This window comes from Vanellus vanellus (genome assembly GCF_965231255.1).
Source record: "Vanellus vanellus genome assembly, chromosome: 6".
Classification (NCBI taxonomy): domain Eukaryota; kingdom Metazoa; phylum Chordata; class Aves; order Charadriiformes; family Charadriidae; genus Vanellus; species Vanellus vanellus.
The window spans coordinates 53,735,341-53,879,519 of NC_138911.1; the positions used below are offsets into that span (position 1 = coordinate 53,735,341).

General features: G+C 40.9%; 3 protein-coding genes across 9 annotated transcripts in view; 2 read left to right on the top strand and 1 right to left on the bottom strand.

The window, feature by feature from the left end:
* ARID4A (AT-rich interaction domain 4A) overlaps window positions 1-8,440 on the top strand; it is a 49,931-nt gene extending 41,491 nt beyond the window's left edge. The window contains exons 16-24 of one of the 4 annotated variants that reach the window (XM_082485982.1): window positions 29-226; window positions 1,473-1,557; window positions 1,747-1,879; window positions 2,156-2,218; window positions 3,146-4,276; window positions 4,478-4,582; window positions 5,569-5,784; window positions 6,006-6,152; window positions 6,634-8,440. In XM_082485982.1, coding sequence (XP_082342108.1) covers window positions 29-226; window positions 1,473-1,557; window positions 1,747-1,879; window positions 2,156-2,218; window positions 3,146-4,276; window positions 4,478-4,582; window positions 5,569-5,784; window positions 6,006-6,152; window positions 6,634-6,737 — 2,182 coding nt within the window. In that variant the 3' untranslated portion in view covers window positions 6,738-8,440. Of the gene's footprint in view, window positions 1-28; window positions 227-1,472; window positions 1,558-1,746; window positions 1,949-2,155; window positions 2,219-3,145; window positions 4,277-4,477; window positions 4,583-5,568; window positions 5,785-6,005; window positions 6,153-6,633 lie in introns of all 4 variants that reach the window. The other 3 variants (XM_082485980.1, XM_082485983.1, XM_082485981.1) reach the window with 3 other exon arrangements.
* An 8,933-nt stretch (window positions 8,441-17,373) lies between these two features.
* On the bottom strand, window positions 17,374-25,893 carry TIMM9 (translocase of inner mitochondrial membrane 9). 4 transcript variants are annotated; one of them, XM_082485365.1, is made up of 4 exons: window positions 25,768-25,893; window positions 21,103-21,171; window positions 20,663-20,758; window positions 17,374-17,902 (listed from the first exon to the last, which is right to left on the bottom strand). In XM_082485365.1, the coding sequence occupies exons 2-4, from the start codon at window positions 21,139-21,141 to the stop codon at window positions 17,768-17,770; spliced, it is 270 nt and encodes an 89-aa protein (XP_082341491.1). In that variant the 5' UTR covers window positions 21,142-21,171; window positions 25,768-25,893; the 3' UTR covers window positions 17,374-17,767. The 4 variants fall into 4 exon arrangements, with proteins under 4 accessions (XP_082341491.1, XP_082341492.1, XP_082341494.1 ...); XM_082485366.1 differs by having other exon boundaries at window positions 21,103-21,166; window positions 25,768-25,848; XM_082485368.1 differs by lacking the exon at window positions 25,768-25,893 and adding an exon at window positions 25,614-25,741.
* A 387-nt stretch (window positions 25,894-26,280) lies between these two features.
* Window positions 26,281-109,996, top strand: KIAA0586 (the record flags this gene model as incomplete). Its single annotated transcript, XM_082485594.1, has 32 exons — window positions 26,281-26,584; window positions 28,322-28,401; window positions 29,469-29,538; window positions 30,568-30,634; window positions 31,317-31,494; window positions 32,235-32,468; window positions 32,994-33,162; window positions 33,678-33,845; window positions 34,888-35,008; window positions 35,847-35,991; window positions 37,487-37,528; window positions 39,094-39,320; window positions 46,369-46,441; window positions 46,763-47,023; window positions 47,444-47,618; window positions 53,146-53,334; window positions 54,227-54,414; window positions 55,684-55,791; window positions 56,974-57,054; window positions 62,455-62,651; window positions 62,861-62,979; window positions 63,578-63,762; window positions 66,257-66,416; window positions 66,998-67,223; window positions 67,760-68,001; window positions 68,485-68,561; window positions 71,412-71,543; window positions 74,159-74,339; window positions 77,427-77,566; window positions 82,288-82,375; window positions 104,944-105,009; window positions 109,764-109,996. 32 exons carry the CDS (start codon window positions 26,281-26,283, stop codon window positions 109,907-109,909), a joined length of 4,839 nt encoding a protein of 1,612 aa, XP_082341720.1. The 3' UTR covers window positions 109,910-109,996.
* Window positions 109,997-144,179: the final 34,183 nt, after the last annotated feature.

A 144,179-nucleotide genomic window follows, 5' to 3' on the forward strand; every position in this document is an offset into this window, starting at 1 on the left:
TGGGTATTTTAAATACACTTTACTGCAGGGAGGAAATTGAGAACAAAGGAGAATCAGAAGGTGAAGAGGATGAGGAGGATGCAGAACCCTGCCTGACTGGAACCAAAGTGAAAGTAAAATATGGACGTGGAAAGACTCAAAAAATTTATGAAGCTAGTATTAAAAGCACAGAAATTGATGATGGAGAAGTTTTATATTTAGTTCATTACTATGGTTGGAATGTAAGGTGAGGATAACAAATTGCCTGTCACTTATTTGTTTGTTAAAAGGGTTATTTGCAGAAGAATTTTTGATTTTAAGGGGGGGGGGGGGGGGGGGGAGAGAAAGACGATTGGTGACTTGGCTCCAAATTGAATTATCAACATGATAATAGGATCTGACTCTTACACTTCTCAATGTTAGTAATTCTATTCATGGCTTGACACTATTGCATTGACATCTCAGAATATACTTACTTGTATGTTTTCATCCAGCTTAAAGTAAGTAATCCTCACTCCTCAAAGGAGTATCCCTGTAATTTATTATGTCAGCTAATGTTAGCACTATTAAACTTTTTTTATTGAATTTATTGTTTATTTTTATTTAAACTTTTTTCATTGATAATGGTGAAGACATCTACACTTAAGTATATCAAGCACTGAAATTTTGGCAACAAAATTTATTCTTGTAATGAATGATAACTGTGATTATAAAGAACAGTTGTTGCGTGTAAAGAGGGTAAGAGATGGTTAAACAACAAAGAACTACAGAAAAAAAAAATCATCAAATGCTTCTCTTGGCAGCCATGCTTAATATTCAATTGCTTAATATTCAATACTGCTGTAGAAATGGGTTTGTTGTTGTTCTTAAAAGCATTGTGTTATGTAGACACGATATTCATCATTTCTAAAAATAGAATGCTTCTAGTATATAATTTGAGCTGTCCCAAATTCATACATTTCTAAATAAACTAAGCAAATTTCTTTATGTGGCAACATAAATTTTAGGGGGGGATCCCCCCAATACTTACATGTGTTCCTTTACCTTACTAATAACTCAGGAGACTTTGAGAAGCACTAGTAGTGTATTTGTACTTTTCAGAATCTTATCCAGTTTGTTTCTATAATTTAAACATTTTTCCTTAAAATAAAAAAAGTATATTTTACTATTGAAGCATGGTGTGGTGAAAACTGCCGTTTGTGTATGATGTGAAATAATTGACAGACTTTATAGCTGACTCAGTCCCCTGAGTTCCAATGCTTTGCTAGTAAGAGACAGGGAAATTTGCACCTCCATTCTCCCATTCCATTATTTTTTTATGGGCTAGAAATGTAATTCATCTTTCTCATGTCAGATACCGCATGTGTTTGTAATATATCTCTGCTTTCCTACCTCTCACTAATAAATATTTTCTGTAACTCAGTCTTTAATCCTCATACTGCAAGCAACTTCTTTATATGCACTAATAACAGTAAGTTGTTATTTACTTTTAGATACGATGAATGGGTGAAAGCTGATCGCATTATCTGGCCTGTGGACAAAGGAGGACCAAAGAGAAAACAGAAGAAAAAAACAAAAGTAATGGTTATTTCAATAAGTTTCTTGTAGCACAATATTTAATGACTATCAGTGTTCCTTATTTAAGAAAAAAAAGTAAGTTACCCAGTCCCCAGTCTAGTTTTTTAATAGGAGCATAAAGTAAAAGGAGAAAAGGTTTGACAATCAGCAGTGAAACATGTTAATAAAAATTCATTGTTTTCCCCTCAGAATAAAGAAGACGGTGAAAAGGATGAGAAGAAGGATGAGGAGAAACAAAAATCAAAGCGTGGGCGACCCCCTCTGAAATCTACTCTTCCATCAAACACATCTTGCAGTTTATCCAAAACGCCTAATAGCGAAGGTAAATCAGGAGCCAGAAGTGCACGGAACAACTTGTCAGATTCCTCACCATTACCAAATGGAACAGAAGGTACATCTGGTGCACTCGTGTTCTGGCATGGAAGTGCATGTAAACAGTGATGTAATGCGGTGCATTAATATGACTTCAACGAACACAGTGCTGTCAGCAGCTTCAAAGTCCTACTTTAATCAGTCAGTGAACAAGCAATTTAACAAATCTTTTTTTCTGGTGCAGATTTTACTATATAAAAATTAATACTTTCAATTTTGATTTTAGCCACACCTCGCAGGCAGACGAGACGTAGCTCAGGAATGTTTGATTCTGATAGAGGATCAAACGGTGAGTGATCTCAGTCCTGTGTATGCTTCTGAGGGTTTTTTTTAGTACCTTTTTGAAAAGAGGTTTGATTTTTGTTTTTCACTACATCCTTTTTTTTTTTTTTTTTTTTCTCCCTGTGGATTTTATTGAGGAAGTAGTTGAGCTGACACTGCCGAGGAGGACAGTTTGCTCACAGAAGAGCTATGGCATGGAGATGACTGTGCAAGTCATTCCATATTCTTAGCCAGAGCCTTTCAGTCCTCATCTTGAACATACCCAATCTAGGGGTATAATGATAGTCTTCATTCTGGTAATTAAGTCCTCAACCTCAGTACTACATCATCCAGCAGAGCTGTTAATTATATACAAATGACAGCAATATTTTTGGTATTTCTAAGTCTCTGTGAACAAGAACTGAAGTGAAATCACTGTCTCCTTTTAGTACAGGTCCCTGAATAATCTTCTGGTAATGTAACAATGCTTGCTCTGTTTATGGTGTGTGATTCGTACAATAATTTAGCAATGAAATGTCCATATTGTGGTGAGGAAGGGTTTGGTTTTTTTTTTTTTCTGTTTGGGAGTGCATGGAGGGGAAGAGGTTTTTGGTTTTGTAATTTCAGGTGGGGGCAGTATTATGCCCAGGTAGATTATGGGGATCTTTAAAAGTATTTTTGCTACTATAAACTGTAATTTGTTTATAATGGCTTATTTGGGAAATAGTGTAAGTACTACTACTATTGTAGTTTCTCAAAATTTTTGAGAAAAAATAAGAACTGTAATAAGCATGTTGAGTAACGCACAATTTTTAAGTTTGAAATTGTTTCCTGTAAACTGATGTTAATACCATAGATCACTGAAAAAAAAGTTTTTGTGTGGTTGAAAAAGAAATTGCGCTGAAATTGATGATTTAGGGTGCTGTTTCGTTCTTTTTTTAAAAATTTTTTGCAGACTCTGGCTCATCTGACAGTGAAGCAGATGAATCATCTGAAAAGATTTTGAATGAAGAATTTTCTCCAGAAACTTCAGAACTGGAAAAAATTGAAAAACTACATGATGAGAAGCTAGATGAAGAAAACCCAAAGATTCCTCATGCATTCAAAGAAAATGACAGGACTCAAGTACAGCCATTAGAAACACTGAAACTGGAAGTTGAAGAAAGTGAACAAATTGTTCAAGTTTTCGGAAATAAAACAGAACAAATAGAAGAAATCAAAAGAGAGGCTGAAAAATCACCTAAAGGAAAAGGAAGAAGGAGCAAGACAAAAGATCCTTCTTTGGAGAATGCAAAGATTTCAGCAGGAAGCCAAGAAGAGGTGGCAAATGAATCTCGAACAGAACCGGAAAGATCAGACCTGTCATCTTTGGACTGTAAAGAAATTTCCAGCACTACTGAAAGTGAAACAGAACCTTCTACAAAAGATAAGAAGCTTTTGAAAAGGAAAACTTTGGAACAGGCCTCGCCTGAGAAGAGAAATCGACGAGAGAGTGAGATGGAAGTGCCAAATATAGTATCTGAAGAGAGGACCAATGAATGTACTGGAGCAGAGGAATGTAGAGGGCTGAATGCTGAAGAGTCCCTCAGAACTGAAAATGAGGAAATGCCATCCCTGGTGGCAGAATCGGTTCAGCATGGTCAGGAGCTGAGGAATGAGAACTTTGAACGTCCACCTGAAGAAAATGAGAATGTTCCCTTAAAAGATGAGGATGATGCAATGCCTCAGATTGGTCCTGAAACTTTGCTCTGCCATGAAGTAGACTTGGATGACTTGGATGAAAAGGAGAAGAGCAGCAGTGAAGACACAGTATCAGAAAAGCCAGACCCTAATGCTTCAAATTCAAATCCATCTGCCTTACCCCCTGTCATCCAGTCGAGCTTTTCAGTGGCCTCACCTCTTACTCTTAGTCAGGATGAATCACGCAGTATCAAGAGTGAAAGTGACATGACTATTGAAGTGGACAGCGTGGCAGAGGAGTCTCAAGAAGGTCTCTGTGAAAGCGAGTCTGCTAATGGATTTGAAGCCAGTACTACATCAAGCAATTGTAGTATAGCAGTGCAAGAGAGAGAGATGGGAGAGAAAGGTGAGCGCTTCCTGTGAGAAGTCATTCTGTGCTGTAATGATTTCTGAAGTCATCTTAAGCCTTGTGTTGCTGTGCTAAAAATTGCTGGTTTGTTTTGTCTTCTGTTTTTTAAATTCCTTTGCTGCTTACAAAAAAAAGCTTGTTAGTAGCAGAAATATTTGAGGCATCCATTTTTTTTTTTTTTTTTTCCTTCTCATTTAGGTCAAAAAAGACCCAGTGATAGCAGTAGTGGAACACTGGCAAAAAAACAAAAGCGTACTCCAAAGCGAACAAGTGCTGCAGCCAAAAATGAAAAGAATGGAACAGGTAAATTCCTGGGAAGGAGAGGCTGAAGGTTATGCTGTCCTATAAACATGTATAAGAGCCCACTGTTCTCACTATTACCCATCATTTCTGATGGATGGGACTTCCTTGTCAGGGTTTTTCATTATTAGTCACCATGATTATTGGCTGTTAACTGGAAAGAACTTACCAGATGTGTGATAGCGGTGTTACTGGGAAATCTCTTGGCTATTTCTAATTACTTTGTTAGGAAAAACTTGTAGTAACTGTGTATATTAGCAGTAACTCAGTATTTAATATTATGCTGATTTGTATATATTGGGTTGGTTATGAATTTTGGGGAGGGGAATTTGTTCAGAATAGAAACATCTCCTGTAAAGTCTTACAACAGGTGTTTCTCATCGAGGGGGAGAAAGTGCATTTATGAAGCAGAGAAAAAATGTTTGATGCTAAAGAATAACTTTTCAGCAAAAGGAATCTTGTGTGTTTTTTACCTTGAGTACGTGACTATTTTTTAACTTGCTATAGAAATCCAGCATGGCCTTGGAACACCTCCAGGGATGGAGCTTCCACAACTTCTCTGGTGCTACCTACCTATATTAATACAGTTTTAATCTTTAAGAAAGATGTTAGTGTCTGCTTTATATTAGAACCCCAAAATATATGACTTTATTAGAGAACTGATAAGCTATCTTCTCTTATTTTAATAAGCTGCTTTATTGCTTCTGTAAAAGAAATTTGACTATCGCTTTTTAACTAACAGCTTAGTCAGCCCTGGACTTCTCCTGCATTACCAATCAGTACACTTGAGAGCTCAGTGCATGTTGTGTCTGATAAGGTTATACATTGAATCTGGTACGGTTTTTCCTTATGTGCATTCTGGGATCTTCTGAGCAAGAAGGAGCAGTTTTTTCTTAATCATTTTTTTCTGACTATAACTAAAATTTTAAAAATGTCAAGGTGGTGGCTTGGGGGTTTTTTTAAGTCCAAATACATTTCTCTTACCGCAGGACAAAGCAGTGACAGTGAAGACCTTCCTGTCCTGGACAGTTCGAGTAAATGTACTCCTGTAAAACACATAAACGCATCCAAACCACAGAAGATTTCTCGATCACCTGCAAGAGTGATTTCACCTCACATCAAAGATGGAGAGAAGGATAAACACAGAGAGAAACACCACCACCAGAATGCTTCACCTAGAGTATACAAATGGAGTTTTCAGCTCAGTAAGAATTCTTTAAGTGACTTGATAGAGAGAATTCACAAGAAAACTTGTTCTGAAAGAAAAATATGCAAATTTGGGGATTCTAAATTAGGTATAGGCCTCTTACAGCATAGTTATGGAAGTGTGTTATTCATGCTGCATCTTGTATACTCTTAAGAATTGCATTCATTTGTTTAAAATCCCCTAGCTGAAGCTATTTTTTCTTTTCTTCCCATTTTTAAGATGAACTAGACAATATGAACAGCACTGAAAGGATCTCCTTCTTACAAGAAAAGCTACAGGAAATACGAAAATACTACATGTCCTTGAAGTCAGAAGTAGCAACCATAGACAGGAGAAGAAAACGATTAAAAAAGAAAGACAGAGAAGGTAATTTTCAGATTTGCTTTATGCTTCCCATGACAAGTTAATTTTCTTGAAAATATGTAACTCAAAGCAACTTGAGTTTAATGGACAGTGTTTTTGAAAAAGTGTTGTCTGTTTATCCTGCTTGTATGTATACGTATTTAGAAAGAATATTGGTGGCTTTTCAGAACTTGAACCTAACAAAAACATTCACTGTTTTACAACTGTGTATTACAAACTTGGACTTCCTAGTGCAAGCTGGGTCTATGAGTTTTCAATCACAGTAAAAGTGTCATCTGATTTAGCTTTTCAACTGGTCTGTGATGCAGAAAGGGTAAGGTTATTTATCCAGTTTATGTGAAAGCAATTGACAAAAAATCCATACTGGTTTTCTGTGACTGTGCCACTTCCTTGTGGTCTTTTAAACAACCTGATAACCAAGGAAACCTTCATTCTGACATGTGCTTTGATGATCTGATACTGATCTGTTGTTCTGTGTATTTAGTGTCCCATACAGGAGCATCCATGTCATCTGCTTCATCAGACACTGGAATGAGTCCATCATCATCTTCTCCTCCACAAAACGTCCTTGCTGTAGAGTGCAGGTGATACACATTTCTCTGGCTTGCCAGCAACTTGCTGCCATGGACATAAATCCTGAAGTTCAACCACAGAAAGCACTCAACTGGTTTGACATTGCCAAGTATATTCTGTACACACTTCCACTGCTGGACTGTACCCCTTCTCCCCTCCTCTTTTGTTTAATTTACCGTTGAGAGAAATTAAGCTCGTTGGTAACTGAAGGTTTGTAGGCACAATGTGACATGCTCGTCATTGTGTTTGTTTTTGTTTTGTTTTTATTAATGCAGAGAAAGGGCACTTATCAAATTTGAAAAGTTATGTCCAATGAAGCATTCAGGTGTTCTAGGGAGATCTTAGAAAAGCAAGTGCATCAGGCAGACATCAGAGTATTATCAAAAAGAATTGAGTAACTGCTGCACTTTCACCGAGCTGTACGTTAACTCTTGGTGAGTAGTTCCTCTTTGTGGAAGCACTTGCTATACAGAACTGCCAAAGTACGTGTTCAGCAATGTGCCCAGTTTTAAAGGTGTAAATGGGACAAAATAAATTGTGAAAGGAAGTGTAGTTGACTGAAAACTACAGTTGTAATAAGTCTTCCACTTTTTATAGGATTTTTGAGCACACAATTATGCAAATATTTTAATGTTTATTAATGTTTACAGTGGAATTGTGAATAGGTTTTCAGTGGACTATCTTATCCCTTGACAAAAATATTTTGTCTTTTTTCTATGTAATTTCAGAGTTTTTATTTTGTTACAAAAAGACGAAAAATGAAATATATAACAACAATGAAGTTATTTAACAAGATTTCTAAAGCTGAAATTTTTGTGTAAAATAAGGTATCTTGCAACTTGTTAAATATATTTATTCAGACATTGGATGTTGTATTTTTATGTATTTTTTAAAATATTAATAAAATTGGAAAAAAAAAACAACTCTAGGTTAGTTCACTCTTTCAATAAAAGATACTTACCAGTTATGGCTCTTACGGAGGTTTTATCCAGTAGCCATGCCTGCATTTCAGATGGGTCTGTCTACGTATCCTCCACACCATAGATCTGTAAGCGGGCATCTGGATTAAACTATGACTTTATTTGGAAACTTTGGCAGTCCTAGTACTTACATTGTTTTGAGGAACAAAATTTATTGGGTTGCCCTTAAGATACTTTGTCACAAGTTCTTATGTTTGCTATACTGCCGAATGAATTTATATCTCCCAAAGTTGAGATGCAACAATAAAGTAAAGCAACTGTGTATGCTTTGTCTGTGGATTGTCCCACAGACAGATACAGTTTGTAAATAACTCTTCCAAAACCATGTATTTAAAACAGTTTGCATATACATTATGTATAAAAGTGATTTTTTTATCAATTTTTTTATTCATGTTTGTACATTGAAAGGGGTTCTTAACCCCTTTTTCTGTGTTTAATATGCTGTAGAGTAATAACATAGATGCTCTAGACTGTATATCAGGATATTCTGGTTTACACGGCAGAAAGAACGAAACACTAGTGATGGCGTAGCATTACTAAAATTGATGTTTCTTGAAATTTCATTTTACAACATTTGTCAACTTGTGATTCCAATTCCTTCCATTTTCACAGAAAATTAAAAAGTACTCTTGTAAATGCACTTTTTCTGTCTTTTCTTAAGCAAAGCAGAACTATTTCAATGTAAGATAAATATGGAGCTCACTAGACAGCATTAATAAAGGCCATGTTTTAAACATAGGCTTTATATTCTATTTTTATTTAAGTGATTGTTCTTGTAAATGTCTGGATTTACCTAAATAGGAAAATTTATCTCCATAAATCATTGTAAAGACTTTTTTTTCAGAGCTAACTTTTACTGTTAATCTTATAATAGCTATGAATAAAAAGCAATACTCATTTAAAAGGAAATAACATGGGTCACATTTTCTCAGATTATCTTCCATGTTTAATATTTGCAGAAGTAAATTTTAAATTTGTGAAATAATAGGATTTATTATATCTTAAGCAGATATCTAACCTCTGTCTACAAACTCTGTGAGATCTTACACTGCCATATACACATACTCAGAGTGCACAGAGGATGGATGAGCTCTTAACTGTCTGTACATCAGGACAGATGTTCACAGAGCATACACTGACTACTTCTCCTTATCTCTTAGGAATGTTTAAAATATTGCGTGGAAGACTGAAGGTATGGTTCCATGAAACATGGAAATCCATTCTAACAGATGGTTGCTAGAGAACTTGCTTCCTCACTTCCTCTTTCCACATGCTTACCTTGCACTAGTACTCATCAGACAGACAGACAGACACACAGCCACTCACACCTCCCACAGCCCCCCAGTAACAACTAACATCGTGGTTCTGGCAGAAAACTAAACCTGCAAGAAAAGGTGGATGACTCTCTGCCAAGCTACTGGCAAAGCCCTCTAGCATGTTACCGATTTCCTAGTTTTATCTTTCTAGCAAGAAGCACATCAGTTAGGCAGGTGATTCAATAGATGTTTAAAGTAGTTTCTTATGACAACTAAAAATACCATAGGGAAAAGAAGATTAACTATGTAATATGGGACTATCCTGTACTGAAGGTGAAATCAACAGGAAACCCTAACAGGTCTTTTATTTCTAACTTTACTGTAATCCCCTTATTTCCACTTTGTTGACACAAAATAAATTCCACGTTGTCTTCCAGTGCCTTGAATGAAAGTTTATGCTGTCGAGGAAACAGTAATTACGATTATACTGAATTGGGATATTGGGATTTAATTTTTTTTAGATAAGAGATTAGGTAACATGTTTGCAAGAGCAAGCAAAAATAAAAGCACCCTCTGGGCACTCGTCACGCTGTTCTCCTGCCTTCTAATCTTTTAGTTTTTCTCAAAATGATACATGTTATTTCAAGCTTAGTTAAGACATAAAAATAGATATATAATTAAGATTATGGGATCAAACACTGTTAGAACTGTTAAAAAGAGAATTCAGGCTCTCCCCCCACTTCCTGCAATTGATGCAAAGAACTGTCAGATTTATTATTTTTGTATTGGCATATATCTGAAAGTTGGAAAAAACTTGAAACGTTTACATGCCAGGACATAAGGTAAAAAAAAGTTCATTTACCTCCTTATTTAGGTTTTAACTTTCTTTCTGTGTATGCTAATGAGGTTTTATTTTGTCTCTAATGTGCAAGTTTAGCAATACCCAGTTAAATCCCCGCTTGTTTTTGGCTCTTCCAGCAGATTGTTGTGTTTGAGAAACCTTCTCTTGCTTAATCAGTTTTAAGGGATCAGCCAGGAGAAGCAAAGATGTTGGAACAATAATAACGACATTATTTCAGCGGAAGTTAAACAGATTTACAGTAGCAATTATCAGTGAAAGAAAAGTGTAACAAGGGCAAATAAAACCGTGTATCTTTGTGAAGTATAAAGTATCTGACCTTCACAAGAAGCAGTCAAGACCTTTGATTTCAAGGACAGCAGTAGAAGAAAAAAGGTGGTTAAATCACTGCTTTACTGTTTGTGATATTTTGCACAAGTTCTGCTTGAATCTAATTTTTGTTAAAGGTGCAGTATTAGAATAAGATAGGTGCAAAGTTTTTAAATGGATACGTATTTTCATTTTACCTGTAGGGAGCCACATAGTAATGGATACCAAAATTACCTAGTATGGCTTTGATGGGGAGCTGGGAAGAGAATCTGAATCTTAGGATTGTCAACTCCTGTGTCTCAGTCAGACTATTCACTCTCTCTCTCCAAATAGGTTTGTCAATCAGATGGAATTTCACATTAAAAAAAAATATTATTCTTATAAAATGTTCATCTTTTCCCCACTAAAAATTTTCTTGGATAGCTGAGGCAGCCAAATGGGTTTTCTGGGCAGTGTTTACTGGAATTCTTTTACAGCAGTAAGTCTAAGAAATGCCGTTGCACTCTTTTTAAGAAAACAGCATGTTTGGTTTGATCGCGCAAAGCAAATCTGGCAGATGAGCCAGAAGACAAATTTACAAGCTGAAACAAGATGAGCGTGCTAACAAATGTGGAGCTGTTTACTTCACTGTGCCCTTGTACAGGTATTGTGCACTAAAATCCTGGTTATTTTTACTTCTCTGTACTTGGGATTTTATTATTTGCTACAATGTGCAGGATAAAGACTACCTCTGGAGTTGTAAGGAACATAATAAAGCAGTGGAACCAATGGAGATGTTGCCAGAGACTGACTCACTATAATTCCAGGTCTTAGGAAAAAGACATTTTATAATTAGCTCACACTATTTATCAAGCTTTTGCCCTTAAAATTTGAGAAAATCTGTCATTCTACTGTTATCCACAACACAGGATGATTTTTTTAAGAGGTCTCTGGGAGAGTTTAAATTTATTCACCTTTATTACTTACCGCTAAGTAGCTGGTATTTACTGGGGGGCTTTTTTTTTGCTTTGGAAATCTGTGAGTTCCCCAAAGCCCACAAGCATTTATTAGTCTCATCCATTGCTTTGGAGCAATATGTAAATTCAGTTTTTCATATTACAGTGTTATTAGTCTGAATATGTGCTTCTTTTAATGCAGTTGAGTGGTGGATTTTGCGACTAGTCACATCCCAATGAGAAATGCATTGGCATTTAAAGAAAACTGAAAAGATTAAGGCAATCTTAATTGCAAAAGCAGACTGTTTCTCACCCTTTCTAAGAATGGGTCTTCCCTGGCTGCTTCTTTGTTTTGAATTATCTCAACCCTATTTGTGTTGCTATTCCTGCTTCTTCCTATTTTCAGAGAAATCCTGTTCTCTGTTTCGGAGTAGGGCTGTGCTTGTTGGTTCTGCTTCAGGTCTGCAACTACCTGCTACTTATATCAGTTAGTAGCCTTGTGCTGTTGCTTATCCTATACCAGTAGTTTTCAAAGGTAGAAAAATGTCTGTGTCTTCTGACACTTGGCTTTAATTCACCAGTACAGCTGACTTATTTTGAAAAAAAAAAAAAAAAAAAAAAACAAAACAGAAGCATTTCGAAGCTTATTTTCTCTCTGTTTCATTGCTTGCCAGCAAAGAAAGTCGCACAGGAGTTCCATTACAGCTGTGAAAACCTGCAGGTTGCTTATGGTGGTGTGTTTGCTTCACTCCCACTCCGAGCCTTGTTGGTGAGGGACATGGTTCTGTGTCATTGGCGATGTTTCTCTCTTTCCCTGCTCTTCAGAGTAACGTTTCCATTCCAGCCCTGTCAGTGTCTTCAGCTATTTCTAAACTACTCCTCAGCTAATCCCTCATCTGGGTACAGCTTGACCTAATTTGCCATGATCCTGCCAGCTATTGCCAGTTACGTAAGGAGGGGTAAGATGTGGAATTTGTATGAAATACTTTGTTATATTGCACAAGGGTGGGCAGTTGTGTGGGGTTTTTTTTTAAAGAAGCCACTTCTTTACGTGTATGCGCAGCTTAAAACCGCATCTCCTGATGTTCATTCATTTCCTGCAAATTACTTCCCTTAGGAATGGGTAAGGTTTAAAGCTATGTAAAAAAAAAAAAACAACAAAACCACAACCCTCCGGTCAGGTGTCTAATTGTTATGTTCTATGTTCTTCATTCTTTTTCCTCTTTCATTTCAGTTTATGGCCCTGTCACAGCAGCGGCTCCAGCTCTGCTGCCGTCCCACAGCCAAGCGGGGCCTCTCCTGCCATGGCCGCACCCTGTCACCTTTGTCACCCGCCGCCGGCCACAGCACTTCGCTTCTCTCTTGGAGACACCCTCCCTATGAGCTCTGAAGGCAATAAAAACCTGTAAGAAACCTGTGGGTTTTTCCCTCCACACACACTGGCTGCACGACCCTCCCCCGGCCCGGCGCAGGGCCGCCGCGGGTCCCCGCGCCTGAGGGGTGAGTTACCGAGAGCGGCCCCCGCCCGTCCCTCAGCCTCTCCCGCCCCGCCGCCCCTCCTCGGGCGGCTTTTCAAGGGCCCAAGTGGAGGGGAGGGAGCTCGGAGGACACGGCCGCCCTCAGGCGGGCAAGAGAACACGCCGCTCCCGCCGCCACGGCGTTGGGCCCCGCCGCTGCGGCCGGCGGCGAGTAGGAGATGGCGGCGGGCAGAGCCCTCCCGCCTCAGCGGCCGCACCAGGCCGAGCCGCCGCGCTCCCCGCTGAGGGATGGAGGCACTGTGCGGGGTGGCCGATGGACGGGGTCCCTGCGAAGGGCTGGAAGAGCCGGTGGGCCCCGGGCAGGAGGTGGCTGGCCTGAAGTCCCACAGCTCTTCTCCTCAGGCCCCACCGCTGTCCCCGGGGGACGCATGTCTGCCGTGGGGCTCAGAGGCACTTTCTCCCAGACATCCAAGCAGACTCCGCAGCAAAACTATGGCAAACGCTCTTCTGTCAACCATGACTTGAAACAGAGTTCCTGGTGGGTGCCCAGGGCAGCAGTGCACACTGAAATTCAATGTGTGCTTGGGCAGAGCAGGGAGGAGGGTGCCCAGTTCCGTCTCCTAGTAAGGGCAGGATCTGTAAAATACAGAAATAGCCACCAACTGGATTTCTACTTTGATTATTTGAAATTTAGACAAGCTCCCCTTTGCATTACATACACAAATGGTGATATGTCAAGTATACTACCTTAAATATTTACACAGTAAGACCAGCTCCCTCAGCAGTCCTCACTTTCCCTCAGATTAGAGTTACAGAATAAAAAAATTTAACCAGTCTGTTCGAGCACTGTACAACTATAGACTTTTTTTTTTTTTAAAGAGCAATTTCTGTATGTGAGAAATCCTAAGAAAACACTTGACCATCGTTTTACAGTCCTGAACTACTAGAGCTTGAATGTTGAATGTTCCGTTATGTTTACAAAAAGAACATAACACCAAAACACTAAGAAGCATGAAGTTAAGGTAAAACATATTTAAAAAAAATATTTAGCAGAATATAAATTTTATTTAGACTTTTAATGCTGTCTTCATGAAACTCAAGGTGCAAGCATGATGCAAGTTTAGGTGTCACGGGCTCCAATTGCTTTTACAGATTTTAGTTTGGGCCAGACTTACTCAAGAAAGGAGCTGAGCTTAATGGACTTCCCAAGATTTGAACTAGATTCCTCAAATGCTGTGTGCTGACTTCTTAACCTAGCTAATAGAAAACGCTGAAAAAAAAGCTGTTCCTTAAACTCCAGTTCTCAGAGTTAGGTATTTAAGAGTACAGAGGAATGCCTCCTTGCATTGAAGTCACAGCCACAATCTATGTCTGGGGCATTATGTATTTAACCCACAATTTCCTCACTGAAGATTGCAGTTGCATCCTTTCCCTGCTGCATCCTTTCCCTGCCTTCCAACAGGGAGCTTAGTAGATGAAGCTTTCCGCAGGGGGTTAACAGAAATTAGGACTTTGCTCCTATCCTTGAGAGAATTCAAGGAACCTCTATTATAATCTTCCAGATGATTGATCTGATCACTCTGCCAGTACCGCTGATGTACAGGGCATTCAGGAGCAAGGCTCCCATTTGACCCTTCCTGTTGCAATTGTTCTATTTTCTGTGGGCTGATGAGTAATTGCATGCTTTTCCAGCGTTTTGGTTCACTCATTTCAGAAGGAAGGCTCTGTGTTCTTGTCTCCGCTGCAATGAACATCACCTCCAAATAAGTGTCTGCTTTGCCCAGTTTCATCCAGCCCGGTTTTGGCAAACTGCCCTCCTGTTGCCTTCTGTCCCCTCCCACCTCCCCTCTGGTTCACTTTTTTCACAGCTTTCTCAGTACTCCTTCCTCAGCATCATCCTTTGCTCCTCCTTCCATCAGAATTGGTTCCATTCCTGCACCTAACCTAATACGCCTCATCAAGGTGATTCACCCGCTCTCCACATACCTTATATTAAATGCTGTTGCCTTTCAATTAGGATCCAGAAACTAAGCTGTATTCTCATTTTTATTCTGATTTTGGCTGTGCATTTTATTATGCCAGGCAAACGTGAAGCTATTCAAGAGAAGGGGTGGAGGACACTCCAGATTAAGCTACGTCACAAAGGTTAGAATACTCTGGTGGGAGAGAAAACATGCTGCCTGACCTGCCTTTGCAGTCATTCCCGGCCTTCATGGCGGACATCCATCCAGGCACTGTAGAAACACCAATTCCTGCATTTGCAGTTAAGTATTTTTGAGAACTGGGCATTAGGAGATTTTGCTCCAAGGCAGAAAGACCACCTGCAACACTTTGACAATACATGCTGATAAAACCTGTGTGAGAGGCACTGAAATACTTCTTGTCACGAATCATTCTCAACCCACAAGTCCCATTAACAAAATCTTATGGGTTGCTATTCTCCTAAATAACATGATTTGATTCAGCCATCAGGAAGCAAAGGGAAATCAACACTCAGCAAAGCAAGTTAACCTTTTAAGGAAGTTTTCACTGTTGCTTTCTGCACCACCTGGATACTTTTGTTACATAGATGCACTTTATTTCCAAGCTAAAATATATTTGTATCCTCTTTCTTCAATCAGTCACCTGGATTGAAAGATCAAGATTTTTTTGAGTGAAATAGAGCTAGGACAAAACTGGTTATCCAGAAGAGCAAGCCCAGTGCCTCCATCCAGTAGCATTGCAACTTCTTTTCCACTCTAGTTAGCTTTGAAATAGTCATAATTAACAGGCACATCTGTAAACAAACTACAGTTGCTATAAGCACGTTGCTCTTGTAGAAGTCAAGAGTTTTTGTTTGTGCAGCTTCGTATCAGGGTAGCAGCTATTAACCTGATGCTCATACTCCCAGTGACACGTTTCATCCCACCTATTAGTTTAGTGAGCACGGGGAGGGGCAGAGGGATGTTACATCTAATTAGATTTTAGGAATACATGTTTGCCCTGGATACCAGTGGGCTAAGGCAGCTTTAAAACTGGAGTAAAAGGAAATCGGGGAACCCGAAAGTGAGTAATTTATTAACCAAGTCCCTCTAACACTTGCTTAACCTTTTGTACAGTAAATCTGTCTTAACAAATATTTAAACATCTTCCTACGCCCAAACACTGAAACATGAGGGAAAAACATCTTGTTTTTTCTTAACACCCTCCCCCCACTTCAGCCCCAAGGAGTTGTGCGCAGAAGACAGGAAGATACTCCAGTCCCATCACTTAAACTCTTCAGTCACTTTTCTGAGCAACTGCTCTTTTTGCACACTAAGATACAATGGAAAATTGGATAATTTCAATCATGCCTTACTTTAAAATGTTTAACAAAACGACTGCTTTAAAGAAAACCTTAAATCCTTACTATGGATATATAGCTTCTAATTGGCCATGACATTTATGACCTAATTGTAGCAAACAATCTAGACATTATTAGCCTGTTATTCCTTTGAAAAAACAGGATATTAGAGACTCGCTGCCTTATTTGGGCTCTTTTTTAGCCTTTACTATTTTAGAGTTAGCTCTTAGCCATCTCCAAGGTAACAAGGCATGGGCTATGTAGGAAAGAGCTGTGATACTGCTCGTACAAAACATGTAAATGAGACTGTAGGAACATACTTGTTTCTTCCACCTTTGAAAGGCAGATTTCTGTGGAGAGCTGGGGCAGCTTTAAACAGCAGCAAGCAGAGCAGTGTCCAGCACAAGTGGCAGGTGTATGTGCTGCAGTCAGGGCCTAGTAAAAAACTGTCAGCTCTCCAGGCTGTGTGAGTAGTAAAGAAAAAAAATCAGGCAGGAAATCATTCTTTCAGACTGCTGCTGGAAATAAAAAGCAACAGAGAAGGTAACAATAAAAAAACATGTGGGCAGGCTTCCTGCCAATTCTGTTCCTTATTGTTGCCTTTCTACCCAACAAGAGAACCTGGCAGCTGACACGGAATAGCTTTTCCAGTATCATCACTTGAAATCTCAAAATCGATATGGTAATCTTGATGTTCAATCCCTTTTGTTACTGTATTTTATTAGTTAGAACCAAAGTAAAGTGTGCTTGTTAGCTATCATACTGCTGTACTAACAATCCGACTGAAGGACTTCAGCTATCAAGATCATTTCAAAGGACTGCTGTTTTTTCTAAACCAAAGCCATAACAGCAGAACAGCTGCCTTCCACAAACTTCTCTCTGTACTCATCCAGCAGCAAAAAAGACATCACTTTGTACATACCTTGTACTTTCTGTTGGCATTTTCACAGTTCAAGGAGAAAACTGCCAGCAAGCTCAGTGCTTGCAGTGGATCATACTTGCATCAGGCATGCAAGCTGGGTTTGGAGGACCCCTGGGGTTGCCCAAAGGAAAGAGGAGCACATGGAAATTGCCTTGTGCACAGGTGCTCATAATGACACAGTCATGTCCCCTGTAAATGACCTGGTGAAGCATGAGGCAAATATAACCTAGGGATAAGCTGGCAGAGCATCTCTGCCTACCTGAACTCATTAGTTACAGCAGTTGTGTGCCACTTATAACCACCCTTGGCTTGAGGCTCTAATAATCACCATACAGCACTCTAGGAGAGTCAGGATGATCATGAGGCTCTGTGAGGGTGGCTCAACAGAAGATCTTCCCAAATTAAGAGACCTAACACATTCACAAATCCCCAGCTGCCAAAACAAAGTCACTAATTCTGTTATCAGCAACTTAAAGCAGCAACAAATGAACAGAACTCTGTAGTAGCTGAGAAGGAATGAGGCCACAGCAAACAAAACACTGCTCTTCAGCAGTGTCCTAAAAGTGTATCATCTTTGGAAAGAACATACATACAAGTGTATAGTTTCCATTTATTTTACTTGAATTAAATAAAAAAGTGTATTTCCCATATTACACTTTTTTTCATCTCAACCAGTCCTAGCAGAAAGGAAGCACAGCCCTCCCACCACCCTTGAAATTTAAACATACCAGTCTGTGGGCCCTGGAAAAGTTTGTATCAGTATTACTCCATTATAGAGTGAAAAAAAAAAACTCAGAAACAAACTCCATTGCCAGTCCACCATGACTAACTTCTTGTTTAACCCTTCATGATTTCCACTGTCTGAACAGCATCTAGAACTGTCTTCTGAGTTGCTGGATATACATCCCGGCAGTAGAAAATGCAAAATGTGTTCTTGCCCAGTAAACACTGGCACTGCTTGTAAACTCCGAACAGTGCTCTTGTCTAACGAGGTTGGCTAAGCAGTCCTGCTTTAGCTGCCAGAGCTTCGTTCTGCTGAATATGGTACTCCTGAAATCTCATGGAGATCCTTTGTGTCATTTTTAAATACTTCTGTAGGCAGTGGTCTGAGCAAGTCATCTAGAGGAAGAGGGAAACAGAAGGCTTCAAACAGTAATTAAAACGCTTTCCAAAACAGGACCCAAAACATAATCATATACAGAGAGAAATGACTAGGTGACTACATCTTATGTTCTGTGTTAAGCCTCAAGATGAGGGCCTAACTGTGCACAGCCTCTCTATGCAGTGGAAAATGTGAAGTTTAATTTTTGAAGGACATCTGAAACATCTTTTAATATTCACTCTCATATGAAAGTCTTCATGGAAGACATCCCAGATGTAGTGGATTTTACCATTTCCTCCTTGGGCTCCTCTTGTGAAATTAAAACACATAAAGCATTTTCTTTTGCAATAAATACTAAATTTATTAAATTAGTATCTTTTTTTAATTCTCTTCACAAACACAGAGTATTTTTGATAAATATGGTCTACTGTGTGTGCTAGCTCAGCTTAAACTTTTTTTTTTTTTGACTTTGTTCCTATTAGCTCTATCAGTCATCTTCTACCTGCTTGGTTAACATTCACAAAACCAACCAGAGCACCCTCTGAAATTCTATCAGTCAGCTGGACAGGGAAAGAAATACAAGGGCCTATTCCACCCATGGTATTATTCTGTAAATTTCGATAGGATTTTTTATGCTTTTTCTATTGATTTTTTTTCTTTTCTTTAAGTGTAGAGGAAGAGTTATGAGATTATTTCTGAGCAACAGTTCTACCAATTGGATATTCTGTATCATGGTTCTATACCTTTTTCTATAAAAGTTAACAAATTTAGATAGAAAGACAAGCACTTTGCAGGATTACTAGAGAACCAGAAATTGCTTTGATTCTGCTCAGCATAAAGGGATGTGAAAAGCAGAGGGGCTGAAAATTAACAAGACAAAAACCATCATGCAGCTATGCACACCACCCACCCTTCTCTCTCTCCTTGACCTGGCACCAGCTGCAGCAAAACCTGTTAAGCAGGAGTTAAGTCTGACTAGGAAACAAATTCTGGAACTACCCCAAGCCACTTCTCCCAGAGGGTGTGGTATTCGTGATATGGTGCCTGGGGAAGTCTAGACTTGCAGTGTAGACTGGCTGTACAGAAAGAGGTCAGAAGGGTGTTGGTTTTTTTTTGTTTGTTTGGTTTTTGTTTTTGTTTTTTTTCAAATGTAGAATCTCAAAGGAGCTTCATGGAGGTATTCATCTTCTTAAATAAGAAACTACAACTTTAAATAGGAACGTAGGAATTTCCATACCAGATCAGATCAGTGGTCCATCTAGACCAGTCTCCTGTTTCCAGCAGAGGCGAGCGCCAGATGCTCTGCAAGAAACCCCACAATGGATAATTATGGGCAAAACTTCCCATAAGAAAGTTTCTTTCTAGCCTCCATCATTAACAGATGGCTCCTGTACAGCCAGACATGGCCCTTTTGTAGATCACAGAAGTAAAAAAAGGCATGTCAGAATCTAAATATTTTTTGTATCTAAATATTCTTAAGTTTGATTCCCCTCCAATAAGCATTCTTTGGTTTTGGATCCCAGGTTTTTAAAGAAAGACTACATGAAGTGTTATTTTTAAAGAAATTCTAGTAATACGTTGGCTAGCAGAAGAAAGCTTAATCCTCTACTGGAAATCAAATACCATCCCAGAAAAGTAAAGAGGTTGTGCCGTTAACACTTCTGTCAGTTCTATTAACTGACACTCCTGCCATTGTTCAAAATGAGTTGGTAAAAGACAGGAACAAGACCTTATCCAGAATAATTCTGACCTCCTGTAGTCAATAAAAAGCCCACTAAAGCAGATGCAGAGCTCAGGGAAACAAGGAATCTGCCTTGGGAAGCTAAGAGCGCTTTGTTTAGCCCAGCAAAACAAAAGCTGAAAGGAGACATAATTTTTCCCTGCATTGAGGAGTTAAACTCCAAGGAGGCAAAAAATGCCCAAAACCAATTGTTAGTTTAAAATTTTAGGGCTTTTTTTCCCCCTGACAGCAGAGCCAAACAAAGGTTATTTAGACTTTTAACTAACAAAATTATGAGATTCTGAAACAGCCTCTCAACAGGAGAGGGAAAAACCACACAACTAATCTTATCAAGAGCTCAATCTTTTTTGCAGATGACTATATGGTGGCGCTCCCTGCAATGCAGAGAAGTGTATTTAACAGCCAGAGCTTTGGAGGCCTACGTTTCTATGACTCACTACAGTGCAGGGAGCGTGGGCAGGTAAACAAGTATTTCAGTAGGACTCTACCTTCAAAGAACAAGATGTAGGCTGTAGGTGGGCAACTTCCATGTCCATAAAGATACCACCCATTAGAAGTTGAGGCACCAGAACCTCCATTGATAGCTCAGAGAATAGAATACACAGAATTGCAGTAAGCAGCCAACACACACAGCGAGATCGGGAAGATTCCCTCTGTGTGTACATACTGAAAAGATGACAATGACAAAACCTCAAGAGGTCCTAGCCCATAGTTTGTCTGTAGCTGATGATCTAACACATCAAAAGCACTTGGGTTTGTTTGTTTGGTTTCTTTTTGTACACAGACTGTTAGAGTGCAAAGAAGTAATTGTCATCACCTTTGGACATACCTGAAGAAGCGTAACTACAGACAAGCTATTTCTTCCACTAACGCACTTCCTTTCTCACTTGGAAGCTAACAAACCAGACTCCTATACTCCACTAAAGAGTTACCTAGCTTTTTAGCTAGTTGAAAGATCAAAACTTTCTAAGTTGCTTCTGAAATTGGAATACTACACCACAGTTCAACCAAGGGGTCATTAAAAGCATTTACCTACCTCTTCTGGTTTAACCTCTCTGCTAGTGAAATCCTTTATGCAATCCAGGAAACAGTTTTCTGTAAGTTTATTGTATGTTCCAAGAAACTCCTTGAACTATAAATAAAAATTGAACAGACAAGTATTAAAAAAATTCTACGTTAGTTTCTTACACACAGCTGCATGGACCATCTGGTGATGCTAATATTTAAAGGACAAGTCACTAGAAAAAATTACTATCAGTCAGAAGATTTCAGCACCAAATGCTACTAGTACGCAAATCAGACACTATACTGTGTCTGTCAATGATCAAATGTTTAAATTTTGGTTGCTACAGAACTAGTCTTAACTCAGATGATAAATTAAACCTTTTGTCCTTCTCCATGCCCTACACCTTTTACTCTCTGTCACAGAGTAATACAAGATCTTCAAAGCCACCATTCATGAATACAGCATCTTACCTGCTTGATCTGATCAGATTCCGATATTTGTCCAGCCATATTCTACCGCCTGTGATTCACTCACCTATTCTGAAGATAAAAGTAGAGTTTCACACAAAAAGCATATATATAAACTGCAACATTTTACAACAGAATGGAATTTTATATGTCCTTGAAGTGTGTTTAAATGCAATTTTGCTAGCAAACTTTCAAGTCACCCACTTGAAGGAAAGTTATCTATTAGAAATGTACTCAGTTAAAAGAACATCCAAGATAATTCCAGGTATGAAACCTTCCCAGATGCATCTGTTAACTGCTGTCCTTTAAACACTTTTCAAGCATTTCAAACAGTTAAAGTGACTTTAAAAAAAAAAAAGATATCTTATAAATGCTTCCAAACTCACAAAATAAAACTAGGGCAGGAGTGAGAGGTGAAGCAAGCAATAACATTTTCTAGCCTTATAGTTTCAGTGACTTTGGATGTCATCTGTAAAAGCAGTAAGGAAAGAAGGCAAGCATGAAATGGTAGCCACTCTGAATAAATGCAGCATAAGCCAGCTTGCATCAGAGAAACAGACGCCTGGTTTCTATGTAACTGCATTCTCACCAAACACTTAAATGAGAGCAAATGTTTTGGTCATTGAATATAGTGAATCAAATGCAAGAAAACATAGAAGAATGAGAATGGCCTTAAAGGAAGTGAAACAGACAAAGAAAAAGGGAAGAATGAACAGCCAGACCCAAGAATTTAAGCAAGCATCCTCAAGGAAGATTCACTTTCCTAATCCAACACGGTAAACAAGTTAAGGCTTGAAAGCCTCCCTGCAGGTTTCCTAGAAGAATACTGAAAGCTAGTCTTCCTTTTTTCTTAATTTACATATTATCTCAGACCTATCACAGATGACAATGCAAGCTAATATTACACATTGACAAGAACAAGATCTTTCAGTTTAAAGCTTAAACTATTCCAGTCTCTCAGCAGGGGGAAGGGAGAGGGTAAGCAAGCCTTCTGAACAAGAAGTCATTAATAGTTATTTCTACTACAGAAAGAAAACCAAGCAACTAAAAATAGCACTATGGAGCTCTCACAAGAATGCACTCTCCCTACATCCCCTCCCAGCAGCAGAGCAATTGTAACATCAGCCTCCTAACATTATCACTACACAGGAAGCCAATTCAGGGACTGGAAGTAAAAAGCACATACAATTCTTGGATTTAAGATGCATAGGTGCATACCCCCACAACCAAGAATTCCTCATGAGCAGATAGGTCACACAAATTACTCTTAAGGAGAGCCTACAGCATATGGATGCTCTGAAGAAACAAGGCATTACTCGGGTTGATGTAAACCTCTAACTTGTTTTAGGAGAGGTAGACATGATTACCATCTGGGACAACAACTACTGAAAAAGGATAGCAATTCCAGTCTCTCACTTCTCAGCCTGTTTCAAGAAAAAAATCAGTAACAATTCTATAAAGTCAGTTTAAGTAGATTATTAAACAGAGAGTTAAAAACCACAGAGAACAGGAAAGACTTTGTCCTCTCCCAAGCACAGAAAGCTAAAAGCTTCAACTGTCAGTGCCATTTTCTCACTCAGTATTGCTTCATTATGCTTGTTTATAACAAACCTGATCTTTTGTTCTTCTGCGACTAGTTTGGCAAGCTTAAAATTACAGATTTACTGAACTGCAGCTCCACAAAGCTTTTACACTTGCACTTGGGAAATAGCTCTGATTTACATCAGCATAATGGCACTATCTGATTTTAAGTGTCTGAAGCACTTGTCCCTCTACAGGTATTTTACACTTCCCACACAGCAGGCAGTGAAATTATATGGCTCTACTGCATCTCTTCAGTAGCTATAAATTACAGGCAGTTGCCTTAACATCTAGAAATGCACTACCGGAACATTCCCAGAAATATGCATATCTGGTTTATTCTTAAAGTCTGTTAAATGTATCATTTCAAGTTTTCCTGTTTGTCCCCTTTCCCTCCAGGCTGTGAAACAAGCAAGAAAAAAAAAAAAAGTGATGAAAGAGCCCATTATGGGGCTTGGCACCTTGAATAACGCACCACAGAGCTTCTTACATAGCTGCTCAAACAACTCCAGCATGCTTCAGGTTTAAGCCTACACAGCCTGAATTACTTTCCTCTGGGGCTAAATGTGATTTGAAAATTCAGCGTTGCACTTTTAAACACGTCACACTGAAGGAAGAAGATATCTCTGAATAAACTTCTGCAACAAGGGCCACATGGTCTGGACGTGCTAGTTCACCAGGAAAGTAGCAACAGCTGGGAAGCCTCCCTTCTTGAAGGGTCCTGGAGCTTTTCCAAATACGTTTTGATGTTCTAAAGAGACATTATTTTAAGATAAGCTTCTCTGAGCAAAATTAGCAGTTAAGGATAACTTCAGGTTCTGATTTTTCATAGTTAGGCATAATGGGTTTTCCATCCTCTTTCCAAAGATAATAAAGGCTTTAGCCTATTCAAACCTATTCTCTATGCAAGATCCACCCCAGCTCCCAGCCCTGGTTTAGAATCTGGAAAACGCTAATATCTGCTTCTGCTGCAGCTGCCACTCCCATTGCCATGGAAATCACTACAGAGAGACAGCTTTTTAAAAAAAGCTAAAGCTTGCTTATTAAATAAAAACAGTTATGTTAATGATTCCACGCTAACCTGGGTAAATCATCTACCTGTTTCCATGGCAGGAGGAACAGAAGCCAGAACTACAGAGGTCAGAAGTCTTCTAAAACTTCTTTTGTGTGGGCATACAGCTTCCCCAGCTGTATCTCCAGACCTTCAGAAGCAGAAGGCTCATGAATGTAACTCCTAAGTGCTAATAACTGGAACAGATTTGATTATTATTACTGTACTGTTGGGTGGCTGAAAAGCCTGCCTCCATTTAACAGCCTGGAGTTTTTACAGGTGAAATACACACTGTAAACTACAGTGAGGAAGTTTTTTTTTTCCACTGATGTAATCAACATTAGTGTTTATTACCTAATCTTAAGTCAACAGTATCCTTTCCCATGGAAACTAAGCAAGCCCTGTATGTTGATATTTTTTTTTCCAACCTCTTTGCAAGGAGCTACATTTTATTGGAGGAAGGGTCTCCAGAGAGACATCATCACATTTGTTATCCTGATTAACAATCTGAATTAGGTGTAAGTACAACCTACTGTATACATATAAGGCTGCATTTTTTTTTAAATTGTCACTTCCAATTGTGCACACACCACCATGTGTTTCTGCATGTGCATAAAAGGGACAAAGACGACTAAAAATATCAAGTTAAAGAAATGTGTCAAGATAAAGCACCCATAGCTTGTAGAGAAAGTGTTGTGTTTTTTTGATAGTTGGGAATTACTAGGCTAGAACCTGATTGACATCAGATTAAAAAAACCTCATTGATTTAGAGTTGTTTAACTGAAGCTAATCAAACTACAAATACCTATGAAACCAGGAGGCTGCTAAACTAATGATGTAAAAATCAGGACATGAGGCAATTTAACACTAAACTCCCGGTGCTGTGTGCCTGGGCAACAAATCCTCTGTCCTGCGGCAGCCCAGTGAGATAGCGGTGCCAGCCCTGCTGTGCCCCCCCTGCTGGGAAGGCGGAGCCCAGCTCTCCCCACTCCCTGAGCGGCTCAGCGGCTCTCCTTCAGGCTGATGCTTGAAATGTAGTTGCACAAAGGTCTTGTCGCTCTACACACTATGCTCTGCCTTCAGAGGCAGATGGTGAGATGATAAAGGGACTGGTCAGAAGGTGGCTGGATCATAAAATGTACCTGGTGGACAGATTGTTATAATTCACAATCTCGTGGATGTGTGCTAGATCCTGCCCTGAAGAAAAAAAGGTCAGTGGTAGAAAATGTCTGCTAACACCAAAGGCAAGTTAACATAGTGAGTCTGAAACCACACAGCCTGAGAGCCTCTTTGACCAGACTGAGCACACATGAGGGGGGCTGTCCTAGGAGAAAAATATGTATCTTTCCATAAGCTGTCCCCTACTTAAGTTAGATTAGGCCTGGCTGATACTTGTGACCCAGTAAGATCAAAATCAAAGCTGGAGATAAAACAATTTCACCTTGATTTGGTTTGGTGATTATTTTTTTTTGTTTTGTTTTTTTTTTTGTTTTGTTTTGTTTTTTGGGGAGGGGGGTGGTGGTGGTGGGTATTGTGGTTTGTTTGTTTGTTGCTCCCCCCCCCCCCCCCATATCCTTCAGTGCTTGCTTTCAAGGGCACCTTGAGTTTCTTTATCTCGGGAGATACTCGCCCAGCCCAGCCCCGCCCCAACCCAGCAGGCCCAGCACCCGTCAGACCGGTGCGGGTACTCGAGCGCGGCCCCTGCTCTCTACCCGCGCCGAGGCAAAGACAAGACACGCCGGCACTCGGAAAGTGCCTCAAAAGTCACAGCTTTTTCTTCATCCATGGGAACTTGTCCGTCCGTCTGTCCCTCGTGCCCTACCGCTCGTGCCGTGGCGCCTCTCCCGTTAACGGCCGCACCTGAAGGCTGACCCCAGCCTACCGCCCTCAGAACCCGCGCCCCGCTGTACCTCACCGCCGCGGGGCACCGCCGTGAAGCGGCAGGGCACGGCCGCAGGGGCCACGCCGGGCTGCCCAGGACGGCCGGTCCCTCCCGCCCGGAGCGGCCCCCTCAGGAGAAGCGCCGCTGCACTCACCCGCACTGCCACGAGCCCAGAACGCACGGGAGAGTGAGACCCAGCCGCTGCGAGCCGACCGGCCCCACCGATTCGCCACGCGACGAATCAACCAGTGCGAATTTACTGACGGCCTTACTCTCCTCCCGGAAGCGCAGCGCTCTTATCCGCCCCCCCGGCCGCGCTACCGGAAGCGGAGGGCTCTGGCGCAGGTTTCCTTCCGAACACTATTGAGGAGCGGACCACTCGCAGGCGTGAAGAGGCGCGGGCAGGCGCCGTTGCCACAGTAGCGGTCACTTCCGGCGCGGGCAGGCGGTGGGTTTCTCTGTCCGTCAGGCTCCTGTGGAGGCCAGGTGTGCTCGGGACGCGGCGGGTACCGTTCCCCGTAGCCTTCAGATTGCTTTCCCGGTGTGGGGGCTGGCCATGGGGCAGCGGTGGGGGCGGCTGCCGTCGTAGTGCCCGGCCCGCAGGGACGGCCTCTTTGTCACAGCGCTGCGTTTGAATTTCCTGTCAGAGCTGCGTGACGAGATTCTCATGGAAGCAGAAAGCAACTCCAGCCTTAGCCAGGACTCCCTGGCTAGTCTCACGGCGGGCGACGTGCTCATTCACTCCACCGGTGTCCACAGGGAGAAGCCCGTTGTCGCTGCGACGGGAGCTGGTGACCGTATGAAAAAAGTGACGATCCCTGTCAAGAAGCTTCGTGAAACGGTTTCTCCCCGCCAGACAGCTGATGCGGCTTCCGCTGGAGGCGGCACAGGCTGCGTTCCTCCAGCCTTGTTAGTAAACAGGGCTCCGTGTGGGGGAGTAACCCACGGTACCCCCCGCAGCGCGGCACCAGGTGCGTGATATACCGCAGGTGTTCAGCTTAGGTTTGAGGTAAAATCGCTGTGTGGTGTTTTCAGTCGTATAGTACTTCTGTAATCAAGGAATTTTTGTATTCTGATGCTGCAGATATCACCACTCTCTCGAAAGTTGCGTTTGTTTGTTTGTTTTCCCGAACTGTGTTTTGCACGTGAGAAACGACTTGTGCAGGGTGAGGTGGTCAGACAGAGCTCCTGTTAACAGAACTGCAGTCTTGACTCCAGATTCCTAGTCCAATTAACCTAGGCAGTTATCATCTCTGTCAGAAAAATCATGACTGTCACTGTGACATTTCACAAATATACTAGGCAGGAAGGTTTTAGGCAGCATCAAAGGATAAAACAGTGTATTTGTGCAGGAACCTAAAGAAGAATGGTAAGAAGGTTGATGCCTTTCTGGTCAGTCATGGCTTTTATTGCATTTTGTAGCTCATCTTCTCAGGCACTGTATGTATTTCTTCAATTTTATGCCCAAAGTATAGTCAGACAGCTCTGAGAAGTCCCAATATTTGGACCTTCTTTGTGTTTTCATGAGATGTTGTGGCTTTATACTGGAAAAGAGATCAGAAGTGTTTTAAACACTTCTCTTTCTCTGCTTCTTCAAAGGTGATTTTTTCTGGAGAGCTTGGGCTAGTAGATGCTCAAGCTATAGCTGTACAAGCTTGGTTTTTTAAAGAAGCGTTTATTGGACATTTGAAAAATAATACATTTTAAATGTTGGAAATGGGCATTATAAGAAAGTAATTCAACTCTAGTCTTTTTTATTTGCAGATTTTTTGCAGGTTTTCTGGAACATGATTTTCAGAGCTAGTCAGTTTAGCAACTATTCAAAAGACTCTTAGATAAAAACAAGTTTCCTTGCTAACTACGATAACTTTAAATTTTACTTGTTAAAATTCTTTTTATTCCCTTGTAATCTTGGAAAGCAAAAGAACCCTACCTCTTCTAAACCCCACCTGCTTGACACAAAAAATGTATACTGGTCAACTGCCTGTAGCAATGAAGTTGACATACATGAGTAAACAAAATGAAGAAACAACTAATTACATCCTTTTCTGTAACTTTAAAAAAAAATTGTAGTAGTAAGTAGATAATTTTAAATCTTTTTTTAATAGAATGAGACTGTATGATGTGTCATGTACTCTTCAAATTCAGAACTGACACAATCTGTGCTACTTATCTAGTCAGAATATTAATTTTCTTTAAAATGCATATCAATTACAGTTGTTGGAGTTTGGGGAACGGATTTTAGTCTTTTTGGGGTCAAGGTTCAAACAGCTTCAAAAGATGTTATTTTTTTAGTGTTAGGAAAACATATTCGTCTCTGACATAGGTAAAATGTGGACTGTCCTCAGTGTCCTTCTTCTGTAAGATATGTTATTGTATAATTATAATTGTCTCTCTAGACAAGTCGCTTTCTATATTCCTACGATGTTTAGACTTGAATTTGAGATAGACGCTGTTGATTTTTTTAATGCTCTGTTTTGCAGAGACTTTTTCATATATTGTAAAACAAGCCTATAATCCAAACTCACAGAATTCATTAACATTTGTAAGCTTCAGCTTGATGACTGTGGTCATTTGTGTTATCAAATTCATTATGTTTAGACATTCAAAGACACAGGCAGAAGAAAGATTGGGATTTGGGTTTGTCAAGGTATACTGAAAATGTGTAATAAATCATTATGATCACAGTAAAACTGCTTTTATTTTAGGAGTTCTGAGTACTAAAGGAGGTCCAGAACGTCTGCTTTCAGTAGAAAATTCTACAGAGCCCATGTTTTTATCACAAATGGTAAGACAAGTTATTGATGTTTTCTGAAATCCCGAACTAAGAGAACAGCATTTTTCTCAAAAAGTTGTAGCTTCTGTAAAAGCATAGCAAATCTTGGGCTCAGCTTCTGCACAATAACTGTGCAGCTGCTTCCCTCTTTGAGTTGCTGCTAATGTGTGTTTGGAGGTGCTTTATTTGCTATAATGCTGCATAATTAACACCAAGATTTTTTAAAAAAATTTTAGTGTAATTCTTCCTCTAAAAAAGCGGTTACACATGGCACAATATTTGTTAAAAACCCTAAAACTTTCTGTAGATTTTTTTTCCTCTTCACATCATTGATAATGAAATGGACATTAGTTTATGTGGAACTCTTTAATACTTAGAATTTAAAGGCTTATTTCCTTGTGACTTGTTTGTTGTATCTTACATACAGTGGAGACTTGTCTCTAGGGCATCCAATATTGTGGTGGGCATGCATGAGGATAGAATTAACCTATGCTGTGAAAGGATTGCAGCAAAGTCTCTGCATGGCTCTAAGTAGACCTAGTAAGCTGAACAAAAGTCTCAGAATTATGGTGGAGTGCTCCACCATCAAATAAGGTTAAGTAAGAGGTTTTTATATTGTCTCTATGACTCCTCACAGACTTTGATTGTTTGTGAATTACATGTAAAGAAAATTCAGCTCTGTGCCTTCAGTTCTACAGCGTTACTTGTGCTGAATTCTGTGTATACGGGCAATCCTGAATTGTTTGAGATTAGCAACTTGTGTAAACTTAAACATGTGTAGTTTCACTATTAATTCTTTGGCCATAAATGAGAATACACTTAATCAGCACTTAGAATACTTACTTTTAATTTGAATTGTGTTTCTAGGGTTTTTTGTCCCTAAAAAGGCATGTGAGTTTTTGACTACAAAGTCCAGAGGATTCTGTGATAGAGGTCTTAACATTTTTCGTTCCAAGACCTTATGTTAGTGTGTGGAGATGCTTACATTTGTGTATTCAGCAATTCCATCTGCCTCTAAAATTTTGGATATGGATACCAGAGGCTTTGATGTATGCTTTTCTGCTCTTCTTGTTTTGAAGGATTATCCTAGAGAAGCTGCAGTACAAGAAGATGCTTCACTGCTGCTGGAAGATAGCAGAAGACCTAAAGGTAAGATACATCAATGCACTGCTACAGCCCCTTTTTTGTAAGAAAACTAATTAATTAGAGGAAAAGGGAGATTTAATTTTGTTTTAGGTATTTTTCTTCAATCTACATGCTTTTGAGTGAAAATATTCAAAGGTTTCTAATACAATGATAATTGTAATTTGCTTCTTAAATTTTGCAAATTTTACATCAGTCTTGCTGGCATTACACTAGCTTATGTAGCTCTTGTGATTAACCGAGGGGGCTTCTACCAGTGCATGCGAATGCTGAGATTTAGGGAAGTGAAGACGTTTTAAAGAAAATACGTTTATGCAGGTTTCTTGGATATCTGTGGCTGTGTAGAGGAAAGAAACACAAATCAATACCCCCATTTAAGGCCAAAAAGCAATCCTTTAGTTTCCTCTTTTATGCTTACAGAGGCAACAGCTTGCTCGCTTATCAGCATGTGTGTACTAGTTGTGTGTAATTAGCAGTAGAGAAACGCTGAACCTGCGACATCTTGGGTTGTTACCTCTGCCCAGCAAACAGTGGATGAAGGAGAGCCTACAATCCTTTTAGCATGCTAAAAAGCTATTAAGAAAATTTGTTGTAATTTATGATGACTGTGGGGAAATATTTATATTACAGTTCTATTTTTTAAAAATTAGTATATTTTTTCAAGTTAGAATTTGCAGGGGTTTATTGAATGAGTTGTCTGAACTCAAGTTACCTTGTACGTCGCGTTTTTCTCCAACTTTTATGATAGTAAGGTATTGTCATTTTCACAGCATAACAAGATAGATTTTATTGATACCAACATTTAATACTGTATAATATTATGTTAAATGAAGCATACTCTTAATCTCATCATGATTTAAGTCTGCTACTTAGTGAAGGGAAACAATTTGTTGTTGTAGTAGATAATGTGCTGTATGCAGGCATCAGATTCTTCGTATCAAAATTGTACATGTTGTTGAAATAATGCTTTGTGTCTACCTCTAAAATTTTGTGTCAGTTAACTCGACAAAGTATATTTTATGTCCTTCCCCACAGATGATGTTTTTATTTCTCAATATGCTACTGGCCAGAAAGAGGCTTTGAGAGCAGTATTAAAGCAAAAGTAAGTATGCGTTGTTGTTTGTATCTCAGCTGTTCTGTTTCTGTACAGATATACTACTGTACTACTACTTCAGTTTCTGCCAAAATGCATAGCTAGTAAGGAAAAAGTATTCTTTATTGTTCTCACTTAGTATTCTTTTTCTGTCTATGAAGGTGTTTTCAGTTTATTTTATCACTCAGAGCTCACTGGAGTGTCTTGTTTATTTTGCATAAGTGAGTTTATTTGCAAACTCACTATTTGAGTTAATGTTTTCATGAAACAAGTCAAGCAGGATCTGCTTGGATAGAGAATTCATTTTGTGTCAAAACAACATAATATTTTTAAAGACAGATAAGGACATATACTGTTTATTTATAGACTGGAAATCTTCAAGATCATTAGTTTAGTTGGACTTTGCTACTAGTACCTTCAACTTTGCAAAATACAACCTGTAAACATATTCTTTGTTGCGGTTCCAGTCATCACAGGGAAATGCCTTTTATATTAGAATCTGTAACACAATCCTGAGATGTTTCTCGTGTCATGCTAAAAGATGAGAATAAAATTATTTCTTAGGTATCAAGAGCTTCAAGGAGAAATGCTTATATGAGTAGTGATATCAATGCAGCATGTGGGAAATTGTTTGCCTAGAGGGGATATGGAGGAAACAATGCCATTTACAGCAACTTTTTAATTTTTATAGAACTCAAAATACTCCTGTACGTAAGGAGGTGAAGGTACAGCTCTTAGGAAATGCCTCCACAGAAAAAAAGGAAAATGTTGGTCATGACAACAGGGCAGCATACAGTGAAGTTGATCGTGCAACAACCATTGCAGCAGCAACTGCTGCTGCAATTGCTACTACAGCTCCACTTATTAAAGTGAGTAAGTAGCTTGTGGTAATACTAGTTCTTTGACACTTAAAATAGTAGGTGTTTTAAGCATGCCTGAAATTGTTGGTGTTAGAGCCAGAGAGACTGAATGTGTCTGGTTACTGTTTTTTTGTGTGTTAGTAATCTCAGACTTACTGACCAATATACCAGAGAGAGAGCTAATTTGGGTTTGGCTAAATGGGCAAATTAACAGAGGCCATTTGATTTATCTTTTATATTAATTTCATAGTATTGGTGAACCACCAGACGTTAGGGTTAACTAGGATTTCATTTGTTTCTTTTGGGAAGCAAATCATTCCATGATGATGGGTAGGATGTTTTGTTCTCTTCATGGAATCACAGAATGGTTTGGGTTGGAAGGGACCTTTAAAGGTCATCTACTCCAACTGCCCTGGAATAAGCAGGGACATCTTCAACTAGATCAGGTTGTTCAGAGACCCGTCCAACCTGACCTTGAATGTTTCCAGGGATGTGGCATCTACCACCTCTCTGGGCAAGCTGTTCCAGTGTTTCACCACTCATTGTAAAAAAGTTCTTCCTTATATCTAGTCTAAATCTAGACTCTTCGTTTAAAACCATTAGCCCTTGTCCCATCCCTACAGGCCTTGCTAAAAAGTTTGTCCCCATCATTCTTATAAGCCCCCTTTAAGTACTGAAAGGCCATATGCTAGCACCTTTTTTGCAGTAAGGGTATTTTTTCCCTTTTTTTTTTTTTTTCCCCCTCCCAGGTTCAAAATGAATTGGAAGCAAAAGTTAACTCAGTTTCAGCATTAATTCATAAACTACAGGAGACAGACAGGCAATTGCAGCGTGTTGCTGAACAGCAAACAAATACAAAGATTCAACATGAGAAGCCCCACTGTCATGAAGGAGTCAGTGAGCTTGCAAAACAAATGAATACTTTCATGGTGCAACGGATTCAACATCTGGAAAAGTTACAGGAGCAACAAATAAATATTCAGGTATCTTAAGTAACAATGCAGAAGCTTTAGCTTAATCACTTCTTCTATATCTCAGTGTCAATGTTATAATAATTTGGATTATATCTTCGTATTGGAAAGAAAGATCCAGTAGCCAACACATGTGCTTAGAGCTTTTTGGGAGAAGTTTTATTTCTGGTTCTGTCCCAGGTATCTGTTCCCCTTCCCCCCTGTAATTTTTGTGTCTGTGGCAAGTGAAATGTTCTCATTCCCACTAGAATTGTTTAGAGGTTTGCTATTGAATAAACTTCATTTAAAAAGTGTCCAGTCAGACTAAGCATCTAAGAACAGTTACAAATTGTTTCTTTGTAGAGTCCTCCATGCTGTTGTAAAAGGCAGAATAATATGCAAGCACGTCTGTGTTCTAAGGTTGTTGTAAATGGCTTCTCTGTCAAATAGCATGTCAAAATCTGTTTAATATGATTACAAGGCAAGTATCCATGCTTCAAGTTATACCAGGGGAATCTCAAGCATCTATCAGAAATACTTTGCAATTTTGTCTTTTAGTCTCATCTCATTACCTCTGCAGTCAACACGGGTGGCTTAAAGCAAATTCACCTACCTTCCTCCAGTCTCATGACAAAACAGTCTGAGAAACCAGAACAGCGATTGTTTACTAACGGAGTGTCTTCATGCCACGGGGATTTATTTCATACTGGTGGTCCACGTGCCCAAGGTAAAGACAAATTCTTAATATCTTACTTTCAGCGTTAGTTTTGCATTAATTTTGTTTCCATCAATATTGGATTGTACATCATATCAGTAATAAGTAGTAAGCATTTCTTCTGTATAATTGATTTTATTGCCTAATATACTATATATCATATACCACTTGTTCTGAAAATGTTCTAGTTTAAATTAAAGTAAGAGTTTGGTATTTACTAATGGCTTAGTATGCACGAAGAGAGGCCTAGACTTAACCTAAAATAATCTTAGTAAGAAATAATCTATGTGGAAGCTTGTAATGAACTAGCTCATACTATGGTTGTTTTTTTTATTTTTTGATCTTTTTATAATAGCACTTGTAAATATGAAACTTTCTTCCTATTTACTTTTTAACTAGTTCTGTAGTGTTTTGCATTTTTGTGAAAAATTCATAATGCTGGCATGGTTTGCTTTTTTCTAGATTTGTTTTCCTATGAAGAAAATCGTGAACATTTTAAATAACGTTAATATTCTTTTTCCCTGAAGCATATTCAAGCCAATTTCAAAGCTGTGGCATTCATGCACAAAAATCTCCTCTAAAGACACCAGTTCCTCGGAGATATGCTCCAGAACCTGTATCAAAAAATGTGAAAATCTCAAAGAAAGAGAACCCTGTTACCGAAAAGGAAAATATTCCCAAATCCACACACAAAGGTACTGTAAGACCCTCCTGTCCTCCACTGGCATGAATAGTGTAGCCTGAGATTTACTTTGTGTGGTCTTCACCTAATCTGAGCTGTTGGGTTGCTGGCACTTAAATACATACATTCAGAATATTTGAATGTTTCTGGGAAGGGTTAATTTTGTGGATAAGTTAGTCTTAACTAACTAAAGACTTAATCACAGTACTGATCTAACCTATAGCATCTCAACATGATTGCTAACTGAAATGTTTTCTCAGATGAAAAATAGAATGACCATTCATTGTTGGGTTTAAGGAAGATTATATAGACTAATGAAAAGCTCAGGATCTACTTGATAACTTAGTCATTGTCATTGGTTGAATGATTTTTTTTTTTTTTTTTTTTTTTTATGAAAACATGCATTCATGGGGTTTCTAGGCCATCGTAATGAAAACAGCATTTGTAAAGCAAAGGAAGTAATTTTCTTTTACTGCTTTTGATCCGTTTAGTGAAACTCAGTTTTGAAGATTTCATCAAAAAATAAAGCATCCTTTTTTAGCTGGTTGTGTTTAGAATTGCTTGAAGATCCAAGATTGAGGAAGAACATTTAAAAGATCCAGCCATTGTGCTCTACAACAGACAAAAATGCCTGTTTGTCTTCATCATATTCTCTCAGACTGCTGCTTCTCTCTCTTTTTTTACAAAGCTGTCAAGTATTCCGATTGTTCCGTGAGTCTAGAAATAAATGAAATGAGACAAAGGAAGAAGAATAAATCTCTGACATTATGGATAGAATGTTTCCTCTGTGACTCAGTTAATTTCTGTCAGTTTCATTTATCTGTTTTCTGACTTTGCTAATGTAAAGCAGTCATAGTAAGATAAATCACTCGCGCTAATCTATGTGACTTGTCTTATCTGAAGTAAATCTGTATTTTAAAATTTAATTTTTTTTTTTTTTTTGCTAAGATTGGTGGTTTTTATATGATGGTGAAATATCCGGAAAGGAAAAGAAAGCATTAAATATATTGAACAAACCTAACAGTGAATGTAACTTTCTTTTTTTTCTGCCTTAGGTGAAGGGAGATTTCTTGAGCATATTTTGAATTCTCAAGAAATGCCACTGAGGCAAACTGAGTTTTCTGAGAAGGCAACATTAAACAGTAACCAATTAAGCTGGCATTCTGAGAGAGACAGGTAAATAAACTTAACAATCCAAAATTGAGAAACATTTTTTTTGTTTGGTTGGTTTAAGAAATGTTTTTGAGAAATGTGTATTAGATATTGATTATGTAATAGAGCCACTGGTATGGTCCTTGAATCTGACAAAGCTGTGCTTGAAGTAAAACCCTGGAGCACTGGTATTTCTATGCTACTTTTGCATTTCTGTCATACTGAAGGTAGATGAAAGCTTGTTGCCAAGGATAGTTCATAACACCTTTCTCAGAAGTTGGTGGGTGTCACTTGGAGTGCTTTTCTCCTCTTCTGAGTGTATTTCTTCTATTGCAACAGCTGGTGGAGTAGTGCCAGGTAGCCAGCCGTACAGGCTACCTGTACGGCTGCCTGCTTATGGGAGCTGTATGAGAACACTTTGGGAAGGAGCAGCATCAACCTGCCAGTTTCTGAGCTTTAGAGTGAATTAGGAAATTTTTTTTAGCCATCCAGTCTGAAATGTTTTTTCCCCTGGCAATAGGTTGATCTCATAATTTCACTAATATAATGAGAAACATATTATTTATGATAGTGTAGACAAAAATATTAATTGCTTCAAATGGAAAGGTATCCAATGTTTAAATGTTCTGTTAGATCTGAATTTTAAATGTAGTTTCACTGTTCAAAATAAAAGTTCAAGGTGTTAAGTGGTAAACAGAGAAAACCCAATAACCTGTCTTTAACCTCAGGTGAAAAAGTGAATTCCACTTTATATAAAGTTGTGTATTCTTGCGCTTTAAATTCGTGCTCAGTTTCAAAGTTGGATTCTTTCTTGGGCCACATAAAGAACCGTGAGACTTATTAGGAGTGTTTCTCCCATCAGGCATGCTGCTTTGCATACAGACTCATTCCCTGCTTTTGAAAGCTCCTTCCAAAACTGCAATTCAATTGAGAAAACAATGAAAAAAGCTGATGATTTACTTCAAGATCTTGGCCAGTTAAGAAGAGAAATGCACGACATGCTACAGGTAAAGTCCATGTTATCAAAATGATCAAGAGTTTGAATGAGGGGAATAAAAGATGTAGAGAAAAACTTAGAGGTCTGGTGTCAGTGGAAGTGTTGCCCTTGCTTCTACCTCTGTAAAAAGACTGACGTTTGTTTACAATTACTTGAAATGTTGCAGTCTTTGTATGTGTAAGGGGTTTGAGCATGAGTAATGTCTCAATGAGTATGCAATGGACTAGACTGTAGAGCCTCTTACTGCCATTCTACCAAATGTAAAACAGGTTAGAAAAAAGAAGTGGTTTGTTTATTTGTTTGTTTTAAGGTTCCAGATATTTTCAGTGTCTGTTTTCTGTGTACTCTCTTTCTGTGGAACTGGAGGTACAGAGCTGATGTAACATTTGCATTTGGGAAAGAACAATGTTCTATTTATCTGCAGTCAACTTTAGGGATGACTTAAGCTACTTCCTTTCTCATTTTGCCATTTCTTTTTGTAAAGAGTGCTGCTTCCAGAGAATTGCTTGGCATACATCATTGTATTGTTTCTTATGCTAATGATGTTGTACCTTTGGTACTAGAATGGTTCTGTGCTGGCAACATGTAACATGTCTGACTTTTGAAAATTGAGGCTTTTATCTGTTTGTTAACCTGGTTCCATGTGGAAGCAAGGTATACCTGATCATTTAGCTTGTTGTCTGTGGTCTACTCGGTTCTCGTAAATGTAAGCTGTGGGAAAGAAGACAGACTTGAATACCCGCAGATTTGTGAATTGGCTTGGGCCATGATAGATTTGATTCTATTGGTTTGTTTCTGTGGCTGACGGTTTCAGCTTGCATATTTCCCTAAAAATACTGTGTATTATGTGCCAGTTGTTTGTTACTGTATCTTTAGAAAACATAGCTTCATCTGTTATAGCTGATGCATTGTTTCATAGATTTTTGTAAGATATTAGTGGATTGTACGTTCAACTGTTCTCACTAGTAAAAGAACCGATGTCACGTGCCCCACTTAGATTGCAAATACTTGCTTACCACTATTGCTAAAAACTTACATTGTATAATGTACCTTAATACAGGTGGCACAGAACAGGACAAGATGGGAGAAGGAATGGCAGGTGAGGAAGACACAGTTGATGTAAATGGATTAAAATATCTTCTTCATTCTTATGAAAAAGAATAGGAAGACAGGGATGATGACTTCAACAAATGTGGAGTTGAGTCAATTAGATATTTAACTATTGAATTCTCATTATTGGGAGATATGTAGAGTGAGAAAATAAATGCTTGGGATAAATGACTGCTAGCTTTGTCATACAAGCAAATGAAAGGCCTGAATTAACTGAGATGGGTTGAGATGGAACAGAAGGTGGTGCTCTAATCCAAAAGAAGTGTGCAGTGAGATTTAGTAGTTCACAAGGAATTCATTCTGCTCATTGAAATTGATCAAATATCTACTCTAGTTTTTACCTTGACAGATCTGTCTTTAAATAAGTTTCAACAGCTTGTCTTCTGTCCTTTTAGGAAGCAAATTCGTGGAAATCAGACATGAATGATATTATTAAGGTATACCTTGAATTTTTATGATTTTTTTTTTAAATACTGTAATACTGAAACAGTTTTGAATATGCTTGCAATGAGATGATATTACAGTAACTATTGCATACATTTCTTTTTTTTAAAGTTGCTATTATGTACAGATTACATTACTCAAAGTAAGATTTCACTTGTTTGACTTGTCTTACTCTATCTTAGTGAGCTATCTTGAGGGAATAATACAAATGCCTGGCAGAAAGCTGCCACCTCAAGATGGGTATGGTGTGGACTGCTAATGCAATTACCATTTCATGACCTGAGTCTAATTGGCAAGCCCACATCATGTTATGGTTGAACATGTATCTGTATTGCTTACATTTTCTCACAAATTTTACCTGTCTTACTGAGGTAGTATTTATCAAAAAAATTTTGTTTTAAAATGAAAACCTGTATAATATTGGTAAATGATTTGGTATGTTGTCCTTTTCTCATGAGGCGAAACTAAAATCATGGGATCAGTGTGTTGATTTCTATTTTGTTACGCCCATTGTGCTTTGGAAGTACACTTGATAGAACATAAACTTTTGTTTAATTTTGATTTGATAAGAGAGTATCCTTAAAGCCAAAACTGATTTTTGATCTGTGAGGCTTTTTTCTGTTCATTCAGTTAATGCTTTCAGAGTTTACTCAAGTTTGGGTTTTTTTTGTTGTTGTTGTTTTGGAGTTTTTTTCTTTATATACTTTTATCACTTTTAAAATTTTCTTTCTTCCTTTCTGGAAAATGAAGCACTCTATTTGGATTTGAAACTCTGGGTTTCATCAGGAGTGTGAGAACGAATGTGAGAACTATAGCTGTATGGCTCCTTGTTTCCCATGTACTTGTGTCCCTTCCTTTTGTATTTAGCAGCTAATATATGCTTGATTTTTATCTCTGTAAAAGGGTTCTGCAAAGTTAAAGGCTAATAGTTACTTCATTATTTCTTATAAAAAGTAAAAATGAGCAAAAGGGGGAGAGGATCATGGCGCTGTTGAGGAGTTTATTTTGTTGTTAAAACTTAGTTTATTGCCTGGTGTTTCTTGGGATAGGTTGATGCCAAATCATAGAATTATAGAATAGTGTGGATTAGAAGGACCTTTAAAGGTCATCTAGTCTAACCTCCCCTGCAATGAGCAGGGACATCTTCAACTAGACAGGTTGCTTTGATAAGTGCATATATTTAGAGGACTTTGGTTTTTATTATGCTTTTAATTACACTTAAATACTGTTACATGGAGAGATTCACCTGTAATATCTATTTATTGTATCTAATGGGCATTTTTTCACATGCTTATCTGCATCACTAGCATTGCTTCTCATACGTGATATCACTTAGCATTTGGGAGCTTTTGGATGTCTTTCTATTTTCTTAAGTTTTAAATATATTTGCAGCATACTGAATGTTCTTGAGTAATTGAAGCTGATGATAGTACACTTGGATAGTATTTCATATGATGGGCATTGATTTCATAATAGATTAATAGGAATTCTGATCAGTGTGTAGGAAACTGAAATTACAATCTCTGATTAAAAGCTAGTGGTTCTGTTTTAATTTTAGTCAAGAAAACCTGCTGTTGCCTCTAGTCTTCCGGAACATCATCAGCTCAATAAACCATCCATCCTTCAAAATGTTAAAGTGCCAAAATCTGTACTGAGGGATGCTGAAAGGATTTTGAGAGGAGTTCAAACCAATAAAAAAGTTCTTGAAGAAAACTTGGAAGCAATTATTCACGCAAAAGATGGGGATGCCATGTATACTTTTATTAACGCCTTAACTACAAACAGGTTAGACCCTATTATTCAGTGCTTTGTGGGACTACTCATTGTATGTTCTCACCTTTTATCAACTCTTTTTCAATTTTTTTTTTAATTCTGTGCATTGAAGAATTAGTGTGGTTCCCTGAAAAATATATTTATTGATTCTTCTTTGCAATCATGAGATGATTCTGTTGAACGTCAAATGTTTTTTGACCGCCCTGATGTGAACTGAATTTTACCTGTTACTTGGTATGATCTATGCTCCAGGACTTAAATTTGAATTCTGAGACTCTGTCATCTGGACAAATTGCTCTGCTCTCATGACAAAGGGGCATTTAGCTTTTTATAGACAAACTTGCATTAATAAGAAAACTAAGCAGTAATTTCATAATTCTAAACAGAAGAGGCTTCATTAACCTCTACATGTTACAGAATTAGTCATCCTACAGCAGATGGACTTTTGAACTTTTGCTTAGTTAGCTGAGTTAATGTTAGGGTTTAACCCCAGCTGGTAGCTAGAACCATGCAGCCATTCGCTCGCTTCCTCCCAGTTTGAAAGGGGGAGAGAATCAGAAGAGTGAAAGTGAGGGGGGGAAAAACCTCATGGGTTGAGATAAAGACAGTTTAATAGGTAGAACAAAAGCCACACTGTCCTGGTTCCGGCAAGGATGGGGTTAATTTCCAAGGAGCCGGCAGGGGAGGCACGTATTCCATACCACGTGACCCATGCCCCGCTATAAAAGGAGCTAGCCGGGGCGGGGGAGTCAGTCGCCACTCGGGGGCGGGTCGCGGCGGTGCGGGTTCGGTCGGCGCGCTTCGCGGCGGTACTGTAATCGCGTTCTTGTATTCCTTTACCGGTGTTATTGTTTTTCTTTCTTTCTTTTCTTTCTTTTTTCCCTTTGTCTGTTCTGTTAAATTATAATATTTCAACCCACGAGTTTTGCCCTTTTTTGATTTTTCCCACGGCTGTGGGAGTCGAGTGAGCGGCTGCGTGGTTCTCTGTTGCTGGCTGAGGCCAAACCACGACAGTCCTTTTTGGCGCCCAACGTGGGGCACGAAGGGTTGTAATAACGACAGATCTGACCAGAGCTTGTTAAAACGGATTTCTTATATGTATTTCTCCTATTAGTTAAATAGTTGCCGGTTACAATGTTGCTTCGTTTGTTTACATGGCTGTGTTATGTAAATTCTTATATGCTGTATGTACTCCCTGTGATGCTGTTTGTTATCTCAGGGAGAGGGATCAGGACTATAATTTTGCTGTCCTGTGCAATATCAGCTTATGATATGGCAACATCACTATTCAAGTGGCTTTGTTGGGGTTTCTATGTAGTATTGCTGTCCTGTCCATACCTTGGTTCCCGTCTCTCAGAAGTTATCAATAATCACACCCAATCTATGGGAGAAACAGGGGGAGATACTTTCCCCAGCTCTTTTGCCTCCTTTTTCTCCTTTGGGCCAGGTATAACACCTCTTGAGAATTTTGAATATCCTTGGGATGCTCAAACCAGCGTGTTCCTATTGCTATGTCTCCTGAATGTTTTTCAAGTTTTTTTTAGGGTAAAACAGCTGTTTAAGACTACCACTCAGAAATCTGTCCCAAGGCCAGATAGTCAGGGGTGGCATGGGATGTGGGAGAACATGGGCAGGTATCTAGAGAACTTTTCACCTCCAATGGTTTGGGACTTCACCCTTGAACAACTACAGGACCCTGATAAAGTAATAGAATATTTGAAAGGAAAATGCTGTGGCTATTCCAGAGAGGCACAACTTACGGCACTGTGTTGGGCCCTGGCCAGTATCTACCAAACACTGCTCAGTACTATGCAGGACCCTCAGGGGAAAGAGGGGAAAGCCAGACCAGCAGACAAGGAGCCTACTCCAACCCCGGTGGCAGGCACTATGCCTACTCCAACTCCGGTGGCAGACAATGAGGCTACTCTAACTCCAGTGGCAGGCACTGTGGCTACTCAAACCCTGGTGACAGGCAATGCAGCCACTCAAACCCCAGTGGCAGGCACTGCAGCTGAACCGGACAACCAACCTGTGCCAGTATCAGTTGCTCCTATACAGAAGAAGAAATACACCAAGAAATCAGTTCACATAGTAAAGGATGATGATGAACCAGGGCCATCAAAGGAACAGGAGGAAGAGACAGAACCAGAGGTAATAACCCGATCCCTATCCCTGAGTGAGCTGCGAGATATGCGAAAAGATTTCAGTCGACTTCCTGGTGAGCACATTGTCACCTGGCTGCTCCGATGCTGGGATAACGGGGCCAGTAGCTTGGAATTAGAGGGCAGGGAAGCTAAGCAGCTGGGATCCTTGTCTAGGGAGGCAGGCATTGACAAGGCAATTGGGAAAAAGACACAAGCCCTCAGCCTCTGGAGGCGACTCCTGGCAGGTGTAAGGGAAAGGTATCCTTTCAGTGAAGATGTTGTATGTCGTCCAAGCAAGTGGACCACCATGGAAAAAGGTATCCAGTACCTAAGGGAATTAGCCGTACGAGAGATGATTTACTTTGACCCAGATAATGCGCAGTTACCCACAGATCCTGATGAAGTCCAGTGCACAAGGCCCATATGGCGGAAGTTTGTACGGAGCGCACCATCATCATATGCCAACTCCTTGGCAGTGATGGAATGGAGAGGTGAAGAGGGACCAACGGTGGATGAGGTGGCTGGACGACTCCGTCAATATGAAGAAAGCCTATCTTCCCCCCTCGTTTCAGCTGTGGAGAAACTGTCCCAAAAGGTCCAGCAACTTGAAGAGAGTATGTCCTACTCCCCACCTGTACAGGCCAACATCTCAGCTATTAGGAGCAGGCGTTTCCCTACTCAAGAGGAAGAGTATAGGGGGTACACACAACGAGGCACCCTGTGGTTTTACCTGCGTGACCACGGAGAGGACATGAGGAGGTGGGATGGACAACCTACCTCAGCACTACGGACACGGGTACGTGAGCTGCAAGGAAGAACAAACACAAAAGGGGATCCCTCCAGAAAAAGTGCAGCTCCTGTTTCCAGCAGACAGTTCCCCAGACAGAATGGAAGGCCTGATCTAACCTCCGATCCTCTTGAAGGGACTTCCAAATCATTTTTGCAACAAGTGAGTAACGTATACTATGATCAGGATTAGAGGGGCCCTGCCTCCAGCCAGGTGGGGGAAAGGGACAACCGGGTTTATTGGACTGTGTGGATTCGATGGCCTGGCACATCTGAGCCACAGGAGTATAAGGCTCTGGTGGACACTGGTGCACAATGCACCTTAATACCATCAAATTACAGAGGAGCAGAACCCATTTGTATTTCTGGAGTGACAGGGGGATCACAAGAGTTGACTGTACTGGAAGCTGAAGTAAGCCTAACTGGAAATGAGTGGCAAAAGCATCCCATTGTGACTGGCCCAGAGGCTCCATGCATCCTTGGCATAGACTATCTCAGGAGAGGATACTTCAAGGACCCAAAAGGATATCGGTGGGCTTTTGGCATAGCTGCCTTGGAGACAGAAGAAATTGAACAGTTATCCACCTTGCCTGGTCTCTCAGAGGACCCCTCTGTGGTAGGGTTGTTGAGGGTCAAAGAACAACAGGTGCCGATTGCTACCACAACGGTGCATCGACGGCAATATCGTACTAACCGAGACTCTGTGATTCCCATCCATAAGTTGATTCGTCAACTAGAGACTCAAGGAGTGATTAGCAAGACTCGCTCACCCTTTAATAGTCCCATATGGCCAGTGCGAAAATCTAATGGAGAGTGGAGGCTAACAGTGGATTATCGTGGCCTGAATGAAGTCACGCCACCGCTGAGCGCTGCTGTGCCAGACATGCTAGAGCTTCAATACGAACTGGAGTCGAAGGCAGCCAAGTGGTATGCAACGATTGATATCGCCAATGCATTCTTCTCAATCCCTTTGGCGGCAGAGTGCAGGCCACAGTTTGCTTTCACTTGGAAGGGCATCCAGTACACCTGGAATCGACTGCCCCAGGGGTGGAAACACAGCCCCACCATTTGTCATGGACTGATCCAGACCACACTGGAACAGGGTGAAGCTCCAGAACATTTGCAGTACATTGATGACATCATTGTATGGGGCGACACAGCAGAAGAAGTTTTTGAGAAAGGGAATAAAATAGTTCAAATCCTTCTGAAAGCTGGCTTTGCCATAAAACGAAGTAAGGTTAAGGGACCTGCACAGGAGATACAATTTTTAGGAATAAAGTGGCAAGATGGACGCCGTCAGATCCCAATGGATGTGATCAATAAAATAGCAGCTATGTCCCCACCGACTAGTAAAAAGGAAACACAAGCTTTCTTAGGTGTTGTGGGTTTTTGGAGGATGCATATTCCAAATTACAGTCTGATTGTGAGCCCTCTATATCAAGTGACGCGGAAAAAGAATGATTTTAAGTGGGGTCCTGAGCAACGACAAGCTTTCGAACAAATTAAGCAGGAAATAGTTCATGCAGTAGCGCTGGGGCCAGTCAGGGCAGGACAAGACGTTAAAAATGTGCTCTACACTGCAGCCGGGGAGAATGGCCCTACCTGGAGCCTCTGGCAAAAAGCACCAGGGGAGACTCGAGGTCGACCCCTGGGGTTCTGGAGTCGGGGATACAGAGGATCCGAAGCCCGCTATACCCCAACAGAAAAGGAGATATTGGCAGCATACGAGGGGGTTCGAGCTGCTTCGGAGGTGGTTGGCACTGAAGCACAGCTCCTCTTAGCACCTCGACTGCCAGTGCTGGGCTGGATGTTCAAAGAAAGGGTCCCTGCGCAAGGATGACACGCAAATTCGTGAAGCGTTCCATATTTTTGGCAAGCGCCACGTGCTCACAATGGTGGAAGCAACCACTGGATGGCTGGAAACATACCCTGTGCCCCATGCCACCGCCCGTAACACTATCCTGGGCCTTGAAAAGCAAATCCTATGGCGACATGGCACCCCAGAAAGAATTGAGTCGGACAACGGGACTCACTTCCGAAACAGCCTCATAGACACCTGGGCCAAAGAGCATGGCATTGAGTGGGTATATCACATTCCTTATCACGCACCAGCCTCGGGTAAGATAGAACGATATAATGGACTGCTAAAGACTACCCTGAGAGCCATGGGGGGTGGGACCTTCAAACATTGGGATACCCATTTAGCAAAAGCCACCTGGTTAGTTAACACTAGGGGATCTGCCAATCGAGCTGGCCCTGCCCAATCAAAACTTCCACGTACAGTAGAAGGGGATAAAGTCCCTGTAGTGCATATGAAGAATATGTTAGGAAAGACAGTCTGGGTTAGCCCTGCCTCAGGCAAAGGCAAACCCATCCGTGGGATTGCTTTTGCACAAGGACCCGGGTGCACTTGGTGGGTGATGCGAGAGGATGGGGAAATCCGATGTGTACCTCATGGGGATTTGATTTTGGGTGAGAATAGCCAGTGAATAATTTTATGATGTAATAAGAACTGATCTCAGTATCTGGCGCCCAGCAATTTTCCTTGAGATCGACATCTTCAGCCTGTGGACCATGGGCATGGACTGCATTGGGTTCCCCAGTCACGAGCTTCAAATACAGCACCCACCAGTTCAGCACTACACACCATCTTATGTGCCCTGAGAGACTGTTCTCACTGCTGGAGCCTACCGTCATGGACTACGTGAGCTTAATGGACATTTTTAAGGGATGGCTCATAGACTATGGGAACTGAAAGATCTGGGCATGACATAGATGGTATGGAATAAGGGGTGGATAATGTCCTGGTTCCGGCAAGGATGGGGTTAATTTCCAAGGAGCCGGCAGGGGAGGCACGTATTCCATACCACGTGACCCATGCCCCGCTATAAAAGGAGCTAGCCGGGGCGGGGGAGTCAGTCGCCACTCGGGGGCGGGTCGCGGCGGTGCGGGTTCGGTCGGCGCGCTTCGCGGCGGTACTGTAATCGCGTTCTTGTATTCCTTTACCGGTGTTATTGTTTTTCTTTCTTTCTTTTCTTTCTTTTTTCCCTTTGTCTGTTCTGTTAAATTATAATATTTCAACCCACGAGTTTTGCCCTTTTTTGATTTTTCCCACGGCTGTGGGAGTCGAGTGAGCGGCTGCGTGGTTCTCTGTTGCTGGCTGAGGCCAAACCACGACACACACACACAAGCAAAGCAAAACAAGGAATTCATTGACTGCTTCCCATTGGCAGGCGGGTGTTCACCCATTTCCAGGAAAGCAGGGCATCAAAGTTACTTGGGAAGACAAATGCCATAACTCCGAACATCCCCTCTTCCTTGTTCCCCCAGCTTTATATATGGAGTGTGATGTCACATGGTATAGAATATCCCTTTGGTCAGTTGAGGTCAGCTGTCCCAGCTGTGTCTCCTCCCAACTTCTTTGTGCCCTCCCAGCCTGCTCACTGGCAGGGCGGTGTCAGGAGCAGAAAAGGCCTTGAGAAATTAGCAACAACTAAAAACACCTGTGCGCTACCAAAAGTATTCCTCATCCCAAATCCAAAACATAGCACTTTACCAGCTGCTAATAAAAAAGTTAACTCTATCCTAACTGAAGCTATGACAGTTAAATATTCCTGCTTGAATCACAATGAAAGTTTTCCTATTAAAATGCTCCTTGTGTTTTCCTGAGGAAGGTAACTATTCTCTCATGTAAATATTTTTTCAGGCATGATAGCTGCTATCATTATCTTTTAGAGGAAGTAGTAATATTTGTCATCTGCTTTTTGTCATGTGAGTTGGAATGTTTTTATTGCCTTGTTTTTTCATGTTTTTATCAAAATGGGAACTTATCAAAATGGGAGCTTATCAAAATGGCTGCCACTTATTCATAGATGTATGTAATAATGGTAAAATATACAAGCAGGGGCTGGGGTTTGCAGGTGGTGTTATGTAATAACAGATTTAGATTTGGGAAACTCAGATAGGGTATGCTTAGTGCCTTTTGGAGACTGTAGGCGTATATAATCTTACTGTCTCTGTGTTCTGGGTTTTGGTTTTTTTATAGGTGTTTATAGGTCACTACTTTCCCAGGATCAAATCTGTGCAATTTAAGAAGCACTGACCTTACATAGCTCTTTCTTCTATTTCAGTGATGCATTGGAAGAGATTCGTATCAGAAAGACTGTGGATGAGTGGATTAAGGCAATCAGTGTAGAAATTCAGGTATGGCTGGCAAAAAATGACTTCATGTTTTTGCATTATATTTTTCTAACTTACATTGTTCTTTTATGTTAGCAGTTAAATGTGAATCACTCAGAACTTGAAAACAAGAGAAAACTGCTTATTATTGCTAACATATACTAGGCTATCATAAAATATTTACCTCTGTTTTTAAACTTTCATTGCTTAATGAAAATCACTGGTCACAGTTGCTGGATAACATGAAAAACAGGCCATTTCTCAGAACTTCAAAGTTATCCAAACACTCTTCTGATAGCCTTGAAGATAAAATCTCCTTTTATTATGTTTATGCTTTATCTTCAGGCTGAAATGACAAGAAATGATTTGGAAGAAGTGAAATATGATCAAAAGGTCCCATGGATCAAGAGAGTCCAGAACATCAAGGCTATGAAGACCCATAAAGAAATTAAAGCAAAAACTCAGAAAATCCAAGGATGCTTGACAAAGAATCCTTTATCTGCAGCTAAGCCATTGCAGAAGCAAGCAGAAGATAACATGAGCAAACAGAGGTTTAGAACTTACTTTTCTTCTGAAAGTTTGCAGAGGAAAGAAAAAAGGGCAGCTGTGAGTTCCCAAGTAGTTGGTTTCTTTTCTGGTAATGACTGCTATGCTTTAGATTGCAGTATTGATGTGAAAAATTTGTTTGTATGTGTAACTGTAATAATTTTAAATGAAAGTGATAGCCCCATCCTGTGGATTTCTGTTCTTGTTTTCATGTGCTGTAGAAGCCTAAGCTGAGTTTGATAACATGACAATGAATCCTACATTGTTATACAATTTGTCTTACCCAGCACCTGCTATTTTATTCAGCTGTAAGTTTCTTGTATGTATTCTGTATGCATAAGTTTTCATGTGTACTTGCAATTTATAGTGTTTGCAGAAGTTTTTACTTTTTTTCCTCTAGACTTTTGCAACACTACTGATGTGTTCAAGTTTCAAAACATGAATTGTAAACTACTTTTTTTTTTTTCTCCTGTGTGTCAGGGACCTGTGAATGGAAGCGCAGTGATACAAAACGAAGACTATCTGTGTCAAGTTTATGGGAAACCAATTTACCAGGGCCATCGTAGCACGCTTAAAAAAGCACCATATCTAAGATTCAATTCTCCCTCTCCTAAATCTAAACTTCAAAGACCCAAGGTGATAGAGTGTGTTAGAGGTAAGTAATTCTTTTGTGTGAACAAGGTGTTCCTTCCCAGATTTTCTATTAGGAATTCCTTGTATAAATGAAACTAATCGTAGTTCACCTGCTCTTCAATTTAAAGCTTTAGCAACTGCAGTAGGTTTCCTAGAGAGATGGTCAATGCCCCATTCTTGCTAGCGTTTACGAGGCATTTGGAAACTGCCCTTAATACCATGCTTTAATGTTTGGTCAGGCAGTTTGACTAGATGATCATTGTAGGTCCCTTCCAACTGAACTATTCTATTCTAAAAGATGCTCTTTCAAAACTAAAAAGTACCAGTAGGTTTTCAGATTTGCTTAGTGTGTCTCACTTATTTTAGATTGTAAAATTAATACTTATTTCTAAATTTAATAAACATATTAGTATGTATTTGTTTTTGCCCAAGTCTTAAACAGCTGAATTGCTAGAACTAATGACATAAGCACCTGAAAGCCGAGTCTGTTGAAAAACTAACTCAGCTTTTGATAAAGGTTGCTTAAAGGTGTATTCTTCATGTCGGGTTTATCCAGTCATGTCACCTAAGTGATTGATTCATTGAGAATTAAGAAATTCACTGAGATTTGAAAAATTAAGGAAGCCCGATATTCCATTTCTCACTTCTAATACATGAATTGAAATATGAAAACTTAAATCTATGGGTGTGAAAAGGACATCTATTAACTTGAAAATAATGAAAGACACGTTAATCTGAAGCACTGGTTAATGCAAATTACTTCGTTTGTTAAGTCAAGTCAGGATTAGAACCAAAGTATAACTTGCTTCTTAATTGCTTGATATGGTCATTATTAATCAAATAATGAATTCCATTCATTAGTTTTATAGGCAAAGTGTTAGGATCAGAAGATTCTAATTTTCAAGCCTATTAAAAATGTGTGAAAATTAATAAAAAAGTGAAACTATATGATATCTGACATAAGTAAGTGTAGATTAACTTTATCTTGAGTTAGTAGAAAGTAATGTTTTAATTGGATCTCTTATTTGCTGGTTATCTTTTCAAAATTTAACTGATTCTTAATATAGAAACTAAGATTAATCTTTAACTGATATGTCAGAAAAACTAATGTGTATCCTCTCACTGCAGGAGAGAGTGAGCAAATTACATTATAAAAGATAACAATGGAGAGAAAGAGTGTGTAAAAGTTAAAGTGATAGTAGGCACAATCAAGTTAATAAGGATGAGCATCAATGGAAAAATATTATTATTTGGCTTCCCTGTACGCTGTTGTTACCCATGCAGAGAAAATAGACTTGATGTAATCTTAACTGTCATGTTTAAAAAATGGTGCCGAAGTTTTTATTATAACTGTCAAAATATATATTCTGTATGAAATATAAGAGATTAACATGAGAAGACAGTCACTTGATGAGACCATGTTTTTAGGTCATTGAAATGTATTGTATAAAACATATATTTTTGAAGACAAGCACTGCTGGGTTTTGGTTTATGGGTTTCTTTTTTTGACATTACAATGTAAATCCCTAGTGGCGAATCCTCAAAAGAATCTATTGTTAAGCTTAGCGTAGTCTTTATACAATTTCCTGGCAGTTTTCTTACCTGTGCTCTGGAGCCCAGTTGTGATCCACGAAGAAAAAGCGTTATTGGTAGAAAGTATTTGCAATTCTCATAACCTTCCTGGAAAATGTGGGTTATAGTCTTGGCAAAAATCTTGAAGACTTTTCAAAGCTTACCTTATTTTTCAAAAGGTAAGGACTTGGTATATAAAAACTGCTAGTCTTATTGCTTATATATTTTTATCTGACCTCTCTTCCTCTCTTGAAACACTTCTCTCTCTTTTTTTTTTTTTTTTTTTTTTTTTTCTTTGTGAAAAATGCTGGTATAGTCATTTGAAAGACCAGCATGGTATATCACTTTCTTTGACTACTGGCTATGCTGCACACCCGTAATGTAATTTATTCTGGGTGGATTTTTTTGAATAAAATTTGTGCTAATAAGCACTTAGTGTAGCAATAACAGTGATACAGTGATCTCTAAGATTTGGACTGAGAACAGACACTTCTTTAAAAATATTTAATAAGCAGTTCTGCTTTTGCTGAGTCCTAAGTTATATTTTCCTTCTATATTTATTGGGCTCATGTTTTTTATAGAAGGTCACAACCTTTCCAGGGAGGCCAATTTCAAGAAACAATACCTTGTAAAGAGGCAGAAAAAGTGCCCCACTGCCTCCCAATCTAATTGTAATAAGTAGGTCATTTGATCATTTGATACTACCAGTTATCTACCAGTAACGTGTTTAATTCAGTACTGCCAGTGAAATGTAAAGGTAGAGGTTGCATGCAGTTGCAATAAGCTGTTCCTTTGCTTTAGCTCTTTTTTTTTGTTGTTGTTGGAGGCAAAGAGAAATGAAGGAGAAAACTGTGTACAGGATCCATGCTGCCTTCAGAACTCCTGCATGTGACAAATACAGTTTAAAAGCTATTTGCTGGAAAACAGAGTGAACTCTGGATAGCCTTTACCCAAAGTGATTCTCTTCCAAGTCATTAAGTCATACTACAGCAGTACAACAACATGTGTGTTTGCAATAATAAAGCCGCCATAAAATTTGTTTCTCTATTTTGCATCAGACTGCAGTTACAGAAAGTTATGGTTTTGTCTCTGTCATGACAGTAAATAAAATAAGACACCCCCTTGTATTCTTATCTAAGGGAAGAAAGGAAGAATAGGGATTTTTTTGCGTGTCACTTAAAAGAATAGTGCTCCAATGAATGTGTCCTATTTCCAAGTTTTCTGATTTTAATGGCTTTAGACTGAGGTCAGCCTTTTTTTGATACTGCCATTACTTGTTTTTGACTCTTCTTTTAAAACAGTTGGTCAAGCTGCTTATTTTTTGTGCTTTCCTACATCTTGCCAATAAAATGGAAAAGTAATATTTCTGTGTTTGTTTGTCTTATGAAGACAAAATAGTTAAATGTTTTTGAGGGCTGCTATTCTGAAAGATGCTGTTATGGCAGGAAAGTATAAATAAAAAAAATTAGAAACAGATCAGTACTGCTCTGTAGTAGGAGTGTAAATAAAAATGAAACAAAGTTGAATGAACACTTTAAAGCACCAGGTTCTTCAAAAAAAGAAAGAAAGAGATCTTGCTCATATTAGGCATGGTTAGTTCTTTCTTTCACAGATCTGCACCCACAGATTCCCTTTCTGGCCTTGATGTACCAGGTGATAAAGGCTTAAAAATTATTGGAAGTCGTTGGCCTTGGGTTTGCCTGAAAAATCCAGACTTATTAAGTGACTCTATTTTGTTAGAGCAGTCCACTGAGCTTGTTTTAAATTAGTGTTAGAATAAGGATGTTTATTTAAGACTGAAATGGCCATCTGGAGAGTCTCTTTTCAGTCATTTGATAACTTTCTCAACCGTTTTCTTTGCAAATAAACTGTAGTGACTAATGCTTAGTTTCTTCTGGGAAGTTAGAAAAAAAATCCAACACTTTTATGAGTAAGAGAGCATTTCTTAAAAAAGAAAGTTGAAGTTGCTTTCTTGCATAATTTGAACTGATAAATATATGTAAAACACAAGTTTTTGAAAGCTAAGTTTAATTAAATGTCTAGTTTCTGCCCAGTGCAAATAAACTTTTCGGGGGAAATGAAAAGTTGAAAGCAATTAAAATGAGGTGCTGTGTGTATACAGTACTTAATCATTCTTACTGTGAGAACCTTGTTTTTACAAGTTGGCGGTATTACAGATATGTTGCCAATTTCTGCTTTTACTCAAAAGTTCAAGGCCAGGGGGGACTGTTAGATCATGTGGTATGACCTCTTCTAAATCACAAGCCTCTGAACTGTATCTATTTATGTTACTGACTCCAGTAACTTGTCTTTTACTAAAGACAATTTTTTTCTGGCTAACCTATCTTTGAATGGCACATACTCATCATTTAAAGACATCAGAAATTCTGCCCTTAATTACTTCTTCCCAGGGCTAGATACCTTATGGTTCAAAAGTACATGGGATACTTCAAATTTAGTATCTGATCTATAGTGAGTTTTTGGCTTCAGTTTATAGCTACTTCAGTTTCCAGGTGATTTTCCTTCAAAAATGAGAGGCTTTTTAATGTCCAGTCTATTTTAATATTTACAGATATACAGAATTAATAGTGAATGCAGTATTATCATATATGGAAGTCTTCTCCTGCTCCACCTCACTGACATCCTGTTGAGACATCTGAGGATTAATTACATTTATCCTGTTGACCACAGCATTGTATTGTGATTTGTCATTGCGTTGCTTATCCAGCATGACCTTAAGGCCTTTTTCAGAGACACTTCTTTCTGACCTGTATTTTCTCATTGAAGAGTTATGACTTGCTGTTCTTGTTTCTAGGCTTATAAGCTCTAATTTGTGTGTACAAAAATAACACTTCTTGAGTGGATTGCCTTACTTGCTTGTCTACATTTGTTAAAAGTCACATTGTCACTCTCTATTATCCCTAAATTTTATAATCATTGACTTTTATTCTTCAATTAATTAGGAAGCTACTAAATGTGAACAGAAATGTTGCCATGTGTTAACTAACTGGCCATTAATACAGGAAGGGTGATGATTAGAAACAACAGAGGAGTAAGATAACGTTTTTCAGCTGTAGTGAAGATAAGGAGTTGGTTGCCAATGTGATTCTTTCCAGGTTCATTTTCCTAATGCCTACAAAATAGCAGTAGAAGCACTTCTCTTCGGTTCACGATTGTTGACTCCTTTTTTGTGGACGGTTTCCCTAATAATACCCGTTGTTTGCAAAGAACATAGGTTATTCAACCTTGCATTACTGTATAGCGAGAAGTGCAACATTACAATAAATGTTCTCCTCTGCTGTATGTTTAGCCATTGTTACATAGAAATTACTTCCGGTTAGCTATTTAACAATACATTTTAAGAATTGGACCAAAAAAATCAGTGCCTCCTTGATGTTGCAAGTCAAGACTTGTGGGTATTAGTTACAGCTTTATTTTCCAGTAGCAGTGAGTTGCTAAACCAGGAGTTTGTAGTTTATACCTATTCCTTTGAGTACCTTGTCAATCTTCTGGCTTGAGACAAACTGCATGTTTATAAAACTGAAGCAGTTAATCAGATGAACAAGAGATCAGTTTGACTATATTCTATATCCTGACTGTTTTTTATGCCAGGCTTGCATGCCCTTCTAATGCTGTATTTCAAACCTTAATCGTGGTTTTCTTCTTAGCTGATAAATCACAAGTTTCATTCTAACCTACTACCATCCTTGTGTCCTTGTCTTCATGTTTCTGTGCCTTTATTTGCTAGATTCAGAAGCTCAAAAAATGTGATTTTAATTCCTTTGTTGCTGTCAATACTGAGACATCTGACATAGCACTGTTAGATTCTGCCCTTCCTGTCTCCCTCCCTCATTCCTTCCATCCCACAGCAAAAATTTATAATTGTTTCGGTAGAAGGGCTTAAATTAGTAGTGTATGTGATGTTACTGGGTATGTATATGTGTTGATGACATTCTGTTTATCTGCTTTTGTTTCAGGTACAAAGGTAAAGTCTGCAAGAACACAGACTTGTTCTCGCACACAGAAAGTAGTAACCAGCCTGGGGAAACAGCGTTCTTTATATGCACTTGCCCAAGAAAACCAGTATCTCTTTAGTCCAAGTAGAGATGTGCCCGCTGTCTGCGGTCCACTTGAAGGTCACCTAATTCCTATGGCTATTCCACTAGGTAGGAGCAAATAACCTGTAGAAGAATGTGTGAAGGGTAACACCTACTTGATGGAAATACAACTTTCATCTTAAGTCAGTGATTTGCCCTGGCTCATGAGATTTGCAACTGCCCTTCTTGTGGGAAATCTACACCGGGGGAACAGTTTAAAATGTTCTGGTTCTCCTTATTCTTCATGCTGGATGTCTGGTGACACCCTAAGAGCAATTATTTGCTTAGCTGTACATACTGTCTTTGGTACGCTTTACATTTCTAGGGTTTTTGTTCTGGCTTTAAGTTTGGTATCCATGTAAGCAGGAACTGAATCGTTGGCCCTTAGATTCAACATTTATGATGACTTCAGCCTAACAATTTCATTAGGGTTGTGCCAAACACTAAAGTCATTGTTGTGGCCTCTGTATTTTTGGACATTCAACAGAACTTTTATATAGGCCTTGTTTTGGGAAGGGTTAATATTATATTGGCATTTAAAGAAGGTAATTATTAAAAAGAAAGGGTGTCTCAAACAAATTTGTAGGATGCTGTACTAAATGCAATAGTATTTTGAATATGGTTAAGAAAATGTGAGGGAGGGGAAGCACATAGTTTTTGAACGGCAAATACAATGTAATTACTCTGTTTTTCAGCAGTAGGTGTCACCATAGTCAAGAAAAGAGAATAATTTCAAAAGTTGGCAGTGCTGAGTTTATGGTTTCTGCTGGGAAAGCCTTAAAATTATCTAGTGAAGCGCTATATTTACCTAGTGTTAATAGGGGACTTTTTAATTGGTCTGTAATTGTGCAGTCTGTCTCATGTGAAACACAGATATCCAGAATTTGATTTTATTTAATTTATTAGTTTATTGACTTCAGAGACTTATATATATCTCTAATTATTTTTAAACTATTCTTAGGTCAAACCCAAATAAGCGACATCTCACTGCAGCCTGCTGGAGTAATTATAGGTAAACCACACCCTGTTACAGTTACAACCTCTCTTCCTCAAGTGCCACCAAAACTACCGGTTGAGATAAAAAAACCAAACATAGCTGTAATAGAGATGAGATCAGAGAAAAAGGATCCACCTCAACTGTCTGTGCAGGTACATGTCAACAGTGATGATGATTTGCTTGTTTATTTTAATAAAAGCTAACTGAAGATACTCTTACCTGTCAGTAATTTACTTTGAAATCAGTGGATGGCTTTCAGTAAGCGTTAGAAACCTATAGACTGGAGGAAATAGAAAGTTGTCGTGCTATGCTAATATTTTTATTCATATTTCAACAATTATCTTTAATTTTCTGTTTTGGTTAACTAATATTTCTTCCGTAAGTCACCTATGCGGGGTGTTTGTAAAATGGTTCTATGTCACGTTTTCTTTTTTTAAATGAGATTTTTGAGTCAAAATAAACTTTGAATAAAAATAAGTGTTAAAATAAATGTCAGTTTTTCTGGATGAATGCTTTAGCCTTTAAGATTTCTGTTTCAAGCATGATAGTCAACCCAAGAAGTTCACTCCTGATTAATCTACCATTGCAGTCCTTACCTTGTTGGTTGGTTTTTTTTTTTGTTTGTTTGTTTTGTTTAATTTTTTGCATGAGTCTGTTGTCAAGGAAGTTAATGTTTCTTACATGTTCATTATTCTGGATTCAAATTGTGGAGAATATACACACTCCTACACACACCTTTCAGATACAAATGATTCATGGAACTCAAAGTTAAATAGAAGTAGAGTATGTGGCTTGTTCCCTTGCCGTATCACTGTTTTCCACCCACATGCATTTTGCTGTTATTTCATGCAGTTCTTAAATGTTTAAAGGTGATTTTTTTTATTATTTTTCCCCCAAAGAATTAAGCAAGCATTTAAATCTTTGTTCATAAAAAAACACCCAAAAAACAAAACAAAAAAATTTTTGATGCTGTAATGGACATGCCTTTATTACAAACTATATTGTAATAAAATTGTCTCTTCATTTTACCCTGGCAGATGTATGACAACATGAAACCAATAACCAGCCTACACAGTGGCTTATAGGCCAACTTAGTGTAAATGAAATAGGAGTCAAACACACTTTCGCTATATGAATAGTTATGGGTATTTTTGTCACATGCAAGATAAAGTGTCAGGGAATTAGACCACAGGAAAAATCAGGTATTGCAAGAGAAGAGGTGAATATTTCTGGGGTTAGGTTTTGTACATTACAGTATATGGTTTTTCAGAACCAAGTTGTTATCAGATACAGGTATGAGAAAAGGAGGTCACTAAAATTTAGTGGCTCAATAGCAAGTGGAAGAAAGAATCTAAAAAGTTCAACGGCAGCAGCTGAGCTAATACATAGGTTTTTCAGATTGGTGTGTTTTTCTGTTCTAGGTGTTACCTAATGTAGATATTGACAGTGTTTCAAGTGACAGTGTGAATGTAAACCACGTTCTTCCAGGCTCTGAACCTGTACTTCCTTCTGTTGATGCTGTAATACAGGTATTGATTGTTCTAAATGTCTGTGAATTCAAATTGGTTAAAAATATGTTGAATTACTACAAAGTTATGTCATTATCTTGTTTTAGTTAGAGAAATTAGTTCCAGGAAAAATGGAGTAATTATTCTGAATAATTTATAATATGTGGTGTTTGTTTAAGAAAATGAAAAACTTCATCGAGACACTGTTCTTCCAAAATTAAATAATCACTATAGTAAAACCTGAAGAAAAACAGTGTTTCTCTGTCCTCTTAAGAGTTGTAATCCCTTATTGGCCCACGTCTGTCTTATTTATACTGCCCTCAGTGTTCTGGCATGAAGACTGAGGATATTCATTCCTCTGGCAGCTCCTTAGCTGTACTTGAGTGGTTAGTGGCATGTATGTGTAGCCTGTTCATTGGTAGCCAGGTGTGTGTGGAGCTGGCTGGTCTACTCTATTCTCTTTCCACATAACTTTTCTGAAGTGTTTTTAATCTCATCTACTCTAATCTAAGCAGTAATTAATGTTTTTGTGCAACTAAAATGTTAACTGCTGCATGCTGAATAAGACTAGGATACATGTTTACAGGATAGGGTATTGTTTCTTCCAGTGGACTTCCGTCTTGTCCAGTGCACAGGCTGGACAGTGTGAAGGCATGGTGATGCAGTGATTATTTTTCTATAGTTATTGTACCTTCTGTTTTCCTTGTATTAGCTGTTATTCTGACTTGGAGTTAGGTCCTCCAGAGTCCTGTGGTCAAGCTAAATAAGACAGACACCATGGACAAAAATAGTGATCATTATTTTCAAATGATATTATTAGATAACACTGTAGAAATCCCACATAAGTAAATTGCTTAAGGCACTTCTAGACCCCTGTGTGCTTTGTTTTACAATATTTTGGATTACTTATCTTTTAATGAGAGTTACAGGTATTGTCCTAGAATTTTTAATGGTGAGGTATTCCATTAGAATTGGAAACAGCACATTTCAGTTTTCAGCATGCAAGAAAGAGTTCTAATAATTTCTTTTCATGCTCTGCAAAGAATTCCTGCTAACTTTTAAGATGGGTAAAGCATTTTTTTCTGGATTCAGGCTACCGACAATGAGGGGTGATGTAATTGCATTCTTGTCATGAAGTTTGTCTGCTAATGCATTTTTCTGCGCAATATGAAATACCTAACAATTTCAATCTGTCTCCATAAGACTCCAGAAGATGTACACTGTGAGGAGGAAGAAATAATGTTTCCGGGAACTAATTTCATTGATGTTACTGATGTCATGCAGGTAATTATATTGCAAAGGTGTCCTTTCCTTTTAATTGCTCTTATATTTGTTTTATATTATTCTGTCATAACTGAAAACACAATGTAGAAAATCATTTTGCTTTACTAGCAACTTTAAAAATACACATTGTGAGCAATAGTGAACTGTTTACAGTGCTATAAAAAAATATTAGAAATTACTGTGTGTTAGTAAGTAATGAACCTTTGACAGATTACAATAAAAAATAAGATTGGCTTTTATTTGGAAGTGTTAGAGGACTACTTTTATTTCTAGTGGATTCTAAAATCAGTGGTGATTATAGCACGTAGATATCACAGTTTCAACGTCTAAATGTAATGCATATGTAAGATGTAATATGTTGTAATACAATGTAATAAAATGCATATGTAATTTTACAGATTTTACGTAGGGTGGCCTATATTTTAAAATGTGAAAGTATTTTCTGAGTGTTCCCTTTTAGAAGATTTTAATATAGAACAATTTGTGTATGTGTTTGAGGTCCTAAAATGCTTTAACAAAATACCTCATTTCAGTCCAAAATTATACAACTGAAATAAAAGGGCAAGCAGTGTATAGAAGTATATGTGTACAACATGTACTACTCATCTCATGGATCCCACTAAGAGCTAACAAGATATTTTATTTCATTTTATTTTTTTTTGCTTGATGCCTAGCAAATTTAACATTTTTCATTACTGGATCGTGATAACATGGGTTTATTGGAGATACTCTTTTACAGTTCAGTTTTTTAGGTAGCAAGGTCCTTTGCTGACCTCTTGTCAGAGTCAGGGCTTACAAATGCCCAAGGTTGGTGATCCAGTGAAATTGGTAAAATTTCACTGCTCCAGATTAAGTGCAGAAGCAGAAACTCAATGGTAGCTGGGAAAGGCTGCCTCTGAAGAAAGCAAGATGTTGCCACCCACCTGTTATGTAGTATCTTACCTCTGTGGAAGACAGCAGCTTCCATCTCCTGCTGCATTTAGGACTCAGTAAATACCAGGTGCTTGAAATTGCAGTTGTTGGCTAGTATTTTTCTGGAAGTGCTCTTTCCACAAGCTTCTTTCCAGTGAGCTAGACTTGCTGTGGACATATTAAAATCTACCTAAAAATGTATTCTTTTTTACCTGTTCTATGTCCTCCTGATCCCTGGATTAGAGTGTGCATTAAATATTAACTCTATAGCCTACAGATCAGTATGCTGGATTATTTTTAAAATGAATTTATCATTTAACACTATCAATTAGTTAAAACAGTCCTGAAGAGGTGGTTTACCTATCAAAAGTGGGGAAATGCATTTTTAGTTTCAAACTTACCTTATTGGAGCAGAGGAGTTAAATCCATTCAGACAACTTTCTTTTGTTTGCACAAGAAAGCTTTATTTTTAGAAAAATATATAAGAAAGCAATTTAAGAAATCAGTTTATGAACTAACAAAAAATGCTGCAATGTTAATTTTTTTATATGTGAATAATAGTTATTCATCTCTTCTTTTTTCATTTTTCTCCTGGATTGCTTTTATCTTTTCTTTTTGGCAATAGGATATACTTTAACCACCATACCGAAAGTGTTCCAAGTGAAACACATGTTTGGCCTATGACCATACAGACAATGTTCTGAAAAATGTGCAAGACAAACACAATGTGGAAGCATAAAATCAACCTCTGGAGTGTCAGGGGTATTTAAGACATCAAAAGAAAGCAATGTTATTGTTATAACAAAAGCTTCAGATCCATGAAAAAATGTGCATAAAATGCTGTACAGGAAAATCGCTTATTGTTGTCTTCCCCCCACACCCCTTTTATTATGAAAACTTTATTCAGTTAAAACTGAAGAGGATAAGTTTCGTTTCTTTTTTTTTTTTTTTTTTTTTTTTCCCCTGGTGTATATTGCAAAAAAAAGGCTTCGGGACCCTGGCCCAGGCATTTCCTTTTCCTAGGATTTGCTTTATCTTTTCTACTAGAAGATACATATTTAAGAGACACTTAGAAGTTGAAATGCTAGTTGTTAGCATTGGTAGCCCAACAGGGGCAAGGCTGCCACAGCTGCCTGCTCCCAGGTCCAGCCAGCAGTGAGGCTGAGTATGGATACCCAGTAGGCATACACACAAACACGTGTATACAATACACGTACATGTACACAAGTGGCTGCACAGATCAGCACTCAAACAGCACCAACGTGCTGATCCTGTTCCCCTTGCTGGCAGTTCAGGATGGAGGTCGGGGATATATGTGTGCTCGTGTATGCATACACATATATATATGTGTGTGTGTACATGTGTACAGTGTGGATCCCTCTGGTATCTGGTGTCAGACACTCTACTCAGTAGCTGGCCCAGGGTCCTTGCCCTCCCCTCCTCTGGCGCCTGGACGTGCAATCCCCTGAAAGCGCCTTGCTCAGGAAAATAGTTGGAAATGGATTTTAGCGAGGAGACAGGACTGACTGCAGTGATCAGGCACAGGGCAAGGCCAGGTAAGCGTGCTGACCAGCCGCTTGTTTACGGGCAGCCAGCCCCTTTTGTCCCCTTACCCCTCTATTTCCCACACCTCAACATCTCCAAATCATCTTGGTCCTTCCCTTTCCACATCCGTTCCTGCCTGTAAATGGCACATAAACAGTGTACCATCCCAAAATACTGTTCCCTGCATCCCTTAAGTCATCATGTCATCACCTCATCCAAATGCACCTGCCCAGCCTTCAGAAAGGTACTATGGAGAGTCTTTCCATGGGCTCATCTTGATGGGTTTCACTCCTCGACACTGGGGCTGAAGCCCTCTCCTGTTGATAGCCCTGGGAGTAGCTGGGTTGGGGTGCTCAGTTGTCATGTTATCTGGGTTCTCCCATCTGTTGTTGTTCCTCTGTGCTCCTTTGTGTGAGTGGAGACAAACCTTTTATCACCTAACCTAACAGTAGTTTGTCTTAATTTTGTGGATTAACGCAAGGTGTCCCAACTTGTAAAACACAAGCTCTGCCATAGGTAGAGGTGATGTGCCTTGTTCTCCCATTGCAACCTTGCCGTCTAATGTTTAAAGACAGAGAATTCCATCTTCCAAAATAGTTGAATTAGGTGCTCTTATTTCACAATAAGAAAATTCACATGTGGAATAAAGCAGAAAAGGCTGTTACAGCTTTGATTTACACACTTTATTTTTGATCAAGGGTTGTACCTACAACAGAGTAGGTTCAGACTTTCTGAACCCAAGAGGTTTTGTAAGACCAGCCCTTGCATGAACCTTGCTTTATTCCAGTGAGAAACTTGCTCAGCTAACATAAGCCCAGAACAGGCTCTCAGATTTAACGTGTCTACTCTCCAACTCTCATTACCAGCCACATTCCACAATGCCTTTAGCGAATTTACTAGGTTTTAAGATTAGAGACACTTTTTGCTCTCTCTGAACGTGCCCTAATTGCAAGGTGGGGACTTGTTTCTCAGAATTTCTGCTTCTGCAAAATATATAACCTGCAGAGGTCAGAGTAAACGTATTTTCCTCAGCCCTTGTTTCCCATAATATGGTCTTTGGGGCAGTGATTTTTTTCATGTGTGTAACTCTTCAGACAAAAGGTCACAGGTGGCACCTGCAATGCAGTCTGACCTTCCCTGTGAAAATTGCTTTAGAAATCTGTCAAGAAGAAACCAATGACTAAGTTTTAGAGGGCTTTAATAAAAGACTATGCATATACACGTTCGGTAATGGAACAAAATTAATCTATACCGCCTAATCATTTCAAACATTCTTTTAATTATCTGAGTGTAATTTGGGAAATAGAACTTCAGCTTGATACTTTGTAATAAAGTGCAATGATTAATATTCCAATCATATCTGAAAGGCTTTCTAATTTATGCCATATTTTGTTTGGGAGTCATGATAGATATTTTCAACAGTCTCCAGGGAGGTAAAATGCAGAATTGAGTGCAGATTATTCAGGATTGGTCTACAAAGTGATATATGTGCAAGTTCAATCTGTATAATTAAATACTGACTTATATTATTTTTTAATTCAGCAGAGATGATATATCACCCCAAAAATGAAAATAATTTTCTTTTGGATTTGTGCACTATTAAATATAAAATATTTTTGCACATAATTTAGAAATGCAGGAGGACTGCAAAAGTTTGTCAGAAGTTACTAAATATAAGTAAGATTTATTGTATGTACTTGGTTTCTTTAATCCAGATGTTTGTATTTTTGCATACTTTCAGAAAATATATTAAATAGGCAACATCAAAGAAAATTTATGGAGTAATGCATTCAGAAGAAAATGCATAATGAAACACTGGACAAAGACATCTTTGCATTTGCTGTCAGAATGAATTATGGTTATGAATACATATATTGTAACAGAATGAACTGCTTATCAGCTTGTAAAGCATTCAGTGGCGTTCTGAGTTTAACTTTACTGTCTTATGTCTATGTGAGCTCTTCTCTGCAACATCACATGCTTCTCACTGGTAATTTAGGGCTCAGCTCTTCGTCTCTTTTTGGCATGCCAAATTTTCTTCTTAGAGAATCATGTTACTATTTGAGACATTTGTTTTTAATATTATGAGTGAAGGACGCATGTTCTCATCCATCAGGAGACATTTCTAAAGTGTTACATTATGATATGTTGGTGACTGCTTTTTGGGAATTAATGCTGTGTATGTGATTGGGGGGGGAAAAGGAAGGTGGCATCTTTGGAAACAGTCAAACATTATAATGCACACTGAGTAACTTCCATAACTTCTTAGAAATAGCACATTAAGGTTAAATTCACAGTGTCTATGAGGATCTTGTGAATTGGTTACCCAGAAATACTTTTTAACTTTCAGCAGCTGAAGTTAGTGAAAGTGTAAACATACATGTAACATGTGTAAGCTATTAATGTCTAGTCTTCAGTGCTGGCAACTTTATTAGAATTTTGGCGGGCTGCGTGCTCATTAGCTTTTGAGAATGTGTCCTTTCAGACAGGAGACTTTAAAGTAAAAGTTTAATTTCTAAAAAAAACCAAACCAACAAACAAAAACCAAACCCAACAAGTAAATGTAGAAAGTTTCCTAACTTTTTTTTTTTTTTTTAAAAGGAGGAGCATTTCTGGTGTATATATTAAAAAGAACTGACTTATGTCACAAGTAAATTTCTCAAGTATTAGCATTACCATTGGCTCCCTGCCCTGTGCAGCACAGGCAGGAAATACGAGCCAAATCATGTTGTACTAAGCAGTTCCTATAGCCTTATACCTCCACAGATTTATGATTTGCTAAGTTTAGAATTGTATCAATTAACTACAACATACTAAGAAGGGAGAATGTGGTTTGCATGCCGTGGCACATCTACAAATGTTTCTCAAAAAAATCTGACAGTTGCCTCAATGACATTGCTTTCCAGAAACTCAACACAACTTAATTTACTACTTATTTATTAGGATCAGGAAGAAGAGAGGGATGAAATTCCAGAATTCTCTGAGCCTCTTCTGGAGCTTAATGGACAATTTAAAGTTGCCTCACCAAAATACAATGGTCCTTTGTTTCCTCCAGTGGCTTCTGCTCCTCAGCAGTCTTCTGATGTTTTGGATGAACTGATTCAAAGGAGAGAAACTATAGAAAACAGGTTGATAAATTGGTGAGTTGCAATATAACAAAGTGGCAAGAGAATATAAATGGAAGAAGGAGTGACTCCATAAGAGTACCTTCCCTTTCTTCTCCTTCCCTCCCTTCTCTTCTCCTCTTTCCTTTGAGCTGCTGCCTCATGTTTTATGTCAAGAATGCTCTTTTGTATACTTTTAGGTGTCTTGGCATTTGCTGATAGTTAAACAGGTTTTATTCTGCTAGGGTGGAACAAGAAATAATGGCAAAAATTATCAGTGGGATGTACCCAGTTCAGAAAGAAACAGTGCCCAATGTTAGCACCTCAGAGAGTGAAGACAGTGAGACTGCAACCTCTGACATTGGTAAGTAGGAGTTATTGTTCTCGGCAGATGGGTTACCTCATTTTTTGGTTAATTTTAACAAGCGGTGTAGGTAGCTGTTGCCTGAGCCGAAGAGTGGATAAGGCTGAACCAGTGAAACTATAAAATGCAAAAGTACATGCTTTAATTTATGTTGAGACAGCACAAGCATTGTAAGGCTATTGAAATAAATTATCTAAAAAAAAAGAAAAAAGAGCACATAAAACACACCACTGTACAAATAAACTTCTGTTATTGGCCATCTAAATCAGATTTTTCATTTTGCCAACCCTGTAATGTTTGTTTGCCTTTCTTTTGTTATTAGGTATGTCAAAATTCCCTCTCTTAGATGTGTGAGAATGGGAGACAAATGAATTTCTCCTGTGATGTCACTGCCCTTTGCTGCTGCCTTCTTTTATGATCCTGAATTGCTTCTCTACTGTTGTTTATCTGTAAAATAAAAAAACCCATCACTTTTTGCAAAGGAATGTTTAAAAGTTTGTGGAGAATAAAATAAGTGGCTGCAGTACAGTACGTGTATTTTAAGAAGTCTGACAAGAAGTCAGACCTGGATGTGTGTTTTGTGTTTCTTCATTTTCAGTTGAAGTCGTAGGTGGTGGAGGATTTCAACTCTTCATCAATGCTGGCATGCCTGTGGACTCAGAAATGATAAGTCATTTTGTAAATGAAGCTCTCAGTGAGACAATTGCAACCATGCTGGGTAACAAGCAGGCTCAAAAAGCAGTTCCTGCTACAAATGTTCTTCCAAGTGCAACGGCTATGATGGTAAGAGCCCATTTTATTTAAACTTCCCTACTGAAGTTCTAAGGGATCATTTCCTCGTGGTATGGTGGTTCAACTATGTGCAAGACAAATGACAGAAAAAACCTGATGAACTGAATGTGCATGATTTGCATTTTTTTATTATTTCGTATTATATCCCAGCAAGCAACAAGGTTAAACCTATTTCACTTTAAAAAAAAAAAATAAAATTGAAAACTAAAAACAATTAATTCCTTGGTGCTGCATGCAAAGTGCTATATTTATTCATTTAATTTAAGGCTGAGCACAAAACTGATTTCTAAGGGAAAGACTTGCTACTTAATTTCATATTGTCAAAAGATAGCTTGTGTTTTTTCCAACAAAAATAGCTATAGCGCCTTTCTTGCAAAGAAATGAAATATGAAGAAACTAATTTCTTCATACAAGAAGAAACTGAAGCTGAGAGTGATTTTTATTTTTAGTCTTATGGGCTTGCAGCCATTCTTTAATATCTGTAAAAATTAATATTAATTCTTTCTAAGTTTTGAGTTCAGTAGTTTTCAGTAAATGCTTAAATGATCAGTAGAACTTCCTGTAATACAGAATAATTTTCTCTGTTCCCTTTGATAATCAAATGACAGCTGGCTCTTATTTTGATAACAACATGGCTGTGCTACAGTCTGGTGTTTTATAATGTCTTTGGGATGAATGTGGAAATTGCTGCACTTAGAAATCTAACTATTCAAAGCTTTGTTGAAAGTGAGAGCAATTATTTATTCCGCTACAGTCCATATATACTGAATTACTGCCTAGTGTCTGCTGTAAGTGACCACAGATTATTCTATAGTCAGAAGTAATCATTTCGCTGCTGTAGGCTTAAATACAGCTATCCTGCATTTAAAGAGCTCTTCCCCACACCATTACAGATTAAGGAGGGTATGATGTTAAAGAGGACTGTTCTTTGGAGCTTGTTCTTCTGATACTTAGAAACCTCTTTGAATAACCATTCTACATTTACTAATGGCCCTCTTAAGCCTTCTTGTTTCTGTACCAGCTTAAACAGAAATGTCCTTAGGCTGAAACGGTTGTTTTCTCCTTACTATATATATTCATTTGCATGCTTCAAAAGATTAGTTTTGTCCTTTTTGGCCTTTGTTTGATTAGGCTAAATAAAGAAATCATCTGTATGTATACCATTTTTCGACTCTTGCTGATGAGCAGTGCTTTTATGTTTTCCCGTTGAGATTGGTCCTGACCATGGTAACACTAATATGCTGATATACGTGATATACATTTTTAATACTAACGTAGTAGGCAAGACGGGGTTTCCTTAGTGCCTTGTGCTATAGTAGTGGTACTCTCCTGCCTTTATTGGAATCTCAGGTAATTAATTATGTTTTTTTAAAGTCTTTCCACATTTTTGGCTAACAGTTATCCTTTGGATAATTTGTACATTCATACGGCTCTTCTCCTTTTTCCATTTCTGCTCAGCTTATAGCAGAAGTTCTTGAATATGTACTTTATGCATTCTTAATCTACCTCTTCTTACTGTGAAGTTTCCTATCTAGGACTTCAGCTGCCCAGTTACCGAGTTCTTTGGTGTTCATGATGTCACACAGTTGTGTGTGAACTGCCAAATGTGTTATCATGTTCCATTTCCCGTAAGAGGTTTTTAGCCTGGAAGCTTTCCTTTAGTCCCATCATCTTCTTGTCTTTATGAAATGTTGGAGAACAGGGCTGGGAAAAAACCTGGAAAGGTTGATGATAATATTCCTCCATAGCAGGCTAAACTCTATCATATTTGCTTGTCAGATTTATCTCCATCACTGTCCATTTTTAAGGAATATCACAACTGTGTTTGTGTTTATTTTAGTGCTTTACTGTCTTGGCTATTGCTTGATTGTAATCTCTTTAGCTGAGTCTCTTACCATGAAATTATCATACTGACTCAATTTTATCCACGTCATGAAATATTTTCTTGCTTAACACTGTATCAACTGCTTTATTAAAAATCGTATAATCATAAAATTCATATTTAGACTGGGCATTAGGAAGCATTTCTTTACCAAGAGGGCGGTCAAACACTGGAACAGGCTTCCTAGAGAGGTGGTTGATACCCCAAGCCTGTCAGTGTTTAAGAGGCATTTGGGTAATGCCCTTAACAACATGCCTTAACTTTTGGTCAGCCCTGAACTGGTCAGGCAGTTGGACTGGGTATCGTTGTAGGTCCCTTCCAACTGAAATAGTCTATTCTATACATAATGATTCCCAAATGTAATCGTTCTAATACATAATTTACTGTTTTTTAATTTATTTTGTCTGGGCGTACCATTTAGTGTGGTGCAACTTTATGTTTAGATGGAGGGGTTAGATCCATGAAGCACGTATCTAAGCAACAACTGTTCGTGCCGTGTGATAAACTGCCTTTCTCTTTCTTCCTCATCTATCTCTGGGGATACTTGGAAGATAGGAATTTTGCATCGAGACAATAACTGTGGTTACAATTTTTTTCCCTCAGGAGTCTCTTGTGCCTACTCCATTGCCAACACCCCAGGCCACACCACCACAAACACCACCTTCAGAAAAAGAATTGCCTACAGTCAAAACTCCAGAGTCTTCTCAGTCTCTTACAGAAACGAGTAAGGATGTTCACGAACATGAAAAAATTAAAGAAACAGGTAGTGAAAATAATAATTGAAGTTTAGAAGTAGAAAACATGCTTTAATCTACTGCCTTTAATTTTCTTCTTCAAAGATGTGTTATCTCTCAGGATAAATATTCTTGAGGTCGTAAGTCAAGTGGGAACTCATGTGATACAAAAATTACGGGCTAATTAATGTAAAAAGCAGACATTTTCTCTTTGGTAACAGTTCTATTTTCAGACTTCATGCACATTTCTATGGTCTGAGTGATTTCTACCCCTCCACACTTTTTCACGTTGGAAACATAGCTGTCTTTTGCTTCTGCCTGTGTTCTTAATGTTGATTAAGCCAAATTTACACTCTCCAAGAAAGGAAGCTTAGTTTTTAAGATGCAGAGTGGTTTCCCTTATTAAAGGAAGTCAGCAATTGAGTTTCTTCTAGTTCCTTCAGATGCCAACAGTGTACTTAAAAGACACTAGTCTTAAGCTAGTCTTGTCTCCGTAACTATCTAAAGATATCACAAACATTACAAGTGCTTAGGGGAACTGACTAACTCTCTGTCGGGGATTTACTTCCCACTTTCCTTTCTGATCTGAAATTTGGCTTCACATATGCAGGAGTTCAGATTCCAGCTGTCACTAGCCATGTTGGCACACCTGTGGTTACACCTGTCAATACGCCTCCTAGAACAACCACACCAAGCCCCCCTGCCTTAGAATGGGTCTCCAAAACTGAAAAAATGGAAAGTCCAAAACCTCCAAACCCATGGGATGATGCAGAACTTCCTCTGGAAGAAGAGAAACTCAGTCCTTTAACTGAAGAACCATTCCGTCCCAAGGCTGTGTGAGTTGAACAGGCTGCATGGTTTTCGCATTTCTTAAAAAAAAAAAAAAAAGTTATTTCTAGATATATCCTCAAAAATTCAATAGAGAAATGATTAATGTGTATATCCGAGGCATTGAGATAAGCCAGGATTCTTTTCTTGAATTGTTTGACTTACATGTTGGAGAAAAATGTGAAATCAGGACCTTTCTCAGAATTTATTGGTCTTTATTTATTGTCCTGTTGAATATTGTACTTAGTAAACTGATATTGTTACACCTGCCAGTAATAAATGTAGTGACAATGAAGTACTGCATTATTAGCATTTTATTTTTTCTATTACCTTAGCAGGAATATGTGTTGTAATTTTTATTTATAACCAGAAATTCATTAGTAATGTTATTTAACCATGTTGATTCTTGGGAGTATTCTGTAAAATGCTGTTCTCTTTCATTTGAAAAAATGCTTGCAAATTAATTTTGGTATTGTTTTAAGACTTTAGTCTATATTGTTCAATGTGTTTTGCTGTATTCATAATGCATATTCTTACATTATAGTGAGATGTCAGTGGCTAATGATGAAGAACCAGAGGCCTTGATTTTCCTGTCTCAGCAGTCGTCAGCGAGGCCCTTTGAATCGCGTCCTTGTGATCCACCAGTTCCATCACCTGTGCCTACAGTTAGTTCTGGGCAGTCCACACAAGAAAGCAGCCTTACCCTCACAGAAACAGAAACTGCAGACAGACCCATCTCAGAAGGGGAGGTACTTTTCAGCTATGGACAGATCCTGGCTGCAAGAGGTAACTAACTAGACAAATCTGTGGAAATTAGAATATAGATTAATTTTTTTTTTTTCATTATAAACTCTACTCCAGTCTACTGAAGTTACATTTCATACATTTTCTGATAAAACTGCAACCATTAACCTGGTCCTTAAATTTCTGTTCATGGTTTTGGATTTAAGAGACCTCATTGCTCTTTTTCTTGTCTCCGAACAAAATGCTTGTACTTACTAATGTAAAAGATTAAATCTGCTCTTTTGTCATAAGATCAACTTGTGAAATAACTAGAACTGTCTTGCACAAGTACCATGTGGTACTGAGTTTTTATTGAAAGCAAAGTATAAGAGCGTTTTTCTTGGAAGCTGAAAATATGTCTTTATAATACACATCCGGTAGTAGGAATTTCCAGTTTTACTAAAGAACTGTGCTGCAATTATTAATGAATGTGGCCTTGGCTTTCTTGCATGTTTTTTAGTATTGGTAACTTAAAATATTTTTCAGCATTAGCAGAAGGAGGACTGTCTCTTCCAAACCTCGCTGAGAGCTTAACAAGTACTTTACAAGATGCCAATGAAATGGTAAGGAAATATTTCACAAGGCAATGGAGTTAGTGTGGTATTCTACCTTGAGCATCTTGATAAATGAGTTTCAACAAGGGCAAGTGCCAGGTTCTGCACTTGGGCCACAGTAACCCCATGCAGCGCTACAGGCTTGGGGAGGTGTGGCTGGAAAGCTGCCTGGCAGAAAGAGACCTGGGGGTTCTAATTGACGAGTGGCTGAATATGAGCCGGCAGTGTGCCCAGGTGGCCAAGAAAGCCAATGGCATCCTGGCTTGTATTAGAAATAGCGTGGCCAGCACAAGTAGGGAGGTGATTGTGCCCCTGTACTCAGCACTGGTGAGGCCACACCTTGAGTATTGTGTCCAGTTTTGGGCACCTCAATACAAGAGAGATATCGAGGTGCTGGAGCGAGTGCAGAGGAGGGCAACGAAGCTGGTGAAGGGCCAAGCAAACAAATCATATGAAGAGCGGTTGAAGGAGCTGGGACTGTTTAGTTTGAGGAGGAGGAGGCTGAGGGGAGACCTCATCACTGTCTACAACTATTTGGAAGGACACTGTAGAGAGGTTGGTGCTGGTCTCTTCTCACAGGTAATTAATGACAGAACAAGAGGGAATGGCTTCAAGCTCCAACAGGGTAGATTTAGACTGAACATTAGGAAAGAATTTTTCACAGAAAGAGTGGTCGGGCATTGGAATAGACTGCCCAGGGAGGTGGTTGAGTCACCATCCCTGGATGTGTTTAAGAGGCGTTTAGATGTGGTGTTGGGGGATATGGTGTAGGGGAGAACTTTGTAGAGTAGGGTAGATGGTTGGACTTGATGATCCCAAGGGTCTCTTCCAACCTAGACAATTCTATGATTCTAAATTGGATGTGCTTTAAGTGTTTGACTTACAAGCTTTTTAAATTTATGCTTTTAAACTGTACGCTTACAAAAAATGTTAGAATTTCAGAACTCGAAAGAAAAGAAACACAAACTAATTTATATTTTAAAAAAAGTTGAATGATTTATATACTTCCGTAGGTGAGAAGTGGCTAATAAGCTTTTTCTTCTCTTTATTGTTGTTAGTTTTAAGACATTTTAAACACCATAGAACATTGTTATGCTCTGAGCTGTTTCAGCTTTGAGACATCTTTTAATTGCGTGTGTGCTTAAATTATTAAAGTAGGTTAGCTGAGGCTGGAGTTAAAGCTGCTTAAAACTTCAGTATAGTTTTTCATCTGATATCTACTTCAGTCCATTGTTCTGGAAGCCTCCCAAGTCAAGATATTCTCCATTCGCTTCCTCTTAACACTTCCTCAAATGCCTGGACTTTTGCTCTCTGTGTAATGCCTCTTGGTAGGACATAGCTGTCATAAATGATAGTATCAGGTAGAGTAACACAATGCTTAAATCAAACTGTTTTCTTTATGAAAGAAAAAAAAATGATAGTGAAATTGTAATAGCATTAGTTGGAAGGGACCTCCAGAGGGCTTTTTAAAAAATTCCTGTACTGCCTCCACAATGCTGTATGGCTCTTCTGGAAGATGTCCAGATAGTTGAAATCTGCCATGAGGATGAAGACCTGCAATCATCAGAACCCTGTTAATATTTTGTAGAAAACCTGCTCTTACTTTCTGTTGGTCAGGTACTCTGAAGCAGACCCTGCCCACAACATTCCCAGTGTTCCTTTCCCCTCTCATCCTGACTCAGACCATCAATAGGCTTATGGATGTCTGTGAATTCAAGGGATGATTTGACCTGGGATTGCAAACTGGCTGAGCTACTGGGTTGAAAGGGTTGTGGTTGGTGGCACAAAGTCCAACTGGAGACCAGTCAGTAATGGTGTATGCCCAGGGGTCAGTACTAGTGCCAGTGCTGTTTAACATATTAACTAATGACCTAGATGATGGGACAGACCCCATCGTCAGCAAGTTTGTAGATGATACAAAACTGGTTGATACACCAGAGGGTTGTGCCACCATTCAGAGGGAGAAATGGGCTGACAAGGATCTCATTAAGTTCAACAAGGAGAAATGCCATGTCCTGCACCCAAGAAGGAGCAACTCCATGCACCAGTACATGCTGGGGATTGACCAGCTGGGAAACGGCATTGCAGAAAAGAACCTGGGGATCCTGGTGGACAAGGTGAACACAGACCAGCAATATGCACTTGTGGCAAAGAGCAGCACTGTCATCCTTTGCTGTATTTGGAAAAGCATTGCCAGCAGGTCAAGGGAGGTGGTATTTCTCCTTTAATCAGTACTGGTGAGATTGCATTTGGAGTATTGCATCCAGTTATGGGCACTCCAGTACAAAAAAGATAAGGATTTACTGGAGTGAGTCCAGCAAAGGGCTACAAAAATGATTAAGGGATTGGTACAACTGTCATATGAAGAAGGACTGAGAGATGTTGGATTGTTTAGCCTGGAGAAGAGAAGGCTTGCAGGGGGATCTTATCAATGTGTATAAATACTTGCTGGGAAGGAGTAAGGAAGACAGAGCCAGACTCTTTTGAGTAGTGCCCATTGAAAAGACTGGAAGCAATGGACACAGCCTGAAAATCAGAACATTCTGTGTAAACATAAGAAATGTTTTTACTGTGGCCAAACACTGGAACAGATGCCGCCTTGTGCGGTTGGGTTTGACTAGACAATCTCCAGAGGTCCCTTCCAACCTCAATAATGCGAAGTTTAAATGTCCTAGAGTAGGAGTCCTCTTTTCTTCTCCCTGCTTATCCTTCCTAAACATTTCTACCCATACATGGCCATACTCCACTTGTTCATACTTTCCCATTGAAATTCCATGAACTAAAGTAAGAATGATTCAAGTTTCTACAACAAACAGCTTTTGGTTCATATATTATGTGGATTTTGTTTCTTTATTTTAGGATTATGATCCTCCCAGTGAAGGGCAAGTAGTAAGAAGACCGGATAAAGGCTATCAGAGGGATCCTGTCCTGACTCTTTTAGCCAAACTAAATCAAGCACCTGTTGCTGCAAAAGGAGTGTACCATTTGGAGGTAACTTACAGTCCTTTTCCTTCCAATACAGTAGTTTTGAAGTGATACTTTCTTACTCAAAAGTAGATAAAATATTTCAAGCTTATCCTCGCTGTTGGCTGTAGAACAGGTTCATACGCTTCATCCCCTGCTGGAAGTGATCCCACTTCTGTTGGCTATGTTCTCATGTAAAAATTCTTAAAAACACTGAAGGTTAAGTGTTATGAAAGAGTTAGCAGTATAAATTCACTGCACTTAATGGCCATATGAGTGTTTTAGGGAGATATGAAGAATAACTCAGCAAATGTCTACATGCGCTTTTGCACATGCTGTTGATACTGATCTTGGAACAAAACCTCAAAATATTTATATTCATTTGGCAGAAAAAAAAAAGACTAACAGAAAAATATAACTATCTGCATCACAAAGGACAAAAGTAATATTTTGTCACGCATATAAATATTGTCTATATGGAAAACAGTAGTTTGGACCAGGCATCTATTCTAACCGACATAGCTGGAGGAATGTATGGAGGAAGTGTGCGGTGGCAGGGCCATGCTCTCACTGCAATTACAGAGACATGGTGGGATAGCTCGCATGACTGGAATGCTGTCATGGATGGCTGTGTACTTTTTAGGAATGACAGGCCAGCGGGGCGAGGTGGTGGAGTTGCTCTCTAGGCAAGAGAGCAGCTGGAATGTGTCAAGCTCTGCCTAGGGATGGATGAAGAACGTGTTGAGCACTTATGAGTAAGAATTAAGGGGTAAGCTAATGTGGGAGACACTGTTGTGGGCGTTTACTGCAGACCACTGGATTGGAAAGAGGAAGTCAACGAGGCCCTCTACAAACAGCTGGAAATAACCTCATGATCACAGGCCATGGTTCTCATGGGTGACTTCAACCACCCTGATATTTGCTGGAAAGGCAACACAGCCGGGCACACACAGAACTGTGTGCAGAGCATCAATGATAATATTTGACACAGGTGGTGGAGGAGTCAATGAGGAGAGGTGTGCTGCTGGACCTTGTGCTAACAAAGAAGGACTAGTTGAGGATGTGAAGATTGGAGGCAGCCTTGACTACAGTGACGATGAGATGGTGGAGTTCAGGATCCTGCACGGAAGAAGCAGGGCAAAAAGTAGAATTGCAACCCTGGACTTCAGGAGAGCTGACTTTGCCCTCTTCGAAGACCTACTTGGAGGAATCCCATGGGTTAAGGCACCACTTCCTCCAAGCTCAAGATCAGTGCATCCGTATGAGTAAGAAATCGGGCAAAGGAGGTGGGAAACCTTATGAAGAAAGACTGAAAGACCTGGGTCTGTTTAGCCTGGAGAAGACTGAGAGGGGATCTCATCAATGCTTATAAATACCTAAAGGGTGGATGTCAAGAGGATGGGCCCAGACTCTTTTGAGTGGTGCCCAGCAACAGGACAAGAGGCAACGGGCTCAAACCGGAACACAGGAAATTCTGTTTGAATATGAGGAAAAACTTTACTTTGAGGGTGACAGAGCACTAGAACAGGCTGCCCAGAGAGGTTGTGGAGTCTCCTCCTCTGGAGATATTCAAAACCTGCTTGGACATGATCCTGTGCAACCTGCTGTAGGTGAACCTGCTCTGGCGGGGGGGTTGGACTAGATGATCTCCAGAGGTCCCTTCCAACCCTTCCATTCTGTGATTCTGTGAACTGTGAATACCGCAGTGTGGTTCATGAACACCGTTGTTATGTTTATTATTTTTATCATACTTTTTGTGATTTTATTGATGCATATGCAGTTTCCTCCTTTGGTCTTGGTCAGGTTAGTCTAAATAGCTTCATTCACCTCCTTAACTGTTCCTTTGTCTGTCTTTATTTTACTTAATGAGCGCTGGTGGATGGACTTAGTGAAAAGCTTTCTACAGTGTCAACTCTAAGTCTGACTGTAATGTTAGTGGCATTTTCTCATTAGCACTGCCAATTACAAATTCATCTCTAATTTGCTTTTTCCCTTTCCCATAGTCACAGACTACTCAGTCTGTCCGTGCAATTCTCTAATGAACTCCCCCCTGCCCAGTTTCTGGCAAGGTGTGTGCAAGCATGAGAAAGTGTTACTAGTATTGCCTTAGAATGATACTGTGTATATGTGTGTATTCAACCTGTTTTTCTGCATAGAACCAAGCTGTTTTTAATCTGCAACTTTGAAAGTCAGAATCCAGAGAACCATCCTTATTTTAAGTGCCATCCAAACCTACTTAAAAATGGAACTTTTTATCTGACATGCTATACAGCAAACAGTCAATAACTTTAGATGCTTCCAATGTTACAAGGTCAGGCAATCAACAATGGCCATATATGTAACATTAAAGACTTAATGTGCTAAAAAGATAACTTAGGTTCTGCTCATGTTGGGATACACGTAACAAAATAAGTGATTTTATTTGGCTGTGATTCTTTTCTGTCCAGTACTGATAAATGTAGGTCTTACTTTCAAATCCATTTAGATGATATCTCTTTAGTTTCGGTTTTCTTTATTCAATGCTAATAGTATAGAATATGTATGCTCTAAGGGTTAATGTAATTAGATAACAATGCCTGGGTTTGGAAGAAATACTTGGGGTTTTTTTATACCTGCTGTTCTAATGTTGCTGTTCTATGTAGGATTCTGATGATAGTGTTGGGGAGCTCAGTGAAGGCCAAAGACCAAGGCTGACCAGAGCAGCAGAGAGAATCCTAATGGGACATTCAGTTTGTATGTACCATCCAACTGCTCGGACTTCCGAGAACAGACCAGACCAGGGTTTCCGTTCTCCATCACCAGGGCAGCTTGCTCAAATTGGAGGTACAATTAGACTGTTATTTCTTCTCTGTGATATTTGTGTGGATTCTGAGTTTTTTCTATAACAGTATCTGAAATAATTTCAGAGAATGTGTTCAAAATCCAATATTAAAAATTTACAGACAATTGCTGTAATGAAATGATCAGCATTCCTATTCTGACAACTACATTTAATTCACTCTTCTTTGTCTGTAATATTCTACAATTTGAACAACAATCATGCCAAGTACCTATTTACCGATAAAAATGTTGACTTGTAAAGTATGTACTTTTATTCTTTTAAGTCAAATTCAGTTCCCAAAACAATTCATTTGACCAGTCTTCAAATCGGCTTCCATAGGACAGGTATTGACACTGGCAGTTCAAGCTACTTCTCTCTGTCCCCTTACACCGCACTCCTCATTGTTTTTATCACTCCATCAAGGTGATATTGCAGTGTCTCATAATTGGTAATATATTTTCAGCTTCATGTATCCGTATAACAATGTGGAATTTTTTTTTTTCCCTAGATGGGTAGCTGAGGCGCACATGTAATGGCTTGTACAAAGCAGTGCAGGGATACGCTGCTGTGGTGAAGCAGGAAAATTAATTTTCAGTTGAAACTAGTGCTGTAACCAATGGCCCATCCTTCCTCTCCCTTCTCTTTTTATCTCTGTTTCTCTATTGTTATCTGAAAATGTACTTTGTCCGAAAACTGCTGCAAGCCTGTAGAAACTCTTCATTTTGTTGACTGTGGTTTTAAATATGATTAAACTGAAATAATTATTAAGCTGTTACAACACAAATGTGGTGGTTGCACTAATTCATCGAAAGTTGTGTAAATGAAAGTGATCAAACAGCTGGTTTTCTGTCCTTTTCATTTTCACATTTATGAATTTGACGAGAGAAGCATATCTCATATTATCAACCCTTGACCAATAGGAAGTGGACTGAAATTGAGTATGTTCAACATGTGGCAAAAATAATTCAGAAAAATAAGAATATTTGCTTAGTTTTGAACTGATTCATATTTGGACTGGTTATACTGTTACCTAACATTTTGGATGAGCTACACCACTGTCAGCCTTGAAAACATGTTTTGTTACATTATATATTACCAAACTTTTACTTTGAAGTAGTTTGTTGAATGTTGTTTGGAGATTGGTTACATTAGTCTCCTTGGCATAAGACATTTCTCCAAGCTACTTGTTTAACACTGTGTTGTTAGAGGACAATCAGCATTAAGAACACTGTGATGTAGTAATAAATTAGTGATCTATATCAATCTGAGATAAGACTAACACTGCTCAGGATCATACAGAGAGTTAGAAGATGTACATTAATGGAAAAACCTGTCTACTAGGGATATTTTGTTCTTACCCAGAATCTCCATAGCTGTATCTGGCATAACATGTTTGTATCTCCTCTATATCTGTTTTTAAAATTTATTTGATTTAATTTAGGATGCCCTTTGTCTGTCCTGTAAATATCTAACACTTTCAAAACCAGCTCCTGCATGTGATGATAATGAGGAAGCAGTGTGTTTCTCTAGTAATTTTTAATGCTCATCTCTCTAAATCTTGTAGTATTGTTTCTGTTGGAGTGTTTTTTTAGAGGAGACAAATGCCCTGGAGCAACTACCATAGGAGAATGCCCTGAGCTTTTACATAATCTGTAATAATTCCAGACTGAGTTCCATTGCATTCTGATGACTTTTAACTTAAGCTTCCCTCCCTCCCCACCTCTGAAAACACAGCGCAGGATTCAGTGTTATTGCTAAGGAAACAACATTGTATAAAAGGTAGGATCTACTTTCGAGACAAGAGTGTTTTCGTATCAGGGAAGATCAGAAAATCTTGTTTCCAAGTCCCTTTGATAGTGAAGTCAACAATGAATAGGAAACAATCTGTTCTGGACAGCTGAGGGGGGTTATGGGAGGTGGAGTTGGAGGGGGGAAGGAATGATCTGTGATTGTTTCTACTCTTCTTCCAAATCTTTTGTATCTGTCCATTGGTATGTGAGATTGCATGTCCTTCGGTCTATTGCAAGTCGGGACTAAGGGCTATTTCCTGGTAGCCACAACAGCTACAATGCAGGTCCATCATTTTATTTGATAATTATTTTTAGGGGTGAAATGAAATAATTGGTACACCAGCGGGTGTAAAACTTCATATATTTCAGGGTGTATATCTTTGTACATATAACCTGCCAGTGGATACTCAGTTTCTCTGTCAGAATGAGTCACTCACAGATATATTTGTATGAGTTCTGGGGATTGTGTATCTATGGGCATCTTCAGTTTTGTGACCAGTTTTTATTTGTTTTATGGAAACATGAAGTCTATTTGTAGGATGGAGAAGGTGTTGCTTATGTAGGTATATAACAGCATCCTGATAATCAGTCTTTCATTTATAAATCCTTGGTTTTTTTCAGTGCTTAAAGTCATGGATATGAAAACCAACATGCAAATTAAATGTGGCACATGTAGTCTTAAAGTGAACAATAATTATAGTTAATTAACCAATAATTATAGTTAATTAGGCTTAAAATTCATTTTTTTGGCTCTGTATGATAGCAGAAGGCTAAAGTTAGTTCATGAGCTGTCAGTACATTTTTCGTAAAGATGCTTTACACACTTGCAGGCTGCAAAAGCATGATAAATGCTGGATTATACAGCAAATTATCCCTTTAAAAAAGACTCTATACAGGTTGCTTTTCATTCACACAACAGTGAAACATTTTCATGAAGAAGCCTTTCCAATCTCTTTCCAGTACGTGTGATAAAGCTTATTAAGCATATAATGGTATGATGAACGATCCAGCTCTGAAACTATCATAAATGCTTGCCATGTTAGAAATCTACGGATGATAAAACTGATATTTATTTTTTTTTTTTTCTGTTTCCACAGACATGTATTTCTTTTCTCTTTTCCCCACAAGAACAATTTAAGGGATATACAATAAGCCATGTAAGGAGGAAATAATTCTCTTTCAACAATGGGACATAAAATGTTAATGTTGGAAGACTCTACATCCTGCCACATGAGTTGACCAGGAGATTATTGCTCCAGCTCATCAACGAATTTTTTTCTTGTTGTTTTTCTTTTTCAGCAGAAATTCTTGGAGATGCAGATACAAGTCGGGGTCCAATGCTTATGGCTGAGCTGGAATCACAACCAGTTTCAGATCCTGTTTTGCAAGCAGCCCAGCTAAGCTGCAGAGTGACATCTCACTCAGAGGATCTGTCCCAGGTAAATTCAAAGGATCTTTTCTGTGACTGGTCAGAAAGCGCAAACTGAAACCTGGAAAGATAAATTCTTCTGTTTTGCTGTGCTGACTGACATCACAGAAGTGGTCCATTTAAAGTGACATTCAGCTGACAAACTGAAGTCAGAAGTATGTGTATGTAATAAAAATGATTGTTTTTACTATGATGGAATCCTTACAATATGCTTTCTGTTAGGCTCAGGCCTTCTCTTTTACCTTTTTTGCACTTCCTCACAGCTTCATTGGTCTCATGGGATCTAATGCTATTCATACTCAGTATAGATGGGGCATTCCAGTGTTTTAGGGGCACAGTGCTTCAAATACAGAAGAATAACATGATTGTGTCGTGGGAGAGGAAGAACAAGAGAGAGATGGCCTCACCAGTTGTAACCTGCTGATTCAGCATTTCAGGAGCTTCAGTTGTCCTCATAGGGGCAGGGTTAGAAAGGTGGCAATGATGATATGCCTCAGAATACTTGAAGGTAGAGGAAGATCCTATTGACCTTTGAAACCTATAGAGTTAATCTGTTGCTACTTAATAGTATGTGCTGTTACCTAGAGATGATGGCTTACTCGCTAACTAAAGATAAATTCAAATAGCAAGTGGCAAAAGCTAAAAATGAAGTGGCAGCTTGCTCTTTAATATGTTAAGCTTCACAATGTGTTTGAAAGTAATAATATACTGAAAGTAATAACCATCGCTGCTATGTTCATGGATGCATTCTGTCCTTCCCTGATGTTCTATATTAAAAATAACCTAAAGTATCTTATATTACCTGTCTTTGGTTTTATGTTTTTGAGTCTTGATGTGTATTGTGCCATTAGTGTCTGAGCAGTTCTTAAATATGTCATCTGAAGTGATGTGTTGCATCTTCAAATAGGATTTTAAATGTTACACCTCTTTTCTCTTTGAGATTACGAGAACATATTATTTCTTGGAATGATTGTTCATAGGCAAGACTAGATTCTGTTAAACTGCTCTGTCTGTTAGAGTGAAGCTCATATCCTTGTTATCATTTCACTAGCCAAAAGTTAAAGGAACGGAGAGGGTACAACATAATTCCTTCTTCTAGCACCATTAGCTGTGATAAAGAACCCAGTGATACCTGCATCTCGTGGTCTGGAGAATTAGCTGATGTGGTTAGGTGGGTTTTGTTTGCCTGGGTACAGGCAAATGAAAATGTACCATGTGTAAGATTACCCATGTACACGGTCTTACCTATACAAGAAACGTAAGGTGATCTGACATAATGTCTTTCATAGAAAATATACAGATTGTTATACAGCTACGTGAAAGGACTGTGTAGAGAGGGGGGGTAGTCTCTTTTCTCGAGTAACAGGCGATAGGAGAAGAGGCAATGGCCTCAAGTTGCACCAGGGGAGGTTTAGATTGGATATTAGGAAAATTTTTTTCACCAAAAAGGTTTATCAAACATTGGAACAGGCTTCTCAGGGAAGTGGTGGAATTGCGATCCCTGGAGGTATTTAAAAGACAGGTAGACGTGGTAGTGAGGGACATGGTTTAGTGGTGGATTTGGTATTGTTAGGTTGATGGTTGGACTTGATCTTAAAGGTCCCTTCCAACCTGGATGATTCTATATGATATTATCTCTAGTATACAGATAGTTACATAATATATTCACTTTAGAAACTTTTTATTGAATCTGAACCCTTAGTGTGGGTTTGTTTTTTTTTTTCTGCTGGTGTATAAAACTCACCCTCCCTCCAAACCAACCAGCCAAACTCCCTGAACTTTGTGTGTGTGGTTTTGTTTGTTTTGTTTTGTTTTGTTTTTTTCCCCCAAACAAAATAATCTCTTCCTGTACATGGGTGTTCCTGACGGAAGACTTTAAATCACTGTTTCTCGTGGGCTGAATTTTTTGCTTTTCTATGACGTGACCATGCCTATAAGTGATAAACACAGTAAACATCTATCCTGGATGGGGCAAAGCCATGCTCTGTAAATCCTTTCATAGATCTGTACATCCTTCTCTGAAAAGAAAAATCCTTGTACCAGATGATTTGAAAGCTTGTTTTGACAGCATCTATCAACGATGTAACAATGATGAACCTTTCCCCTAGTTTCAATTAGGGATGGCATCTGTATTCAGATCTATAGCTGGATCTGCTTTGTCACCTGCCTGTAGGAAACAGATTTTCTGGTAACATCATCTAAGAGAGCAAGAGATACTCAGGCTTTCAGAATTATTCATTCTATGTAATGTTTAAGGTGATAATTGCTTAGAACTTCTTAAAAGATTTCCTCCCAAGTTAGTCACTGACTCTCACACCAGTTGTTTCACATCTTGTTTTTCATCTCTAAGCAGTGTTTTGCCTTCTTTGAAATAAAACTGTGTGGGCTACGTAGAAAGCAAGAAGACCAATCTATTTAGGAGAAATTTAGGAGAAATTGCACTATATTTCAGTCCAGCTGGCCCTTGGGTTTTGGTAGAGCTTTGTTCTGATTTAACTGGGAACAATCCTTCTGGATGCTAGCGTTTGTTATGGCTAAGGTTGGGTGGTTTCTGTAATCTGCCTGAATGGGATCCTCATTTCAGAGAGGTTGAGGGCAGTCATATGGAGCTGCCATATACATACCACTTGTTTGCTCCCTGGCCATAGGTGTGTGGATCAGATTCTGACCGACAGAAAGAGCATTGTCTTTTCATGTAGGACAGGAGCAAATGCCTTCTTTTAGTCATAAAGAGTGAAGTCTGTGTGGTCAGTCACTCCAAAACAAATGGCTTAAGTCATACAGGAATTTTCTTATCTACCCAAATTCTTTGGCTGCTCCTCCATTTCTGGCATTGGATTTTTGTGAGATTTATATATGCTTTTAACCACTGTTAGAGTGCCAGACTGAGTGTATCTTCGGTTTGACCCCTTCTGTCCATTCTTGTGCAACAATACAGGAATTAACTGGCTACTTTGCCCCTGTGCTCTTAGCTGTAAGAAGCAAGAGATGACTAGGAGAAAGCTAGGCTCTTCCTATTCCGGATAAATCATTTTGATCCTGGGAGGGACATGAACACTGGAAGTCATATTTGTGTGGCTAAACATTTCAAAGATTGTAAATCTAAATAATTTGAAGTCCCAAATGGATTGTTAAAACCTTAGAAAATCAGTTAGTTGCAAAATGTTTTCATAATGCTCTTGTATAGAAACACTCATACTTATATAAATAACATTTTTTAAGTGGGATTGTCACTTTGGTATTCTCATTAGCTTTCATTTTCAGCATTTCAAAAGACATTTTTTTGATCTTCCAGGAATGCATAATTGTAGGCTATGCATCTATGTGTTATCTCAAACTCTGTTTCCTTCTCAGTTCAGTTTAAACTGGGTTTTTTTTGGTTTGTCTTATTAAAAATCCAAAACAAAACAAAAACCACTTCAAATGGACTCATGAGCATAGTGTTATGCTGCTTACATTTAATGTTCTCTAACATTGGTGGCCTTCAATTACATTTCCATTAGAACTTCCTGCTTTCAGACAACCATCTCAACTCTTTCTTATCTTGTCAGCTTTAAGCGATGAACAGAGTTGGTCAACATCATGGTGTGTAGAGGTGCCCGAGTTAGTGCCAATCCTAACTGGTCTATCCTGATTGTGTAGTTGGACCCATGCTTATTGTTTGCCAGACATAAAGATTTTCTTCTTTTTGTCTGTATTTTGGCTGCTTATTTCACTTGTGGCCTCCACAGTAGTGGAAGGTTTCTCTCACAGAACTGAAGCATACTTTCCTTTTCTTCCTTTTTAGCTTTTGGTGAGCAAAATGCCACTGGTACTTTGTCATTGGGTCTTCAAGAGAATACCTGTGTCATTGCTTCTTAGGGCATATAATTCTCACAGAAGTCATACAGCAATTCTGTCCATAGGCTCCAGATGCTATGTAATTTATGCAAACATTTATGATCTTTCTCACGTTCCTCCTCCTTTAAGAATTGTCATTAAAAATTTTATATTCAACAGGATAACTGATAAAATCAAATTTATTTGTCTTAGGGAAATGCTTAAGTCTTCTGTATCTCCATGATTCTGTGTTTTGCATTTTTCTTATTTCCTGCCTATGTGTAGTGGAATGTCCTTAGGCCACAATTCCTGTTCCAGTTAACACATAAGACAACAAGCGTACTTGACAAGTATGTCGTTTCCCTTTTTAGCACGCAGCGCGTTTGTTGCTTCTAAGAAACTGTTTTCCCATAGGCATTGTTGCAGACCTAGGTCCTGAAGAGAATTTCAGGAAGAATGGAAAATGGTTTTAAAAAGATGGTCAAGGAAATAAATTTTATACTTGGCATGGGTTTTCCAACCTGCATGCTGACACTTTTATTTTTCTTTTCACTTCTTACTTAGGAGGATAATACCTAGGGAGAAGTCCTGGATATTGAAGAAAGTCAGAGAAATCTTATGTTATTTCCACCACGTGCTTTGAGTAGAAATTGAGGGTCTCGTGTGTCCTCGGGTCTAAATGGCACTTTGCCATACCTACGGCTCCCAGGATGTTTGTCTAGAGGAAACAGCATTGCAATAGGCTAATTCAGATCTGAATTCTTTTGAAGTCAAAAGGAAGGAGAAGGAGTGCATATCCTTTAATGAATCTTTAAAAAGCTCTTTGGATGTTTCTTGAAGTTCCACATAATTTTACTGTGCTTTTACATCAAAAGTTGTATTTGTAATGTGATTTTAATGTATGATATATAGGAGGAAAATCGAGGAGCTGCACAAGTTGAGACTGTGAGACCCAGAGTTATTCATGTGAGAAGGAAGTCTGAAGAGATGCAACACGAAGGTAAATCAATGTCAATAAGCAAACTTGGTTCTTTCAGTTAAGCACTTCACTTTCAATTGTTGTTGTATACTCATGTATAATAAAGTTCTTTTTTTTTTAAAAAAATTTTCTTTTCATTACTACCAAATTCCCCAAATTTCTGAATGTTTATATATAGTGTGTATAGATCTGTGTACATAGTTACGATATTGTTGGGGTGCACTGAAAGGGTTGGAAATGTGTCTGTATGTAAGTCGTCAGAATCCTTGCAATTAAGTATTTATTTAAATTTTTATTTGCCGAGGGCATTACAACATGCATATTATGTAGTCAACTGAATCTTAATTGCTTTATAGAATGCTGCTCAGCAAACAAAATATTCATAATGTTGTGATAGATGGCAGTGGTTCATACGCGTGAGAAAATGCAGGGGCACTAGACGAGAACTGAAAGATAATATGAAGTTACGATCATGCAAATGTGAAAAAAAAATAGAGGTTTTCAATGTTAAAATGGCCTGGTTTGTGATGGCTTTCAAGCTACTAGTGTGTGACAGATAGTGATTTTCTTTTGTGAAGGACATTTATTATTTATGCATAACCATGCTATTTTTGGAGATTACTTAACAGCGTTTGTTAAAAGTGTTAAGGATATTGCATGAGAGGGAGAGAGAATATTTTTTGTTTATTATCATTCAAGTCAGTGTTGGAATAACATACACTGTGCATATTACTGCCATGTTTAATTGTTTTAGCACATCATAAGTTTGTGGAGGTGGTAGAGTGAGATATGGAGCAGTTTTAATTTTACGTGCGAAGAACAGGAATCTAAAAACCTGCATGTCTACAACATGTGCAATTATAATTGCTTCACCCTAGTATAGACAAATTCTTCCTTCAAGCCCTTTTTAAAATAATTCTTTGAACTTCTTCCATTTAATTTTTTTAAAACATCTAATCAAGTTATAATTCTGATGGAATTATTTTGCTTCAACTATTTATTGTGGTAAGAAAAGCTTTAGGCCAATCTTATTGGTCGTGGGACTTGGAACCTAATTTCAAAACTGTGGTTTACATATGAAGAAAGTTATGAATAATGTAAAACTTAGCTTCTATGGACAATTAGTGGAAAAGCTTACAGAACTGAAACGGCATGCCGTAGTGCATGTATATGCTTTGTTGTAGGGACATTTATCAACGCATGTTTTTAAAGTGGGTAAATAAAGACTTAATTTATTAAAAAATTAAGGTTAACTCATTTATTTAACTTTGTTGGAAAATATTGCAATGATTTTTTCTAATAGAAAGAACAGTATTTTTTCCTCTGGTGTTCAGAAAATCTAAATTGCCTAAGGAAAGTGAATTTCCAATAAGTTGAATATGACCTCTAAATCACCAACAAGGAAATTATGTGCCTTGCAGGATCAATTCATTCCCAACTGTAAAAGCAGTTTTACTTAATAGTGGCTGTAGGAATTTTTTGTTTCTTCTTCTGCTTCCCCAATATTTCATACTAAGCATCAGAGAGAAGGGGGGATACTCTTCTTAACACTGTACTTTGTGGTTTTACACCTCAGCTTTTTTTCAAAGTGTTAACAAGACAGCACTTCCAGCCTTTATCATTAAGTGGGGCGTTAGAGAGGCTGGAAATGGAGTAAAGTATTTTTTATCAAATCTCTTGTTTTCTGGAATATTTATCTTTAAAAAAAAATTACCTGTACCGTAATACAGGTTTGGGCACAGTCCAACTGTGTCTCTCTGTCAGATGAAAATATTTCACCACGAGATGGCAGTAGTCAATTTTATTTGAGAGGAAAAAAAAGATTGATTTATATACCAGGATAATTTAAATCTCATTCAAAGTATACATATTTAATGAGCCAATAAAAATCTAGAGGATTTGTAAATGGAAACAACTGTCTGTCAGTTTTAACCAGGAGGTCTTGTCTCTATAAGCTTTACCACAGCAAAGTTTATCAGTCAAAAAGTTGAGGGTAAAAATTAATAAGAATCATTTGAAAGAAAAATGAAAACTTGCAGCATGATAAGTATACATGGGTTGAAGCAAATACAACGTTTTAAAATTAAGCACATCTGCTACTGTAAGTTCAAAGCACCCTGTTTATAAAAACTTTATGTCAAACTGTTGTCTTTACTGAGATAGTAAGGGACAATGAGTACTTGCCTGAATATGGAGAAGCATTTCAGAGGCAGGACCATTTAAGTATTTTTTCAGAGTTTAAAGGGTAAGTGGTTGTATTGGTACTAGAACTTAGAAAATCTGGAGCCCTAAAATGAAGTGTGAATTCAGGTTATTGGGAGAAAAGGGAAATTGTTTTGGACTTAGAGTTGGATGCAAAAAAAGCCTTTTTTATTTAATTGGTAAATACATGACAAGATTTAATTCATCTTTTGTCTGCGGTCATAAATATATATATATATGATAGAGCTTTCTTTTGTTGTTGAAAAAAATTTTTGTGGTCTACAGTGAACATGTGTTTTTACTGAAAGAAAGTTGATTGATGTCTTCTAATGAAAGTTGAAGTTCAGTAGGACTGTTACAATATCATGCCTGAAAGGGTAATGTCTTCTGAAAGTTACAACTGAAAATAAAGCCTGAATGTATTATTAATTGAAATGTGTGCCTTCTCTAGACATAGTGGAGACAGTGGTTTGAAAACATATATTTGTAGTATATAGTATGCATGCATATATATTTTTGGCTTTATAATAGCCTTTAATCTTTGTACCATTCTTTCATATATCTTCACAAATTTAATACGATAATAATTGTTGTGGTTGGTGAATGCACGTATTTCCAGACTACAGGCATTTTCAGGCTTACACTAACATGATTCAGAAGTTTTTAATTAAAATGAAAGAACAGGTGGCAATGCTTGACTGCAGAGCGTTTTTAAACTTCAATATAAGCAGCTCAAAACCAAGAAGTACATGTATCTTCACTTAATTATTTTTCTCCAGCACAGACTCACAAAATGTGACCTAGAGAGTACAACTTCACTATAGTAATTCCTTTTTATTTTCAGCTAGTGAATTACATTCAGGCAGCCATAAGTACGTGGGAAAGTAATATTGGGACACTAAGCAATTGGCTTTGTTGCCACAGCACAATTGCTTGTGGGAGCAGATGATCTGTGCAATAAATGAATAAGAGGGCAAGAAGCCCTTAAAACAGTCTGTATAAAAAATAAAGCTTCCAGAGTCCTTGTTTGGTATTGAAAATGAGCTCGTTCCGTGTTACCATTGACATTATGCCGTATTAAAAACTGTAATATTGAAAATAAGGATATAGCTAAATACTTCTTTGCCTCTCTTCTTTAGCCAGACATTGCTCTGAGTTAGGTTTTGGACTTTTTTTTCTTAAAACTATTATGGCACAAGGCAAATATCTAACAGATGCTTCAAGGAAGGAAGAAGATTAGCATAAGGCTAAAGGTCTTTATTTTTTTTCTTGGAACTGGAACTGTCTTGGTCAAACTCTTAACAAATATTTTACTGCAAGTTTACTTTCTCCTTAATATCCTGCTGTTTCTTTTTTTGGACTGAATTTCACTAAAAGCTTTTGCTAAAGACCGTCCATACCACCCTGAAAACAGCAGGCAGTGAAGCAAAACGGAGCTATGCTTTCATGCTGTAGACAGTACCACCGCAGCCTGAGAGGTAGGAATAGTTTGTGGAGTGCTGTAATTGATGGCTACCAACTCTTCAAAAAGGATAGGGGAGGAAGGTGAGGTGGTGGGGTGGCCCTCTATGTTAGGGGCAGTTTTGAATGTCTGGAATGGATGACAGTGTTGAGTGTGTATGGATAAGAATTAAGGGGAAGGCCAATAAGGCAGACATCGTGATGGGAGTTTGTTATAGACCTCCCAATCAGGATGTAGAAGACGATGAAGTATTCTATAAGCAGCTGGCAGAGGTCTCACGATCATCTGCCCTTGTTCTTGTGGGGGACTTCAACTTCCCAGACGTCTGCTGGAAATACTACGCAGCAGAGAGGGAACAGTCCCGGAGGTTCCTGGAGTGTGTGGAAGACAACTTCCTAACACAGCTGGTGAAGGAACCAACTAGGGGAAGTGCCCTACTGGACCTACTGTTTGTTAACAGAGAAGGTCTTGTGGGGGATGTAAAGGTTGGAGGTCGTCTTGGGCAGAGTGATCACAAAATGATAGAATTTTCAATTCTTGATCAAGTAAGGCGGGGAGCCAGCAGAACTGCCACCTTGGATTTCCGAAGGGCAGACTTTAGCCTGTTTAGGAGCATGGTCGAGAGTGTCCCTTGGGAGGCAGTTTTGAAGAGCAAAGGTGCCCAGGAAGGCTGGGCATACTTCAAGCAGGTGCTCTTAAAAACGCAGAAGGCCATCCCCTTGTCTCGAAAAATGAGCAGACAGGGAAGAAGACCAGCCTGGCTAAATAGAGAACTTTGGCTGGACCTCAGGAAAAAAAGGAAAGCTTACATTCTCTGGAAAAGGGGGTTGGCAACTTATGAGGACTATCAAGATATAACAAAGCTATGTAGGGGGAAAATGAGAAGGGCCAAAGCTCAATCAGAACTCAGCTTGGCCACTGCAGTTAAAGACAATAAGAAGAGATTCTTTGAGTATATCAATAGAAAAAGGAAGACTAGGGAAAATGTAGGCCCACTGGTGAATGAGATAGGTGCCCTAGTGGTGGAAGACACAGAGAAGGCAGAGTTGCTGAATGCCTTCTTTTCTTCGGTCTTCACTGCTAAAGTTGTCCCTCACGAATCCCATACTCTGAAGGCAAAGGGGAAGGTCTGGAGAGAGGAAGATTTTCCCTCAGTTGAGGAGGACCGTGTCAGAGACCACTTGGCCAAGCTGGACATTCATAAGTCCATGGGCCCTGATGGCATGCACCCGTGAGTGCTGAGAGAGCTGGTGGATGTTATTGCTAGACCACTCTCCATCGTCTTTGAACGGTCATGGAGAACAGGAGAGGTGCCCGAGGACTGGAGGAAGGCTGACATCTTCAAAAAAGGCAAGAAGGAGGTCCCAGGGAACTACAGACCGGTTAGTCTCACCTCTGTCCCTGGGAAGGTAATGGAGCGACTCATTCTGGATGTCATCACCAAACACGTTGAGGAACAGGAAGTTATTGGAAGTGGTCAACATGGATTTACCAAGGGTAGATCGTGCTTGACCAATCTGATAGCTTTCTATGATGTTATAACTGGTTGGCTGGATGAGGGGAGAGTCGTAGATGTCATCTACCTTGACTTTAGCAAGGTTTTTGACACTGTCTCCCATAAGATCCTCATTAGGAAGCCGAGGAAGTATGGGCTAGATGAGGTGACAGTGAGGTGGATTGAGAGCTGGCTGCGGGACAGAACTCAGAGGGTTGTGATCAGCGGCATAGAGTCTAGTTGGAGGCCTGTAACCAGTGGTGTCCCCCAGGGGTCAATACTTGGTCCAATTTTGTTTAATATATTCATTAATGACCTGGATGAGGGGACAGAGTGTATCCTCAGCAAGTTCGCTGATGATACCAAACTGGGTGGGGTGGCTGACACCCCAGAGGGCCGTGCTGCCATCCAGTGTGACCCAGACAGGCTGGAGAGCTGGGCAGAGAAGAACCTAATGAGGTTCAACAAAAGCAAGTGCAAGGTCCTGCACCTGGGGAGGAAGAATGTAAAGCACCAGTATAGGATAGGGGTGGACCTGCTGGGAAGTAGCTCTGAGGAGAAGGATCTGGGGGTTGTGGTAGACAGTAAATTATCCATGAGCAAGCAATGTGCCCTTGTTGCCAAAAAGGCCAATGGAATCCTGGGCTGCATATGGAAGAGTGTGGCCAGTAGGTCAAGGGAGGTCGTTCTCCCCCTCTACTCTGCACTGGTGAGGCCACAACTGGAATACTGTGTCCAGTTTTGGGCTCCCCAGTTCAAGAGGGACAGGGAACTGCTGGAGCGAGTCCAGTGAAGAGCAACTAAGATGATTGAGGGATTGGAGCATCTCCCTTATGAGGAAAGGCTGAGAGAGCTGGGCCTCTTTAGCCTGGAGAAGAGAAGGCTGAGGGGAGACCTTATTATGGCGTACAAGTATCTAAAGGGTGGGTTGAAGGAGGATGGAGCCAGGCTCTTTTCAATGGTTCCCAGTAACAGGACGAGGGGCAATGGGCACAAGTTAGAACACAGGAAGTTCCGTTCAAATACACAGAAACACTTCTTTACGGTGAGGGTGACAGAGCACTGGCACAGGCTGCCCAGGGAGGTTGTGGAGTCCCCTTCCCTGGAGATTTTCAAGCCCCGCCTGGATGCAGTCCTGAGTAATGTGCTCTGGGCAATCCTGCTTTAGCAGGAGAGTTGGACTAGATGATCTCTAGAGGTCCCTTCCAACTCTGAAGATTCCGTGTAGCCTACATTGCTCCTTGAAGTTGACTAATTCCTAAGAAAAGATCTTGGAAATTTTAATACTGAAATCAATTAGCTATAATTATGGCATTTTTCAAGCAAATGTCCTGTTACAGGTTTATGTAAGTTTTTCAGTTTTTATTCAGAACTTTTATTTCTGGTCTATTTTGATTCTGTTTTTTCTATACAATTACCTCCCTCTGCTATCAGTTCGCTCATGGACATAATTCAGTTAATATATTTTACATTTGGGCAAGTCAGGAAGTGCAAAGCTGCATTTCCCACAGAAACTCTGTCTTTTCTGTAAGTAGTCATTAGCTTTTAGGTGCTCCAAGTGGTTTAGAACACCAGTTCTCAACGAGTTTTCATTTGCTTTTTCTGTACATGTGACCATAGCAGTTACCTGATAGCTCGTGCATTAGAAAACATGCATCTGAGTGATAATGCATTTTTCATATTATCCCCGTATAAAATCCTCAGTAGCCACACTTGACAGTTTCTAGTTTGAATTACTGAGAGTCAATATTTAGCTGTGTTACCATACATTTGGAGCAGGAGTTTTGAATTTCTTGGCTTTTGTAAATATTATTTATCCCTTAAGAACTGCCATTTATATCTCTGGTTGCTTCTTTTCCCACTGAGTTACTTCTGTTATTTTTCAGACAAAATGTTAAAACAGAAGTTTGATTTTTCATAGCTTAAGGGAAAGTCTTGTGTAGAATTGTTATTGTAGACAATTATGTCCTTCTGCTGTGGGTGTGTTCTGCTCTTCAAGTTAAGGTCCTGGGAAACTAAGCACCAGGAGCTGCTGTGGGTTTCATGTGACTGTGCACATCTTTGCACCCATGCCCAAGAGGTCTCTTTCTGGGAAATCCAGAAATCCTTTGGTCTCCTAGACCTGTCATTTCTTCCCCTCACTTACCTGTGGAAAAGGTGTGAACAACAGGAACTTCTAGCAAGCAAAGCATGAATCTCCCTAGATTTTAGACTCCTAGAATGTAATTTGATTTTTTGAGGCATCTAAACTAATTGAAATGCATGTAATCACATGGAGAAATGAAAAGAAAAAGAAAAACAAAACAAAAAAACCCACCCCAGTTTATATTTAAAGAAAACTGTACCGAGTCAGCTCATATTGCCTCGCAGTCTGAGGATTTCCTACTGACTGGCATGCTCAGGTAGAAGTCATTCTCCTCTGGAGTCCGGTTCCACACCACATGTCACTTGGCCCTTTTCTTACAGATCTACATCCATTAGGTTTTTGTTCACATGGCAATTTTCTTCAACTTCTAAGTGGCTGAGAGTTAGTTCTCCTCTTAATGCATGCCTCCTTAAATGGCACAGAGGGATATAGCACTCTCTCACTGCTCCAGTATTGTCAAGACATTTCTGTGAACTTGTGCTGAGGTTTTTGCTGTGGGAGGTATGTGCAAAGGCAGAAAACTTCCCGTTTTAGTCTTCCCTTAGTACCTATACAGATGATGCTTTACGCCCATCATGAAATCTGCACAGCTTTGTATATCTTCAAGATAGTCCCATTACTTAAGCAGGTGAAAGCAGTTACAGTTGCTTCTTTCTCCCTTTTGATCAGATCTTTGCATTTCAAGTATACTGATTTTGCTGAGGTTCAGGGTGTATTTCTGTACCAAGTCCCTCCTCTGGCCTGTACACAGCAGCAGAGATTTTCAATGAAATTCAATGAAATGTTGTTTTGTTTTTTGTTTTTTGGTTTTTTTTTTTCCTGTGGAAAGGGAAAGCAAAACTTACTCAAACTGACAAGATCACTATTTAAAGGATTACTTCCTACAGAGACTGTCAAATACTTGGATTTTTACTTGTCTTTTTTCAGATTTACTGGGGCTTCAGGTAAATATACAGAAATCTCATCTGCTTCCCTCTTCAAGCCTAGATTTTAAAGGATTCCAGGTGATCTATTCCAGTGACCTGTGGCATCCCCTGAAGTGCAGTTTATGTATCATAAACTAAAGTTGAGGGCATTGACATAATTAAGCCTATTATTTCACTCATACATGGGGGTCATAATGTGCAAATGATGAGGGACCAGTTCCTTTTTCATACTGGTAAGCTGACCCCCCCTGTGCTACTGCTGCATAAATCATCCAGTGTACATTCTGGAGTTTGTATGTCCTTTTTGCCTCAAAATATTATGTGGTACTCAGTATGGGTGCCTGCTAAGCATCAGCTGTCTGTATTGCATCCTAGAGACACCAGAGGCTTCTGAGGATCTTCTGTTCTTAAGTATATCTTAATAATGTAATGGGTTTTACTTCTAAGTTTATTAGAATTTCTTTTAAAAATATCGATTCATAATTGTATTTGCTTTTCAAACACTTGTGACTACCTGCCAGAACCAAAGCAGTCCTGACTGCCAGGCAGTTCTGGTAAGCTGCATGCAGCACCACTGCCTCATCCCCGCAATGCGGATTTCATAGAATCATAGAAGGTTGGAAAAGACCTTTAGATCATCAAGTCCTACTTAAATCTAACACTGACAAAACCACCACTAAACCATGTCCCTAAGTGCCATGTTTACATAGCTTTTAAATACCTTCAGGGATGGTGACTCAACTACTTCCCTGGGCAGCCTGTTCCAATGCTTGATAACTCTTTTAGTGAAGAAATTTTTCCTAATATCCATCCTAAACCTCCCCTGGTGCAACTTGAGGCCATTTCCTCTCATCCTATCACCTGTTAATTGGGAGAAGAGACTGACCCCCAACTCACTACAACCTCCTTTCAGGTAGTTATAGAGAGTGATTAGGTCTCCCCTCACCCTCCTTTTCTTCAGGCTAAACAACCACATTTCCCTCAGCCATGTCTCATAAGACTTGTTCTCTAAACCCTTCACCAGCTTTGTTGCCCTTCTCTGGACACGCTTCAGCACCTCAATGTCTTTCTTGTAGTGAGGGGCCCAAAACTGAACACAGTACTCGAGATCTAGCCTCACCGGTGCTGAGTATAGGGGGACAATCAGTTCCCTAGCCCTGCTGGCCACACTTTCTGATACAGCCAGAATGCTCTTAGTCTGCTTGGCCATCTGGGCACACTGCTGGCTCATATTCAGCCTGTTGTCAACCAACACCCCCAGGTTCTTTTCCATCAGGCAGCTTTCCAGCCACTCTTCCCCAAGCCTGCTGCGTTCCGTGGGGTTGTTGTGACCCAAGTGCAGGACCCAGCACTTGGCCTTGTTGAACATCATACAATTGGCCTCGGCCCATCAGTCCAGAACCCTCTGTAGAGCCATCCTACCTGCCATATTTCTCCATATTTTTCCATTTTTTCCTTTTTTTGCTGGTTTGAGGGGGGAGGGTTTGCCTGGTTTTGGGGTTGTGGTTTTTTTTGTAGCTTGGGTCTCTAGTGGCTCAGCATATTCTAAGCAGAATTCTCTTTAAGAGGAGAGTACCTTGTGTTGCTGCATAGCCACAATGAAGAGTTGGAATGTACTAGCTGAGAGCCCTAAATTGCTGTTTCCACTTTGGCAGTCTACCTTTGATCTTTCGCCAGTTCCAGTTTCCAGTTGTATAAACCCACCTATTGTCAGCGCATCTAGGGGCCAAGCTAGAATGTGATGCTTTTTCTTTTGTGTACGATGGTGAACCAGCTGGAGTTGCTGTGCATTGCAAGCAGGGAATGGTCTTGAGAGCAAATATTAAATATAGTCTGATATCTCCTGGACACTAACGCAGCCTATTGAAGTTGTTGTGCCAAAGCAGTCTTTCTCACAGCCTGTGTAGGATTTGTAAACACACTAGGATCTGACTGAAGCAGCTTTGTATTGTGCATTATGATTTGTATGCACTTTTGCAAACTTACAGTAATTGCTGTTGCCTTCATTGTAAAGAGAAAATAATAAACACACACAATAAACCCCCTAAATGGGCACTGATCCCACTGGCACTGATCTTGAGTAACTGAATAAAAGCAGATGGTAGCAAGCTGACTAGGCTGACCTGCTTTACCCTTTCATGCAAATATTGCTTATATAAATGAGGGACACACAAAAAATTAATGGGCTTGGGCAAGCCACCTAAGGACAGAGACTCCCCATGTACTTAATGCTTACATCAGCCCGAGGGCTGTTTCCAGTTAGCTCTTCTCTGGAGGGAGATGTTTCTCACAAATTAGTAGTTCCACATCTCTGAGCCCATGGTTCAATAAGAAAGAACTGATGTGCATCTAGAAAGTAAGCATGCTTAGCTGTTCTGTGGCCTGTGTGTTGTGGTAGGTCATGGAAAATGATCGGAATAGTCTCTCCTGAACCTGCTACTCATTTATATACGTATAATTGAGTCTGAAGTCGCTTTTCACATCATCTTCTGCCATAATGTTGTAAAGAGGCATTAGATTTTTATGGACTTGTACTACTTTAATTTGCCTGCCTATTTGTTAGCAGTGATGGCAAATGAATTTAAATTGAGATTCCTAGTTCTAAAAGATGTGCCTCAGTATGTCACTGTAATAAGATGTGTTGTAAGAAATAGCATTATCTTTTTCTTACTCAGGAGAGCATTTGGTTCGAGTTACTACCTCCAGGAGTATGCTACAGCCTCTGCCAGAGGTTACAGCCTGCAAAGACAATTTCTTGAGTAAGATGTATTTCCACTCCTCAGGCACTATGGTTTTCAGCCTGGTATATCAAGCTGGAGTCAGGAACTGTTCAGGCTGTCTCGTGTAGACCTCCCACCAACTCTGTGTTAGTTCAGTTGGCAGATGCACTATAGGATCTTTCAGGATGATCATCCTTTCTTGGATTAACAGTCATTCAAGTAGGCCTCTTATCTAATGTTTCTTTTTAGTGTGAAAGTTGTGTTTCTTTTATAAAAGGCATCGGTATCAGACCAGGAACTCTTGATGCATTTGGGTGCTGGCAACACACTGCGTGGATGCTGTATGGTGAGAGGTGAAGACAAGGAGTATTACAAACACATATTTCAACTTGGAGAAAAATATATAGCACTGTGATAGGAGAAATGTAGGCTTTCTGTCTTCAGTATGTGCTGTGTTTGTTTTATTTTTCTGCTTGGCAGGGCAGGCAGATGTTGCCCTTTAAAATTCAGCGGCTTGTGTGTGTCTGAAAGCAACGCAGCAGAAGGAACAGCTTCTGCTTTCCCTGCCGTGTTGGGTTTGGTGACCCTTGGGTAGAGGCAGCTGGACTCCCTTCAGCTTTACCTGTTGTTAAGAGCTCTCAGTTCAGCTTTTTTTAAGCACTACATGAAAATTGGAAGGAGCCAGCTGTTTGTGTGGGGAGTGGCTGAGTAAAAGAGAAATTACTAAGGATAGGAGTGTGTATGCCGAGGGGAAGTAGCTTAATGCGAGTGATAAATAATCCACAGATTCTGACTGTCTGCTCCCAAAACCTCATTTATAAAGGGGACAGACGATTTACAAAAGCTGTTATTCTCAGCCATTAAACTTTGTTATTTTTCTTTTTTTTTGATGCCTTATACATTTTTGGACTACTAGCAGAGGTGAGGCATAGCTGTAAAGTTATTAATAAAACCTAACTAGCCAATGATGACAGATATTTAGATGGTTGGTGTCCACCATAAAATTGTAATGTTATTTTTTTTTAATTTTACTGCTTATTATATTGTGGGAGGACTTGACTTACCAGCAGTTTTCATGCTCTTGAACAGTGTTGTTACCTTAGTATTTTATTTGCTTATTTTTTGATGCTTTAGGAGTAAACAGACCTTCTACTTTATGCACTGAAGAGAGGCCACATTTTTCCACCACCAGCTTCTCAATACGGTGATACAAAGACTGCCTATAATTAAATATAAATATATGTTCCCAGTGCCCATGTGATTAATTTTTTAAGACTAGGAGCCCAGGAAAATGGGCAACAGCATGGAGTAAATGTTATCTAGGATGTCTTCCAAATGAAGAATACTATATAAATAATGGTAACACTACTCTGATAAATGCTGATTTTGAGAAATGCAGTCTGCCAAAGCAGCTTTCTTCTTAAAAATAGGGTAAGGACTGGTGAGTGAAGATTAAAGTTGTCATGCGTGACCTGTTGCTCACTGCTGAGGTTGCATATGGGACTGCATTTTGTAATAGTGTTGAATAATGTCCAAATGTAAAACTTGGTTAAAACACTTTTCATCTTCTGTAAAACTAATTTCGAAAGTAAAGTACAACAAATCCTCATCTCTGAAATACCAGTTGCAAATGTGCTTTTGGTGATTGCATTTGCAAGGAACAGTAGTAGATGATGGAGATGGGTTAAATTTTGTCTGTGGACTACTGTGTTCTGGTTTTTATCATGAATGCTGTCATTCAGGAAAAAAACCCTACACCTAGAAAAACTTAATTTAGATTTAGAACCTTTGTATCTGTGTTGTCATTCTTCTCTAATCTAAAACTTATGTTTTGCTTTTAAAGAAGGAAGAACTGTTTTTAAGCACAGTTCTAAACAAGCTGAGTGAAAGTTGTTGAGTGTGACACAAAATATGTAACAGTTCTGTAAAATGCATTTTTTTCCCCAGTGCTTTGGCCGCAGGGAGTTAACTATTTCTTTATGTGTATGGCACAACTTTGACTTTCATTAACTCTTTCTTTTTTAATGTCAGATAGGCATGCAGTTTTAATACTAAATAATAATTCGTCAACCGTATGTGAATAATGAAAATCTGTATCTCACATTTCTGGGTCTGGTAGAATTACATTTATGTTTTGGCTCCAAACTGTGCAATCAAAGCAGGTTAGACTTAATATGGGTCGACCTGCAGACCTCCATCCGAACTCAGGTTGTTACAATAAAGTAATAATCTCAGGGTTGCATATTGTGGCCTTGTTTTATGCACTGTACATATTGCAAGACTTGGGCAGAGCTGTTTGTTTAAAGACAGTATAACAGCTGCAGTTTCTGTCCTTGGCAGGCCGTTGTATCTTCAGTAAAAGTATAAAAGCATGGAATTTGCTGGCAGTTGCTTAATTTCTGGGTTTTTTAAGTTTGTTTTTAAAATCCTAAAACTATAATCACAGATCTTGAGAAAATTTTTTTATTTACTTTACAGCTGCTATTGTGCTCTGTTACGTAAATCAAAATTATAAATGGGAAATATTTACCAGTTTGAGTTACAGTGTAAATACATGATTAACTTCTTAAAAGTGCATGTAGCTTATTTCAGTAATTGGACCCGCTCCTAGAGACAGGCAGGCAGGGAGATTACACAGGGAATGCTTGTTTCTGAAGATGAAGCTTCCTTCCTGATTTGGGGGAAAAAAAAAAAAAAAGAGAGAGAGAGAAAAGAAAGGGGGAGCAGTTTCCTGTTGGAGTCCTCACTTCAGCGGAGGCCAGGCAGTCGTGCCTCCCCCTGCTCCAGCTGGCCTTTATGTGCCGTCCTTTGTGGAGGCGTTCTCTGACGAACGATGTCCAAAACCATATTTACAAGAGCATTTGGGGTTTGCCTCTACAGGCAGACCGATTTAAAGAGATTTTTGCTCCTCTCTCGTTTGCTTTTAAGTGCAAGGCTACAACAGTCAGTGTCTCTGAGGTTAAGATTTGATAAAGGCTGTTCCGTTCCTAAGATTCGTAATCTTCTAGAAATGGCCTAATGAAGAGACTCAACGTAAAATTTCAGCTGTACGTAAAAAATGTGTTCTGACCTCAATATATATATGATGTGAAAACCAAATAATAGCAGCACTGCAGGCAAAATCTTCTCTGCTACGATGTGACAACCCACCCCTTCATCGGAGGTTTCAAGAATTTGGCTGCAGTTTTGGAAGAATTTGGCTGCAGTTTTGGAAATAAGCCTCATGATTCTGCTGGAGAGATGTTTTGGCTCTGTGCTTATGGCAGGAAACTGCAGTAAAAACCTTACTTTTCTACCTACAATATGCGGCAGTTGTTTTAAATGCAGCCAAGGCTGCATTTAAAGTCTTTTTTTTTTTTTTTTTTTTTTTTTTTTTTTTTAGTATAACCGTTCTGACAAGCTTGAGCATCCCAGCAGCTAAAAGCTAGAACCACTTAAGGTGACGATTAGGGCCTGAGTCTATACTTCATTAATTCAGTAGGTCCTTTTCTTTAAGGACAAATTCCCTTGTTCTGTCTGTCCAGTGTGGGCTGTTAAATGAGTCATACATTCAGCTCTTTAATCCAGCTTCTTTTTGCAAGTCTGCGTGGAAAGTGAAACACTTATAAAGAAGAGCAGAGCTTCGTGGGTACCCATCGTAGGTCTGAGTGATGTGTTTAGGAGATGTTTACATCATGCAACACTGCTAGCTCGAAAATCCAGGAACTAGCCATCAAGCAGTCTCCAGAAGCAGTGAAGAAGCTCAAGGGATGTGTGGTGGTGTGCTAAAGCCGATGGGTCCTGGGATGATGTGATTTCATAAGGAATCTAGAACATCTGTATTTTGTGGACATACTTGCTTGGGTATCTGAGCATGTGGCTGTCTTTCAGAGGGTGCCATCCCAACCGTTCACACTCATGTAGAGCACTGCAGTGCCGAACCTGCCAGAGGAAATATTTTGAAGTATATGAAAAAACAGTTCAGATGTTTTGAGTCGGAGAGTGAAATTGCAGAAGGCCCTTAGAGGTCTGACTTATTGTGCAATCTCTGTAAGTAATTGGTAATCAAAATACCTTTGCACATGTCACTTTTATATTTCCTGTAATAAAACAGCAAGAGCAATTAAGATTTTGGACCATCGTCTTCTACAAGCTTCTAAAAATGGATGGGTTGGGGATTTTTTGAATTATGGCTGAAATAGCCAATTTTTAAATTTGAGATTGCTTCAAAAAAAGTTTGGTAATAGCTGTTTGAATAGATTTTTAACTGTAGCCTGACAAACAAAACTGTTATGTGGTAACATAATTGATCTGAAGTTTACTTCTGAAAAAAAGTTAAATAAGAAACCAGAAGAACTCTTCACAAAACTGGAAGACATCTGTGCTCCGGTAACCCAGTATGTGACCTACTGGGCTTTGTGCATTTCAAGTCAAAAAGAACCAGTAAATATACTGCCATATGCATGCAAATGTGTCTGATAACATGCTGTGTGCTGTGTATCTGTAATGTTGTTCTGACACGGTTCAGAAAGTTGTGGTCTTGGCATTCTTCAGGAAACATTAGATTAATATAGCTGCCTTTGTCATATAATTATTTTCTTGTTTAAGTAGGTGTGTGAAGGCTAGTGCTACATAAATGAATTATATGGAAGACTTTGGAGGAAGAGGGGGCTTGTAAACGAGATTGAAATTAATGAATATAAGAATTAGAAATCAAAACTTTATGTTTAGTCTGAGGAGAAACAATTCCTTAAAGCGTAACCACATGGCTGTTTCTTGTTTGCATCAACTCTGGTTGACTGTTATTGTCTTCTGTTAATTCTCTGGGGCAGTGGCCTGACTTTGTTGAATGAGCCAATTGTTTTCCTTTGTGTTGCCCATCAAGTAAGTCCCCATCTGGTTTGTATCAGACTGTTTTCACAGCCAACAACTGCTGCCTTTTCTATATCCTGACACTTAAGGGCCCCATGCTATCAAAGCATTGCTGTGATAGCCTGTCTGGCTGGGCCCATACAGCTGTGCCTTGCAGCTTGAAACTATTACCCAAGTAATGGTAACTTAGAACTTGAACTGGCTCTTATTCCCATTGGTGTCGTGTGTACAGTGAACAGAATACATTTTTGTTGAACTCCGTGTTCAACAAAAAATTCTTTAAAGCGCTCATTTTAGTTTATAAGACTGGTTAGTTTTTATTTTCCAGCAGCTTCCTGTACCTAGAGACAGCTTTGTGTTCTTCTAAAACGTTAATGAGTACAAGACTGGCAATATTTATTTAAGGCACTGTTGTTATTACTTACTTTTATGGTACATTAAAGCTCAATAAGTGAAAATTAAACAAGCAAATGATTCTTAATGAGGATTTTTCTTATCAGATTTAGAATACATTTCCAGGAAACTTTCTGTGTGATAAACGTGGGTTGTGTGAATAACGCTACACCTTGGCTACTACACTACTCGCTTTCCAAGTAGCTATCTAAAAATACAAAGCAATGGACAACGAGTCTGCGTTAACCTGTTTATTTATTCTCTGAAGGAATTGGGAAGAATTGGAAAACTCTGTAGCCTGGGCAGTAAAACTATATTGTGGTTTGCATTGCAGAATCACTGAGAGGCCCCAGGCATGATCCAGGGCCCTTTCTGCCTGGCTTCCTACAGGGTAGGAGGCAGTCCTGTTCTGAGGGACCTTGCGACATGTGCATTCTCTCCCTCCAAGATTTAAAAAAACCCAACACCATTACATCAAATAACAGTGACATTCAAATGTTGTCTTGTATAAAGAAAGGTGATCTTGAAGCATTTGTTCTCTTCTGCTCTTGTGTAGGCCGTGTAGCCATGTAACTCTCAGTGACAGAGTCATGATGACAGGGAGCATATTCCGCAACTTGTATATGTATTGAATTTTAAGTATATTCTGAACTTGGTTCTTTCATGATATTTAAGAGAGAGAGAGAAAGAAAATAATGGGTAATGTATTTAAAATTGCTCGCCTTACCGTGAGCAAATGCACGAAACTGCTAGGAAGCAGATTGATTTATCTAATACTCACAGAGTAAGTGTTCCTGAACTTGGGAGTGTGTCTGTGTGTATTTATTGTGAATGAATTTGCTTCAAGTCAAATACTGGCGAGCCATTAAATTCCATGAGACAAGATTTTTTTGCCTTTGTGGTTTTCATAGTGGTACACACTGGGTGTCATTGTGGCAGATTAGGGTTGTGCTAAATAATTGGTTTTATGTCATTGTCAGGTATATAGAGGGTTTGCAAAAGCTGCTTTCTTAAGGAGCTTTCCATAATTGCTTTTCCTATGAACGCTATATAAATTCAGGAGTTGCAATGTGTGCTCTAGAGCAGTGACCAGACCCAGGCGTCTGTGCCGTTCACCAGCACAAGTTGTGTCCCATCAGCACGCAGTAGCCCACACCTCTGCAAGGAAGCTGCTCCCACACATGCCGACTGAATTTCCATACACGCTCCTTTCCAGTGCAGATTTCCTTGCACTGTGGCCAGGAATATTTAAACCCAGACAATTGATAAATGAATTTCATTCAGGCTGCTTACAAGCTATTTAAATCATGCTCACCGCCCAAAGCAATGAAGAAGGCTATTGGTGAACAGAGTGCAAGCAGGTTTGGCATCAACAATTTGAACTGGGAAGAGTGAATGTCGAAGTGCTGCAATGCTTTCTAAAATCAGTTGGCACTAGATACCAGACGGAGTTGTCATCATCGGTTACTGCAGTCAGCATCTTCAAAGTTTCAATTTGTGTATGTGTGCACAGCTTCAGAGGTAAAGGACATCTGCCCAAACGAGAATCTAATGTAAACGAGTATGTTCAGTGTCTCTGAAGGCATTGCTTGATTGCTGCTTGAAGATTTGTGCAGAGCAGCTCCTGGGTTGCTAACAACAGTTGTTGGTTTCACTGTTGCTGCTGGCGAACCGTTGGTTGGTAGTGAAATCTTCAAACAGCACAGTGTTGCTGGGAGCAGTCTGCAGTGTTTTCACTCCTTTTTATAGTGGTTAGCAGAGATGGAGATGTGTGTCATACTAAGATCAGTAGATATGTGCACAACAGACACTTAAAAAGGTGGTGTAATGTGCTGAATATGTAGCATAGATGTAGAGCAATATATTTCTGCAGTTCATTTATTCTACTGATTTAGAGCTCATATTCACCCACGTATTGAAAAGGAATTTCAGTTTTACTCTTTCCCATGTAGCAGGCCAAGGTTCTTGGAGTGGTGTTTGGGATTGTTTTTTTTTTTTTGTGTGTGTGTGGTGGGTGTTTTGTGTGTGTGTGGGTTTTTTTTTGTTTGTTTGTTTGTTTTTTGGTTTTTTTCCACAAGGAGGAATGCTTATCACTATTGCACGAAGTTTAAGCATTTTAGATTTTAACAAACTTTAAAATAGCACAGGGTAAAAACATATATTTACTCTCAGACCTTTCCAAGTGTCTGGTCCTGGGCATTAAATTGTAGAGGCGGTGTTACTTGTCATCACACTGGGTACTCATTACAAGAGAAGGTTTAGACAGTCTTTGGCAGAATAGGGTCTGGGCTCTTACATAATGGCTGTCTATCAGCAGATCTTCCAGTAGAGGCATTTAATATTTTCCTTATTTTAACATATGCTTACTTACGTAGATTACAACAGTATTCTTTCTGAGCTAATAGAAATATTGCTTGCCTCTCTAAACTTCCTAGAATTGCTTATTCCTAATAATTTTTTCAAAGTTAATTGATATGTACCAATGGTAAGGCCTTTAATGGCCATCTTCTGCTGCTTAACAAATGTCTTTAAAGGAGGTCTTTTTAACAAGTTTGTCGGCATGTATGCTAGAAATGTGCATAGAGACATCCTACTGGTTATTAGAATGCATCACTGGAAAATGCTAACTGTACAGGGCTGGTTTTGTTCTGTCTTGTTTTGTTTTTTCCTGGGGAAAACATTCATAATCTCCTTTTCAAAAGGTGTAATTATAAAAATTGAGTAATTGTGCTGTAGGTATAAGCATTTTCATACACCAGATCTTTGTAATGGCAGTACAGTAATAGGAGTCTTAGCAAACTGTTTCCATATGGAGAATCCCATGACTTTAGAAGTGAAAATCATCACAACAAATCAATAGGGTCATGTGAATATTTAGCTTTATTTCTCTATTCTGAATACTTCAAAATTCTATTTTGTTTGTAGTCATCTAGAAAACCACTTGTTCTTTGAACAGTTTTTTATTTTTAGTATATCATATAGATTTTTATTACAAGAATGCATTTCGTGACCCCCTTATATGTGAAGAGTGACTTGCAATGAGAAAATTCTGCCCTGAAGTACTACCTGAAGAGCTGTGCAGTACAGAAAGTTTTATGTTTTCTTCCCGATGCCTACCCCTGAGCCTTCATTCAAATCTGGGTGCTGATTGCTGCATTGGCTAGAGGGTATGTAAGCTTGTTGCCCAGGAAGTCCTCTTGTCTGAGGGAGAGCTCATCAAGGTTTCCCATCACACTTTTAAGTGATAGAAAGTAGCTTGTGACTTCTTACACTGATTCACTGAAAGTTGTCCTCTTACATTCCTAACAATTTTTTTTAATAGTCACGTAGCTGAGGAGTTAATAGGGCTGGATAGCGTGCGATGCTTAGTAAGTATATGCAGCGCAAGCATCACTGCAGATAACATGCTCGGTCTTGATCTGCAACATACTGAACCTGTCTGATAAGCAGAGATTGTCACATGTGTGTCCCAAGCGATACGGACAACCGCGCATCAAAGACTGCGTAAGAGCAGCACGTTGGAGTAACTGTTGGTAATTTAACTGCCTGGGCCAAATTGATCTGAAGGCAGGAGGAGATTCCAGAGTAACCCAATACGTGTCCTGGCCAGTATGCTAATTTACAAAAGAACATCATTTGCTTAGGGGATCCCCTCACTGGGATACCCATCTTCATTTTAAGCGTGAACTGGAAAGATGTTAATTTTCAAACCCGCTGCAGCCCTGATTTATGGTGAAACATCATTGAATTTGTTCATTCAACTTTAATTACTTGTGTAAATTATTTTTTAATTATTTGTAAATAAAAACAGGCCATGTAACTTTTAAGAATTAAAAAGATGCTTTGACTGGGTTTTTTTTTTTACTTGCCACTCCCCACGTAGGTTATGAATGCTATTACGTCTAGCACTGTGGTATGGTGTAGATAAGCTGGAGGCAGTATTGCTGCAATTAATATTGTTAAGATATAAGGTCTCAGCAGAGCCAGTCCTACTGCAGTGAATGATTCTGCATCCTGAGGGAAGTCTGCATAACTTTATCTTAAAATATAGTGTGAATTCCCACTATCGATCATTTGAGTTCGATGGGGTTTTTTTTGAGCTTCTTTATTTTGCTTCAGACACCGGCATTAAAATGTCTTTTGGATCCCCAAACATGAAGGTGTGAATAACAGAGGTCAATATATTGTTCAACCTCACTTTTAAAATTACTTTCCCATCTACTTGCCTGTTAGATTTTGCAAAAAATGAGGAGAAGATTGGTATGTAGGTGACATTTAGTTTTACTGAATAAATATAAAATCAATTACACAATTAAATATGCCATTTTTAAATTATCACTTGTCAGATTCTCCTGATTCCACCAGCTGTTTACCTAGGTTGTCTCCTGTGGATTTAGAGATTACTCCTCCCCCCAGCCCTTGCACAAGGTATACGTTTTCCTGGTGTTTTTAAAAGGCTCTGGACCAGTAATGAACCACCTTCTCCTCCTTTTTTTACTTTGAAATAAAAGCTGCTGCTTCAAGGTTTACCACAGACCTCTCATCTCATTTTTCCTCAAGAAAATGGTTGCAGTCAAGAAACAGCAGTGCTTAAAAGTTAAGAAAAGACTAGTTGTTTCTAGCCAATTGCACATCCAAAAATCACAGGCATCTGCATGGAAAAATCAAATTGACTTTTAATGTTTCTTCTTAATATTTTAATTATTGTAGTTATTTGGAAAGATCATTACACATCTTTTGGAAGTGATTTGCTGGGAAACAATAGCAAGAGTTGTGGCCAGGGAACGAACTTAATTAAGCAGTGAGATACTCTACAGAGCAAAATATGCCAGATCTAAAGAAGCAGAGTAGGTTTTAGGCACCAAAACAAAATATTTATTTAGTAAACTCTGCAATCTCATTCCTAGATGGCTTTGGAGCTGCTTTCTGTCTGCCCTTCCCTACTGCTCTCTGTGTTAGGACTTTGAGAAATCTGGTTCTAGTTTATTTTATGTATTTCTGGTTTTTGTTCTGTTTAGTGTTGTTATTGGTGGGAATACTGCATGTTTTGGAAAACCACTGAACCTTGAACTCAGACTTGAGAGGAGGAAAAATCATTTTCAAATATTCTGCTTTGAAACGTTTGTTAGCTGCTTAGCCTTGTGTCCCGCCCTCCTTTACTGACCCAGGATCTGAATTTATTTTCTTTTCAGAAATATTTATAGCTAGGATATACATTAGGGTTTAGAGAAACAAACAAAAAAGAAAAGTGGTGTGTGTATGCGTGTTTATTTTCTGTGTGCTTGTATGCAGAGTTTCTGTAAGTACATTACACCATGTGAAGATGGAATTTGCCAAGTTTGGGTCAAAACTTGAACTGAACTCATACTATATAGTTTTCTGTCTCTGCTGCTGTCTGTGGGCCACTTATGGAGGTTTATGAGTTGGCTGAAGCCTTTGAGAATGAAACTGTGTTTTTCCAGCTCAAGCAGTAGACTCATACTTTTAAATCCAGACATTTTTGGCTCAAGTCCTACAGATGTCAGTCCATTTCTGTAAAACAACTCAAGTGTTTTAATTGTAAATCTATCCCTTTCATGTAACTCAGCCCTAGAAATTTGGCCTAAGTTTGCCCAGAGTCTTTTCTGTTTGCATGAAACCAGCTAAGTTAGGGGCAGCCTGCTTTTGAGAACAGAACTGCCTGCGTTTGCAGACCGTCTTGTTCTTGCTTTCTGTATTTCTGTCCTAGTGGAAGGCAGCTGTCTGACCTGCAGCGAGGGGCCCTGTGCTTAGCAAAGCATTTACTCGATGAGAACAGAGTCCCTGCCCGAAACAGCACATGTGCTTAAAGATTTCTGCTTCATTTCTAGCAGAGCTGAGAGGACACTTTCTCCACAATACAGAAATATTCATATGGATTCAAGGTGGGAGTGGGCCAGGGCTAGAAAAGTGGAGGAGCTGTCATTTCTGATGAATGGAGAATAATTTTGTCCACACAATTGTATTATTTGAGCAACCGTTGATGGTCATGGTTATTTCTGAGAATGTTGTATTCTTTATCATTGTGAGGCAATGTGACTAGTTCCTTAACATACCTACTCTCAACTCTATAAGCCATTAAATCCCAGAAGCATTGAATTATGTAGTCAATATGCAAGTTATAGCTAGACATGAGTCTGAACCGGAAATACTGATCCTTATAATTAGTAACATGACTGACATTTTCTCCTTTCAGTGTAGCCTTCAGAATTGCTTACATCAAAATATGGGTGTTTCTTATCAGTATATGTTAGCCCAGTAAGTCCGGACTAATTTTGATTTTGCCAATAATGCTGTTTCTTGGGTTGCTATACTTAGTAACTTGCCTGTACAACCATGTATGAAAATGAGTTAATTTTTCTATGGCACCCTACAGATATTCATGGAGGCATGGATCGGACACACATTGGCACAAGTATGTATCTGACATCTTTGCTTACAGGTAAGAGCAGCAGATAAAGTGTTTCTACCGATAGTGGTTCTGTTACCTTTGGGCTTGTAGGTATTCTTCTACTTTACGGTCATAACTGTAAAGAATTTCTGACAACTCTGTTTCCCAGCTAACGGTCTTTGCAACTATATCCCAGATGTAAATCTTTTTTTTTGTAGGGAAAAAGCAAAATGGGGGAATGACACAGATTAAAAAAAGGCACTTTCATTGAAGATTATAAGATGCTGAGTTACAGATCTGCAGGTGTTGTGCTATCCCCAGTGCTCTGAACACTTGAGATAATGCCATCTGGAGGAAGTTATTTGTTGGGACAGGACAGTGTTTTAAACTTTGAAGTCAGTAATAAACAAAGGGAAGCAGCTGGAATTTGGCAGAAGAAGAAACAAGCCATTCATATCAATCCATGCTATTGAAGGAATGAGAGCGCTGCAAATTGGGGTTGTTTTTACATATGCTTGGAACTTTATTCTTGCTCTAGAAGTTATCTGCTTCAGTTGTTACATTAGAGAGTAGGGGGAGTGTTGCTGGGGGGTGATGATCGTTTTTAAATTTTAGTAAGTGATATGTAGATAATTACAGTAATTATGGTTCTGGTTTTATACTCAAACAGTAATCTGCATCCTGATCCTTCAACCCCCTCCCTATTTATTGTCTTGAAGATAGCTTTTTTTGCTTATAAGATATGGGTCTGGTTTACCTCCGGATAGATTAAAAATAGAAGTTTTATTTAATGTATGCACACTGACTTGAAGGAGTTAAAACACATGGTTTTTATTTGGCTTAAAAGTCAGACTTGTTTAGTCTTTTTATTTTGCCAAATAGAAAAATTTTAAAAGAAAGATTTAAACATTTTTCTTTGTTCTTATTGTTGCCATATGGTATTAGTAACCAAACCTCCCTTCAGTGTGTTTAATTCCTTTTCCATTTGGCATACATTCACAATACACTTGTATATAGCATACTCTCTGTGTGACGGCACCTCTTAGAGGAAAAACTCCCTTCACAGGTCACCGCATGGTTGACACACCATTAATTTTTATGTTTCTGTTAAACAAAGATCTGGAAATTTAGTACTGTACATGAATTTGTTATAGATTGCCAAGAGCAGGAAAAATCTCTAATCTGAAATCTGACCTTTTCCATCAGTGGGTCACCAAGATGTTTTCAGTCACTGTTGAGTTTCTACCAGTCAAGGACTCTTCCACACTTATTAAGAGTGTCAGTTTTCACAGTTTATATGAATGTATTCTATTAGACAGTGACAATGAATTTGGAGGACCGGAGGTCACCTCAGGTCATACGTTCCGTTTATTGAATTTTAACAAGGAAATTTTTGTAAATACATATAAGTACATGATTACAAAATTGTACCAAGTACTTCTGGAGCCTCTAAAGAGGGGAAAAAAGCTGTGAAGATTACTTGCCTTCCTGCCCTGCACTGCTTTGTAAATGGAGGAATTTTCCCTTCCATTTTTATGGCATATCAAAAGATTATAAGCACCACTGCAATTGGCATATTTGTGGTGGTGAAGAGCTCAATATTTAAGAGGAAACCATCATAGTATTGGTTATGAGATGTTCTCTGATGGGGGGGAAGACATAAAATGGAATATCACATTGTTAAAGAAGGAGCTGGTCAGGGACTATACAAGCGCTACCACTGGTGTACAGCAAAAGGCAGATACAGACATCAGTAAAGAACACATGTGAGCAGGAATATAAGTATTTAAATCTGTGCACTTGTATTTGTGTATTTACTCACATACCCATCCCTATATGTATATATGAATGTGTTGTATGCATTGTGCATGCATGAGGTTAGGTTAAGCAAGAGGTGGTAACAATAAAGCACATGTGAGAGTAACTCAGTAGTTGTATCTTTGGGCCAACGTAGAGTTTCGTAGTTGTATCTTAGGGCCAATGTAGAGTTTCAGGACTCCCAAGTTTCTGTCCTGGAAAGTTACAGTCATGGAGCAGAATCTCCCATGTAGCTGAAATAGGATATCCATAGGTTTTTTTAGAGTTAAAGTGGTGAAAATCCACGTTCTGTATTTTCTGCATGCATCTAACAAAGTCAAAGACTTCAGATTTTTGTCTTTAAAAATAAGGAACCGTTTAATTTGGGTATTTGTTAAGCTTATCTTTAAGTATATTTAGATAACTCAGGACATGGTAATTTTTCTGTTGAACAGGTAGATGGAATGATTCTTTTAGTATTTCTATCCTTTTAGCATTTTATATCTATCATAAAAATGAAGTATAGTTTGTCAGTAAAATATATTAGAGTATGTGTTAGGAGAGAGTATGTTAGGAAGAATGTAGACTAATACGATACTTTCTTTCAGCACCCCAGAATCAAATACTTGGGAAGTCACTACAGAGCATTGGGATAAGGGAATATTCTCCCCCCAGCGCCCACCCTCCATTTTTTTTTCTTTTTTTTTTTTTTTTTTTTTTATTAACAAACCTTAAAACAGCTGTTGAAACAATGACATCATGGAATGTGACATGACTGTGGAAATTATTAACAAAGTCAAGCTTTGAAAGCATCAAACTACGTATAGTTTTGGAGAGTTGCTTTAGCGTCTAGTATGATTTACAAGGTTTCCTCGGGCATTACACATTCATGTCTTTACTGTGTGTCAGCTTCACGTCTAACCAAATAAACGCTTTGCTTTTCTTCAGTTCCCCTTCTGAATAACCTATTTTTATCATGCAAACATGGCTACAGACTAAGCTCATGGAAGTACTTCTGGAAAAACAAAACACGCATGTTGCTTGCGCATCTCTGTGGTGTTACCATAAATATGCTTTTGAACCATGTTCAGAAGGATTTATCACGTCTTCTTACTGCTCGTGTGTTAGGTTTGCTCAGGCCCATGCCAACCCAAACTTCGGCAGCTGTGCTTTGTAGAGGGGTTTGGGCTGGGGGTGCCGAAAGCTGTCCAACTAGTGAGGATAGTCGAGTGAAACTATAGACATTGCTTCTTGCAAACTGCATAAGCGGCTGTGGCAGACAGGTGGCACGTTGATGCCCTAGGGACAAAAAAAAAATGCTTTTGTGCTCTTGCTACCTCTCCAGAGCCCTGCCTTCCCGAGGGGCAGGAGGCTTGGCTGGCACAGGTTGCTGCATGTACTGGCTTTACTGTCTTTGGCCTCATCCGTGTTTGACTTCCTAGGCTGCTGGCAGCTGCTCTAGCATGAAAAACACCGGATGAAATTTTATTTTAGCAGTGGGTTTTTGTTGTTTTAATTAGCCATTTGAAGCGTGCTTTGCTACAAGTCAGATGAAAGCAGATTACTACTACAGTGACGTAGTAGATAATTAACTGGGGTGAAAGAAAGCCTAACTTCTTGGTTTTATTGGGAAAATAGTGTTTTAATTACCTAGTCTATCACAGAGGAAGGGAGAATTATTATAGCTTATTGGAATAAGAACAAACTCCAAGTGAGCCTTTGCTGTTGTACACAGACTCATATATGTTGGTTTGCTTGTAGCTGCTGCACTTAAAATAAATGTGCCAAGGACAGCTGAAATCTCAAAATGCTCTTTCAAAACTCACAAAACAAAATGTTTTGTGAATGTTGCACCATTCATCCAATGCCATTTCTCCTGTCCTTCTTTATTCTGTGTCTGTAGTCTGATTTCATGTCTTGCTCCCTTTGCTCCATGAATTGATTCATCTTTGTCTCCTTCCTCTGGCTAAATATAGTAACTCTTGCCCGTGACCCTTCTCCCTTCCCATCTCTGGTATCTGGCTACAGGTTGTTTTCTACCCCTCCAGTGGTTCCCAGACAGGAGGACTTTTCAGCGCTGCAGTGATCTTTCACAGCTGCTCAGCAGCCAACGCTGTGGGACACGGTCCCCTCCCTTGCAGGGGCTGCTGGCACTGATGATGGCTGGGCTTTGCGGGGGCTTGTCCCTCTCCCAGGACATCCCACATTTTTCAGGGTCAGATGACAAGAATGGGAAGTGGCAAGATGCCATCTCAGACTTGCTGGAAAGCTGAACGTGGCTTGTAAAGTCCTGCAAGCCACCTCTCCAGGGGGGAGGGCTGTGTACATTTTCTCTGGAGTCTGTCAGAGGATGAAAGAAGGGAGATAAACCGCAAAGGAGTAGCAAGAAGGACCCTTAATGAGGCAGGGAAATGGGCTGGGGATAGGGAAGAGGTAAAACAACTTCTTGCCTGTGTTTTGGGCAGCTGAAGCGTTGACAGGGTGTTTTTGTCTACAGGACTTGTAGGCAATGTCTGCAACTTGGATTGCTTTGCTTTTTATGATTGTATATAGATATGTAGTATTGAACAACCGGAATGTTTTCTAAATGTTTGATGCAAACAGACATACACATATAGATGAAATTTAGAAATACTGTTAGTATCTATGGATCTTATTTAATTTTTGTAGAAAACAACATATTTGAAATTTTTCTGGGCCTACTGGAGATTATATTTGTGTGTGTGTGTGTGTGTCTGTATATATGGTGTATCTGTATGTAAATACAACCCAGTCTGTATATGCAGAAACTAATCTCTTTGTTACCCGATAAAGAGAACTCTGATGGCTAAAACAGCACTCTGAAATGCCTCAAAACTGTGGACAGTAATCACAGTATCACAGTAATGGTGTCTCTGTCTTTGTATGTCCATGGAGTGAAGCAATATGGAGATGACTTCAGTACAGTTTAGTTGCTTGTCATAGACAGCAAATAATGTGTTTTTTTCTGCTTTGTTTATTTTTTTTAGGAGAGGATGCTGCCCCACATTTAAATTCGCATGTTTCTGCAGCAAAGGTGTCAGTGAAACTGCCTTCCATGAACATAGATAGCGAAACACAGAGTACGAGTAGCATACATGGCAATTCAGATTCCTCAGGGACAGATACGTTTTAAAGCTTGTGGCTTTTTATGACAGTCACTGTCTGAAGATTTTGTCATTGGTACATTTGTCTGCCTACTGTGATAGTCTGGATGTTTCATCAAAATCCCAGTTTTTCAATACTGTTTATTTTCTACTATTTTTCTTATAATTTTGTTATGATTATAAATTTAGGCAATGTTTCTGTTTGTGAGTATATCAAATATTTTTAAGCAAATAAAATGCAGTTCTTTCAGAATCGTTGTGAGTTTAAGTCAATAAACGCCATTTAAATATTTATTGTACATACAGATGAATGTGGAGGTGATTGGTATTAAAATCCATGGCAAAAGTCTATCTCACTGATGCAAAAAAATGCTTGGCTCAACATAATGTCAGTACTGTCAAAATATTGAGCCAAAGGGAAATATATTTGAAACCAAAGTTTGCAAGAAAATTGTTTCTATGTATCTTCATAGCTGCTTCATCCTTAGAAGAGCTCTATCACACGACCGTAATTCAGAATTGTATGTAAGAGAGACCATTAGAGTTTGTATTGTTATCAGGAGAAATTTCTTTTTTTAGAATTACGAGAATTTTTCAGCATTTTGATGTTTGTTTCGTTAAAGATTTTTCCCATCTTGAAACAAGTTTGAATGAGAGATTGTGTGCGTAAGGTTGTTTTATGTTTTTAGTGTAAATTTCTCTTTCTCTTAAGATAGAGGTAGTTGCTGTAGTCTCAACCCTTCAGAAACACAGTAAGCTCTACTCATCCTCCCAGAGACTGCTCAATTTGTTGCTTCAGTCAGACAAAATGGTTGATCCAGCAGTGGCTGTGGAGGAAGGTAGGATTGTCTGCCCCAAGCAGAATCTAAGCAAAATAAAAAAGAGGAATTAAGACATGTTCCAGTAGGAAAACTAGTAAAGGAGCTCTTCTCCAGGCAGGACAAGCACAGCTTTTGCTCTGTTCCTCATCCAGTCTAAGCTTTTCGTGGGGGATTGGTGGAAAAGAAGAGGTACTATGGCACTTTCAAAGACATGGGGCATGAAGGCATCTCTCAAAAGCTAGGAAAAAATACTCCTTTTTGGTTGACTTGTACCTTGTTGTGACACTGGAGCATATAACTTCATCTGCACAGCTTCACTGCATCACTTAATGAGAGGCACTTTGTTGTTGCAGATACTCATAACCGTGAACAGTTCCCATTACTCTTTATTTTATGGAGCCTGCACTGATTTCATCTCTCTGTAATAGAGAAAGATCAGATGTTACTCTTGGTTTTATTTTGATCTCGTTGACCACAAGGTTCGGTTGATTTGCTGCAGAATTTGCAAGGGTAAATGGAAAAAAGAAAGAGCTTCAACTGTTCAAGGTTGGTAATATCCAGAGGATTCCACATTAAAGGGAGTCTCTTTAGCATGTTGTAGGGTTGATTTCTTGTCTGTCTTGATAGACGTGTAAGTAGTGGATTTGGGTGAGAGGTAAAAGCGTGGCAGGCTTCATGCAAAATGCAACAGCACTTTAAAAAAAGAAAAGGTACAAATGAGACAGCATTACTGGGAGCTGATTTTCAGCATGGGATGCCACAAACTTTGTCTCCAGCAGTAAAGCTGCTTCTAGACGTTCTTACGCTGTGACAAGCCACCAGCAGAGGAGAGTATCTGTGAGGTTGTGCTGATGCTGCTGTCTATGGAATTGCGCTATAAATCAGACTACTGACACAATCAATGCTTTAAAAGACAACAGCATTTTTTGGGAAGGTGGAGGTGTTCTCTTACCCAGCATCAATTAGCTACGGCAGGGCATCAAGTGGTTGCGCTAGAACAACGGACAGGATAATGAAATGCAGTGGGGAGAGCGAGAGCTGCTTAAACCAGCTTTTGTGCAAGAAAAAAAAACGTCATGAAACTATGTTCCACACACTCTGTCAATCTGCTAGGTTCTTTTAGAGTGCTAATATATAATTTAGGTCCCCTTTGTTGCAGTGTACATAACAAATGAGCTGTACTGTTCTTGCGCCTAGAGCTGTGGGCCTGGATAAGGACAGTGCTTTGCTCAACGAAGTACAGTAATCGAATCGAGCACATGCAGAGAGCTGACAAACTACGGATGAGACAGGAGACAGCAGATGGATACACAGGCGAGGAGAGTGCACAGGAAAGGATGAGACAGCCCTGGCTGGTGGGAGAGGCAGTTGTCTCATCATAACAGGAAAATAACTGTGTCCGTTTTTGCTGTGTGCAGTGCTGAGCATCTCATGTTTTGCTCTAATTCTCTTATTTTTCTCTTCTTGGGAACAAATGCATTGAAGTCAAAGGTGTGATTGTCGTTGACTGAATCCTGAAGAAACAAGCTGTGTTTTTATGAAAATATGTCAGGAAATGCCCAGTGAAGACCATTTTCATCAGTTTTGAAAATTCCCCGTAGAGTTACATTCTCTCCCAGCTCGACGTGACTGAATGATCTTTTCGGAAGCTTCTGGTTGCCTGGCACTGTGCTTCAAAGATCTGCTGCTGCTGGAGATTACACTGTGGCAGTGGGATGTGCTAATTGTTCATCCCCACTGCAATCTCTGCTGTTCCCATTCAAAAAGCATTATGGAGAGGTGAAAAAAGTGCAAATTATTTGCTTTTCCTTCCCCAAAGCTACCCCCAAAATGAAGTATCCTTCCACACAAACAAAAGGGGACCTCTGTAAATCTGGCACCCCGTGCATAGATCGTATTACAAGTATTTATATTCCTAGGAAAAGTAAAGGCTGCAGGGAGGAGGGGCTGGGGGAGGGGGGGGAGTTGCTTTGGTTTTAATCAGAGTCTTCATTTTTCCTTTGAAATGGAAAAAAAAAAGTATGTTCTAGAAATTTATCTATTTCTTACTTTTGGATTCAGTCTTGTATTTCAGATTCCTGTAAATAGTTTTCTGGAGTTTGAAATGGTAAGCACATGTTCTGTGAACACAGCCAAGCCGTGATAAGGAATTCGTCTGTCTGCGTCTCCAAGTTCCATTTTGTTTCTACAGCTTTTATGATTGAAAATGCACATTTCTCATGGGCACTCACGGAACTGAAACAGCATGATTTGCAAGCTTGCTAAATGGATTTCTTCCAAGCAAGTCATTGGGGTATGTCATCAAAGCTTAACAGCATCAAATAGAATTCCATCCAGGAAAAGTATTAAAAAAACACCTCTACACAGCTATATTTTTCAGTTAATTCTCAGCAGCAGAGAGGTGGGGGGCGGGCAGAGGGGTGTTATTGGATTTCAGGATTGTAGTGTGGAAACCAAAACCCTGGCTTTATTTTTTCGTTCAACTGAATTCCGGGTGAAGCTTGCTCGTGTCTTAAATTAGGAAAGCACTCAAACAAGGGTATTTGTTCATGGATTGGACTTGCAGTATAGTAAACTGCAAAACCGAAATGTCAGAAGTGTTTATATTTGCAGAGCATCTTTTTCTGACTTTGATAAATAAAATCTGGCAGTTTAGAAGTGAGGTGCTCAAAATCCAGGGTCTTTTTTCTCCTCTTCTCTCCCTCCTTGAAGAAAAAAAGAGAGCTGCTGTATGGTGAGGGTGGTAGCAATAAAGAGGATGAGTGGATCTACAAGGACATCGTATAATTCCTTGCGCAGTCGGAGATCCCTGCTCAGCACAGGCTCTTAGGGCAGAACTCCAGCCATAAGCTGGTAGGTAGTCTGTCTGACACCAGTGGCACTCTTTCCCTGCTCAGCTGAGTTATCTTGGTTTTCAGTATAGGAAGCGGAAAATTTCATGTGCATGCTTAATCTTATCTGAATTGTGGGAAAGTGGATAAAGTGATTTTTCTGTTATTCCTGTTCACCTTCATAGCTCAGAGATGGATGTTGTCAAAATTAGCTGCTAAAAACATATGCTCACCTTCCAAGGTGCTTTACAAATCACTACAGGATACTGTTTCTGTCCTGACTGGGTAAAGATGTATGTGCCAACCTCCTCCCTGTGAATTAAGGACCCAGATGTTTAAAATTACACATGTACAAAAATTTCCTGGATCCCAGTCTGAAATGTAGCCTTTTGAGAGCTGGAACACTGCAGCTGTTTAACAGCTCGCTGTTAACACTCGACACAAGAGTTTAAGACAGAAAGGCAAAAGGATTGCATCCTGTGGAATTGATAGGACATGAGAAGTTCATCCTTTCTGTACATGTCCAGCAGTGTTTTGCAGGGGGACGGGACTGACATCTATTGTATAACCGTTGTGATAGTTGTACTGGTTGACAGGCGTGTTCCCATGGAGCTGTCTCTTTTTTTTTTTTCTTTTTTTTTTCCTCCTCCCCTTCTTCTGCTGCACTCCTGATTTAGATACATGTCTTCAAAAGTTGTTTCTAAGATACTCATTATTGAGGTTGTACATTGAGATAATGCTAAGCCAGGAGGAATTCTGGCCACTTCTTTGTGGCTTCTTCACCAGAGGGGGCTCTTCTCTGCCTCTCCAGGGTTGTCATTTGACATCTCATTACAGAAACAGGTGAGGGAACTGCAACAGAAGCTTTTGTCAGAAACCTCAAAAAAATAATGTGAAATCTCACTATGGTGACATGGCCATAATAATGGTCTGGGACCTGCTCCTGTGATGGCAATGATACAAACCCACAGTCTTGTGTCCATGTCTAGAGTTTTTGTTATATTTTGGATAGAAGGTGAAACCCCCTTTTGGTCTCATCCTGTGCCTTCAGAGGTGAGCGCAGAAAGTGGACTCGTGATTTAGGAGTTGTTTTTCTTCCTTATATGTTGCTTCATCCCTAGGTTAGAAACCAGAATGTAAGAGAAAAGTCAAATCAGAAGTGGAATCAGAAGCCTGTGAAGTGCTTTGTTCATGGAGGAGGTCATTCCCATATATTTCCCGTCCAAGAAAGGGCCATTTTGGGAAGAGGTGCTTTTTCACCCCTCACCAGATCTTGCTTGGGGCAGAGAAGCATCGTTGTTCTGAGCAGTCTTTGCCCCAAAGGCCCATAGGTCTTCCAGGCTGATGGGTCTTGCACTGAAGCTGTTGAGTACCTTGACGGGATACACGAAGACCCTGAAATGGCTTGAACTAAAAGCCAGTGGGGTTCCTGCCCATGTAGTTGCCATTGCAGGTCTAGGGCAGGTCTCAGAAAAGTAGTTGGGAGAGAGATGCAAAAATAAGTCACCTGAAGAGTTGAGCGGGTGCTGAGCAAAGAACTTTACTAAACCTCAAAAAACTAAAACCAACTGGAAAGTCTCAGTCTTGCTACTGCTGTTGACTTTGCCACTGAGCTGGAAGCCCGGGCAGTTGTTGTGGGGGGAGGTCCGGGAGGAAGGCAGTGACCACTGCAGCCATCGGGCAGGGCACTGCCACCAGTGCCGGCCTCCACCCGCCTGCCGTGGGCGGACAAGGCACCAGCTCTGACTCTTCGGGCCCTTTCTCGGCTCTGTCTTTTCCTGGCAGGAGTGCCCAGCCCTGCGAATTAGGGTCGCTAACAGTTCATTTTGCCTTAAACTGGCTGCAGGCAGAGCCCCCTGTGCAGGGACGTGCTGCAGTCTTATCGGTGGGGTCCTTCCCTGCTCTGCTCTCCCAGCGCAGTGATTGCTTACTGTCAGCTGAAAAAAATCTCCCCCCAGTTGGTGCCTGTTCCTTAATATATGTACAGTTGTACTTGCTTTGCAGCCTGTTATCACCTGGATAGCCGACTCTTTGATCACCATGTAAAAATCTTGCCACTGAAATGATGACTTAGAGCTTATTTTTAATGGGTTCTGGGAGATGCTTCTTGCAGTGACTGGGGATTTTGCTGGGTGAGTGGCATCCTGTCATTTTTTTCCCCCACTTCTTTTTATTCTGACAGTCTTGGAAATTGTGCTCTTCCTGCGTGATGTGCCCTTGGAGAAGGGCATTCAGCATCCTGCATCTGTCACATAAATACCGTCTTCCCTTTCCGTGCTGCAGAGTCACGGCTCCTTCCCTGCTGCGTTTCCTTAATCAGCACCTATGGCAAAGCAGCGGGCACTGAGCCACGGATCCAACCTGGTACTTGTTGTTAAACCCAGCATCTGCTTAAATAGCACTTACTTCTGTTAATGCCGGTTGTTTAACGCGGCTTTCTAGGCAGTATGGTGCCAGCTGCTGTAGAGTAAAGGATTCCTCTGGCCGATAAGCTTTGCAGCTCAAGACTGAGGAGGATTTCCCGTTCTGTGCTCGGGCTGCTGTGCCATTGCCTCTTTTGATGCCAAACTTTGAACAGCTGATTTTGTTTTGATTTGTTTTGCTTTCCTAGATCAAGTAACTAAAGCCATCTTTGCAATAAGTATTTTCTTTTTAAAAGCAGTTGCACTCTTGCGTCTTCTAATTTCGATAAGGATGTTGTTCAGGGCAGGGGATGCCAGTGGTTTTGTTTAGGTTCTTATAGACAGTTAAAGGGACAATAGTGGCTGGTTTCCACAAGTCCTGCTAAACCCAGGAGGGTGCAGAGGGATGAGATAGGGACCACACCACAAAGAGGCATCCTTATGGAAAACAAAGAGCAGGAGTATGGGCCGGAGGGTGACAGATACCTCTTTTTTGTAGGAACAGTTTTGCATCTTCTTGTTGTGCTGTTTGACAGGTAAAGATCCTTTAGGGAGGAACACTTCTTTTCTCTGCACTGGGCCAATAAATAACAGCCAAGAACTGCTCATCCCTGCCTACCTGGACTATTTTTGTTGTTATCTTAATTGCTTCATCCTCACAACCCCCAATCAATCTTTTCAGAATATCAGAGCCTTGAACTTCATTCCAGGATCTTGAGAAAATCTCGCGTCTCCCTGCCATTTCCCAGCCTCTCTCATCTACGAGAACAAACCCTATCTCTCCCTGCCTGATGTAGTCTGAATTTCCTCAGGGATTATCTAAACAGAGCCCATGTGATCCATTTCTCTCGACCCCTCTACAAATGGGAAAGCATAAATCATGGTCCCTACAAATAAACACAACTGGCAAGATGTTATTTTTCTCTGTCTGAAGTAACACCAGTTCTTTAATCTGCCGCCTCCTAGAAGCATGTCTGTTCAGAGAAAGTACAACCATTACCATGTATACACAATGTTCTTCTGCCACTTCTCCTTGCAAGCTATAATGGGAACCCTACGCCAGAAACACTGAAAGAAATGCGGCCAAGTGAATACCTCTTACTGTTTTCACTTCTTCAACTTGGCTTTGAAACCAGAAAGCATTCCTGCTTGTAAGGAAAGGAACAGCCAGCTAAGAAAGGGAAAATCCTGACCGTGAAATCCCACTGCAGCTTAATTTTCAGACTTGTGACTTTCGTTCAAGCGTTGTGTTATAGTTGGGGGGGTGTTGGGACGTCATTAATTCTGAAAATATTCTTTGTAAACTGAAGAAAGGGTAAGTTCTTGCCGTAACGAAAACAACTCCGAGCTGAACACTTAAAAATGCTTCAAAAACTGGAGATGTTTTTACAGTTAAACCTCGTCTGGAGTTCATTTAAAATAATCATGTTTACATGGAGGTGAATTAGAGTGCTGAGCTCTGCCAATGCCTCGCTGTAGTTAAAAGTACACAGCCAAGAATTATAACCCTGGTAATTCAGTCCCCGAGTGCTGCGCTCCCGGGTGTGTGCAAGAACCCCGAGGCAGAAAGGCCAGTCTGGAGGGGTGGTGGGGAGCCAAAATCACTTTAATCAGTGATGAACCTTGTAGGAATATTCCAGGGGGAGTAAGTGCTGGGCCCACGCTTTGCCTTTCATTGCAAAACAACTATTTCTGTGCATGCAAAAGGTAAGCCGATACAGAGATCCTGTTGCCGGGTCTCTGCTGAGGGTGGGATTCAGTTTGCTAGGCAATGAAGATGTCCACATCTCTCCTTAGGGTTTTTGGAATAGGCCCTCTAGGATGTGAGTAATCTCTGCTCTTGGAGACACCTCCTTTGGGGTAAGGTGGGTCTTTCTCTTCAGCGTCTCTGGATGGCAGGGATCGGGGGGTGGTAGAGGTGAACCCACTCAAGGGCCACTTTCTAATAACACCATTGGCCTGAGAGCCTCCAAAGTGAGCAGACGTCCTCTTCTAACCTTTCTTTGAGGAGCGTTGGCTGCTAAGTATGTATTTGAAGTTAGCAGTGACCTGGATGGGTCCCTACAAATGTTTCACTGTTCCACTCCTGCCCTTCAGTTCAGCTACTCCTAATTTAAGGGCTGCCTGCTTGAGAGTAAAATGTTCTCATGAAAAGAGTTTTGCATCTGATACGCATGTATAATACCTGGGAATGTCTCTGGCACGTCTGTGCTGTGTGGTCCTTCCAGGAGCCTGAGAAGGCATTTCTCTCACTAAAATTTTGAGTGGCAGGATTACTTCCCAGCTAAGGTCTGTGAGCAATTGCGGAGAGCAAAGCTTTTCGGTTTTGCTTTGATGGTCAAAAATGCAGTTGCCTTGAGTGTCGGCTGATATGAGAAGGAGCTTTATTTCAGGCAGGCTCTGCTGTTTTCAGTTAATTGAAGCTCGTGATTGTTGCAAGCCCTCTCCTGACCCTCAGCTTGTCTCCTATCTCCGTCTGCCGCTATTGAGCTGTTACCGGAGATGCTGTTCCTGCCTGGGCTCTCAGCCTGCTCCTGGAGATGCTGTTCCTGCTCAGCCTGGTCCTGGCAGACTGGACCTGTCCTTGCCAGGCTGCGTGTCAGCAGGGACAAGTGGCCCGGCAGCTGCTCCGTGCTGGAAACTCGGGTTTTTTGCTGTCTTCCTTGTTACTGCACCCTGTGCCGGCCAGGAAACGTCAGCCACAGGGCTGCCAGCTCGGGCACTGCTCAACCGCCCGCACGGCTGTGCCCCTGCACCCCGAAGAGAAGGGGAGATAGAGGGGGGGGAAGGGAGATGAGAAGTAGCAGGGTTACAAATCATACCGAAGGAGGGGCAAAGCAGATAGGGACAAGTAGGGGATGCGCGTTGGCAGCAGATGGGCTCTGTGCTGGGCGCTCACTCGTTTTGGTCTGGACCGGTAAGACCATGAGATCAATTTCTCCGAGTGGAACTAGGCTAGAGGAATCTCGGTGAGATCAAAGGGAGATAATTTTATTACAGTGGCCCGCAAGTTCCTTTTTTGTGGGTATTATTGCTGCTTAATGTAGGGGATCGAATTCTTAGCTGATATAAATCTGCATGTACCTCCATTGACTTTTATGGCACTACAGCCATTTACCGCATCCCGTGATTTACTGGGTCTGTGTTAGCACCCTGCACGGATGGTTCCCAAGCTGTCATCTGCAGATGGCTGGAGTCACAACCACGGGTACATGGCCCTCAGTTGGGTGTTTGCAATCTTCTCCAGACCATCTTCTGTTAAAGACTTAGTAATTAGACTGCCTTGTATTCCTCAATAAATTTCATGTGTTGACAGCAGTCTGTGATCCGAAAGCTACGGATGCCACTGCTCTAAACACTCCTTACTAATTCATTAGCTTTTAATTTGTGTAAATAAAAATTCTCATTACATTTTTTTTTTTTTCTTCCTGATCACTCCACTCGTGGGGCTGGAGAAGCTCTTTGCCAGCAGCTTGGCCCAGAGATTTGTTTCTCCAGATAACATGTCTTGGGACCAGCAGCTGAACCAGGACATGCTGCCATTTTAATGAACTGTAAATTTAGAGCATCTTAGCAGACTTGGGAAAAGCATAAATCACAAGTTATTCCTGATTTCTTTTTGTTTGTTTGTTTGTTTGTTTCAAAAGCGCACCAGTAGCCAACCATTAGGTTTCTTTCAACGGTGACAGGCTAATTGTTTCAAAATGGGGCCGTGTAATACGTTGAGCGCTGCGATGGGGGATCAGCTGCAACATCTGTTCCTGAAGAACTCCGTGTAGGAACATCACTTCTAAACAGAGATAAGCCGGTTCGAACAGGATGTGAGGGAACCTCGCGAAGCTGAGAAAATTACTGTCATGACAGCTGTAAAACCAAAAACCTCTCGGAAACGCAGCCTGGGAACGCTGCTCTTAAACAGAAGCAGAGAAAAACTGCTCTGGGTTTCTAGGCAGGGCGCTGCGTCGCGGGGAAGCACGGGCCTCTCGCAAAGCCTTTACTGGCGTTAAAACGTTCCCTCCCGGTTCCTGTCTGCAAGAGCGCTTAGTAGGCTGCGAGATGGCTGAGGAGGCCAGTTCTCACATGAGGTAATTAGCTGGAAATTCAGACTGTTTTCAGCACGTGTGAGAGAGTTGCCACAGATTTTATTTTTTCCCGTGCTGGTGGCCACCACCAGAAACAAAACACAAAACTGGATGGATGCAGTACAGCCGTTACGCTTAATCTGTTATTTTCACAGCTATTTCTGTACCTTGCTAGGTATCTTTGTTAGGCAAAAGGTTGGGTTCTTGTTGTTGTTTGGTTTTGGTTTTTTTTTTTTTTTTTTCCCAAGAGGTGCGTGGTGTAATGGGAATTTTTAGCTGTGCTATTTAACTTTTGTATGGCAAATGAAACATCCGAAGAAAAGAGGGCTCAGAAACTGCATAATTTAAAGGGTGCAAAGCTGAACTCTTGCAGCAAGGAATAAATAAGAATAAAGGTAATGCACACAATTCTGATGCAGCCCAAGTACCTGATTGAATGCTATTTTACCATGTCCTTTGTCCCTATTTGATTTGTTTGGGCTGCTGCTAGTAAAACTGACACAGTATCCACACAAAATGGAAGATATTAATGTGCAAAGGTTTTAAGCAACTTGACAAAAGCTCTGAAAGGAGCAGGGCCAGAGACAAGCTTAGAAACGTGGAAGTATTTTGGATTACTGCACCCAAGCCTCAATTTCACAAGATATTTAAAACACATGCCTACATTTAAGCATATGTACCGGCTTCAATGAGACCCTTCTCTTGGATAAATTTGGGCACAGGCTCAGATGTCTCGCTGAATGAGAAATGTAGAAGGACTCTGCTTACTTCCTCCTCAGGGCCCAAATAGTAACAACTCTGAGTAAATCCCAGTTGAGTATGTAAAGCAGATGAGTGCAAAGAACACTGTGATAAATCCTCTACCAGTTCTTAAATCTTGCTGATCTTTAATCTGATAACTCTTCCTCCCTCAGAAAAACTGATGGGTATAGTATTTCAGGTCTCAGACCGCGTGCCGGTATGCATAGATGTATTACGTGCTGCATCTCAGGGCAGTGAGCATATGCAGAAATAAGGTATTTGGGTCGTTCAGTTAGAAAAAGGTGGTTTTTAAGCTAATTCATTAAGACTATTAATTACCAGAGAGCTTTCTCGCTCAGCCAGGAAATGCTTCTGAGAGGTGCTGTTGCTGTAAAGCCAGTTTACACGCTGATTCCTGATGCTTACAGTGGAGATGAAATAAAATAATTTCTCCTGCTGCTCCCCATCCTCTGCTGCTGTCCCAGCCGAGGGATTTGCTCCAGACGGCAGCGGCGGGTGGGAGCACTCTGTGCTGGGGGACAAGGAGGGAGTTGTGCTCTGTTCCCTGTGCGCCCCTCACGGGTGATGTCTGGAGGATGAACGTGCCAAACCCCCACCACCATCCGCTCCAGCTGAGCTGAGAAATGGCTGTGAAAGGACCTCCTGCTCCCGTCTTCCTGCTGGCATCATCTGGTCCTTCCCTGCATCCTTCAGGCATCACCGGAGGTAATGGGGAATGATTGAAAATCCCTGGGTTTGTGCTTTGTCAGAGGATGGAGCAAACCATCCTCTTTCCTGCCCAATGCGCCCATGGTTCCCCTGTTTCCCCCTGGACCAGCACCGTGTGAGTCCGTGCTACCACGTATTGCCCTGCACGGCAGGGCTGGTGGCCAGCCTGGCTCTGAGCCTCTGCAGGAATATCCTCCTCCATTTGAAAACAACTTTTAAAAAGAGTATTTTGAATTTCAGAGCTCCTGATTGAAGATACTGGAGCCGTGATGGATCAGGTCGGCAGAACAGCTCCCGGATGAGTCGCCAGCATCCTGTGTCGAGAGGTACTGCGGCTCCGGGAGCTGATGGCTACCTGGGGATGAAGCCAGCTCTGAGCTGGAGTGTCACCCAGAGTTTCTGAAAGGAAGAGAGGGGCTTGAAAGGCGAAGCCGCTCTATTGATTTCACTGGGAGAGGCCAAGGACCAAGAACAGTCAGGCGGCTGCTGATGTTCTCAGCCTGGCAGAGCCAGCGTGGGAAAGGCGAGGCAGCCGCGAGGCCCGGCTCCTTTCCCTGCTGCAGATGAGAGGGCAACTGGCTGTGAAAACAGTCAGAGGGGACCATTAGAAGAGCTTTAAGCAGAGCAGTCCCCAGTTGTGATAACCTCCCTGCTGCCTGGAGAACGAGGGGTCTCCTGCAGACTGTGCTGTATTATTGAGTGCTGAAACCAATGCTGCGTCACCATTACCTGCTGGCCCGAATACCGGTGGGGTGATAAATGCTGCCTCTCGCAAAGCTGTGGTTAGATGACCAGCTCAGCCCGTTTTACTGCTGCTCACCATTGCCTCTGCCCTCCCGTGCTGGTGCTCCCCAGGCCCTTTGCCCAGCGCTGGGGTGCTCAGACTGGCCCGAGCCTTCCATCACGCTGGCTTGGGGTTTCGTGCTCCTGCATCCCCTCAGGTGAGTTTGGGCTGCTCTGTCCTCCGCAGACAGGGCTGCAGTTAGCTGGTGCAGCACAGCCTCCTTTAAATCTCAAATATCCTCATTTTTGAGGATGATGAGGACGCAGACAGCTGGGACAGGAGGAGTTTCGAAGCCTGTTCTTCAGCAAGGTGCGTTAAGTTGCCACTATTATGTTTGCTCTTACTGACAAAGACTGGCTGCAATGCAAAAATGTCTATATGAAATAAAATTATTTTTTGCTGTCTGGACTTGATGGTCCCACCAAGAGGACAGGTTTCTCATGAGCTTCTAGAGCGAGGGAGCCACCAGCTTCATGCAGCAGCAGAGCCTGGTCCCAGTGTCTCCTCTTTGCAAAGAGGATTTCAGAAGAGCCATGACTCCTGCCGCCAAAAAGCACTGAAACAGAAGCTTTGTGTAAAAGCTGATTTAAAACCTTCTATTTGGTTATGAGTTAATAAAGGAAACAGAACTGCTGCTCGGGACATGAGATGTTGAATTCCCTGTGTAGAAGCTCAAGAACTGAACTAAATTCTCAACTTGGAAGACATCCCTCCAGCTGGGGTGAGGCTACTACCACAAAAACCTCTCTTCGTGCTTTTGTGTATATCTTTTGTAGGATATTGCGGTGCTCACCCCACTGTCTGCCGTGCAAGCACCTTCCAAGTACCATGGTGATTTGGGTGCTTTGATTTTTGTGTTAAGTTCCTCCTCACACATCGAGGAGATAAGATCAGCCTTGATTCCAGCCATCTTTTCTGGCTGTGTTTTCTAAGTGCTGCTTCTGACCCAGGCGATCAGTCATTTCCAAAGCTCTGGCTAACTGGCTGGGCTGGGGGCTGCTCACGTATCCCCATCGATCCGCTCACATGTCCAGCTGAGTTCATTTGGCTGCTCTGGCTATTTCGTTGATCCTCACATCAATCTGCCTGCAGACTCCTCTTTCAGCCACTTTGCAGCTTCTCGGCAGCTTTGCCTGGAGCGGGAACGTGTTTTTCATCTTTCTGCTGAGTTTACACGAGGTGAATTTAGAGAGCTGCCAACGCCTGCGAACTTCCCAGGCTGCGGCAGAGGCGCTGCTACCTTTAAGTGAAAACCCAAGGCTGAATTGGTTTTCTCTTGTTTCGCTAATTGGCTCAGCGCTGTGGTTGGTATTTGTTGCTTTTGTGCTAGTCCTTGATTTCTAGGTCTCTCTGTCATATTATGCCGCTCCCATGAAACACGGGAATATCACGCTCTTCTTGGGATACGCCAACAACTCGGGAAGGGGGCGGGTATAGTCAAACAGATTTCCCACCTTCAGGAGCTGGAAACTCTGTTGTCTGCCTTATGTTAAGCGTGTGAGCTGCTGTATAAATTGTATTTATTGTGTTTATTTCTCCAACGAGAACCAGCATAGAAAGACTTCTGCCTCCATCGTGCAGTAGCTCCAGGTGTTTTGCTTCTTCACAGGGAGTCATCTGAATGGGGTTGTCCTTGCTTTGTCCTCTGCCAATCCAATCCTCGCTTTTGAACGAAGAAACGCCCGCTCCTCCAAAAGAAATGGTTTTAAGCAGTTATGAGGCTATAAAAAAAGAAAAGAAAAACGCTGGGAGAAATTTTGCAGAACCTCTGAAGATGCATCTGTGACCAGCAATGGAAAAATGCACTTGGGCTGCTCTTCTGAAGCTTTCACCAGTGGTTAACTTCTGGCAAAGTCTGCCTTTGATCAGGCCGGTGGCAGTGGCAGTGCAGCCATACCTGCATGGAGGTCCCTGAACCCCCCCAGATCCTTTGCAGAATGAGAACAAACAATTTCCATTATTTTACTTTTGTAACTCTTCAATTTGCTCTTGGCAAACCTGGGCCGGGCAAGAGAAAGAGAAACTGTTGGGTGCACAACTGGAGGTGACAGCGCAGTTGATCGTGTGCCTGTGCCTCTTGCTAAATCGAGCCTTTTGAAGCCATCCTTGAGTGGAAGTCAACGTACAGCAGATCCTTTGCAGGAGGGAAGGTGGGAGCTGCATGGCCGTGGTGGGGACACGGTGGTGTTTTGGGGCGGGTGAAGGCAAGAGTGCTGGAGCTGAGATGCCTGTTTTGGCATTTCCCCCGGGCTCAGCTGCCCTGAGTTCCTCAGGAGAGCACCGGGAAGCTATCGCCTCTCTTACCCGCTTGATTCCTCCCTGTGGTTTAAAGCAAGGGCTTTTTCCCCACGGTGCAGCTGTAAAGTGTAGTTTAACAGCAGCCTCTTTATAACATTTTATGCAGCCACATTCTAATTAAAAAACAAAACTCATCAGAAATTGCTTTCCAAGGGACCTACCCCAAGTGGGGATTGAGGGCATTTGCCGTACAGCAGTTGAAAGTTTTAAAAATGTTTGGTTTAGAGTGCAGCAATTTCAGCACATGGGAATGGGCTATTCTAGCTCACGGGAACTGGCTATTCCCCACCCGGGAGCCCTGAACAGTGCTTTGCTGAGGACAAAAAAGCACAAAAATCTACTTTAGCCTAAGAACACAGTGGATGGTCATGCTGGGAAAGTGAAGCATCGGCAGGGAAAGTCGCTCCTTGATGCTCTGGTCGGCTGTTGTCATTCTGGAGACCCAGCCATCCTACAGGATTCATCCCATGCACTCAGTCCCCATCCTGGTGGATCCTAAAGACGTTATGACACTTGCTCCTTGGTGATTTTCCAGGTTTCGTATATCGTAAAACAAGCAAGAAGTAGCGTATCACCCCACAAATAACAACTGAAAAAAAATGTGTAAGGCTGAGATAAGAAAATCCCTATGTAAAGATGGGATTGCTTGTGCTTCTCACTTGTTTCTGGCATTTGTTTCTAGGGGCTAATGTGCATCCAGTGGTTTTCACCCCACAGTCATAAGAGCCAAAGACTTGCTCTGTTTTGTTAACAGGAGCTGGTGTGATGTGATCCGAGACCGGCAGGCGATGCTTTAGAGCTGTGCTAAATACAGTGACTAAGTACCGTGACATTTTTGATGGCACCAAGTGACTCAGGATGTTCTTTGTGGCCAGCAGCTGGTGGGACACGGTGACAATGTGGTGCCGGGTTGGGGCACTTCATTAGGTCATGGTGGCACCTAGAGCCACTTAGTTTTGAAAGGTTTTGTGAATGTCCTGAGCCCTTCACTCCAATGCTATCCCAGGTTTTAACATTAAAAAATATTAGGTTTTAGCATGGTGCAGTGTCGCTCTAAGCTTTTTCTTAGTTTATTTTGCCCATCCACATCCATGGCAGAACCCCCCATTCCCAGGACTGAGATGCTGGGCTCCAATTTTGCTGCTGTTCATAAACTAACGTCTAAACCCCAGTGCTCCAGGTTGGGCCCCTTCCCCAGCCCTGCCCATTCGCAGATGGGCTGCCATGTTGTTTGCTATAAAATGCTTGTACCAAGGTCCTGCGTCGGGGTGAGCGGTGCTTGCTAATGCCAAGGCTGCAGTGCCGCAGCAGAGACCCCGCTTCCAGCAGGCAGGGAAGTCTTTCAAAGGCAGTGGAGCAATTTAACACCTTCAACCTGAGCTTGAAATGCCTTCCAATTCAGGGCGAGGGAGGGAGAAGTTTGAGGTGGGTCATGAGGTGGGACCATGCCCCTGGATACCCACATCTTAGGGAGTTTCAGGGCACCAACTATCTACAGATATACATATAAATGCTTACTACGTATATATGCATGTGTTATATATTGCTGAGATGGGCAGTTTGTCTCTCCCCGGGGTGGGTGGGAAATGAGCCAGACTGCTGAGAAAAGAGAGGGACGTTGAAGTCAACTAAGAAAATTAAGGGGTGGGGGGAAGGACTGATCTGCAGCTGGAGAAGTGGGGGCAGAAATTGTTCTCCTCTTCGTTTTTCTCCCATTTCCCCACCTGCCTGTCTGCCTGGCCAACCTCTTGCCCATTCTTGCTGCCAACTTGCTTTCCTGCAGCCTGTTTTACTTCTCGGGTGCCCAGAAACCTCCTGCAAAGCCTCTGCGCGGCCATGGCAGGAGAGCGACGCGTTTGATGGCGCTGCTGGCTGCCCGCAAAGCAGCGCTGCCGGCGAGGGAGTCGGCCGTGGAAAAAAAAAAAAAACAGTTGCAGATTTTCTTGAGCCCCAAAGCCCTCCCTCTCCTCCCTCCTGCAACTGTTTGCATAAATCTCACCTCCCGCTCGCAGAGAGCGCCTGCCTCCTCTCGCTGCCCCCTCCCGCGCTCCCCCGCCGGCCCGGAAAGGGAGATGGCAATCGGCCGGGCTGCAGCTCTCGCTGTTTCAGGGTGCAAAATCGGACATTAAGTTTTGATGCGATTGACTTAAAAAAAAAACCTGAAGAGCTGCAGAATTGGGCTGCAATGATGGAGCTGAAGTTGCCTGTAATAACTATAATAAAGCTGTGAGCATCTGCAGGCCCCCTGCCCCGTCCCCGGCAGGGACTGCCTTAGGCGAAGGGCCCCCAAAGAGATGGGATCTTCTGGGCAGGCTTGGGACCACGGAGAAACACGCTGAAGCTCTTTAAAACTGCACCCTGCTTCCTGCATGGGTTAGAAACAAGTGGCTTTTTTGGTTTTTTTGTTTGTTTTTTCTCAGGGGCTATTTCCCTGCATTGCCTTTCTGCGTGACATGGCATCGCCCGTGCTCTGCAGCCGGACGAGGAGGAGTATTGATGAGGGGGAGGGTTTGCAGCCGGCAGAGGGACCATCAAGCTGCTGGGGAGCTCGATCCCAAAATGGGGCAGGGAGAGGTATCGTCCCCCAGCCCAGCTGTCAGCTCACAGCCCCCTCACCAGGGGCTTAAACTAATTTATTTTTTTTATTCAAAATTTGTGTTTTCCTTGCAAGGCAAATATTTGCTGTAAACTACCTTTTATTTTCCAGTCCCCCACCTAGAAAAAATTAGTGAAATCTAATTTTGAAAATGAAATTGTGGGGCAATGGTGTGTCTAAGCAATACACACATGTTTTTAATGCTCTGTGGCCTCATCACAACAAGCACCTTATGTATCTCGATTTATTTAGAAGCAGAAGTCCTGTCTGTGTTGTAAGCGCCTGCCTTGAGGTTGCCCCACCAGTTAAGGCTGGAGCCTGGGGAAAAACCTTCCCTTTTTTTAATTCTCATCCGTACTTTGAAGAAGGCAGCATTTCTCCTGCTGAGTTTGTTTTCAAATCAGGACCAGGCAGGGACACAGCCGAGTTACCGGGGAGCTCATCCTACCGTAGAATTATTAGTTTTCTTTCGTGACTATTCATTATCTTCCCTTTTTTAGGGCACTTTCTCTCCTATGCTATTGGCTCAGCATCGTCAGGGCTGTCCATAAGACCAGTGCCACATTTTTCTTCTGGTCACCAAAATTTAATCTTGGGCTCAGACAGAGCATTAACGGCCACCTGTGCGCAGGGGACGCATGCTGTTCGTTTTATTGCGGTGTGGAGGGAAATGCCTCGTGTGCTGCTGGGTTACATGGTTCCCCCATCAGATCTATTATTAAAGATATTCCTGCCACTGAGCTCATTAAGAAATGTATTCCCCAGCTCCTGCTCGCTTGGCCCTGCCTCTTTTAAAATGGAACCTTTTAATTTGAATGAATCTTTAATTCGATTCTGTCTCCTTTCATGCTCTCCCTATAAAGAGCTATTCCCCAGGTTCCTTAGGATGAGCAGTTATTTGATCAGGTTTAAATGTGGATGTGTAGCCGTGGAACCGATCTAATTTTGTTGATGTGGCTGCAGGATTTTATTGCCTGCTTGTAGTGGGGACGTGTCATCATAAAAGAGAGAGAGGGTGGGAAGACCTGGGGTTTCTCAGTCTGCGCTGCTCATCTCCAATGGATTTAGCACATGGGGCAGTAAAGGGAAGGGCTCACTACCGGGTTGGTTTCCTTGTTTTCTCTGGGGGATGCTTCGTTTTCAGCTGCGCATTTATTTTTGTGCTAGAGCACTCCATGCAACAGGATACTGGGAGGAAGGGGGAGCAGGGGGAAAGGGTTTAGCGACAAAAATTAATCCACGGGGACTTTTTGGAGGGGGAATAATGGCTACTTTTAGGTCCTGCTCCTATTTCTGTGAAGTAAATGGCCGCAGGGCTTGAGCCTTCTGCCTCTGGAGGAATGAACTGAGTTGGGGAGTGGAGCCAAGCTGGAGTGTGGCGAGAGGCTCTGTATTTGTGGGCTTTTGGTTTTGACTACGGGTTCGATATGCAGCTGGTGAGCGTGTTGGGTAATCTGCACGGCTGCGATGCCGCTGCAATTAAACACACGTGGCTGCAAGCCTGAGCCGGGCAAAGCATGTCTGATCCTGGCAAACCATCAGCAGGGCCTGATGTGCCGCAGTGTGGTGTGATAGGGACGAAATCCCTTTCCTGCCCAGACCACAGCGCCTTCCTGCAAACTCTTTCTTGTCTGACAGTGGGGATGGAGGAGGTGGTTACAGCTGATAAATGGGAAATCCTGTATGTTCTCTTACTTCCCCTCGCAGGGCTCTCCTATAGATATCTCTTAACCACAACACCGTGTTCGTCAAACCGATGTGCAGAAAAGCATCTTCCCCGCTTCTCATCACCTCTGGACAAATGGCACAGCCTTGCTCGGCTCCCGTGCCCTTGTGGATGGCAGTGGACATGCTCCTGATTTACACCACTTCAGGTGTGATCGGGGCCCCGACCATACTTATCCCAAGCGCCTGCGTACCAAAATGAAAAAAGTTATCTCACCTCCAGGCTCCTGCCCCGGGGGGAGTTGGTGCCTCTGCAGCCTGCTCCAGTTCCCAAAATGCTGGAGACTTTCCTTAAAATCTCCTCCATGGGGTGTTTTCCCCAAGGAGCCCTGCCCTGGCTGTGTGTCCCCGGGGACAGGGACAGCGGTGACATGCCTGTAAACAGCCACTGGACACTGCCTTTAATACTCCACCACGATTTCTCCATCCTACGCAGCTGCCAGATGCCGCCTTCTCCCCGCTCCCTCCCTGCCAGGCGCTGCAATGGGGTTTGCGGGAGCAATCCCTTGTTGGGGAGCAGCACGGCCCGGTTGTGTCAGGTCTCTCTCCCCCAGGATACTGACCCTTCATCCCCCCCCCCAGCACAGCTGGGGGACGGGGGTTGCCACAAGTCAGCTGTGCCGCTGTAGCTCAGTCCGGGGGGCTCTGGCTTGTGGCAGAGCTGGTGTCACTTGGTCCACGTCACTGCTTGCTGCTGCTGCAAGGTCTGTGGCACGTGAGCTCACGTCTCCCATCAGCCACAAGGGCTCCTGCAGTTGACAGCTGTGCTGGGCTGTGGGTATGGGCTTCATGTTTCTTCCCGTTCGGGCACTAAACTGCCCTGAAAACTCCCTTTAGTTGGCATCAGAGCATGCTATAGGTGGGGTAAATCACCATAACCAGCCTCGACCTAGTGGATCTGGGCAAAGGGATGAACTTCCCAGAACATGGCTGTGACTACACCCCAGGGAGGTGCACCCGACACCAACCCCTGGGATCCAGAAAAGCTCCTGGGTGCCCCCTGCGTCCCCACACACCTCCAGGAGAGCCGTGACCAAGCTGTGGGGCCTTCGATTCCCCCGGTGCCCCAGGAGCAGCATCGGGGTGCAGACAAGCCCCAGCTGCCTGAGCCCCCCGCTTTCCAGGTCTGGCAGCACTTGCACCCCGCTTGGGAGGACACAGCAGGATTGCTCCTAAGGGACATGGACCACGCCGCTTTGGGAGACTTAAATTAGCCCTAAACCCCAGGCCTGGCTTTGTGCACGGATCTTGTGAAAACCCTCATCTGCTGAAGAGCTTATTTCCCATCCAGGGTGGGTGGACAGCACAGTGGAAAAAAAATGCAGCTTTTGTGCTGCCGGATCCAAAACGCCATATGTGTTTAAGAGCTTGGCTACTATGAACGCAGGCGGTGAAACCCGGTTAACCCGTGCTTGGGGTCTCTGGGAGCGCTGGCAGCCAAAACGTGCACGTGGTTTGTGCCGGTCCAGGCTCTGGGGGTGGGAAAACGGAGGTGTTCTGGACCTGGCTTTATTTTTAGGTGCCATCGATACAGATAAAACTGGGCTTTGCAGCTGATTTAGATGAAATTTGACCAGCAACACCATTCCCAGCCTGGTTTTATACCTCCTTTCCTCTCCCCCTCTACTTCCCCCTTCAAATGTTTTATGGATTACGCAGCTCCTGCCAAACGATTTGAGTCTGAGACCATACTATACTTTGGCCTGTAAAGATGTTGAATGAATGATTTAAAACTCTGAGTCATTAAAACTGTCCAGGAGAACCTAATGAATGTTATTTACTGTGCTTCCTAGCTCAGCTAAAATCCAGCTTTTTCTTCTCCTGCTTTCTATACTTTTCTTTTAAAAACAGCAGCCAAAATTGTCTGGAAAGCATTCCTTGCTAGAGACAAACTGGATCAGTAAGTGGAAATGTCATTTTTTAAGAATCTCCACCACTGCTTTGAAGTAACTTCATGTTTTTGTTTGACTGCTCTAATTCAAAAGCTTTATCTTCTAGCCTATCTCTTAAAAAAAGGAAATTTAGTGGGTGCAGCTAGCATTAAAAAAAAAAAAAAAAAAAAAAAAGCTGCCAAATCCTGATCTTTTGATGATAAGTCTCTTCAGAAGGCAGCCTAGGTGGGCTGGCTCCTGGGCTCCCGCTCCGGCTGGGCAGCACTGCAGAGCTGAACGCAGTTACTCCCCCCATTCCTGTGATGCTGCAGAGGTCAGAATACCCCCCCCCCTTTAATTTCTGTTTGTGTTGCCGAGCTTAGCCTTGGAAATGGAAATCTGACTTGAAAAGAAACTACTTGCGATTAGAGGCTGTGAAAAAAAAAATAATCTAATGAGTTGCTGCTTTTAATTCCACATCTGAAAGGCAATCTATTACTGTCTTTTATCACTTCTGTCTCCTATTAGAGAAGCAATCTCGTGCTGGGACTCTTTCAACACCCAGGCAGTTAATATACATTATAATTATTGCCTAATGTATGAATAGCCTGGTGAGCCCAAGTTCTCTGTTCATTTTTACTCGGGTCCTGGAAAGCCCGTGCAGTACATAAGCGGGGCTGGAGTAAGGATCTCATGAGACTGATGAAGGTTTATTTTAAATAATTTATTTCTTGCATTGCACTGTCGCCTCAGAGGCTCTTTTTGAGAACAAGTGCAGAATAGTCACATAGGAAGAGACGATACCTGCCCCAGAGAGGTCACAGAGAGACGGGTAGAGATGGGAAAGGAAAGGGAGAAGTCCCAAGAGATCAGCAGGGGATGTTACTGAGGACATCCACCGGCTGTGAGCTCAGGAGGACCCATGGTGGACTTCCTAGTGCTGTTCAAAAACAAAAAGGGGAAAAAAATTGATGACATTTTAAAACCTCACAGAGGGGTTTGATTTCACCTTGGGTCCCCCAGTTGCAGTCTTGCTGCTGAAAGGCGCTCAGGACCAGCACGGGTTGCCGTTTGGTGCCCTGACCGATGAGCGACACAGCCATTAAGCCCCAACCCCTCCGTGACCCGGCACGTGGGTTTTCAGACAAGCCAGAAGCTCACAGCAGGTTGTGGAAATCCTTTATTCCTCACCACATGTTGGGGATGACTTGATGCAACAGCGTGGTTTTGGTGCAGCAACAAGCACCAGGCAGTGTTGCACAGTCTTATCCTTTGAGCCTACTTGAACCTTCTTTCAAGGCTATTTGCAAATTCCTGCTTCTCCATTTTCCCCATGGCAGCTTCCCTGAAGACCATCCACACCCAAGGGTGATGTGAACTTCAGACCTGGTCAATAAATCACCCTATGAATCGCCATTGTCAGGGGACTGAGGTCTGGGCTGTTCCTTCTGCCCCATGGAGAGCTCAGGTCATCTGTGCCAGGAGCCTACATTGGTCACAACACCAGCGCCAGCTGGAGCAGCCCAAACCCACAGGATAACTTACTTGCTTCTTCCTAAAATTGCTCTTAGAGTGCGGTTAATTATTTACAGGCCTTAACACTTATGGCCACGCAGACCCAAGGATAGAAGGGCATTAAAATTCCACTTGATGCTCACCAGGCCTGACTAATAAAATAATGTCCAACAAGGACATCAATTAGCCACCGATTCGCTAACGCTTTGCGAGGCTAATGACAGCTGGAGCGAGGAATTTGAAACCCGAGTCATTTCTCCAGCCTGCACCGGGGTGCCAGGGATAAAAGGTTACTCATGTGTACCAAATGCAGCGTGAGCTCCTCCATTATTTATGTGTGTCAAACAGACAAGGAGTGTTTCAATGCCTGCAGTCACTCTATGGTAATTTGTATTATATAAACAGATATAATCTGGTCATTAATACACATAACTCTGAGTGAGCTGACAGTAATGAATCTGGAGTATACTATTCCATTGACTTCTTCCCTTGATAAATAACAATCTGTATTAACAAGAACTGATATACTGTAGCCAGCGGCACCCAGGAGCGTGGTGGGGTTCACGGTGGACATAAGGTACGTAGCTTTGCTCTTTGTTTTTTGTCTTAAAGATTTCGGCCAGCCCCTAGCTATACACCCATGGGATTTAGGCTCCTCTTGCACCAGGTCTCTTCTGTTTACTGGCTCAGGACTGCTCAAGTTGCATCAATCACTGCTCGGCACTGCACGCCCCACATCTCTGGCTCTGGTAAGCTGGGTTGGGCTCATTGGCTTTGCTGTTCCTTCCTTCCCACCTCTTGGGAGAATGTTTTCATTAATAGGTAATAACTGAGGGTTTTTTTTTTTGTAGTGGTGTAACAGGCATTTTCTGGGAAAGTGGAGGTGGGTGTGTATGGACATCGTTTAGAGACTCGTCTTGCCACAGCTGCACAAATACCGCAGATCTGTGCCACTCTTGTAGGTTTGCTTTTTTCTTAAGACACTGGAAGTCGAAGATACCAACTGGTGTGTGCCTCTGCACATGTACCATGAGTGGGGCAGCTCAGCTATTGACTGTTGAGCCAACAGTGGCCCATGGGGTATGTTTACACAGACTGATTTCCATGCCGCTGTGGTGGAAATGGGGACAGCTTCACGGGTCAATAGCGGAATGGCCACCATCACACAGCAGTGCCATGAAGCATCAGTATCCCCATCCTGAAAGAGGATCTGCCTACCCGTGTGGGAAGGTGGTCAGCGTGGCCTCAGTCAGGGAGGTGGAGAGCAGAGCGGTGCCTTGTCCTGGAAGTGAGCCTGGCCATGCGCTCATCGAGTTGCCCTGGGCTTACCCTTCCTCTGGATCTGTCTCCATCAGTAAAAGGTTTCAGTGACTAACTCTGCCTTTCCGGCAACTCAGAGGATATTTTGCGAGCTCCCTGGAGGGCTGCAGCTCTGCTAAATAGCAGGGAAGATGCTGAGGATTATTTATATGGAGTTTCTAAACCAGCTTCGCAATAAACAATCCCTGTTAACAAATCCAGATGAAGTGGGTTTGGGAGTGTCCAGCTAGAAACGCAAACACTTGATCCCACAGTGATTCCCAAGCCCAGGAGCTGTAGGGGAGTGTCAGCAAGATCCTGTCCCACCCAATGCTCTGGTCCTTCTTGCTGCTCCAAAGGCAGCGTCCAGCAACAACAACACGGGCTCCTTGTGAGATTTAATCTCTGGGATCCAGGAGGCAAGCCCCACTGTTCTTTCTGAGGACAGGAAAGATCTGTTTGCCAATGGTACAACTGGCTCATATCTACCAGTGGAGATATGGAAGAGATTTACCGTAAGGCTAGTCCCAGTGTTTTTTAGGTGTTGCATTACCCATTCTTACCTAACATAATTTTTTGGCCATGCCTCTGCACAACATGCTCCCAGCCTTGCTCATGTCAACAAAGCACCAACAGGAAATTTCAAGGTAAAAGCCAACATAGGCAGTTCTGCCTAGCTGCAGGTTGTACAAACCCATTTATTTAAAAATATGTAGCCTCTGTCTAACGATCACCTTAGTTACCACTGGAGTGAAAAGTGTGTCATCAGCCCCATGTGATGTAACCTTACCATCTGGCTGTTTTCAAAGGACACACACCGAAAAAGTTGCTTTTACCGTCCTTCCTTTTTCTGCAGGGTTATTGCCCTCCGTATGGACAACAAGAAGTTTCTCTGTACTTTTAAAAAAAAATGCTGCAATTGCCCTAATTCTCTTGGCTGTCTCCTGCTTCTTGTGCCCTTTTGTTTCCCATATGGATGATCTATAGATCCTACCTTCTGATTTGTATTCACTGCCTTCAGCTTCCCTGTTTGCCATTTGTTTCATAAAGGATTTATTTGTATTATTCTCTTGGTGAAAAAAGAGTTGTTGTTTTAGCCACTCTAACAGTCTCTTGGTTGTCAAAATGTGACTTTTGGTCAGTATAGAGAAACGTTCTTCAATATTCCCCAATCATTCTTGGTTTTTTGGTTGGTTGGGGTTTTTTGTTTGGTTGTTTTTTTTTTTTTTCTGTTAAAATTCTTTCTTTGAAGTGATTTGGCTCATGATTGTTTTCAGGTTTGTAACAGCAGCCTGGGAGAACAGGAAGGCACTATCTTACTGGGTTTGATTTTATTCTGTCTGCACGTAACAAATGTTTTCAAGTGGCAATCACTTCCTACCTAAGCTACTGTGCATTTTTAGTTCTGTGATCAAATTCTCTGTATCTGCCAAGAAAAAAGGTCTAATATACAATTCTCCCCTGTTGGATGTGTGAGTTCTTTTGAGATAGGAAATAATCACCATCATCTTTACAAATACAGAGGCTGTTTCAGCGCTGGAGGCAGCTTTCCTGCAGAATTCACTGTTTGATGTTTTCCTGTGACAATCTGGCCCTTTTCCCCTCCCTGCCTTTGGCAGCTGCTCAGGGAGACATTCAGATGGTTTGCAGGTTTGATTTTGTGCTCCACTGCAGATACTGGTTGGTCTATTTTGTGCTTTCTATTTTAGATGATTGAGCCACCAGTTTTCAGATTAATTTACTACAGAGTCCAATGACCTGGATGCTCATGATCCTATCTGTAACAGTTCTCCTTCTTGTCCCCACTTCAGCCTTCTTAAAAGCCATGATTTTAACGCTCCAATCAGCTTCCCACCAGGTTTCCATCTTTCCAGCTAGGCCAAATTTTTGCCTGTACAATAGTGATTTGTGTTTATTAGCCAGGACCTACCTTTGGTGGATAGGTGATGAAAGAATTTCTCTCCACTTCCTTCTTTGCTTTGATTAATTTTGTTCTCAGCACCTTCATTATGTGCTAAATGAGTTTCCGTTTGTTCCCTCTTTGCACCTTTCCCTTTTGTTGTTAGTCTAACACCTCCCTGCCTAAGGCAGCCTGTCTTTGCCTCAGAAAACTGGTTTCCAATTTGGGAAGGAAGCTACCAAAATCCTCCAAACCTTCTCGTGGAAAGGCAAGATAAATACTTTGCAAATGACACCTATCTTATCGCTTCCATGGTCAGCTTTCCCATTGAACACCTTCTGGTTTTCTTCATCTACGAGAGGAGGGATCTCTGAAGGCTCCTTTAGGCACCTTTTCAGCATTCTTTCAAGTGATGCAGCTCGAAAACAAGAGAGGGGCTGTGATTGAGGCACATCAGTGACAGTATTGAGCTGCAGCTGGGCTCCTTGCTTCCCATCTCAGTGGTGTACTGGCTGGAGCCATCACAAGGTAGCTATGGCTTTCCTTTGGAATAGATCCGACCCCTTGGAAAGCTGGTTTGGCTTGTTAAAAGAGCAGAAAACTAACCTGGGGGGAAAAAAAAAAAGAAAAAGATTGTGCTCTGCTGGGCTGGAGAGAGGATGAGAAGAACGATGTTCTTTCTGCAGCTTGGTTGCCACAGAAAGCCCAACTCCAGTCCCTCCAGCGACTAGCCTTCTTGCAGGATCCAGTTGTCCTCCTGGGACAGCTGAAAACATCTTTGTAAGAGGGCTGAATTTACTTAGTTTTGGTTTATAACTGAAACGCAGTAAGTTTCGCTGCATTTGTGCCGTCTCTTCTGCCCTAGCTGTGCCCTGTGCATAGCGTATGAGTCCTGTTGGCCCCTCCGTTGCTCTTCATCACCTGCAAGCACAGGGAGAGATTTTGTTATTTTCCCATTAAGAACTTTAAGACAGCAAGGAACTCCTCATGACACACACTGAGTTTCTCATTGTCTTTTTTTTTTTTTTTTCCTCTGGAAAGTCATTTCCTCTCTTCTGGACAGAAATGATAACGTGGGATGATCCTAACTGATCATCCAATTGATTTTGACTGCCATTCAGAAAAATGCTTCCTCTCCCACCCAGACCGTAAGCATCTGTAAGCATCCTACTCATCAACAAACACTCCAGCAGATGCAAAGCATCCCTTGGAAACCACGGTGAGAGCTGCACACATGCTTAGGTGCTCCACTGAACTGGGGCCTCTCTAAACAAGACGAGACCATTAGTTTTGGCTCATTAGCTTAACCGAGATGACTATTAAATCCCACTCCTCCTGCCACTTTCTGTAAAATAAACTTAGAAATGAGCCATCCTTGCAGCTGTGACTAGTAATAAATCCAATTAATTTCCATGTCTTTAGTGTTAATATATGCATTAGACATGTCAGCTCTGCCTTTTTGTTTCCTTCATGGAAAAGCTTGTCTCAGAGATTCCCTTCAAATTAGAATGGGAATTTACTCCTTTGTGGATATATTCCTCCAGGAAGCCACTTACTGAGAAGCAGCTTCTTCAGTCCCAGGGAATGGTGTTACTGCTTGGTTAGGTTTTTTTAAAATGCATATGTCAATTAGTATCACAACAAATTCATACTTCCCTTGCTAGTTTAAGGGTTAAGGAAAAAACCTCCCCTTTCTGTCCTGTGAAGATGTCGCTGAGCAAACAAAGCAGAAACCAAAGGCACAGATGTACTTCTCTTTGAAATCTGCATAGTAATTACTGTTTACCTTCCTTCCTCCTTCATTGATGACTCCAATACAAAGGGTACAGTAAACAGCTGTGTGGGATTCATGGTCAGATCCATTAGCAGAATCAAGTATTTCAGCAGAGTGCAAGTCTCATGCCAGTCGTTTAAGACTGGATAATGAGCTGAGAGGGAAACCACACAGGCCACAGCTCTGTAGGAAAAGTCTTTTAGAAAGTATTACTGGTAGTGCTCTTCTTGATTACAGAGAGATCAGAGCCCCAGCACAGATGGAGGGGCAAAGTGCACCGGCTGCAGCGAAGCCTTTGAAAGTTTATCAGTCCTTGTACTCCAAAAACTGCCCATAGGTGTCTCATATCTGTATGTCAAAGAGCACAGCCCACTCAAAATGGGAGTCCAAGACTACTGGTGCAGACCTCAAGGCACCATGTGCTCTGTAGGCAGAAGAAGCTGGAACTTGAGTCCTGTGCGGAAGCAACTTTTCATTGTATCACATCCAAAAAGAAAATCAGCCCAGAAGCCAAATTTACATGAACAAACACTGCTACCAACCTCCTTTCCTCCTCCTGCTGCCCCACAACTAACCTCTCTTCTCCACCCTTACAAATAATGCAAACTCCCTGCTTCATTTTCTGAGACTTCCCAGAGCACTGCGGATGCTTTTCTTTCTGCCTATCTCTTGTGGTACATCCAGGAATGGCTATTTCTCCTTGCAAAGGTTATCTATGTTTGAAGCCTCCTCCCCACCGACATAATCATAAGGTCTCTGATGAGGAACAGCAGGTCTTTGTTCATTCTCAATGCGTGGGGCTGTAAATCCTCTGAGGGTGACCAGGGAAACCAAGAGCCTGCGGCCCTCATAAATCTCACAGGGTGGCTGCTGCAGCCATCGCGTGCTCTCCAAGGGCTGGAGGTTTCCGATGGTCTCTGCAACTGTAGGACAGAAAAGAAGCGAGTGTGTGTACTAGGGGACAGGAACAAAAGATGGGGTTTGGTCGCTGAAAAGGTGACTTTTGGTCAGTTAAAAAGTCCCCCTGGATAAGCTGCTGGGGGTGGTTGGGAAAGATGAGAGAGTGTAACAGCCTTTGGAGCTTTTTCCCTGGTTCTTGGCTAAGCTGGGCTTTTCATGGCCCTTTGTGCATTAAGCTAGAAGTGCTGGCAAAACACCTGCTGTGGTAAACCTGGGGTTGCACCCACATTTAGGGTTGGTGCACCCACTTGGGAATGACCTGTGATCTGGGGAGCGGTGGGGAAGGTCTGAGCAGACCAACGTAATCCAGCCAGCACCCTACGGTCTGGATGTGGATCTTGGGCTGGGTCCATCCTCTCCCCACCTTTTATCTTGCTCTGATTTCAGAGCAGGACAGGAGAGGACAGGGAATGGTCTCGAGGGCAATGAGCGACACCCAGGAGCCAAACCCTTGTTATTGTACCAACACTTGCCATCCAGTCCTTCCCAACACTGTGGCCCTCTCAAATATGCTGTGGTCGGTGCCTTCATATACCTGCCCATAAAAGATAAAGCTCTTGCCTCATCACAACGGTGCCAAGTGCTGTGTTTGTCTCTTGCAATACAGTGTGGTGATTTCGAAAGCTCGTTGCACCAGGATGTCACCCGTTTGCAAAGGCTGGGAAATCGTCTGCCGAGCCGGTGCACCTCCGCATCACGACAGCAAATGCGGAGAGGCGGCTGACGGCACCGCTTCCCAGTGACACGGCTGAGCCCAGCCAAGCGTGACCAGCTCGCAAAGTGCTGCTGGGCTGCAAGGAGCTGTTGATTTTATTTTTTATTTTTTCTTCAAGTTTTCCAAGTCTGATCTTTCCCAGGAGGAATGCCTGTTTAAATGTGTCATCCAGTAGTGTGAAGGAGCCTGATCTTGTGGCAGTAGCACCAGATGGTGACTGGTAAGGTTTGTGTGCACGTGCCAGCTCTGTTCTCATCTCTGTGTCTTAGTTTGGGCAGGTGACTTGTCCCCCCAGTCTCTGCCTCCAGCTCGGTAAGATGGGGCATTTACTGCGGCCTCATTATCTTCCACCCAAATGAAGGATGCTCGGTGTCTTCAGCCCACGTGCTTTTGTTCAGGGCAGGTATAGCGGAAAGCCAATCAAGAGGGCAGGTTTAAGGCAGGTATTGCCCACAGGGCAGTTGTCGTGCCTGTCTCTCCTCATTACCAGTTTCATGTTTACTCTTTGTGCCAGACTCCCCTTGAGCCTAGCTGCCTGGGAAGGATGAGAGCTGTTTCTCTGGATGTCTATAAGTCCCCAGCAGCGGTGGAGGGAAGCCTGAGTGAACCAGTCCCTCCAGCTGCTCTGACTTCCCTCATATTCCCACTGCCACGACCAGCAAGGAAGGGCCCACTGGTTCCCTGGGCCTTCTATTGCTCGAAGTGACAGCCTCCTTATAGGCTCTGTAGCCCTTGGCTGGATGCTCCTTCCTCCTCTTGTCCTTATGGCAACCGTTTAATAAGCAAACCTCCAGTTATGCTCTTCCCTGCAGGCCCACAATGTGGCTATTTGAATTCTGCCTTTTCTTTTTAACCAGGTTAGTTTTCTTCCTCCTCCAGGCAATTGGTGATGCCTATGGGAGGGTGCTCACATCCTCCTGCTGCCTCAGATGTTTGAGTACCACTTCCCCTGCTGGCCCAGGCAACTGGCAGTCTATTTGTTTTCAGTCTCCCTGGAACAAGCCTGGCCTTTTATTTCGCAGCTTTATTCTGCCCTGCCAGCAGCCCCGGAGCTCCCTTGCCAAAGCAAGAGAAGAGTTGAGCTCCACGCGCCGAGATGCGACTGGCACTGGTGTGAGACGGGAAGCGGGCTCAGATTTGGCCACGTGGGCCAGATGTTTTTGTTTTGATTTCTTTATTTGTTTGCCGCTTTTCCTGATGCCTGCTGCTTCGCTCTGGAGGATTCAGCTTTTGTTATAAACAAATTATTTTTTTTTTTAAAAAAACGGGGAGCAGGGAAAGAAGGTGTTGGATGAAGCAGTGACATTTGGAAAAGTGCACAAAGCAATGTGGTGACGTTTCCCTCTGTCTGCTGAAAGCTTGAGACAACAGCTCCGAGGAAGATCGAGGCTCTCCCTCTTGGCTGTCAGTCCTCTTCCTCGGCTGCATCCCCCAGCGGGCTCACAGCACGCCAGACTCGCTCCCGTTGCACTTTCCCTCTGCAACCGCTAAGTGAATTCATGAAGGCATTTCAATAATAACCAAAGTCTGAAGATTTCACATGGTTCTGGGAGTTGGGCTACAGAGGTGGGCTGTGGCGGGTTTAAATTTTTAGAAGAGCAGCTGAGTTGGAGGAGCTCTGCAAATCCTGCACACTCCTAGGCTGAGCATCTGCACGCTGTACGCTGAGATGGTGCCTCGGTTTTGCATCTCACTTAGGTGGAGTTGGGGAAAGTATCATCAATTTAAACCTTGCACAGACACATGGTTTAACAGCTCCCTGCCTGCAGTTCAATCTCTTTAATGAACATACATGTAGATGAGAGCGAGGCGCAAGCTGAAAAATTCAGATCCCAAACCAAAACATGAATGTGCCAGGATTTGGGTGTGTAGGTCTGGAGCTGGAGTCTGACTCACTTGCAAATAGGGACCCTTTGCAAAACACGGATCAAGGTTCAAATTCCTGTCCCTCCTCCAAAATTAAATAAAGATTGAAGAAATTCTGAGAACTCAGTGTTTTGGTCCTGGGCCATCTAAGAGGGGTGAAGTATGTGCTTAAGTGCTTTGTTGAATAGGAAGAGACTTGAGCATGTGCTTAATGTTATTAAGTGCTTAGCTGTTTTTGTTGAATCAGGGCCCCTGGCTTTTAAAGTCAATCCGAACCCCTTAGGCTGCATCTGAAAGGATTTGGAAAAGAAGTGGCATCCAGATACTGCTGGATGTTTGACTGCTGAGCTCTGCATTCCTGCTTTGAAGGCTCGTTCCCCCAAATCTGCTCTCATTGCTATTCCAAATCATCTAAATGACTTGTCGCTGGCCACCAGGTGATTATACAAGAGAGGATGGGGAGTTACACACCCCAGCACAACTCCTGGAGAAGTTCAGCTGTCCTGCAGTTTCCATCAGTGACCTCAAGGCAGCTGTTTTGCTGGCCCAGCTGAAGACACGCACTGTAGGTCTTCCGATATCCTCTTTTGGTGGCTGCTGTCCTGCTCCTTGTAGCCAGCATCGCCTTGTTGTGAGAGCCTTTGAAGTCAGTTTGCTTAAAAGGACTGGGTGAGCATGAGCTAAGCTGGCTCCCCGTGGGTGACGTGGGTTTGGGAGTGATCACAGGAACACAGCTGGCTGATCCCTCACCAACAGCAGGGGACAGAGAGCAGCTGCAGGCAGCGAACTTTTCAGCCAGCATAGGTGCTGCTGGAAAGGAGGTGTCCCCAAAAGTCTGCAACAAGAGGATGGATATGAACCTCATCCCCTGAAATAACATTTTGGTGGCACAAGAGCTGAACGGGCAAGCAGTGTTTGGGAGAAATGAGACTCCAGAAAGAAGTGGGGAAAATAGCAACTTTTCCTGCTTAACAGGTAAAAGAGTGTCCGAGACCAGGATAGAAATAGATGGAAAACTTATGCACAGATGAAAGGCTTGAAATGAAATACATTATGCATGAGACTAACAGTTGGAATCTGAGAGCCACTTGGAGGTAATCATCTGAAAAGCGGGGACGGTTCCGGGCAACAATTTCAGCCTATTGCAGAGGCACCAAAATGGTTACCAGGAACTAGATTTCCTTTTAAAGGAAAGACAAAGTTAAAATCACAGGAGCGGAGTGGCCTTCTCTGGACAAACCAGATGCAGCCCTCTCTCCCCTGTGTCCTCTCCCAGGTCTGAAGGGACATGCAGGCTGGCGGCTGAGTCAGTCCCGGGACAGGGCTGGCAGCGCTGTCCCCTGACTGGCAGTGCCATATGAGGCAGAGGCTTTGATTTGCAATGCCAACAGTTTTTGAAATGAAATAACTTTCCCAGCACTGCCTTGCTGTTGCAGGCTCTTTTTCTAAAAAACATTCCTGTCTGCACGTCTGATGCTAATACTGCAAATGGTAATGCAAAGATGCAGCACGCCCTGAATCAACAGTTCAGCTGTGAGATTCAGATTAAAGTTTTGGGCCAATAATTTCTGGAAATTGAAATGCCATTCTTTTCTCTTGCAGGTTTGCAGATGCCTGGGTTGATAGAAAATGTGTTCTTCCTGGACAAAGCCTTCACTAAAGAAGAATAAAAGGTAATATTCGCTCTTAAGCCAACATTGATAAGAGGCTCAATACTCAAAAAATGGTGGAACAGTGAAAACAACAGACATTCAGGTACCATCACAGGTCAGTTTGCACCTGAACTGAAAGCCAGACTTTTGTGTGTGGCAGTTTCTCAGCTCAGGTTTTAAGTTAAGGCTCAGAGACTGACAGCAAGTCCCTACGGAGCCGTATCTGTTTCGATTCAGATCCTGCTGTTTACGTGTCATGGGCTCCATGACTGCACACCTGACCTTCCAAGTTTTATGGGAGTCACTGGTGCAAAGCCTGGAGCCAGTGACACCTCCCTTCCTCCAGGCACGTGCCTTAGGCAGCAGCAAGAGGTCTGTGTTTGTTCTCCCTAGCAAGGTGGAAAGGAAATTATTTCAGGCAAAGAGATTTATGTTGGGGTCTTTTTGTTGTTGTTCCATGACTTGTTGTTGTTATACACTAAATGAGACTCACTCTTGTTAACCCTCTGAGTGTAGAAAACCAGGAGAGAGACAATAGGTGCAGGTGAATCTTAAAATTTTAGGTTAAATTCTTAATTGCAAACTTAAGTTCTTAGATGCAAAGAATGTGAGGGGGAGATAGTGAGAGTGAAGTGATGCACCGAGGACCACCTAGCAGACCGATAATACCACAAGATCTTTTGAACCTTCTTCCTGTACACATATGACATCTCCTGGTTTAAAGGGAGAGCCCAAACAACAGAGCATGGTACATCTAACCGCTTATGCCTCTGCCACTGAAGTCTTGTGACCTTGGTTGAGTTATTTAGTTAGGCCCTGGAAGAAGTTGCCCAGAGAGGTTGTTGAGGCCCCATCCCTGGAGCTGTTCAAGGCCAGGCTGAACATGGCCTTGGGCAACCTGGTCTAGTGGGAGGTGTCCCTGTCTATGGCAGGGGGGTTGGAACTCGATGATCTTCAATGCCCTTTCCAACCTAAACCATTCTATGATTCTAAGATTTAGCCCACCTCAGCTTGCCTATATCCAAAGGAAGGTTAAAAGCCAGCTGAAAAAATGTGCTGTTTGGTGCAAACAAGACACATGCAGATTGCCTCTGTTTCATATTCAAGGGCCATTTTTCACTGGCAGTGGAGGTGATGTAAAGGGACCTTTGTCCAAGTGAGCATCAGCTCAGACTGAATGAACTCCTTTAAAGGCTGTAGGGTTAGAGTTTTCTGAGGAAAAATAAAAAAGCTATTGCTGTCATATTTGTATGAACCTGTTGCGGGTGCAGTTTGATCTTGCTCAGCTTTCCACAGCGTGCAGCTAGGCTTGACTGGAAAGCTTTCCTGTGAGCACTTCTGCCCAGCTCCAGGCACCCATCATGTGTCCTGCTTCAGCTGAGGGTTCCCGAGAATGTCCGAAGAGTGCCGTTGCAGCCAGCTCTGCCTTCATCGTAGGCAGCTGGAATGCAAATTGTACTGCAGATGTTGTCCTTTCTTCTGGGAAGGGCTTACTACTTCAAGCATGAACCCCTCTGGTCCTGAGTTGAACGCTGAGCTGTGGCTGTTTACAGATGTGTGGTAAGTAAGGTAGGCGCAATAATTCAGCTAGCAAGGAGAGCATGAAATGTGTAAGCCTTTTGGGACAAAGCATTTGGGCCATGCAGCTGTCACTATTGCTCTACCTTCACTACCGACCATATATTATCTGGCCAGGTTAGCCCTCTATGGGGTATGTGTTCACACAGGCTGAACTACC

Bases quoted from the DNA above. Each gene is read 5' to 3' on its own strand.
- TIMM9 (XM_082485365.1), bottom strand. From the start codon at position 21,141: ATGGCTGGACAAATATCGGAATCTGATCAGATCAAGCAG. The intron at 20,759-21,102 runs GTAAGATGCTGT...TTTTATTTATAG, and splicing joins AATCTGATCAGATCAAGCAG to TTCAAGGAGTTTCTTGGAAC. The intron at 17,903-20,662 runs GTAGGTAAATGC...CTCTTCCTCTAG, and splicing joins GAGAGGTTAAACCAGAAGAG to ATGACTTGCTCAGACCACTG.